Below are 126,015 nucleotides of genomic sequence, written 5' to 3' on the forward strand. Positions count from 1 at the left end.
CACCATTTATCCATAGGAAAAAATATTGAGTTTGGTTGGACAGAGAGACGTTTTAGGATGAAGTTGATCTTTCTTTGCTTTGTTGTTGCGTTCTGTAATGAGAAAACATATGGTAAGTCACGAAGAGCTTGATTTTATTCTAGCCTAATGCAATATATGTATTATACTAGTATACTATTTTTATCAACACAGTTTGAAGAATATTCATAAATGATTGTAATTGGTTTGTTTACAAGGTGAAGAATTCTTCTTGGATGAGTCTCTTGAAGGTAGTGTCATGGAGTACTTTTCTGGAGATGACGGTTGCCACTGTGAGCTGAACGAATGCAGCTGTTGTAAAACCCTGAGTTTGCCAGTGGTTCAGATATCCAAAGAAGGTATTGTTGATATAAATTGTTTCAAGATTCTTTCTTTCCAGAAATCATATAAGAGTTAACAGTATTAATCAGTGATCATAACTTACAGTTTGTATAAGACTGGAGTTCAAGAACGCTGAAAACGCATTTTACGTCAAGTTTACGCTTGATGGAAGTGAGATCTTTGACAGAAAAGTCCAAGGTAAAAATCCTTATCTGTGAAATATTTTTTTTTGAAAACTACAGTGTATTTTAAAATGAAGGCCTGGTGATTTTTTAATCAAAAATCACATCTTAATTACCATAGGAAAGAACCCAAGGCCACTCTGTGTTAACATTCCACTCTTGAAGCATCTGGTCAATGTATGCATCGAACTCGCAGACATCAAGATGGACACCACCGGACTACAGGGTTGTGTTAATCTTGTTGCGTCTGCTATTGTGGAGAAGAAGTTTCAAATAGGCTGCTTTAAAATGCCGACAGCTTTTCTAATAGACGATGATGACGTTTTGGTGTTTGAGCGCAAAATTGAGATCAGAAATTAATGGTGTCATAAACTGAAGTCATTATGTGAAAATTGTATACTTGTTAGACCTAAATACATTCCTTAAATTAAATGTATTTAAAATTTTAAAAAATCATATCGTTATTTGGGAAGTTTTTTTTCCACAAAACTAGACCTTACTTCTGTATTTTCCTATGAAGGGTTACTTTGTAAGTAGAAATGCTATTGGCACTTCTGATCAAAATTGGTGCAAAACCAAAATTGTGAGATAAGTGTAGCATCATGTTTCTAAAAATAGATAAGTTGCCTCATACAAAGGTTCATATCTCATATGTATGTCCAGCTCAACTTATATTCAATGTGCTATATTTATATTGGTAAAATTACAGTAAATCCCAAGTCTCAATCATTTCCCTATTCCCAGTAATTTGCTGGTTGATTTTCCTTATGACAAGCTGTTCCTAGAACTAGAAGGATTGATTAGTTTTGAATCTATATCATAAAGCATTAACATAGGTATTTTTCCACTATGCAAAGACATTATGACAGTCATGAACTGTGATTAAGAACTGTGATAGCTACAAAACCTTTACGTAGGGTTTATTCTAAGACTGGCCTAGTTTCTAACAAAGCAAAAAAATGTTAGATTTTTGTACTTTTTCAATGGATATTCATAAATTTCAATAAACATTGAAAGGCTCTTGCAATTAAATATATTAAGATATATAGATGACCATAAATGCATACACATGAGATTAAATTTTGAATTCTTCCCATTTCTGTCACAATGTAACAAATAGATTGTTCTACTCCAGTGTTTCCAAAGAACTGGAGTTCTATTTCAAATATTCAAATTCAAATAAAGCAGACGTCATCTTCTTTTGACATCATTAATATTTTTGGTATCAATATATCCGCCATCCTTTACTGTTTTAGGAATAACATATTGTGTAAACCTAGAAAGTAACTCTATGTTTGAACTAAACTTCACTCCAACTTAAAGAAATAAAAGTAATCATATGCTCGTGGTCACGCAGAATTTTATCAACTGCAGGAAGGATTACTGTGGTAAAATCATTGATTCTTCCAAAAATTACACACTTGTTAATTAGTTTACCAACTTCCCCAAAAGAAAAATTAAAAGAAATTGAAAATATTTTTTATCAGTAAATATGGAACTTTAAAACTCCAAGAGTTGCAAAGAGTGATATTATTCAAAACTACGATAATGGAGGTTTCCATATGATTTGTCTTGAAACTTTTGCTAAAAGTTTGAAAGTTACATGGGTTCGCCGCTTTTATGATGATACATGTAAATCCGGCTGGAAACACTTGATAATTGAAACTTTGCCTAATGTATCACAGATAACAGTTTTTGGACCTTCTTTTTTGCAAAAGCTTATTAAAACCAGCACAAATATTTTTGGATTGATGTTTTTTCAGCTTTTTTAGAATTAAGAAAGTGTATCGAGACTCACTGTAATTTGATTCCTGTGTGGTTTAATGAATCAATATGTATTAATAGCAAAAGTGTATTTTATAAACAAAGGTTTGAAAAAGGTGTTTGTTACATATTAGATTTTTACAATTACACTGGTGCATTAATGTGTTATGGAGAGTTCTGTAATCGGTACAATTTCTATCCACCATTTACCTTGTATTACGGGATTATAAATAGTATAAAGAAACTAGACCTCTATTACAATACAGAGTATATTGTTAATAACTTCCCTTTTTACCCACAATTTTTGCAAATAATAAGAAAAAGTAAAAAGGGTTCAAAGGATTACTACAATGTATTTTTGAATCATAGTTGGAAAAAACCTAAATGTGAAATGAAATGGGAAAAAGAGTTTAATCTAGATGTGAACCGTAATTGGTGGAAGACTAAAAATAGTCTTATTTTTAAAGTTACAAATGACATGCAAATTACATGGTTCCAATACCGCATTATGCACAGAATTCTTGCAACAAACATATTTTTAAACAAGATTGGGATTGTAGAATCAGAATTGTGTACTTTTTGTAATGTACATCCAGAAACACTGGGACATTTACTTTGGGAATGTGAATATGTAAGTAAGATCTGGGGAAAAATTCAAGATTGGATAAAAGATATATCTTGAATTGATATTGCAAATAATGAATTGGACATTATTATTGGAAAATATGATAAGTATTATAACATTGCAAATCTGATAATATGTATTGTAAAGAAGCACATATACCGAAAAAGATGTTTAAAACACATTCCTTCATTTGAAGGAGCTAAAAATGAAATTTTGTATTATTATAAATGTGAGAAATATATTTACAAGAAAAAATGTGATATTGAGAAATTTGATAGAAAATGGAACTGTCTACCATTAGAACAAGTCCCGCATAATTGTTCTGTTTGAGCTGAACCCCCCTGCTGCTCAAACTACTTATTATTGAAACAATGATTTTTTTTTTGTATAATTTAGATAATTAAGCTTGCATATACATGTCTTGTATGACTGAGGTGTGACTGTTGTTTTTTCTTTCTTTTTCTTTTTTTTTTTTTTTTTTTTTTGTATATAAAAATTCACCTGTCACAGGATGTATGTTTTGTATAAGAACTTTGTCAAATTAGTTTGCAGAATCCAAGGCTCCCCAACCTTGGCTGTAAACTTATTGATCATCATATTACTGTGATGGGGTATAATAAAAAATTTGAAATACATACATACATATATATATATATATATATATATATATATATATATATATATATATATATATATATATATATATATATATATCCACCATCCAATTAAGGAATCACTGTCTTGTTTGTTGGGTATGCCAGAGCATCATAACGACAATTGAAAACGAGGGATAATTTGCATTACTATCGTTTATGTCCCTGCCATACCCTAGTTTTAGACATTGATTCCTTGTATTTACATTTTATATGTGAAATAAACAGGTAAATATAAATTTTAAAACTGCTGTCTAACAAAAAAGGCATTCCATGTTAATTTCATTAGTCCCCGCCCACTGACGTCAGACACAATTACGGCTGCGGCAGATTGACATGCATATAAGGCACTTGACCTTTCAGCGCAATTTACATTCAATTGTAAATATTGAGAAATCAATACACTTAATTTTCAGAAAGTTATCGCAGAGAAAACAGTTTGAAATGTAAATATTATCGAATAATGACATTTCCATTTTTTTTCTTCAGCGGCAGTTTTGAATATGCTACGGAATTGACCAATAGGAATTATGAGATTAAAAAAGTCTACATCTTTGATCACCTAGTCGAGAAAACATTTTTATTCAATGGCCCAATTAAAGGAAAAACTCAATAGCTAGATAAGACAATTAAAATATTTTATTTGTTTTTTCGGACGGGAAAAAAGCGGAGCATTTTGATGATTACCATAATCTTTTTTGCGTAAGCAGAGAAAATGTGATAGGTCATTTTCGCAATTAAGATAATCAGTTGGGAAAATGAAAAAAGGACATACCCCCTGCTATATATGTTGACTGCATTATCCACTGTAAGACCACACTCAACTGTTCAAAAAATCGGACATGAACTGTTTGTTCCCATTATAAACATCTGTCGAAGTAAAATTTTACCTTCCAAGAAAGTCTAATAAATGATAGTAAGATGGGTTAACTGAAATTATTCGAAAAGCATCTTCAATATCAGTTTTTGCCATCAAGCTGTGCATACATATTTTTGGACTATGGTGTAGTTTTTGACAAGGGGGCTGCTGGAGTTGCAACACAACCTAGGGAAAACCCATATGTAAACCCATTTACCAAACAGGCCTTCGATTCTGCATTATACCTATCTAACTTCTTGTTCAGAATTTCCCTTTACTGACTTGGCAGTTCTGTTTTCTTGAAGTCATAGGATTGGAGAGAAACATTTATATTAATTTTTTGGGTGTTGTCCCTTATTCGTGTGGGATAATTGCCCTTTTTTGTATTTTCCACCTGGTTGAATGCGAAGCAGAAGCGGACTCTTCCCACTTGCTTGCCACGAAAGGACTGCCAAAAATAGATTGGCTTTATGGACAAGGCATTACATTTACATTTTAATTCTTCTACTGACTTTTGCCATGCTAAAACTATCGATTCCTTTGATTTCCTAAAGAACTCATCATAAGCCCTCTATTCTGCATAGCCATAGAGCCTGATAAGGCTGATGTGTTTCAGCAAATTATTTTTTCAAGGAAGAATCATTCTTTCCAAACGAAAAAAAAATCAAATTGGAATAAAACTAGTTATAATTGTAACGGAGACCGTTACAGATGTTCCCCAAAAGCCCCCCAACTCCTTTGTGGTGACTTATTCCCTGTAAGCTTCATAAAATAAGGCAATCCAGTATACTGGTTGTTTTACGCGTCACACCGGCGCGCACGCGCATGCATGTGTATCGTGACCATGTTATATTGTCTATAATATTAATACATGCTTATATTCTGAGTATCAAAACATTTCATCAAAAAATATATCAGTTACGGTAATATCTATTATATTGGACATTTAAGCATTGCATGTGCATGATGACCATTTCATTTTGTTTACACTATTAATATATCTCTATATTCAAAGTATCAAAGCATTTTATCAAAAAATATGAAAGTTACGGCTATATCAAATATATTGGTCATTTTAGCATTGCACTTGCGTATGTGCATGCATGTGCATTTTGACCAAATCATCTTGTCAATGCTTTAGATATATCTTAATGTTCTGAGGATCAATACATTTATTCAAAAACTATAAAAGTTACATCTATATCAAGTATATTGGTCATTTTAGCATTGCACGTGCGCGAACGTCCATGCATGTGCATGATGACTATATCATCTTGTCTTCATTATTTGAGTTTCAAAGCATTTCATCAAAAATATAGTAATGGCTATATTAAGTATATCAGTCATTTCACTCATTTCATGCGCACGCACGTGCATGCATGTGCGCGCAAAATGACCTTCGTTCCGCACATCTACACAATATGCCTGTTAACCTTAAAAAGTTTCATCTCAATTGGATGAGAGCCCTCGAGGACAAAAGAGTAACGGAGAAGAAATTTTGAAAAAAGAAAGTTAAAAACAATATGTTCCCAAACTTCGTTTGGGAACATAATAAAAAGAGAGATAATAGTTGTTATTAATATTATAATTATTCAGACGTTCGTTAAAACGTATACGCATGTATTTCATAATGACCTTTTAAAGAAGTATCTGAGTATGAACAATTTCTAAAACGAGGTAAGTTAGTGACAAACAAGTTGATGAAACAAGAATATCAACTGTCTCGTTTAAAATCATCATTTCGCAAGTTCTATGGTCGATATAATGACCTTGTCAGCAAATACAATCTATCGACGGATTTTTCCGTTATTTCCCGATCATGACAAGGAGCACACGGCGAGTGAGACCGGTCGGCAGGGGATGCTCATTTCTCCATGGCACCTGATCCCACCTCTGATGTTTTTGGAGGTCCATGTTTCCTCTGCTCCTGATTTGTATTGTTTTAATGGATTTTAAGCTTGAATACTGTTCATTATCTCCATATTTCATTTAAAGGGCTTCAAAATTAACACAACAGCTTAGAAGTGTTTACAATCAGTATTTCTATTCTGAAGTCTTTACAAACCAATTATTGTGATGTCATTACGTCCTCAATCATTAAATTCGTGATGCATTTTAAGTATAAAGTATTAAAGTTCCAACTTTTCAGTGGATGATATACAACACACGTGAGAAAGGATATTATTTTGCACTTTTCTTTTCGAATTTCCTAATAATTGTTCTCGTGATTTAGGGACATTGAAATGTGGTCATTACCAATATCTTCCTTAACAATTAAAATTTTATAGCTTTATAAAGGTTTCCTTATTTCCATTTTAAGTACGATTTTCATATATAAGTCTTTCCTTAATACAAACAATCATTCTTGCAATGAGAAACTATCAAAGCCGGTTGGGCAAACATTTTACGATGAAGTTAATCCTTCTTTTTCTTGCTGTTGCTATGATGTATGAGAAAACATCTGGTAAGTGCTGAAACATCTGATTACAACTTAGACTGCTGCTATGTTTTCTCATCCCTGCATGTACATCTATTTCTGTAGGTTTGTCATTTTCTTAACTCGGGTGTAATGTGGGACTGTGCATCATCTACAAACATGTTATTAAGGACTTATGACACTCTGCTCTAAATTTCACATTTTTTTTAAAACTTCCTAACATTGATTTTCGTCAAGAGCTCTAGCATTAGACTCAGATGAAAAATAGTGTGAGGTATGAAGCGCTGCTTATTTTGTCAGAAATGATTTTTATGTCAGACCATGATATGAAGAAATTTTAACACAGAGAAAAGAAAGAGTAATAATTTATTATCACAACATAAAATTTAAAATATGAGATGTATATGAAAATAATATTTAGTGTCATATCTTTTAAATTCATATAAGAAAAAATAATAAGGCGCTGCATCGTAAGTCAGAATATCGCAGTGTTATATGTATTTGTAAGAAAAAAATACATTTATTAACAAGAGTTATCTTTCTTATAAATATTCTTTCAATGGAAAAAAATGCAATACTAATAAAAATCCTACATATGGTACTTGATACATTAAAGCATTTTTAAAATAGTCCATTTTAAGATATAAAATCTTCAATTTGTAAGGGTTTTAAAACTGGATTTAAATGTTTTTGTCGAATATAATAAAACAATTAGAAAAGTATAGGCAATAGGAAATAGAATTTAATGTTTCAACACATGCCAGGTTTGATCGAATTGACTACTCAATTACTAAACTCTGGTAAAGAAACTATGAGTAATATTAGGATCTTTTAATTGGAAAGTTACCTCTCTTGTCAGAGGGTCGCTCCCCCTTAAATTTTGGAAAAAGGTGTCTTCATATATTACATTGTGATTCCTCTGTTTACAAGGAGTAGAATTCTTCATGGATGATCCTCTTGAGGGTGGTTTCGTGGAGGACATCTTTGGAGATGACGGTTGCCACTGTCAGGAGGACAAGTGCAACTGCTGTAAAACGCTGAGTTTGCCGAGAATTCAGTTCTCTAAAACAGGTATGATAAAAAAAATATACCCAAATCTCTAAATATCGCATTGTTACGAACTGACTGAAGAACCTAGCGCTAATTTTTTGCAGCTTGTATTTCGCTGGAGTTCAACAACACTGAACAAGCTTTCCACGTCAAGTTTATGCTTGACCAAAAAGAAATTTTCGACAAACAGGTTCAAGGTAAAATAATAATCTTATTTTTGTACACGTTTTGGAAAAAATTCAGTAACACATAATCGTTAAATCTATATTTTCGTATTTATCCTTGTTAAATATTAAAAATTTGTTGAATATAGGAAAGCACCCAAGACCTCTTTGTGTAAGCGTTCCTCTTATGAAGCATCTGGTCAGCATTTGCATTGAACTGTCAGACATCAAAATGGATTCCACTGGACTAAAAGGCTGCGTCAATCTTGTTGCCACTGCCATTCAGGAACACAAGTTCCAAATCGGATGCTTCAAAATGCCGACAGCTTTTCTCAGAGATGATGCTGAGATTTTAATCTTTGAGCGAGAAATCAAGATCAGAAATTTAATGTCATAAATTCAAGACAAAATGTGTCAATACATTGTTTGAAGAATGCATGCGCAAGCAAACGATACAATACACTTACCCATAGCATTCTGATTTTTCTATGGTGTGTCCTTAGAATTTATATCAAGTTCTGTTCTTAATCAGTGTATTTGTCGATTTAGCACTCCTTGTCTGTATATATGCACGATTTAATCTTGGGAAAATTTATATAAATATGAGAGCTCATCTTGAAAGCAACAAAGCATTAATCAGTAAAGTTAAAGATAGGACAAAATAATTTTTTTCCATTTTCTCCTCCTTTAAATTTCAAGAAAGGAAACTCCAATAATTTTCTGTAAGAAATATGGAAAATGGATTTGTAAATGGAAATTTAACATTGTATATGTTCATGACTGTGTACTTGAAATTATTTTTTAATTACATTATATAAAAATTTCATTTTTACGATCTAATAAAGACATGTAGTCATGGAATTTTATAAAATCAAATCAATTATTTTCTTTATTTTAAAATGCACATGTACGGAAGCCCGTTGAGGCCAGTTCAGAGAAAGAAATATTCTTACTGCGTTTAAACGCAATAATTATTGCATTTAAAGGCAAAATACTGTGTTTAATCGCAAAAGATTGCGTTTAATCGCAAAGTATATTGCGTTTCAACACAAAACACTTTGTGTTTATTCGCAAAAGATTGCAATTAAATGCAAAACTTTTGGAATTAAGCGCAATACTTTTTCGATTAAACGCAATAATTTTTGCGTTTAAGCGCAATAATCTTGGTGTCTAAAGGCAATCATTTGTATGAAACTTTGCAGGACACAATGGACCTCTGCATGCTGATATCTTTTAATTCTTTCTCTTTTTTACTTACGAGGAAATTATGTACTGTCTAGCTTTACAGAATCAGATTCTTCCGAGCAAACGCTCTTTGAAACTTAAGGACAAATCACCGATATGAATTTCATGTGAATTTATAGAGGAGAAAAAATGTCGGGTTGTAAAAACAAAGGCAACCTAAGAATAAGCCATGTCTTAAACTTATTAGATCTCTATATTCTTAATGAAGTTTTGGTTAGTTGCTTACAATCATGAATCACATTTTCGACTTTAATACAATTTCTGCAAACAATTAGAAAAATCTAAATAAAAGACTAAAGAAGAAAAAAATGGTTAAAAAACTATCCCCCACGTTTCGGTAACAAAGTTTAACCCACGTATAAAGGGGTTCAGGAAACGACTGATGAAATGTTGGAATTACGTACAATATGAAAATACGGGAAAATACGGGAATCAATCTGTCAGTCCATCACAAAAAAAATTCAACATTAATTATAATTTCTGAATGAGAGTAGAATAGGCTTATTATTTTTAAACGTGTATTACCCATGACAAGACCTTTTTGAATGTACTATGATTTTTGACCTTATGAAAGTGACATTGAATTTCAAAAATGTTAACTTGGCCGTAACGCTTGCACAAGAGCAAATGCTTCTAAACTATAAAGCCTTTTTTAACATGATGGACGGATAAGACATGACAGTCGAGATAGTTACAATATGCCATAAATTAATTTACCACAACCAATCAGACCCTGAAAGCGGGGAACCACAAATTTTGGAATTTTTCTTGTTTCTCACAATTACGTCTATAGCTAACTTTTTATCTCCTTAATTTTATAGTGGAAATTTAAAATAACAATTTTAAAGAGCAACTTATTGAATAAAAGTGGAAATTCTCGGAAAAATTATTATTCATATGATACGGATTTAATTTCAAGACTAGAGAGAATAAACTCTCATTATATCTGAAATTAATTATCCTAAGAGTTCAAGGGTACAGGGGGCAGGTGATCGAGAAAATGTGATATATGGGCAATAGTTTTGTCAATCGATTGCAATCAGGCAACCGCACGTAATTAGTTAAATTGGAATAAACAGGGACGTGAAAGCGATCATAAGTACTTGTAATGAGTTCTTAATTCAAGTATTTTTTCCTAATTATGGTTTGAAACGGGGAAAAATAGAAATAAAACAAGCACTTATTTTCAATAAAGTTAAGTGTAAACAACAACTGCCAAAAAATGAAACTAATTTTCAATATTAGTTGAAGAGGAAGTAAGACTGCATAAGTAATATAGACTAAAAAAATGGATATGATATCCAATATACTGTTATAACAAAATATTCAAACCTTTAAATATTGTTAATTTCACCTTGAAAAGGTATACGAGATGGATTTGAGAATCTGAATCAGGAATAAAATTCTGATTTTAACATGGATTCGAAATGCTAAATAGAATTATTTAAAGTTACGTACATTAACATTTAAGGAAAATTTAAACGTTGTAATATGTCATCCTTTTTGTCAGCTATACGCAAAAAAAAACACCTCAGTTTTACTTCGTTTATTTAGTTAGAACAGCTACCCCCCCCCCCCCTCCTGAAATTGAGATATGGAATGGCAGCCCTATGCAACCAACTCTGCCTAAGCACAATGATATCGCCAATACATTGAAAATTAATTTCATTATAAATTTTTAAATACATTTAAACAAGATGTGTTTGTGAAACACTGATGCCCCCGTATGGCAACTTATATCAAAGGTTAAACTTTCTCAAATGCAAATCAAATATGTTGGTAACCAAAGTAAGGTATTGTCTCGAGGAATATACCTGTGAAATATGAAAGCCCCAGGAGCATGCACTGAATAGATATGGAAAAGGTTAACGTTTTTTCAAAAGTATGTCAAATTCCAAGGTCAAGGTCAAATGGTCAAAATTAATGGTGCCCAAGAAAATGCCTTCTCCCAAAAAATACACAGGTGAAATATGAAAGTCAAAACACCAAACATTCAAAAGTTATGACCAAGGTTAAAGTTTTCCAAAAGTAGGTCAAACTCCAAGGTCAAGGTAAAAGGGTCAAATTTGTTGAAATCCAAAGAAAGGTCTTGTCATAAGGATTACAAATGTGAAATATGAAAGCCCTAGTACCAACCGTTCAAAAGTTATGGCCAAGGTTAAAGATTTTCAAAAGTAGGTCAAACTCCAAGGTCAAAGGGTCAAAGTTGTTGGTATTTAAAGGAAGGTCTTGTCACAAGGATGAAAGAGTAGAAGTTTATATTTGTGAGAATTTAAATGTTCTTTGGACCATGGCATTATGATGCTTGCACTTTGGATGGTTTTTTTTGTACTCAACACAACTGTTATTCTCGATCAATGGTGTTGCAATATTCATTCAATTTTGAATTTCCACAAACATCCATGCCTAAGGCCATGAAAATTTACGGCATTATTTTTTTTCTCTCAGCAATAAGGCAGAGTCCTTTTTTAGCTCATGTGAAGTGAACCCTTTTAAAATTTTTATTTGCCCCGCGGGGCTTTGGTTATATTAAGGTCAGTTCTTCTTTCATTATGTCTAAATAATTTTATTTCTTTAATTTATTTTTATTTATATTGCTGCCAAACGACTTAAAAGTACTTTTTAACAACTCTTTTATTCCTGCATCACTATAATCAGAGTTTCCTCCATGCTGAACAAGGCTATATATTTACGATAAGCAATCACTATTACATGTATGGCGGAAGAATATTGCACGATTTATTAGAATTTCCTTTCATTCAAATCACATGATCATTAATTTCGATTGCTCAATATTTTTGGTTTTAAATCATATTCTGTGCTGAAAATGGCAGGAGCGGCAGTTATTTTGGCAATTTTCATTGTTGTGCTAGCTAAAGCTGAATACATGGTTTCAGCAGTAGGTAATGTTGTATTTTGAATTAAGCAACTCTGAAACTTTGCAACAGAAACAAATTTCAGAAGGAAAAAAAACATTTTTATATTCTGATATCACCATCGGCATCGCCGTTATTAATCATCTATAATATTGGTGTGAGAACGTATTCGTCATTTCAACGTTCCTTTGATGAAATTCACTATGCAATAATTTAGATTTATTCATTTTAAAACTTAGGCAACAGTGCTGATGTTCCCTACGATGTCGGAGAACACTGTGTGTGTTCAGGAGTATCTTGCAGTTGTTGCCGAAACTTGACCCTTAAGGCCTTCCAAACGAAGCACTATGGTATGTTAGTAATCTTCAGAAGGAAATTAAACATTTAAAAGAAAAAAATCGTATTTGGAACAAATCAAAATACAATTTTTAACTTTGAATGCTTACAGTTTGCAGCAAAATCCAGTACGACAAAACGAAACAGGTGTTTGCAACCAAACTTGAAATTGATGCTAAAACTGCCATAGAACAAGATGTGCCAGGTAATGCTTAGAAGAGCATCAAAGACTGTTTGTTTGCTTTGTGAACTGAAACATATCAGTTTCATTTCTTTATGGTTTTGATTGTTTTTCTTTTACAGTTAACAGTTCAGAACCAGTGTGTAAGGAAGTTCAATTTGGAAACAATAAAACAAATGTGTGTTTCCATTTCCGCCATGTCAATGTCAGCGGCGACAGTGTGTCTGGCTGCGTGCGCACCACCATCAAAGCTGGGGAAATGAAGCAGATGGTGAATTTGGGATGTTTCAAATTGTCCGTCACATACAAGCTGGCAAGTCATTTGAAGCTCCATCGACTGGTGAGAATTTGGCAGAAAGAAATTCTCGTCAGACTTTTCCATGTTGGTATTAAAAATGAGAAAAAGAAAGCAAAACATATATTTGATTACTAGAGACTTTGGGTTTGAAATTGCACGGTTATCATTGTTTGATGTACATATAGCCATTTAGAGGCCAGAGGATGAGCAGGTGATAAATTCGAACTGTAAAAATACTGTATCTGTTGTTAGATTACCTACCAAATACGTATCAAGTTTCATTCAAGGGTAAGGTTTACCGGGGGGATGTATACAGAATGAATTGGTAAAATTAAAACACATTTGTGCCGTTTTAATTATTTTTACTAATATTTAGATCATCTTTGATAACACTCTTTGATTTTATCTTTTATACAGTTTTTTCACAATAATTATTTTTACTAATATATAGATCATCTTTGATAACACCAATTTGATTTTATATAGTAAACATTTTATTCACTAAGTTCTAGTTTTTGTTTACCCCGCCTCAAAATTAAGAAATGATAATGTTACTGTTGAGTTATATAATCATCATTGTATCCTGACAAAACCATCCAAGGGCTTTTAGTTTGGAATATGTTCCCTTCACCGACGATATGTCATTAATACTGGCATATTTCATAAGATCATAAGGAAAGGCAACCGATCTTCTGCTCATGAAGCCACCAAGGAGAATGACTCAACAATTGTACATGACGAAATAATTAGAAAATACACATGTAGTCTTTCTTGAGCAGTGAATCTTCAGTCCTAATCTTTAGTCGAACTCATACCAATGCAAATGGCGGGCTTATCTTTGTATAATCATATATAACCTTGAAAATAAAATTATTTGATAACTTCCTAAACGATTCTTTATATTTTCTATCATAATGGTTGTATTTTTAAGACATTTTACTTTTTCTTAGATTTTTTTCTCTCTATTTGATTTTTATCTAAGTTGTTTGATACAATGTATACTGAACAATTTTGGCAGATAGGCGCTGATTCTGGAGGAGAAAATGGTCATTCGAACGTGAATTTCGGGGCTATGGAGTAACATGTACATGTAGCTTTAGAATTCAAATCTTGTTTGTGATATGATCCTTTAAAAATTGAACTTCGAATATTTTTCGGAAAGATACGATTTTTATGTCATAAAAGTGTATTTTTAAGGTAGATATGTGTCCTTGCTCCATGTTTTTGCTAAGCAAAAAATGTATATTTTTAAACATATATTGAAAATATACTTTTAAAAAATGGAGCAACGACCCACTTATATAGAAAAATTGTGTAACACTATGAAGAAATTATTATTTTTGCCCAATAATTTTAACACTTGTGAAATTATGAAATTGTTGCAATGTTTGGAGATTTTCAGGGGCGTAGCTTGACTTTAAATTCTAGTGAGGCAAAACCATACATGTAGCAGCAAGAGGTCTGGGGCCGCCTTAAGCCCCCAGCAGGTTCCGGGTGGTGTCATGGGAAGGGGGGGGGGGGCACTCCGACAGAAATGGAGTTGGGGTTTTTAAAATGCAATAAAATTTCATTTGTTGTACTGGTTTCTTTATTCAAGACTTCAGCATGATACTACATATTGTAAAAGAATGTAAAAGAGTTAATAAATATGTTTACTAAAACTTTTGAAGCATTTAAAGGTGAAAGCGCATCTTATTAAACTTTTATTTCTTTAAAACTTCAACATTATAGAACTGCTTAAAATGTTAAAAGAAATGCCATTAATTTTACATATAATCTGCAACGTATTGTTGATTATGGGAAGGGATGGTGGTGGTGAAAAATCTAGTGAGGCAGTTGCCTCATTGCCACAATGGAAGCTACGCCCCTGATTTTACCTAAAGTACGAGGGGTGATCAAAAAGTTCGCGAACTATTTCTATATTTTAAAAACTAATTCAGATAAGAATGAAACAGCCGATGTTACGTAATGTTTTCCTACTTTTTTAATGACTTCACAGTGTGAAAATGACGTCAATATCTAGATGACTTGTTACAAAAAATAGTAGACTCAGTCATACTCAAGCAAGGAACTACTGTAAAGTTTAACGTAAATCTTGGGAATTCCTTTGCAGTATATAATAATTTATACAAGGTTTATGAAGACGAAAGACTTGCCAGAAGTTCAACCATTAATTGGATTGGTTGTTTTAGTGAAGGATTGATTGATTATTATTGTTTTACGCCGAGTCGGCAATATTTTTAGTGAAGGAAGGGAGATGGTTAAATATGATGTTTGTTCAGGTGCCCAGTGAAAGAGATGTGATATGAAAAGGAGAAGGCGCCCATACTTTATCCATATTGGATAAACGACACACCCAAGACAGAGGAGTCGGGTTGTGATGGTCACCATGCTAATTCTGGGAAAAAATATCCTTACCTACCCATCCTACAGCCGAGGTTGGGCCATTTGTGACAAATGAACTATTCTTGTTATAAAAAAAAAAAAAACCTGCATGGTAAGAAATATAAGACCAGGAAAAATCTTACAGTCCGCTCCGGAGCATGTCACGTGACCGCCTAGACCACGTGTTTTGCGCATGGGCAAAACGGTGGTAGATGTTCATTAAAACCGGAGGGGACTACTTTAAAAAATAATAAACATTGAAACCTATCTTTATTCTTTTATGGAAGTAATTCAATTAGTTCGCAAACTTTTTGATCACCCCTCATATATAGTAATGTTAAGTAAAATATCAAAGCAAATTATAATTGAGATTTAATTTTTCACTGTCCTATTTGTCCAACCATAGGATTTTCTCGGCTTGTTCGCCCATCTTCTTTAGCACTCTTAGGGAAACAACCTTATTTTCGTGTAAACTTTCTTGGTTATATTTCAACACTGTACAGGTCATTTTATTTTATTGAAAGTCATCCTCCCTGTTAAACCTCTCAAGGCATTTCTGAAAAGTCGAATGTTACCATGTTATAATCTTGTAGGAATGTCTCATTTCTAATTTATTTCAACTCATCTGTCTGTTTAATTCTCGAGTTTTCCTCATTATCGAACAGCTGGGTAGATATCTGTGTAAAAACAGGTGTCATCGGAATTTTTTTAAGGAAGCATTTGAATGACTAAAAATCATCAAACTTTTTAGAATGATTTCAGTCACGTCCATATTTTTTGCAAAAAGATTTTTTTTTTCTTCAGAAAATTGACCAATTAATGCTTTGCTGTTTAAAATCTCGTTTTATTTATTACTGGTATTCATATCTTTATCTAGCCATACGTTTTATGGGAATGTGAAAAATAATAATGTCCATAAATAACAAAATGTAATTATGTAGAGAGAAAATTACATTTTAACGATGAAAATAAACTAGTTGATTACATTTTACAGCACCTGATGTTTACTTGCTATTCCACGGATATGTGTTTATTAAGAAATCGTGGTTTAGTAAGGATTTCTGCAGGTGACTTGTTTCTTCGGATTCTTACCTACCCTCCCATAACTATTCATATCAGGAATTAAGTGTTTAATAAAGTCTATGAAGATAAGCCTCCTTGTTGACATTCCGGTAAACATTTTGTTTTGATGAAACCCAACGAACAAATGTTGGAGGAAACTTTTATTTGATGACACGCATTCAGACTTCAGATCTGTTTTTATTATGTCAGATAACTGTAAAATCTCTCTAATTTATTGCAGGATTATTGAAATTAAATACCGATGGGTCTATGTGTTCTTGATATATGATCATCGTCTTAGCTGTTGTTTACTTACCAATGTTTGAGTGTGACGTGTCGATATTTGTAGTAACAATCAATCCTGCAAAAGATATCAGTACCTTGTTTGTAGAACACTGATAGGTATGAATTTATCAAAACTAGGAATAAATACGAACTTCCAATCTGTAAATTCATGTGGAGAAAACTAATCGATCTATTTATTTTGTACTTGACAAACTTCATTGTTATGCAGAGTTAAGCCCAGATTGGCTAAACTGCTATCTCTGGGTAAGGCGTTAAAAAGGGGTTAAACATATTTTGAGTGGTGGTTATTAGATTGAGAAATGCATAAGAATTTGGGCGTGTTTTCAATCAGGAAGGGCTTATTTCGGGTATATCAATACGTAACCAATATTTGAGAGCTGATTCTGAAAACTGTCTTCCAACATGGCGAAACTGTTGATTTTGTACATTTACTTCTGTCTTAACATTGTGAAATACGCTTCCGGGCACGGAAGATTGTGGGAGCCCCCGGCAAGAAGTACCCTTTGGAGAAGGGGGTTTCATACCACCCATAACTACGACGACAATGCTCTATTCTGCGGAGGATTTTCGGTAAATAATTATTGACCGTGGTTGTCTTAAAATCATACATAATTAAATACTTTAAAGTCATTTCCATTACACTTCAAAATATGTGACTTGAAGAAAGGTAATATTGTAAAAGTGGGAAAAAATAGAATACGTAGAAATTGAAAGAAAGGTAAATAATAAATATAAGGAAAATCTCTTTTTTCCTTACAATTTAATTTCAATTACAAAATAATTTTTAACTAATTTAAGTAAGAAATGTATGAAAATTTAAGCAACTGATGAGGACTCTAAAAATGTTTCATGTTACCACTTTTCCATTTTGAGAATCCAAATTTTAGAAATATGGAACTTCAGAGACAAAACGAGGCTGGTGACTGAGAAACGCGACAGTCATTTGGGAGACATCATAGAATGACATAAAATCGAATACTGCCTCTGATGTCCATGTTTTTAAAAATGTCTGTCTTAAGAATAAATGACCAAGCTTTACTTAAAATTTTATATTGATGATATTTTATGGTGATATTCTTTACATTTTTGGTAAATTTCTTTCCATAAATACTTCAGAACTTTATTGGGGGGGGGGGCTGCAAAATCAGGACGTATTTGCTGGAACGTCCTATATAAACACTAAGATTTCAGATTGCGGCATAAGAAAACTCGTGTAACAGTTTATAATTTAGTATCAAAATTTTACCTATATTTGCACTTTATCTAAATGCAAAGGCTAAAATAGTAAAAAGACGATTCCCTGAGTAATTCAAGAATAACTCATAATACCCGTTGAATTTCCTAACTGTTGAAAATGTGATTTATGGTTTGATTTGAAAAAATAAGATTAATTTTTTCACGAAAACATGGTTGAATTTTATTTTATTTACACATTTTCAGAAAATAACCTTGTTTTTCTTGATTTACATGATCTAAAAACATCATCTCTAGGTGCTAATGATTCCAGCCTTCTGGATATATGTATATATATTCGGAAAGCTCAGTGATCATCAATATTAATTTAATCACTATAAAATAAACATCTTCAAATAAATGTAAAAGTTATAAGGATAATCATATCAGGTTCCAAGATTTTGGTTATAAAATATATTTTAAGGAGAAGTAAATTTGAATTGTATTTTATACAGATGCTAAATAATTATTTTTCTATACTAGTTTAGATATACATGTGATAAAACATTGGGGTTTTGCGCAGGGTTTTTTCCGATCGTTTCATTAAACTAAATGATAAATGATGGTTTTGTGGCGAATGAATAACGTTTTTATAATTAAAACCTAATTATTATTTTCAATGCTGTAACTTCCCAGTTATTTTTTTTATAAATAATTCTCACAGAATTGTGAAAATTGTATAATCTTTTATTTACACAAATCGCTTAGAGATAATTTTCCACAGTAGCTGAGAAATATAAAGCAGTCATATTCAATAGAAAGAAATAAGATAGAATAAATCTAAGATAATCTTAAATTATAATAGGATCCTATGGTAAATGATACAGTATTTGTTACATGTATATTCCTATGAACGTCACGTAATATTAACTGATGAAGCTCCTAGTTCATCTCAACCAGAATTTACACTGCGTATTTTCATTTCTTTTTTAAACATGAAAAAGAAATCACTTTGCACTTAACATTTTTAGACTGAGCATCTTGAAAAATTTGATACTGCGAAGATATTACAGTTAAATTGAAAATGTGTATTTTAAATATTAGCAACGTAAACTTAGTATATTTCAAAACTCTAATCTTACACAAAATAATTCTTAGTTCCTAAATAAAAAGTTCTCCCGAGCTAAAACGAGACAAAACGGGGTATCGATTGTCGGCTCTGGCAACGAACTCTAGTTCAAGTATACAATTCAAGTTTGTCTCTATTTTTTTCTATTACTCTTTTTAAAAAATCCTTTTTTCAATCTATATTGTTTATACTTTTACTTTTTTGTAAAGATTAGGCTTATTTAAGGCGTGCCTCTAAGTTTATGCAAGTTTGTTTTGACCCAATCAAGTACCCACATCGTACCACGCAAAGAAGTTTGCACCAATGCATCGCGTGCATAAGTTTGTCTTTAATTGAAGTCTTGTTCTCGGGCCAAATATTTGGGCAACACACATGATTCATATCATGTTCTGCAAACACAGTGAATATTGTAAATGGTATTTTATTTAGGGACGGTTTCGTAACAACCGACTGATGCCTAGGGGGGAAACTGGTCAGGAAATGATTCTGTTGTTCCATGTTTTGGCACTAATCCTCGCGTCTGTTGCACCAAATTTACCCATTACTTGACCAAACATGAAAGTGTGTCGAAAAAAAAGAGTCAAACTTTAAAAATTAAAAAAAAAATCACAATTTTTAACAGTTAACGTTGAATTCTGGCTTCCGCTTTTATATAAAAAATAATAATATTAATAAGAACGTGTAGATGTTAACTTTTTTTTTATTCATTGCTCTTCTTACTTATATCCGTAAGGATTTATTTAGCTATCCATGTTGTATTAATTGGGAAGGGAGAAAGTTTTTATTGCTAACTTAGTTATGGGAATGGAGAGAGTTTCTATAACTTAGTAGCCTCGGACTCTAGCATCTTTTTTGTTTTTTCCATTCTTTTTTTTTTCCTGATTTACTCGAAACTCGATGTCAGGGTCAGGAATTTGGAGCTGGCTGCAAGCATAATTTCATCTTTCGCAACCTTTATTACTTTTTTTTTCAAACCATAATTCGGAAAGATCCCAAAAAGTTGCGATTGTAGGTTCTCATTTATTATCAGTTAGCAAAATATTTGCTTTGACTCTGATGAAGTAGAGATTTGCCAAATGATTTCATTAGACTACAGAACAAGGAAATGTTCCAGATCCTAGCAGCTAAACAGCTCTATGTAGAACTACAATCTTGATCAATATGCTGCCTTAGCTGCTAGGTAGAGAAGGCTACCATGTTAGTATACATGATTCGATTATAATCTATTATTTTATACCTAAAAAATGATAGTGATTTTTTAAAAAAAAAGCCCTAGGCGTAATTAAATAAAAAAAACATTTTAATATGTAGACTTGTTCTCACAAATGAGCCATATATGATTAATATCCACATCACGCCCTCCAAAATCAAATAAACTCCTTTAGTGCGGGCTATTTTGAAATTAAGCATTGTATCACAAATCTCTGCTGTTAGATTTGATCTTCTTCAATAATTAAATAAACTTCTTCTTTTTTTCTATTGATTTGAGCTACCCTTCATTTAATATACTTCATTTTATATACTTCATTTTACATCAGGTTCAGATGATGAACGGTGGTAAATGTGGAATTTGTGGCGACCCCTTCAATGCACCGCAGCCTCGGGACCACGAAGCAGGAGGAAAGTATGCCTCCGGTATCATAACGAGGCACTATACCGAGGGGCAACTAATCGACGTCGACGTGGATATCACAGCAAACCACAAGGGGTGGTTTGAATTCCGACTTTGTCCAAATAATGACGTAAAAAAAATTGCAACCCAGGCTTGCTTCGATAATAATCTGCTAAAGTTTGCAAATAATTCAACAAGGTAAATAGTGGAGTTTTTTCCTGTTCATGAATATCCTTAAATATAATCAAAATTATATATATATATATATATATATATATATATATATATATATATATATATATATATATATATATATATATATATATATATATATATATATATATATATATGAATGTTAAATATTGTCCTTAGATTTCAATCTGCTTGTCTATTAAAAATATATTGAAATACTAGAATTCTAAGTAAGTCTAGATAAACTCCTTTCATTACCGAAAAAATTAGCTCCTTCAATACATGGTGGGGGTTGAAAATATTCTCACGAATTCTTTTCTCTTTTTCGGTTTGTTTATTTTTTCTCCTTTTATTCTCTCGTCAAAGCTTGATTCTTATTACGATATTCTGTAATTATTTATTAAATTCTGTGTTTTTATTGAAGGATGCATATATCTACTGCAGTCGGTATGCACCACGCTCAATTACAGCTACCACCCGGTCTGACGTGCACCCAGTGCATCTTACAATGGAAATACCACACAGGTTAATTAAAAAGTGCTTATAATCCACGTCAATTTTTTAAAAGTTGATTTTTAATTAACATATGCTTATCGCTTTCTGTTATCAAAGGTTTTTGTTAGTATATAATTAATACTCTATCTCTAAAAAAGAAATGTCGTACCAAGACGTCGCCACGTCATGAAAATCCAAATGACACTGAAAAATTTCTTTTTTATGAGGATTGATATTAATTTGTAAACACGACTTGATTGTACAATAATGCGTGTATGTTAAATGATAGTAATATAGGGAGATATCGATGTGTTTCACAAAGGGTGCAACTTGCAAAATATGTGTTCTATAAAATAAAAATTATTTTGATTGAAGGAAACAGCTGGGGCGTTGATCCCTCGGGAAAAGGATGTATAGGGTGTGGCTCCCAGGAGGAATTCTATGGTTGTTCTGATATAGCTATTGAAAGCAAGAGTGGAAACCAAGCGAATGCCGTCTCAACCGCAAAAACAACAACGACAAAACGACCTACAACATCAACGACGACAAAACAACCTACAACAACAAAAATAACAACAAGCACCACGACTCCGACAACAACAAGCACTACAACTCCGACAACAACAAGCACCACAACTCCGACAACAACAACAGTGAAAGTAACAACTCCAACGACAACTAAAACCACAACTACAACAAAACCTACAACAACCACAACAGCAAAACCGAGCACTACCACAGCAACAACAACGACGACGACTACTACAAAAAAACCAAAAACAACAACAAAACCAACATCTCCTTCATCTACAACTGCTGCTTCTAATGGCAGTGGTGCTCGTCCCGTTCCCGGGGGAATGAGCCGCAAAAAGAAGTGCGGACCTACCTACGTCTGGAAGAAGACACCGGGCATGCAGCAGTGGTGTGAAACGAACTGTCGGATGGGATATTGCCCAGCGTCACACTGTGTTTGTGTGTAAACTCTTATTAAAACGTCCGCCAAACGTATAATGTTATTTTTGTTGATTATTTTTTTTAATAAATACATTTTTAAAAAATAAATACAATTTTAAAATATCTTTTATTTATTTTTTCCCTTTATCGAATGAGTATTACAAGGTTCTTAAATATTCTTACTAGAATCAAAGGTGAGTTATTCTCTATGTACGAAATCTAGTACATGTAACTGATTTTTGACTGCCTTTTTGGTTGTAGATCCATTATGACCTCATATTAATTAATTCAAACTTACTTTTTCTCTTACTTTCTCTTACTTTCTCTTACTCTTACTTTAAAACTACAATTTAATTACGTAGAAATTGAGCATTTTCACGTCATCATTAAAGTAATTCTATTCTCGGGTTTGAGAAACCTGTAGGTACCTTTCATTTACTTGATCTTGACCTTAATACACGTATTCACATAAAATTTGTCCAATTTATGAAAGATGATGCTTTGATAAATCTAGAGCAAAGTTGATTCTTGTAAAAGCTTCCTGCGATTAATGAATCTAACTCCAAAATGCATGGAATATCAGATTTCTAAGATAGAAACCTACCATAAAGCCTGTTTCCTTGGAATTATGTAGCCAAGATTCCCGGAAAAATTCTACTATATAGCCAGGCTTCCTGAAGAAATCCTACCATAAAGCCAGGCTTAATTCCTGGGGGTATTCCACTATATAGCCAGGCTTCCTTGGGATATTTTACCATTTAGCAGGCTTAACGGAGAATCAAACCGGTCCTACTATATAGCCAGGTTTCCAGGCTAGGAGAAATCCTACTATATAGCCAGGTTTCCAGGCTAGAAAAAATCCTACTACATAGCCAGGCTTCCGGGAGGGGTAGGAGGGGGGGGGGGCTGGCTGGGGAAAATATCACTATATACAGGCCCGTAGGTAGCAATTTCAGTGGGGGGGGGGGGGGGCAACTATACATTTTCAGTTGGGGGGGGGGGCAGCATGCAAAAATTCCTTGACATAAAAAAGGTCATCAGACGTTATTACTGAGGGGACACAAGCACCAAGAAGCTATGTTTTCTATAGTATACTATATATCGACAAAATTTCTAAATTGTAAATTTTTTGACTGGGGTGCCCCCCTCCCCCCGAACAAATTCATGGATCCGTGCATGTTATTAGTTGTAATTTTTAAATAATAACAACCATTTTAATTTGTTTTTCTTCTTCATCGAAAGGTTTATACAATATCAAAGATCAGTCAGTTTTTTGACTGGAATGAGCAGAAATTGTTGTTGATTATATCAAAAGTTATGAGATATTTTTGTTTGTGATTTACTTACAGACCTACATGTATGAATATTTATAAACGTAAATTATGAGATTTTTATATATTGTTTGATTCATTTGAAAGTATATAAACTGAAGTCTTGCAAAAAAAAAAAACAAACAAAAAAAAAAAACAAAAAAACAAAAAAATAAATAAATAAAACAAAAAAAACAACAAAAAAAAAACATGCAGAAGCCAAAGAGAAACAACTCTAAAACTAAGGGCATGCCAGTTACCCATTTTCCTCCCTTACATAAGACACTAGTATATCCCTCTGCTTGTTAACAAATTTACATTAAGGTAGATCACCGAGTATAACCCCACATATGGGGGTACGGAATAGTGACCTTTGGGGTGCGGATTTCGAAGCGTAATTTGCTAGGGAAATTGACCTAATTAGCTTTTCTACAGCGATTGAGATGGAATTAGTTTAAGTTTCATATTGCTTTGTATAATCAAAGACCTTTAGGTCTTATTTGACCTTTGCACGTACAAAATGTTGTTTTTCTGGCATTAAAAATTTAACAAGAAAGAAAATTATTTTAAAATCTTAAACTTTTGCTGAAATTAAGCATACTGATCAAAGTTACTTTATATATTCAGAAAAGAAAATCAAAAGTGGGGGTCTATGATGTAAAGTTTTAGATACTAAACCAAGAGGCCGATGGCTCACCTGAGTCAATACTAGTAGTATGCCCAGCTGTTCTTCGTCAGCAGAATTCTTCTCCTATATATTGATATATAAAGCTTTGATCGCCTGTTCTAGGCACACCCTACCCCCAGGTGCCATTTTTGAATGAAACTGAACATAACCTTCTGAGGATGCTGCTATATTCATATAACTAATCATGGTTTTGCTGTTCTTTAAAACGGAATTTTAAAGATGTCTGACACCCTACCCTGGGGGAGGAGGGGGGGGGGGGAAGGGGGGTCATGATTTGAACAAAGTTAACTTGAATGTACACTACCTGAGGATGCTTCCATATCAATATGACTAATCGTGGCTTTGTTGTTCTTGAGAAGAAGATTTTTAAAGATATTTCCTATATATTTTCTTTCGTAAAACTTTGATTTCCTATTATGGCCCCACCCTACTACTGGAGGATACCTGAGGATACCTTGAACAAATCTAAATCTACAATACTTGGGGATGCTTCCATATCAATATGACTAATCATGGCTTTCCTGTTCTTGAAAAGATTTTTAAAGATTTTTCCTATATATTCCTATGTAAAAATTTGATCCCCCATTGTGGCCCCACCCTACCCCCGGGGGTCATGATTTGAACAAACTTGAATCTACACTACCTGAGGATGATTCCATATCAATATGACTAATTGTGGCTTTGTTGTTTTTGAGAGGAAGATTTTTAAAGAATTTTCCTATATATTCCTATGTAAAACTTTGATCCCCCATTGTGGCCCCACCCTAATCTCAGCGAGATCCGTAGAGACTAAAAATTTTGGTCAGGTGTCTTTACGGATCTCAGACCAGAGTCACATAATCTCATTCGGGGTTTTGTGCCAAAATATAAAGTTGTTGATTTTTCATAGCAATAAGCTATTCGTGTACACCACCGATGCTGACGAGTTCCAGCAATAGTCTGCTTCAAATACTTCGTTCTACTTCTATTTCCTATAGAAATTAACCATAGTACGAAGTATTTGAAGCAGACTATTGCTGGAACTCTACGAAAAATCAACAACTTTATATTTTGATGGATTTAAACCTTTCAAAAATAAAAAACAAAAGTTTTATGGTGATAGGGAATTAAAAGGATGTCCAAAGCAAAAAAGTTAAAGCAGACAGCCAATACATTTCAGTCCGTATTAATCGAAACAAGAGGTCGAAGTACGGGTACGAAACCCCGAATGAGATTATATGACACTGGTCTGAGATCCGTAGAGACACCAGACCAAAATTTTCAGTCTCTACGGATCTCGCTGAGATTAGCCCCACCCTACCCTGGGGGTCATGATTTGAACAAACTTGAATATACACTATGTAATGAAGGTTTCACATAAGTTTCAACTTTTCCGGCCCAATGGTTCTTGAGAAGAAGATTTTTAACAGTTGACACCAAATTTTCACCAATTCTTAATTGCCTCCCCTTGGAAGAGGGCATGACCTTTCATATGAATAAACCTGAACCCCCTTTACCCAAGGATGCTTTGTGGTTGAAATTGGCCCAGTCGAAAAGGTGAAAACTTTACAGAAGGACGGACGAACGGCTAGACAGACGGACGGACAGCTAGACGAACTACAGACAAAATGTGCCATAACTTTTGAACAATTGCAGCTAGGGCTTTCAAATTTCACAGGTATATTCCTCGAGACAAGACCTTTCTTTGGGTACCAACATTTTTTGGCTTGGATTTTGACTTGCATTTGAGAAACTTTAACCTTCGCCATAAGCTACCATACAGGGGCATCAGTGTTTCACAAACACATACTGTTTAATCATATTCATTGTTATTATGCCCCGTATCGAAGATTCTGGGGTATATAGTTTTTGCCCTGTCCGTCTGTCTGTCTGTCTGTCTAGCTGTTTGTCTGTTTGTCCGCAAAAACTTAAACCTTGCCCATAACTTTTGATTGGTTATAACTATGGTTTTCATATTTCACATGTGCATTCCTTGTGACAAGACCTTTTTGGGTACCACCATATTTTACCTTTTGACCTTGACCTTGGAGTTTGACCTAGTTCTGCAAAATTTAACCAAACTTTAACCAGTTGGTGCTAGGGCTTTCATACTTCACATATGTAATCCTTGTGACAAGACCTTCCTTTGGATACTAACAACTTTGACCCTTTGACCTTGACCTTGGAGTTTGATTTACTGTTGGAAAACTTTGACCTTGGTCATAACTTTTGAACGAGTGGTGCTCCGGCTTTCATATTTCACCTGTGTATTTCTTGGGAGCAGGCCTTTCCTCGTGACCATTTGACCTTCACCTTGATGTTTAGGTTTATTCTTCGAGACAAGACCTTACTTTTGATACCAACATATTTGATTTGCATTTGAGAAAGTTTAACCTTTGCTTCAAGTTGCCATACGGGGGCATCAGTGTTTCACAAATACATCTTGTTTTCAGAAAGGTAGCGTCGCTTTTGAAAGGCGACAGCCAGGAAAATAAATACTTGTTCATTTGATAAGCAAAAAAAGGGAGGGGGTATTGTTCAAACTTGAAATATGGGGATAGGGTGTTTAATTCCGACTTTTCGACAAGAAAAAAAAATCGAATACATTAAAACTATATTGCAACAAAAAAGGAGGGGGATACGGAAGCCCATTTGGGACCTATCAAAAATATTTTCAAATTCGATATAACGAATTGTAGAATTTGTTATAATGAATTTAATTCGTTATAACAATTTCTTTGAATTCTGATTTAACAAATTTGTTGAATTCGTTATAACGAATTCAAAAATTTGTTATAACGAATTAAATTCGTTTAAACGAATTCTACAATATGTTATAACAAATTTAATTCGTTATAACGAATTCAACAATTTGTTTTAATGAATTTAATTCGTTAAATCAAATTCAACAATCAGCGCCTATAGAAAAATATGTATGAATTCGATATAACGATTTGTTGAATTCGTTTTAACGAATTTAAATCGCTATAACAAATTAGAGAATTCGTTTTAACGAATTCAATTCGTTATAACAAGTTTCAGAATTCGTTATAACGAATTTAATTCGTTATAACAAATTTTGAATTTGTTATAACGAATTCAACAAATTTGATATAACAGATTAAATTCGTTATATAACGAATTTAATCTGTTATATCAAATTTGTTGAATTCGTTATAACAAATTCAAAATTTGTTATAACGAATTAAATTCGTTATAACGAATTCTGAAACTTGTTATAACGAATTGAATTCGTTATAACAAATTCAACAATTCATTATATCGAATTCAAATATTATTTTTGATAGGTCCTAAATGGGCTTCCGTAGGGGGAGGAACCAGCCTTTCGATGATTTTTTTTTCATTCAAGATTACTAGTAACAGTAAAAGATGTTGGGATAAAGTGGGAGTGGGACCTCCCCCCCCCCCCCCCTCCGTTCGGTAAAGTAGCTTTCAATGGTACAATTTATCATTTAGATCCCAACTTTCTAACTAATTCTGTCAATGTTGAAATCTTCATCATTTGATGTAAAATAAAAAAAAAAAGAGCAAGAAACATATGCAAATATTAATAATAAAGAAATGGCGAATATCACTGAATGTATTTATATCTGTCAATAAATAAAACAAGTATATGAAATTAGTAAATGTGCCCGTCAAAATGACTATTTACAAAGCCATGGAATTGGTCGTTGTTCTTGGGTCTATTGACTTGAAGTGTATAACCAATTAGAATTTGATCTGAATGCCTCGGATATCCTTTTCTTTTTATGCTTGATACCATATGTGCATTTTTCCAAATATGGATTTACAAACTCCTATAACACCATAACTAATCATAAAGTAGGACCAGAGAAAGTTCGTGTGGCAGAAAGCAAACATAAACATATTGTTATAGAAATAAAATGATTGTCTCTTTATTGCCGAGAGTGGTGTTAATGAGTATCGCAAGAAGACTACTTTAGTCATATTGTTGATATTCTCTCACATTTTTGTTTACAAACCATATATGGTTATGACGGCATTGATCTACAATGACGAACTAATTAAACCAAGACCAAAAATGAAAAACAGTCAAAAAGAAAATGGATGCCAAAGAGGCGACCACACTTAACATCACTGGACTAAAATATAAATTAAGCAAAGACGCGGCCAAAAAATTACCAAATCTCAAAGTCACGTCTGATGTAACAGAGTACAGTTTTGAGCGACCTAGGCAATCTTTTGAGGCCGTTTACAACTACTGTTTGGTCGGTAAGCTTCATATTCCACCGACTGTCTGTATCGGAGAGTTCCTGGAAGAACTGGAATTCTGGGGAATTGATGTAAAGGATTTGGAAAAATGTTGCCACCACAGGTATGTGTTGTTTATGCGCGAGCAAGAGAATCTGAGAGGGTTCCTACGGTGTACTGAAGCGGAAATTGTCCACTATGAAGAAGTTGAGAAAAATGTAACCAACAACCTTAAGAACAGGATGTGGAGGATTATCGACAATCAAAATAATGACATTAAAACAAAGGTAAGTGGGTAAACCATAGATACGTTGTCTTTTTCTGTTTTGTGTACATGTGCCACTGTGTGCGTAGTACTTTGTTTTCATTAAGGACATCGATTTGCAATTTTAAAATTGCATATACATGCACGTGCACGCGGGTGCAAAGCGTAAAATGACCAATATACTAAAATCAAGCAATTTCTTATTTTAATTTTTAAAAAGATATAATTATATTGCTTTAGTTATAAGAATAGGTTGCTAATACATGTATATAGATCTACATAAGCTAGGATAAGATCTGCATGAGGGGAAAAAATGAAGGTTCTGAAACTGTATTAATTAGTCTCTGAGAATGTTTTCAAAGATAAAGCAAGATCATATTTTGTTTAACAAACAGATATACGTACTGAGTATCTTGATAGCATGTTCTTTTCAAATATGCCACTGTTCATTATTCATCTTTAAACTGTAGGCGTACTTTGTCTTGTCCACCGCCGTCATCTTACTGGCAATCTTCGGAGTGGCGTTCAGTACGGTTTCTATCACCAATCAGGGAGGTAGCACAGATAGTCATTTCTCAACTAAAAGCAGCACAGAATATACAACAGCGGTGTATAATTCTACAGATGGCGCATGGATTAACGAGTCACTACGAAACGACTCGCAGACATATACAGGAGGAGGGAAAATATTTTCCAATGCAGCGCGTGACAAAGTTTTAACTACAAAGAACAGCAGTCCTGAAACTCGTTGGTTCCTTTACATTGAGCACTTTACAAATGCATTCTTCACTGTGGAGTTGATCCTTCGTCTTGTATGTTGTCCTTCTCTTCGTCGTTATTTTCAAGGATATCTGAATTGGCTGGATATTATCGTCCTTGTTGCAAGTTATGGACGGTACATCGTCCTAGTTGCTGACATGACGGATTCTTCCACGGACGCCGATCCACTGCTGTATCTCCAAATGTTTCGAGTTCTGCGTCTGCTCCGAATCATTGAGAACGTTCCAGCTTTCAAGATCCTTTGCTACTCAGTCCGAATTGGTCGTAAAGATCTAATGACGATGATTTTGTTTCTTTTTATGGGAATGCTATTGTTCTCTAACTTTCTCTACTTTGTGGAGAGCAATGAAGAATTCAACAGCATCCCTGATGCTTGGTGGTTCAGCATCGTCACCATGACTACGGTTGGCTTTGGCGACATGGTCCCAAGGACTTCCGTCGGACGGGTTATCGGTGCCCTGTGTGCACTATCCGGAGTCTTGTTTATCTCGCTGACCATTCCTATTTTTGTCAACACATTCCAGTCTCTGTATCTGTACGCCTCATTCAACAGTAAAAGACTGCAGAAACAATAGTAGAGTCCAGAAATATAACAGTGACTTCTTTCTGTTGTAATACATGTAGTATGTTAAATCCTTATTTAATTGTAATTAGACGGGTACATAAATGTAGATTGAAAATCTTAAAAAATCATAGTATTGTACTGGAGTGTTATGAAATGCTTGTCGACATGGAAATCTTACTAAACAGATTGTTTAACTGATTAAAAAGACGTACACGTTAGATTACCTAGTGACATTTCACATATGGCTCCGTAAATCAATGATGAATTTATGTCCATGTATGATGTATATAGCATATCTTGAGTGCCTTTTTTACAGGGCATTATCATTACATTTACTGGCAAGATATCCACAACATACATTTACTTTTCCCGCGTTGAGAAAAAAAGTAAGTTCTTGTGAATAAGAATTGACAAAAATTAAATTCTTTCTTGCCTTTATTCCGTATTGGTAGGAATTTCTTTGCATCAGTCTTAATAAGAGGTCACTCAGAGCGCATCTCTTCACCAAGTTTATACGTATACACGGTATGCTGCCCTACTGTTTCTGCAGCTATGTTCAGGGAAGTCAGAGCGCATCTCTCCATCATTTATATGTATACACTGTATGCTGCCTTACCGTTTCTGCACCTATGTTCAGAGAAGTCAGAGCGCATCTCTCCACCAAGTTTATATGTATACACTGTATGCTGCCCTACTGTTTCTGCACCTATATTCAGGGAAGTCAGAGCGCATCTCTCCACCATTTATATGTATACACTGTATGCTGCCTTACTGTTTCTGCAGCTATGTTCAGAGAAGTTAAAACAATCCAGCCTCAGCATCTATTTACTCTGTCTCCAAATCAAATGTTTCCCTTATTCCAAAATTTGTATATAAACTATCGATTCTAAGATATCTTTCAGACAGATGATACAGATAATAAGGAAATTCGAACATCTAACATCCAACTTCAAATCTAAAGGATTCATTTTTGCTCCTGAGGCACAATCTTCCTTAAAATTTATCAAAATTTGTTTTAAAGCCAGAAAGATAGATTTTAAAGCCAGAAGGATAGATTTGAAGGATAGAATTTAAAGCCAGAAGTATAGATTTTAAAGCCAGAAGGATACACATGTAATCTGAGTGCATGTATAAATAATCTCCCTCCAGCTAAGATGGTGAAAGTAATGAAAATATACAAGCCAATTAATCAACTCCATGTATATTTTTTATTAGTTATATTCTTGATAATATATACAAGCACCAATATACATGAACATGGGACCTAATAAAATCAAATTCAAATGTCAGTATTATGCACTATGCATATTCATGCTACATTTATGTTGGAATGAAATGAATTTTTAAATAGTCTTGGAATTAATAGTTAAATATGCCACTATAAATGTGTAAATTTTTTTTCTAAACAATAGAAATGCTGCCTGTTTTTGTAAAATTTTATGAAATACATGACAGGATTTTTCAGCTAAATCATACAGATCTATACAGAAATTCAAAACTTCTTCATATAAATAGAGATGCAGAAATTCAAAACTTCTTCATATAAATAGAGATGCACATAAAAATTGTGTCTACTTCCCCAAACAAATCCCTCATTTCACAATTTCATGTAAAATATATATATCATATCTATGATATGCCTAATATTTGATAAAATTATCATCAGTGTTTCTGTCTCACACACACCAGCTTATTTTTGCTATATCACAATGAGAACCCTTGTAAAATATGTTTGGTTAACTCTTCTCTGTCCCAGGATCAGATAGGTAGCACACACACATCTGATCTTTCCCTAACAACAGAATGGTGTTACCATCAGGATGCCACTTCAAGGAATGGACATTGAAAACTCCTACAAAAAGAGGATGTACAGATTTAAAATAAAGATATTACCATTTCTTGACATACATGTATATTTAGAAAGTATGCTATCAATATAATCTAAACTGTTTTTTTTTCCCAAGATGTATATGTAGAATTATTTCCTGCATGTACAAAAATCACAGAACAAGAGGCCCAAGGGCATAAATGGTCACCTGAGTATTATATATTGTAAACAATCCATAGAAGTATAAAATACAACCAAATAAACTGATACATGTAGATGAAGCTATGTTGCCCAAAAAAAAAAAAGTAGGATGATCAGTGATCAACAAAATAATTAGTGTAGTACTCGGTAACAAATTTTAAAGTAGATCTATTTACTTGCTTGTACTTGCCCCCATTTGCCAATATCACCATTCTGACTAGCAAAACAATAGTGCTTGAGCACTGTTAGAAAACCAATCTCATTCCTCTCTTTTTCTTTGAAGAACATTTAATGTACAAAGATAAGGTATTTGTGTCTCTTTATCCATTATTTACAACTCTACCTGACCATTAAAAACTATGAAACTACTTTTTTTTATCTATTATAAAAATTCTTAAATAAATATCTTATTCAAATGAGTTTCAATTAAATCATTTATAGTGTTAATTATCATCGGTGAATAGCAAAGAGGAATAACCTCTCAATAGACTACAAATTAATAGAGGCATGTCGAGCACCAGAACACTTGAATAAGTGGTTCAGAATTTCAAAAATCTGGTAAAAATACCATTAAATTTTCAAAGAATAAGCATTTTCACTATAGATTCAACATTGCCCCACCTTAACACCAGAACCCCTTACTAAGGGGCAATGAAATTTACAAATTTGGAAGCACACTTGCTCATCATGAATATGCAATTAAATTGTTTATTTAATACCAAGGAGCAAAAAAGAAGATCTTCAATGAAATAAATGTTTTTCCACTATATAATCAATAGAGCCCCCCTCCCCCCCCCCCCCAAAAAAAAAATCAGAACCCCTGGGGCCACAAATTTCACAATTTTGAAAGAGGCACCTTTGCTCATCATAACTATGCACTTAGTTTATCTCGAAGTCAATGGGGCCAAGAAAATACTTCAAGATATCCCAGGGTTCGAGATATGCAGGGGAAAAATACTTAAGGAATAAGCTATTTGGACTTTCAAATAACTTCAACATATCCATGGTATTCGAGATATCAGTGTTTGATTGTATACAGGGGGACAGAAGAAGATTTTTAAACAATTTATGCATTTTTATTGCATGATCATTAGAGCTCTATCTTAACTCAGAACCCCTGACCCTGGGGCCATGAATTTCGCAATTTTGGTAGAGGGCTCAATGCTTATTACAATCATGCCAACAGTTTGATTGCTTGATGTCCAGGAGTAAAGCAGAAGAGTTTTAAAGATAGCACTAATTTTGATGGTTTAGCCCTTCCCCTCAGGACCTAGGGGAGCTGGGACCCTGAAATTCACAATTTTTGTACCCCTTCATCCATTGATGCTATATGCCAAAATTGGTTGAAATTAGTTCAGCAGTTCAGAGAAGAAGCTGAAAATGTTCAAAAGTTTATGACTAATGCACATCACACGACAACAAACAGAAACAAATACAAACAATAGGTCACCTATTAACATTAATATACTATAATAAACAAATAGGTCACCTGAGTGACTCAGGTGACCTAAAAAAAAAACCCAGAAGCATTATGAAACCCAAAAACAAAGAATTGCTCTCCGACTATTGAGCAGCTTTATTATCATATAGAACACCCTATATAACTTGACAGTTTGTAGTATTGTAATGTACATTGTCAATCTGTGTCTGTGTTTTTGTGTTTTTATCTTACCTTCCACTGGCACCTCTACAGCCAGACTGCCAGCGGGGGACCACATGTACATCTTACTGGTACCTGTACACAGGGCCAGGCGAGACTGGAGGGGGTCCCACTCTACACCTGTCAGTGAAAATATACTACTTCTCAAAACAAATATCTGTAACAGTAAACTCATGCATATGAGTCATGGTGAGCCATAATGCTCAATGAATTACATTGTTCTTAAAGACAACTGAATCTTAAAATCATATCTTTTATGAAAGGTCAAACTAAGTTGAACATAATATATCAACAATTCTTATCTACAGTCTCTGAATTAGCTTTATTACTAAATGCACTGTTGATAAAGTTTATTAAAGTTATCCTACTGTTGAACTTGGTTTTTAAAGTCTCATCTTAAAGACCCCTGACTTTCACTTCTTGGGCCAAGTGCTTGGCAAAAGAACAGTCACTCATTATCTATGTTTTATGTCTTAGATTTGACAAAATGGGTGATGATGGATGCAACAGATCACCTGAATGACTCAGGTGACCTAAAAATTTATACTTAAGCATTTGGGTAAGAGATGTCTTTTGTACATAGTGCTTCTTGAAAGGAAGATTTTTTATGAGTTCTTATTTGCTCCCTATTGATAAAGACAACACAGCCATTCATAAACAAGAGGTCCATGGGCCTCACTGCTCACCTGAGCATTTTGGCTAGGAAAACACAGAAATCAGTTCAGTCTCAGTATTGAACAGTTTAAATACTGTATGTGTACTTAAAAAAGCGGGCTTTATATTTTAGCGGCTTTGGCACAGACAAGGATGCGCTAATTCATGAATACCGCTAAGAAATCATTTATAAATACAATATATGGCACTGACATGTATAGCGCTAATTCAGCAACTCCATACCCAGTGATTGTGCTAAATTTTGAATATGCCAATTTATGTACACATACAGTATTTAAGTGGTCCCAACCTATTAAGGGGGCCTACTGGGGTTTTCATTGCGCAGTACTTCGTGCAGCATAGTAAAATAAAGCGAATTTACTATTTTAAAGCAACTATTTTTATATAATTTATAAAAATTACCAAAATTAGGAAATCTAAAGTTAAAAAATCTAATTACATTTTTAAATAATTGATTTTTTAAACGATTTTTCAAATGATGGGTAAATAGACATCATAACAGTGTGTTTTTGAGGTTATGAATAACCAAAGTTCTTTAAGAGGGGTCATTGATTATGTCATAAAATAACCAGAAGTCTCTGATGAGACTGTAGCTCTACTGGTCTGTTTGTATAACAAAAGAAAAGTAGCACTTGGATTTGAAACATTGCAACATGCAACAATAAATAGAATTATGTATCTTAATGTAGTCTACTTTTGTGACAAGTTATATTGAAATCAAATGAAAACTAGGAGGAGTAGCGTTTTGAAAGTATTTCACGGAAATTTCTATTTTTAGTACCGGTAACCATGACAACACCATTCACCCAAATAAAAAAAACAGAAATACATATTATGTATCGTAGTGTATTCTAACTGTGTGCCAAATTAGATTGAAATCAGACCAAAATTGTAGGAGGAGTAACGTTTTAAAGGAATTTCACAGAAATTTCTATTTTAAGTAACCATGGCAACACTGTTCATCGAATTCAAAAACCAATGCAATAAATTATGTATCTTAGTATAGTCTTCTTGTATGCCTAATTATATTAGAAGCAGACTAAAACTGTAGCAGGAGTAGTGTTTTAAAGGAATTTCACAGAAATTTCTATTTTTAGTAACCATGGCAACACCATCCATTGAATTCAAAAACCGATGCAATAAATTATGCATCTTAGTGTAGTGTACTTGTGTGCCAAGTTATATTGAAATCGGACCAAAACTGTAGGAGGAGTAGCGTTTTAAAGGAATTTCACAGAAATTTCTATTTTTAGTAACCATGGCAACACCGTCCATCGAAATCAAAAACCGATGCACTAAATTATATATCTTAGTGTAGTCTACTTGTGTGCCAAGTTATATTGAAATCGGACCAAAACTGTAGGAGGAGTAGCGTTTTAAAGGAATTTCACAGAAATTTCTATTTTTAGTAACCATGGCAACACCTTCCATCGAAATCAAAAACCGATGCACTTAATTATGTATCTTAGTGTAGTCTACTTGTGTGCCAAGTTATATTGAAATCGGACCAAAACTGTAGGAGGAGTAGCGTTTTAAAGGAATTTCACAGAAATTTCTATTTTTAGTGACCATGGCAACACCTTCCATCGAAATCAAAAACCGATGCACTAAATTATGTATCTTAGTGTAGTCTACTTGTGTGCCAAGTTATATTGAAATCGGACCAAAACTGTAGGAGGAGTAGCGTTTTAAAGGAATTTCACAGAAATTCCTATTTTTAGTAACCATGGCAACACCGTCCATCGAAATCAAAAACCGATGCACTAAATTATGTATCTTAGTGTAGTCTACTTGTGTGCCAAGTTATATTGAAATCGGACCAAAACTGTAGGAGGAGTAGCGTTTTAAAGGAATTTCACAGAAATTTCTATTTTTAGTGACCATGGCAACACCGTCCATCGAAATCAAAAACCGATGCACTAAATTATGTATCTTAGTGTAGTCTACTTGTGTGCCAAGTTATATTGAAATCGGACCAAAACTGTAGGAGGAGTAGCGTTTTAAAGGAATTTCACAGAAATTTCTATTTTTAGTGACCATGGCAACACCGTCCATCGAAATCAAAAACCGATGCACTAAATTATGTATCTTAGTGTAGTCTACTTGTGTGCCAAGTTATATTGAAATCGGACCAAAACTGTAGGAGGAGTAGCGTTTTAAAGGAATTTCACAGAAATTTCTATTTTTAGTAACCATGGCAACACCGTCCATCGAAATCAAAAACCGATGCTCTAAATTATGTATCTTAGTGTAGTCTACTTGTGTGCCAAGTTATATTGAAATCGGACCAAAACTGTAGGAGGAGTAGCGTTTTAAAGGAATTTCACAGAAATTTCTATTTTTAGTAACCATGGCAACACCGTCCATCGAAATCAAAAACCGATGCACTAAATTATGTATCTTAGTGTAGTCTACTTGTGTTCCAAGTTATATTGAAATCGGACCAAAACTGTAGGAGGAGTAGCGTTTTAAAGGAATTTCACAGAAATTTCTATTTTTAGTAACCATGGCAACACCGTCCATCGAAATCAAAAACCGATGCTCTAAATTATGTATCTTAGTGTAGTCTACTTGTGTGCCAAGTTATATTGAAATCGGACCAAAACTGTAGGAGGAGTAGCGTTTTAAAGGAATTTCACAGAAATTTCTATTTTTAGTAACCATGGCAACACCGTCCATCGAAATCAAAAACCGATGCACTAAATTATGTATCTTAGTGTAGTCTACTTGTGTGCCAAGTTATATTGAAATCGGACCAAAACTGTAGGAGGAGTAGCGTTTTGAAAAATTGTTTACAGACAGACGGACAGACAGACAGACAGACAGACAGACAGACGGACGGACGACGGACACCTTACTATCGCATAAGCTCTTCTGGTCTCTGACCAGTAGAGCTAAAAAGTATGAAATAGATGCTCTTGAAATTTTAAACATAGGAAATTGAGAATCTCACAATCATTTTAGTAGTTTCTTATATAAATCTACGGCATCTGTCACGTTTTGTAGTACTCCATAAAAACAGGAAAATATCATGAATTTTGACCATTTTGAGATGCCCCCTCTGGAAACAGATGGTAGAATTTTGTGTTTCTTGCATAAAATGTACATTATAGTTATAGTCATCAAATAATATAATTTTAGCAAAAAGTTTATAGTAGCATATAATTTGCTCCGAAGTTCGAAAAAAATAGTATTTTCCTACACATCCTATAGTCAATGTACCTGTATTTTGAGATGGTCCCTAAAGAATAACCGGACGGTAGATTTTCACTAAACTTGTCATGTATACTGAAGTCAATGTAAGGTACATATGGTATAAAATTAAAGAGTTTCTCTATAGTTGTTTTCACACAATAAAACCCCAGTCGGCTCCCTTAAGGGGAGGGAGGGAATGATTTGAACACTCAAATTTACACTCACTGAGGATGCTTCAATATTTCTTTGAATAATAAGGGCTTTAGAAGATTTTTAAAGATTATATTCCTATAACTTTTATCTGTATTGCCCCCCCCCCCCCCACCCACCCACCCAAGGGATTATTGATTGATTTGAACTATTTTGAATTTACACTACCTGAGGATGCTTCCATATAAATATGACTAATCATGGCTTTCCTGTTCCTGAGAAGAAGAATTTTTTAAAAGATTTTTCCAATATATTCCTTTGTAAAACTTTGATCGCCCATTGCAGCCCCGCCCTCCCTGAAGGTCATGATTGTGAAGAAACTTGAATCTACACTACCTAAGGATGATTCCATGTCAATATGACTAATCCTGGCTTTGTTGTTCTTGAGAAGAAGATTTTTCAAGATTTTTTTCTATATATTTCTATGTAAAACTTTGATCCCCCATTGTGGCCCCACCCTACCCCTTGGGGTCATGATTTGAATAAACTTGAATCTACACTACCTGAGGATGATTCCATATCAATATGACTAATCCTGGCTTTGTTGTTCTTGAGAAGAAGATTTTTCAAGATTTTTTTCTATACATTCCTATGTAAAACTTTAATCCCCCATTGTGGCCCTACCCTACCCTACCCTCGGGGGTCATGATTTGTACAAACTTGAATCTACACTACCTCAGGATGATTCCACATCAATATGACTAATTGTGGCTTTTTTGTTCTTGAGAAGAAGATTTTTTCCTATATATTCCCATGTAAAACTTTGATCCCCCATTGTGGCTGCACCCTACCCCTGGGGGTCGAGATTTGAACAAATTTGAATCTACACTACCTGAGGATGATTCCACATCAATATGACTAATCCTGGCTTTGTTGTTCTTGAGAAGAAGATTTTTCAAGATTTTTCCTATATATTCCTAATATGTAAAACTTTGATCCCCCATGTGAAAAGTTTACAGCTAGACAGATGGACGACGGACAAAATGTGATCAGAAAAGCTCACCTGAGCTTTCAGCTCAGGTGAACTAAAAAAACCATAAACCAAGTCTGTTAAAGGTTTGAAAATACCTAGAATATTTGGAGAAAAAGTTGAAAGCATGAATTTCTCAGAAAAGTAAATAGCGTCATCCAAATTTTCGCGTAATTTTACAAAAAACAGATGAAATGTATAAGTGATAAATAACTTTTTAATTAAAAGTTTGCCGTGCTCCGGGTCACCATCCCAAGTCTAATAATGAAGTCATAATTGTAATTATACATTTAAAATTGAATAAAATTTTACATTTTGTAATTCACATATAGTTAAGGATTATAAATATGCTAATAATAAATATCTTTGACACAACTTTTATTTAAATTTTAGCTTGTCCAAGAACTTTACGGACAACCCTCATATTTATATGAATTCATTATATGGATATAACAAATTATGGATATAGCGAATTAAATTCACAGGTCCCCAGGACTTCGCTATAACCAAGTTTTACTGTAGATAGATTGATAAATTCTAATATTAAGAAAAGCTTGCTTAAGTTCCCAATTTAGGTGAGCCGATATAATGAAAGTAGAAGAAACCTTACAATTATCAATTATAATTCACTTTTAAGATTTTATGCATAATAAAACAAAAAAAATGCATGACTTATCATAATTGGCATTTTCATTAAAGTCATTTTTTTGTGGATTCTTCTGTCTGACTTTTCAAAAAAATTCTATCCAATAACTAAAATTGACATATGATTTAAAATATAGTACAATATACTTACATTTTATTGCAGCCCCTTGAGTCAACAGTGCACACAGTTTGAGTTTCTGAACATCCCAAATCCATAATGTATTTGGCATATTGTCTATTTGAATAATTGAAAAAAAATATATGATTATAAATCATAGCACTAATGAAAATAATTACAAAAAATTCGCAGGTGAGTTAAGGCTAGGTATAGGCATTACTATGCAAATAAACTAATTAAAATGCCTAAGGACTATATCTATTATGCAGAGAAAGTTAAAACTTATTGTATATTACATACTTGGTACTGAAGACATGAGATAGCCAGTACACATTATGACGTAATATTATGACGTCATTGTTCTTTACTACACAAGATTATGACGGACATCAACAAAAATGCTTCGGCGCAAGGGCATGCTCTATTTTATTTAACTGAAACAAGGTATATTTAGAAGCAAAATATTCTAAAGATTGCCGGAATTGCTGCACAAATATCAACAGCTCAGTTGTATAATTTCTATTTGTAAAGTTTTAAGTTGAATCAGTGTAAAAATTTACAGTCCAGTACAAGTTTCCTCAAATTCCGATCAAATGAGCAAATGCCTAGGATTTGTGCAGCAGTATTATTAATCTATAGAATATTCCTCTTAGCATTACACAATTTTTATGTAGAATTAAATAGGTTAATCCCTTGCGCCGAAGCTGTTTTGTTGACACATTTTATTACCTCCAGTAGGTAAGAACAGTGGCGTCATAATATGACATCATAATGTGTACTGGCTATAACATATCATGGGTACTAAGTAGGCATAAGAAAATAAATCAAAACTTTCTCTGAATAATAAATATACCTCTTTTGCGTTTTTATTAGCTCATTTGCATAGAAACGCCTATACCTAGCCTTAACTCACATGCGTATATTTGGTTTGTTTGTTATCAGGCAGAAATTTAACAAATTTTATTAGAAATGTTTTTTAAATTCTAATCTTTTTTCAGAAAAGCATCTTTTCCTTACATTTATTTTGGAGTGTTAAAAAAATAAATATAATCATATAAATCATCCTCTAAGGTTTTCGACATTTTGTTATACCATTTCTTGTGTAGATGAATCTGCAATCACAGCTAAAGGCTAACAAGCCTACCCCTAGTTTTGGATTGGCACGGTTTGTGTCAGGTTTTACAATAGGAATGTTGACTGGAGGATGCTCTACCTCATCTAATCAGAAAACAGAGAAAATGATAATCAAATATAAATTAATGATATTAAAGAAAAAAATTAAAATTCAATACCTGTCTACAATTTTCAAAAAAAAGGCCATCAAAATCCATTACACTTTAGAATGGACAGTTACTTAGGGGATGTTCTTTTGCCAAGACAAACAAGATACATGCATGTACTTACATTTACTCTGTGGGGTGAAGAGGGCTGCTGTGGGTGCATCAACATCGTTCCCTGGAGGTAAAGGGGCTCTAGTCTCTGTCTCCCTATATAGCACCTAGAATATAAAATTAAATTAAAACTTCAAAGGAATATAATGACCTCTTATGTAATAAAAATTATTTATAACACTTCCGTAATACAAAGAAAATACTATCATTCCAATAACAGCGTGTCACTTTGGTTGATCGACTGTAGTAAAATTTCACAAAATGATTACCGTATTACTTATCCAATGGATGGTTGATTTCAATAAAATCAATACTACTTTGCATATGAAACAAAGAACCCAGCAATACTACTGACCATACTGACCAATGGTATTGAATGATTGTTCATGAGTATGCAGTAAACAACAATTACATGTGGACAGGCGAAGCAAATTTTACTTCCTATAATGTTGATATAGCTATAATATAGCATCAGAAGAGTAGCCTTACTATTTCCATGCTTTAAATTTTTTTATATGTATAACTCCATCCCATCAAATCACACCAAATTTGACACATGCTTTTTCGAGGACAGAAAATGGGCTTTGACTGACTACATGTGTTGCTGAATATAAATGTTGTACTGGTAACAATCATTCAATGTGATTGGCCAGTATTATCAGGGTATTGTTGGATTCTGTGTTTCATATGCGAAGTTGTATTAATTTCATTGAAATCAAACATCAATCGATGAGTAATATGATAATCAATTTCTGAAATTTTACCACAGTCGATCAAGCAAAGTGACACGCTGTTAGAATGATAGTACTTAAATACAAAAAACAACAGCTAGTACAAAAAATATTCTTTTCTTTAAGGAGGCTGGGGGGTCAACAAATTAACCAAAAATTAACCACCAGATTTAACTTATTTTTTTAGATATGATATCTTAAGCTGTCAACTATCATTTGGCAAAGAAAAATTTCAAAAATTTTAGTTTTAAAATTTGATCATTTTCTATATCTTCATATAGAGCTCTTCTTCTAAAGGAGATCAATATAGTCTAAAAATGGCCACAACCCCCCAGCCTCTTTAAAATACATTTCATTGTGTTTAGGTTAAATCATTCAAGGGAAGCAATCATATGCAATTCAGAATTAGCTGACAAGAGTTATCTCTCTTTGATAACTTACCACCTCCTCCTCGTTTACTGTAGCAGGATGGCTGTGTGTAGCTACTGATTTCCAAGTGATGTGATTCAAAATCCTCACCTAAAAACACAATCAAGGTATAAGTACATTAATTAAATAAGAACATTTAGGATGGACCTATCAAATATTATCAAAGTTCCAAAACATGTGTTCATGCATTGACTCATATATGCCAATAATAACAGGGTAAATGAACCTTAAAAAATCACAATGATGACAGATATTTAATATTATTCTTTAACAGGTACATTTTTACACAATCAGTTTCAACAGTATGCTAAATCATGCATACATTGACTTAGTTTTGATCTTTCCAAGAGGACACCACATGAGCAATATAAGTGATCTAGTCACCTATACCTGTACATACATAATGTTCCAGTTCCAGTATGAATGATGTTGGTTTGTCTTGTAATCCTGAGTCTTGGATGCACATTTTATTTCATATACATCTAATCAGTAGATTCTCAAGAAGATAAAAATTAGCCATTGTTTGAAATCTTTCAAATGCCGTTGGTCAAACTGAAATTGTTTTCTTGCGTAAAATCTAAACTTTAAAGGTAGGGTCAATCAAATCTTTTGAAGTAAATTTATGATAATAAATCAATCACAATTTACTTTGCAGTATCTGACCAGTATCAAATATTCCCTTTGTTTATGTCGCTAAATTACAATGAAATCTCAGAAATATTTCGTCTCTATCTGTTTTTTTTTAAACCACAAAAACTTCAATACAGATGTCCAGATCAGGAGATTATGAGAAGCACTTGAACTTAATTGTTACGGGTGAATAGAGATGTAAATAACATGTTCAAAGCAAAAAAAATACAATACACATAATTCCTGTCTTGACTCGAATCCCCCTCTTTGTTTGTTTGGTATTTGTCATGGTAACTGATTATATAGTTCAGTGATCTCATTTTAACCGTTATAATATCCCCAATCTGCCTTTAAAATCTTGAATTTCAATAGCAGTAAATAAATGCATAGACTGTTCCCCTAGAAACTCATCAAAACATTGGCACGTCACTTTGAAATAACTGCTTTAGTAGTTTTCTATCATGGGTTTAAATCATATGATATGGTTTCTGACACAAGTGGGTCTTGAAAGCATTTGAATAGTGAAAGCTGATATTCCCTGGTCTAGTAGCCATTAGGCATAAAAATTTAACAATCAAAAATTAGATATTTCGTATTCCCTTTAAATATAAAGAAACTGAGATTCTAGCTCGACATTATGTGTACATGTGATATTTAACACAATAAGACAAAATGATATAAAGTGCTATAGGTACAAACAAAATCAATCAAATCTGATAAAAATCTTTATTCCAACACATCAGTATATTCCATATCATTTTTAAAATACAGAAATATTGATAAAATGTTCTCTAAAACATTATCTTTAAGGAATATTGTGACTTTAATTCTTAATTTTTTGGCACAGTTAACACTGCATGATTATCCCCCTCTACCAGATTAAGATAACGGGGACTTTTACTCAGGGAGAACAACCTAATCTAGTGACAATGCTATCTTACTGTGACTTATCAATCATAATCTGTCAATTTCTTCTACGGTCCCTCAGAGGCACCTACTTCACTTAAAGAACATTTATAGCAGCATTAAAAATCAATTATCATCCAGGATCTTAAAAGTTAATCCTAACAAAAAAACTGGGAATTCTGACAGATAAGAGGGGATTGCGTATCCTGAAAAATACGCAAATAAGGTCATACGTAATACATAAGGTCACTTCATTCATTGCCGTTGTGATGACAAGTCATACACAATTACTCTCCCAATAAAAAATACACTGCTAGTACATAGGATGGATATTATTTTCCACTGTAAACAAGTCAATAATTTTTTTGGGCCAATCACCAACCTGAGTACTGAATCCTTGTTTTTTAAAGTACATTTAAGCATTGAATCATTATTTTTTGAAAGATATAGTCTCATAACTGCAATGTTGTGTCCAAAACAAATTGAGTAACGATCGTTATGAAAATTTGTTTGCACACCGTTGCAGTTATGAGACTATATCTTTCAAAAAATAATGATTCAATGCTTATATTTACATTTTTTAATTCCTTGCCTTGACTGTAAAGGTGTTTTTTATTTTAAAATCCCTGTATTATCCTTCTGGTAAGTTAAATTTAAGGACATACGCAACGTAGTTTGAACTTTACTGTCTTTTTCCCTTGAGTTGAAGAGTTCCAATACTTAAAGGAATTGTGTGCTACATTTGTATGTCTATATATGCTGTTGTACACTTCTTCTAAAACAAGTTTGGATAAACAAATCATCTAGAATATGTGTTTAGTAATTTTTGTGTATTTTTCTTTGAATTATACAAGAATTTTCATCAATTGATATCTTTTCAAAACCCCTAGTAATGCATGCTGATTTTTTGTTGAAGAACATCTGATGGCACTATAATCTTAAATTAGGAATATCTTGAAAAATTATCAGTAGGTAAGATACGTTGCGTATGTCCTTAATGGAAGAGCCATTGCAACAGCTTCTGTTCAATGTGAGCTTGAAATTTGATTTTCGCTTATGACGTTGCACTTCCACGGCGTTAAATGTTTGTGACATCAAAATGAACGCATACTTTAACATATTGACCCCCTGTCCGTGTTATGGTGTTTTGAATGCCGTAGCTTTCCTCATACTTTATAAGCAAAATACATGTTGAATGTAAATATTTTTTAATGTACACTATAAGGATAAGTTAATAGAATAAATTCCAGTACTTATTTTTTCTTCTACAATCACCAAAATCACCAAATAGAGGGGAATGGTCATGCTAATCAGAAACTTCCTGTTTCATTCATCAGATGTAGACATTTGCTCAATATGGCAAAACTCATATCAACTGTAAACATGCAAAAAAAAAAAAAGAGTTAAGATTTCACATCTTGCAACTCTTTATAAAACCTGAAACTCTCTGATGAGACTGTCCCTCTACTGGCTTGCATATTCTTGAGCTACACTGCTGCTGGTATGTTAGTTTACGACATTTAGTATTTTTTATTTGTCAGTGAAAAGTAACAACACTCTTTTATATGAAAGTAAAAAAAAAAAAATAAATAAATAAAAAATAAATTATTCAACTTAATATTTCTTAAATTGAAAGAGGAGTACCACTTTGATACCATTTAAGCTATTTTAAAATTACAAAAACTGTAGTGTGGATTTTTTAAAAATTGTTTACAGACAAAACTGCTAGAAAGACAGACAGCCAAAGAAATTAATGTAGGGCTGGGTATCAGCTAGGAATTTTGTACTGCGATGTACTGCAATATTTTTACAGTAGGGCTGGCTATCAGCTAGGAATTTTGTATTGCGATGTACTGCAATATTTTTACAGTAGGGCTGGATATCGGCTAGGAATTTTGTATTGCGATGTACTGCAATATTTTTACCAGTAACTGTATTGAGATTTTCAATACTCAATACCAGTTAAAATGATCTTTTTCTTATTTTATTAACCTCCATTTATAAGCAGAATGTATATTACTATTATAAACACATTGGAACAAAAAAGTTCTTGTTGATTTCACTACAGTTTTGCAACGAAATGCAAACATATAAGAGGAACCTTACTGCTTGGTACGACAGAAAACGTTTCTGACATCTTTAATTTCATTTTTACTTTAGAAATCCTATAAAAGCCCAAGCATTTTGCCAGTATATCGGTACTGAAAAAACATATCGCAATGCAATATTATTTGTTAACGAATCGCAATATACTGGAATATCGATATTATTGCGCAGCCCTAAATTACAGACACTTATTACAAATGTATGGTAATAAAAAAAGCTAAAAACTAGCATTTCCTGTGTCATTGCAACACAACCACTTGATCTAACAATGATATAATGTGAAAATGCAGTGATAATCAAACAAAATAGATTAGAAATATGAAAAAACATATGTATAACTCCTGTACCAGGCACCTATTGCTGATAATAACACTTAAATATTATCAATGTTTTGTCACCTACATAGTTTACTTAAGATGTATTAACCCACAAAAGAAAAACGTGAAGCACACCACTGATAAATATGAAGGACTCTTTCCAAGAATCTGAATGAAAAACAATCAGGGTTAAAATGTGACTATTTACAACATCACCCAGATTTTTGGAGTATGCGATAGCGTAAATAGAGGTCTGGCTTTAGTCAGATTGCGTTTTCCTGAAATTTAACTGCTAATTAAGCTCTGACACAATCTGACTAAAGCCAGACCTCTATTTACACTATCGCATATGCGATAGCGTAAATAGAGGTCTGGCTTTAGTCAGATTGAGGAAAACGTGTTTCAATTTTAAAATGAAATACTGTATAGGGAAAAAAAATCACTTGCAGTATAAATATTCGCTATATTCACGGTGTTAATAATTCTTTGAAATCAAGAAACGGTGAATAAATTTTAAATAAAATCAAGACATTTTTTTTTTTTGGAAGGGGGGGGGGTAATCGGGGTAAGCAGTAGATATATATTACATACTCATTCAGTAATTAAAAGCTGAACTTGTAATTTAATGATTTTAATTACCATGTTTTTCCTACAATTCGAATCTGCAGATAATGATATGTAAGTATTTATAGTTAAATAGCTGTTTAAAAACCTGACACTTAAGTTGTTTGATCAAAACATTAGGGGTCGTAACTAACATTACCTTGTCACCTGATTTTATAGACATTTTGAGTAACTCTGGTTTTTTCCCCAAATTTATTTATTCAAATACATGGAACTCTTGAACTTCTTTTAGATACAGTGTAATATTATTTCGTCCATGTGATTCATTTTCCCGGTACTTTTCCCTGTGATGTTTTATTCCTTCAGAAAGGAGAATTTTGGGTGACGTGTCAGTTTTGCCTTGGTATAACAACTGTGAGGGTAGAACGATGCTACTCATCGTAGAAGCAAGCAGGGAAGTCATTTGACGTTTATCATCAAAACTGTTTTCAACCTCTCATTATTTGAATTTTGCTGTGGAAAAGATCCAATGAAGTTGATTTTAATTTTTTTTTTTAATTTTACACCAATTCCACAAATTCATCAAATCCTGATTGTCAGAGGAGAGAAAAACATGAAAAGTACTACCCCTGTCATTATTCCACTAGATACAGTTACCAAAAAAGGTCTCCATATAAAAAGTGTTCAAATTTCTTGTATATTAGCAGTTTACTTGTTCAGTGATGGAATTCAAAATGAGAGTGAAGTTGCTTATTGCATGCAACACACTTTTTGATGGAATTCAAAATGAGAGTGAAGTTGCTTATTGCATGCAACACACTTTTATGTTAAAGACTTATTAATGAAATTGAGTTATTATAAAATCATTAAATTTTAATAGCATGTGCTTGCAGCTCTACTTCTTTTGAAGAATTGCAATATTCAAGATGGTGCATGCTGACCTTCAAAATCTTTCACTGAAATAGGAGCCAAGGCGGGAGATAAGAATCTAGCTGTGATAATGCTTATGTAGCTGTGATGTATCAGATTTACCAAATAAATAGATATATATTTTCCTTATTAATGTTTTTGTTTACTTCACACATGTTGTTTACTATTTGCACAAATTCAGTCCAATCACTGCACCATATGATTCCTTTATTCTTGTGGTATTGTCAATACTGTCATTAAACCTTTGCAGGTGTGATGGAGAAAATATTCCGAATACTTCCTCTCACAGCCAATCAAATCAACTTCTCAAGCATTTAGGGGGAAAAATTACCTAAACCATAAACATTATCATAACTCGTAAAATTGCTTTATTCAAATCATATAGAAATTTGGTCCAAATTCTAACCATAACTATTTCAGAATTATTACATATCTGGAATCTAATATTTTGACATTTTAATATTTTAATATTGACAAAGAGAAAATATCTGATTTGTATAGAATCGCTCATAAGGTGAGATATTATGCTAATATATCAATTCAGATATTTACGATTATGATGAGATTTATCCCCTACAGGTACTTTTGTATTCAATATTACCATCTTGATCCAGAGATAAGTCTTAACATCATTAGCTTGAAGAAATCGGTGATGTTAGTTAAAATAACCCTCAACATGCATCAGCTGTCAACAGAATCGTCCACAAACTACTTTTTCATCTGAATTCATTAACCAAATTCAAACTTGGTTTAATTCAAAATTATGTATAAAACTTTAATGTGTTCTTTTCTATGAATTTTAAAAATCTGAGTTATCAAACACTAAAAATATTTAACAGGTCCAAAATATTAGGTGTATGCAAATATACAGAGCACCAAAAAAAAAAAAAAAAAAAAGACAGCGAAAGATATTTACAAAGAACATCATCCAGAGGTAATGAATACCCCTATAAAGTCCCTTACTTTGTTTTAATATTTTCATGGTACAAATGATTGTCTTGATAAAATAAATTGATAATACAGGTTGTAGTACATAGGGTAGAAAAAGCAGAAAAAAGGAACATGCACACCCCTAAATGAGATAAGGAAACTTTACCATTCACCTCACATAGACTGTCAAATTACAAAGTCCTACAGTTTTCGTTTGAACAACATCTTTTGACAACATTGAAGTTTAGAAAAAAATTTTTGAATGACGAACACATTTTTAGTTCATTTCAGTTAAACCTCCAGGAAGTGAAAAGGACACTTTGACTAAATTGGATCCCCTTTGCCCTTTCATATATTTTGTTTCATGTTTGACTAAAACTTGTCAAGTGGTTTTGGTAGAGATAAAAAAAAATCAAACTTTTAATGGACAGAAAGACAAAAAATGCAAACATGCTTTAATGGATCCTTTGGTCTTCAAAATTGTATCTGCAGAGCCTGATACAAAAAAAAATAGAATTAAGTAAATTTAGCAATTAAAAATTGAAGTTGTAGATCATGAATTAGACTTCAGCTCACATTAAGTAAGACACGTACAGTTTAATATATTTTGTAGCTGTTTGCACATACTGATCTAGACTTGAAGTCTTAGAAGATGGACTATATATCTTCTGTTTGATGAACTAGTACATTTCCACCTTAATATGACAGACATCTTACTAGGTATAAAGTGACATCCCCCATTGTAAGTCCCCAGTCTTACACTCAGATAAAGGACAGCTTCCCGCTAAGTTATGGGGTTATCAGTAAAGTTTGGGTCCAGGGGTTAAAACTCAGATGTTTATACCTCACAAAGATCATAGTTATGTTGTGTGAACCAAGATGGATGAAAAAGTAGGCTTCAGTGAAAATATCATTAAGGTAGGTTTTTCTCATGAAACTGCATAATGGTTCAAATTTAGAGGGAAAAAAATTGCATAATTGGATGCTTTATGTGCATATACTGGGTAATCTTCTCTTAAACATTTTTTTTCTGTCTTTCAAAAATTTCTTCAAACATATCTAGAATATTTTTTTATTACTAGACAGCATTTGGCAATCATATGATATATTTTTCATTGAATGCAATCACAAACCATGAAAATATATGCGATAATCATTCTTTCCAAATCTCTATATACATGGAAACATAATAGTTTGATCCAATCATTCTATCACATTAAGTGAAATGGTCTGAACATTTTACAAATGATTTAATATCATCAATTTTTGTACATTGCCAAATTGTTACGGCCTTTGTATATGTTGGAATTTCCACCCACACCTTCATGTTATACATACAGCACTATCTTCAAGGGGGTAGATAACGAAATACAAATGTACAGAGAAATATTGTATAAAGGTCATTTTAACATGGTACCCTTGGTACATTGTGGTCATCTCTATAAAAGAACAAGTGTACTCGTCTGGAAACACACATTAAATTAAAACAAAATCAGCAAATATATACCGGTATATCACACTGTTACTTCTTTATGGGAATTATACCATACTTGTGGTGAATATATAGATAGTATCATTCACTACTTTAAAATTCATGATTGATGTATGTATGTCTTGTTATATTTACCTACATACTTCTATCTGTGTGCATGCAAACACTATACAGTACCTTATAAGTTTACAGAGCATCTCTGTCCTTAAAAATGCTATTTAAATCAGAAGTCTCTGATGAGACTGTATCTCTACTGGTTTCTGCTTGTAATTGTGAAAGAGAAAGTTGCACTAATGTCTTTAACATTTTTATTTAATTTCTACTGGCATAGATTTTTTCTAAAATTTTACCAAGTTTTATTGAAATTAAAAAAAGTATGTATTGTTTAACTACATATTAAATAAAAAAAAAATTTCAGAAAAATTAAAAAAAAAATTAAGTAGTTTTCTGATGGATTCCCATGATCAAGAGCTTCCAAAGATATTCTTGCTCCAAAAAAAGACCATGCTGTGATTATCTCATTTATCAAATCATTTATCATTCAATATTTGACAAATGCACAGACAGGTTTCTTGATAAGCATGAAGATTATTATTTTGGCTTAAAAAATATGTGTAGAAATAAATGCAACTGAGAGACAAGTCACTAGAAACAGAGCAGTATGCATCACAAATGATAATAAATGACAATCTACAAATGTTTTCTAGTCTAAAGAAAATTGGAAACTCCTGCAGATTTTACTCTGTACTGTCATTTTTTGTTATCTAACTGGTTTACCATTTTCCTACTTTTTACACATCAGAAAGTAAATGCAGAGATGTACAAATCTTCATATGATTCTCAACAAATATCAATTTCTGATCATTTTGTTGGTAATGGGGGAAAAAAAGCTTCAATTTATATTGTTTTTCACATGCAAAAAATTCTGAGAAGTAACAGTAACTTCAAATTAGTCAAATGGTTGTTTGTGACTTTTACTAACTTTAAGTCACTAACATATTTGGTATACCAATGGATATTAATTTCCAGTAGTAACATTGCCAAAAACTAAGAAAAACATTACTTTCTAGGGGAAGATTTATGTAACAGCTGTAAAAAAGAAAATAAACTTTATTCTAAGAATTCAGACACATTTGTTTACTTCCTTGTTTTTTGTCAGATCCGGGTTCAGAAACAAAATTAACAAAATTAAAATTCTATCAGTGTAGTACAGGTGTAGGGTATCCATGCACATGTTCATTGATTTATGCATCCAAAAATAATACATGTACCGTTTTGTAGCAGTAACTTAAGACTTTTAATTCCATGCAATGATTTTAGTTCTATCAATTAATGTTTAATGTAGCTGGTAATATTTAACATTAAATTTAGAATTCAGATAAAATCAACCTTCCCTTTTTAAATCAATGATTTAAAGGAAAAGTATTTCTGTACTCATACCTTTTCGTCGAAGCTGCCTAGTGCCAGGAACTGGCTCGTGGGGGACCACGCCAGGGACTTGATACCCAGAGCATTCTCATAAGCACTAAATTTGGATGCACATCTTCCATCAATTGTGTAGAGAAGAATCTTGTACTAAAAAAAAGGAATAATTATCATTTCATGGTCATTATTTTCAAGACTTTACAAAAAAACTTTAATAAAATATTTGTAATTTGCCAGAGTCAAAAAAATTCAACTACCAAGATGTAGACTAGTAATATGAGAATGTTTCCATGAATGTATATTTCAATGTCTCTGAGGAACTTGACATTATTTTCATTATCAAGGATTCCACTCCTTCATCCAATTATTTTTTTTTAATTTTTACTTAAATCTTTTTCAAATATCAAAACCGAAAACGACATACTATGGCTTTATCAAAATAAAAGGATATACAGTTGAACTTTGATATCTTGAACACCAATATCTCAAATACCATGGATATGTGGAAGTGAGTTGAAGTTCCAACCATATTTTCCATATCTATTTTAACTTCATATCTTGAATCCTTTGATATCTTGTTTTTTTTTTTTTACTGGTCACGCCGAGTTCTGGATAATGATCTTTGACTGTATTGCTATCTTTCTTCACTATGGAGTTTCATTTTATATGAAATGGTATTTATACACTTACGATGCCATTCTCTTCAATTTACATTTCAATAAACTTAGGAGAATCAGAAAGTGACAGATTCTAAGAATGAGTCTTAGAAAGTAACTTAATTCCAGAAACTATTTAACTCCGCACTTATAACAAAAACCTTTCAACAGGTTAACTCATTGACTTATACATCTGCCAATAATATAGTGCATCTGACACAAGATTTCTTTGCTATTTTTATTGTGAATGATTCATTGCACCCACTTTGATATTAAACTCTTGTCACTGAACTTATACATTTATAATATTCTAATTATGTGAATTAGCAGGTATTTTGCAGATATTAAGAATAAATTAACATAACTGCACTGTATGTCCATTGAAAAAATATATATTGCTGAATTATTAACAGAAAATTACACTCTTAGCAAATAGTAATTTTGCCATGAAAATGATGCAGAAATATTGCAATGCAATCCATGATCCATAACATGCAATGAAGCATTGAAATTTTGCCCATTGTTAAAATGAAAATGCTAAAGATGATTTTCAAGATAAATATTAAATTTTTTTTATCAAATGGGGAATCTTGAGCACATTGCGTCTGCTTTTTTTGTCTTGACAAATCATTTACCTTTCACCATTTCTTGACCTCATAGATGGATTGATTTATCAAGCATAATAAAAGGAATACTACCAGTAAATACAATTCAAGAGAGAGAGAGACCTGTGGGCAACAATGCTCACCTGAGTCACTTTGCCCCTTCTGATCATGAGAAAAATTTTAAAGATATTTCTCATTTTTGATTTTATATTTTGGTTCCACTCTTGCCCCAGGGACATGACTTGACCAATGACTCGAATCCAAACCATCCAAAGACTTTTAATTCTAAAATTATGGAATCAGGCCCTGAGTAGGTCTGGGGTAGAAGTCAAAAATAAGAAAAACTGACCCAAAAAAAGAAAATGAAAAATTATAGAACAAAAATGGAGTGAAATATCAAGAATTTAGAAAAACATTACTCTTTATCTTGGAATATTTAAGTGCCCTCTAGAATAATTACTACTATTTCAGCATGTTCAGGGAAATGACAATGTAAAACAAAATATTTTAGAATAAATGTAACTGCATATCTTTATCAAGTTTCCCATTTAGGAAAAAAATGTTGATTTTAGCATGCACACTTGTCTGTCTACTTGTAGAAAAGATCTGAAGTAAGTCTGAAATATCATGGGTAATTTCATATATCCTATTAACATGTATTATGTTATATCAACTTAAAATTGTAATTATCAACTGTCAAATCTGCTGTTTTCTATACAATGTAGAATAGGTATATATGAAAATGAATGCATTATGTTACTTCTGAAGAAAAGGTCTCAAAAACATACTGTAACCCCCCCCCCCCTCCTCAATCTAGTCCTCCACCTCTTCCCCTTTCCTACAGGATACAGATATTTTCATTTCTGTAGTCAATCACCTCCAAAGGAGTCTTTCTAGTTCATTTTAATTAAATTAGCATATTTGCAGCTGATAAAGTCACGTGATCTTTTTCACAAATGAAAATTCATACTTTAATTTAAAATTTTTGCAGATTATAGGCCTTATGATTTATGAGGCTTTTAAAAAATCTGATACACAAATAACGGTAAAAATTCTTTTCTGTCTAGGGATACAGAAGTCTGCCATTTGCATATTTGAAAATGACACTGTGTTACTTATACCCTTATGACTCGTGGAGGGTAAATTACACGAGAGATTTTACATCAGTCCACCAAATTATGTTCTTTGTATCTATGTAAATTAATTATCAAGTAACCAATGGTTGATGCTTCAGAAAATGTCTTATTTGTCCTCTAAATTTTCGTGGTCCTTAGAACCTGTTACAAAGAAAAGCGGCATCATCCACTGAATAATTCATTAAGAAACGAAACCTGAATCTTCATCCATAAAACACTTAAAGATGCTTGTCAACAACAAAAAGATACAGTTAGGTCTACATTGTAGATCCCTGCTATGATAATCCACTAAGTTGGTCAAATTACGGGTGACGCGTGCTGAGGGTGATGCCAGCTGGGTGACAATTATTAGTCCTTGAGCAAACACCACAAAGAAATGTACGTGCCTAGGTTCACGACAATTACATACAAATTACTGCACTGTAGTTAAACAAAGGTGGCCAACTGCGTCAAAAATGTATCAAGTGCTTAGATTTAATGTGCATTTAATGCCTATTCACATCATATTGATTCCTATAAACACATTTATTACATTGATTTTCAACTGATCCCAAAAGTCATTTTAAAACTTCTCATTAGCATCCCTGAGAGTAGTCAGTCTTTCTGACAATCTGTGAAGAGGGCTCTTAATAATAACAACTTAAATTCAATTAAAAAGACAACAGTTTCATAAAAGTTGCAATTGTATCATTTCAAGTGTGCAAAAATAAAAGTTTCAAAAATTATGGACTTGAAATTTTCAAACTTAGAACTTAATTCCTAACAAACTCTGCAGTCTTTACTGGCCATGATAATTAGCCAAAAGTTAAGCTTTTTTTAACACAAAAAAAAAAACAAACAAAAAAAACAAAAAGGTTATTGGCAGTTATACCTTTAATGTCTAAAGATGTTTATTATTTTGACAAAATTCCTTTTCACATAATTTTGAAGCTACTCAAATAATATTAAAGAAAAGATTCATCAAGTTTCCACTGCCTATTTACCATAGTTATTTGAAGATACTGCAAATGAGTTATGAAGATATCAAATCAAATGCCAAACAAACTATTTCTATTACAATGACCATGACCAATGAGAAATGACCTTTGATAAACACAAGTTTTACATTGGTGATGAGATATGACTTTGACTCAAAGTTATAATCCAAATATGTCTCCCACATCAAATAAGAACAGCTTTTCTAAAAAGTGTCAAAGAAAAATTATTTTGTGGATTAAAAAATCTGAGCTATCTAAAATTTTAGTTCAACTTCTATGTGATATATATATTCCAGTGACAAATATTAATGAAAGTGTGTTAATGATAGATTTTCCATATACATGTACTGGTATAGATGTAAGGAATACTGATAGATATGGTAAATAAATTTTATATTTATCAAGACATCAAACAGGAGATGTAGGCATCTCATGCAGTTCAGCATTATTATCTTGCTTAGCATCAATATTTAAATGTCCTTTTTTCTCTGTTCAATTCATTTGTTAGATTATATAAAAACAAACAAACATCAGTGAGATTTTAGACTTGATGTCTACACACATGGACTTCTAGGTAAGTACAATCAAAATGCAAACCACACCTAAAGAAAATGCACAGAGACTAAGCTATCACAGATGCCATCTTGTGTTTACTTCTGCAAAACCTTCAGAATGCACACAGAATGAATGGAAGGAGAGTGTGTATTAAAAAAATTTAATTCTTTTCCTGGGGTGATCCTATTGTTGTAGCTGTTAAATGTCCTTCTTTTCAACAGGTTTTCGGACAATAGCCATTCAATGTCTTACATGCCTTCCACTTTTTTTGTTTCTAGCAATTTTCTTGTGAACGCTACTGAAGCGGCACCATCGAATTACCTGTCAGTCCTTGGAACTTTAGAGTAACTGAGAGAAGTTTAAACCACGTTCTATCTAACACCTCTAGATGCGACAACTATTTCTAGTCACTCATCTGTATCCAAAAATTCTATTTCTAAATGACAAGCACATTTCTTTGACAGTTGTAACTGGGATTTAAAGGAAGTGGGATACAGATTGAGGTAGATACCCAGTCATCACAACAGGTGTTCTGATCATCCGTCCAGCTGTATGTCTCGCTGACATTTAGGAGAGAGCCAGCACTTATTCCGTCCTTTTTACTCATGATGCCGTCCCATGTTCCAGAAATACCCAACATCCCACAAGTACCCATATGGAGTGCCCGCCAGCCCAACCTGCCCCCACCCCAGAGGATGTTCCCGTCCATGCCTAGAAACCACATGGAGGCTGCTGCAATGACCTATAACCCTGGATGCAGGTAACAATTATTTATGTCTCACTTTGAATCAGAATAACTGTTAGGCTACTGGCAACATCTGCAACTCTGACAAAAAGAGTGATGCTATCTGTAGCACTTTTTGCGGGATGCCCTTTTTAAAGTTGTAACACATTTAATGATTGATGAAATTTTTTAAATGTTCATAATAGATTTCAATGGGCATGCTTCTGCAAATTTTTATTGCCACTATCTTCTAACCTATGAAAAACACTGAATATCAAATTTTAACCATGAATATGTATTAAGTTTCACTTTTCCTCAAAATTCAATCAGAAGACACTTCATGGATTTTTTTATGCTTTTAAATATGTTAATGAAGATGTCAAATCACTGCTAATGCAATCAAACACTTGTTTCTTCAACGGATATGCATGCAGTCTTGGTTTGAGTCAGTCTGTATGAAATAATTCTGTCATATGAACTGTGAATGTGTATATCAATTACAAATTGAACTGCCCATGAGAAATGAATGAATGAATAAAATGATTGAAGCAGGACAGTAAACTGTACTGCAGGTAAACAAACAACCCGACTGTAATTAACCCCTGTAGCACTGTAACACCTTTGTGGAAGATTAAACATTGTGACCATAGGGAAGCATTATTGTTCTCCACAAATTGCTGGCTGTATTAAATTCCTTCCATTATCTTTTTGATTTTAAGACCCCTTATTGTTTTCCCCCAAACATGCCAATCACCAGCATGTCAATCATACAGAAAGGTGAAAAGAAAGCCAGGGGTTGGTTAAGGTCACTTATTGTGTGATTACGGTGTATGCATGAAAATCTGAAACCCGAAGAGCGTACCATAATAATGAAGTTTGCTGCAGGAAGGATTGATATGTGAATATTTTTGTATCCAGTCTATAGAAGATCTTTGAACTACCTAAAATTGGGTTTCGATGTAATCTTACAATCTTATTGTAGATATCAAAAGTAAATACAGAATCCTTAAAATTGACCCTTAAATTCATACTGCCAGTGTAATTAAAATTATAATTACTAAATTAAGCATGCACATTCTTATCAAAACATATTTATAAATATAAATATATTTTTGGATGTTATTCCCACAATTAAAATGTATATTGAGTTCCTGGTATATATGCAGGTACACATGTACCAGTTTGATTATGTAATTAATCTTTGATTTCTCTGATAGCAAAGTTTGCATTAGTGCAAAGTTCAATGGTTTTTGTAAATACAGAAATTATTCATTGCTAACTTTTGTCTGCTCAACCAATCAAATTCATTCTCTTGGTGATTATGGAATTATTAACACAATCTGTGAACATATCATACTATGAAAAAGGAAAATGATGATTAAAAGAAAACAAACTTCAGAAAGTTTGTTTTTCAAATGCTGTAGCTATAGTCTTCAGTTTCAAGAGAATGTAAGGCTAGGTTATCAGTTACATCTAAGAAAAACTAAAACATAAGTCATAATTTATCATATCAGTCCATGATAAAGGAAATCTACGAGGATACAGCTGACTGATTTTTCTTTAGGTCCTGGTTATGATAACAGTGAAATAATCTTGTTATATGAACGGAGTTCTAGAATTTGAGAACTTATAACCCATGTGTGAGATTTGATCAACCCAATAATAATATCCTATCGAGAGAACTATGATTGAGGAATTACGCATAAATATGTAAAATTTATTCATGTTTGAGATGTATTTAATTATGGTGTTAAATTTGGGGATTACTAAGTAATTTATATTCCCAAATATATCATTGCATAGGGATACATATAAAAACGCATAAAAATAAATTTGCAATGATTATACATATGAAACTAAGTTTTTTTTTCAAAAAAAGGGAAAAATTTGCCATAACAAAGCAAGAACCATTATCAGCATGCCTATTCAATCTTTAAAAGTTGATGCAATCTCCAATTAGCTATGAACACGAGATGTCAGTAGTGCAGGAGGCCAACTATAAAATGTCATATAAAATTTAAAATCTCCAACAAAAAAATATCCACCCATGGACAACTCTCCTAAAAACAAAATAAAACTGGAGACATTCTGACATTAAACTGTTCTTGAAGACAATTTCAGTAGGCCATCGATTGCCTAGGAATCTGTATTAGTGCCCTACTAAAACAAATGACTTGGATCAAACAAGTCTTTTTATGTTAATTTGTTTTGTGGTTTATTCTTCAGTCAATTAATTTAATTTTTATGAACCTCAGTAAATACTTTAGAAATGGGACAATGAACTCTGATGCAAAAAATGTGTTACACACTCTTCATATGTGAAATACTCAGAGGTGATTTAACTATTAAGATATAGAATTTCTTGCATCTGCCCACCCCACCCTTCTTTTTTTTTTTTTTAAAGAAAAAAAAACAAAATGGGTACTTTAAGTGTAAAATGCATCAAAACAAAATGTGCATGTCAGATATGTTTACGTAGGGTGGAAATGCATGCATTTAAATGTAATAAAAGTAAGGTACAAACAATGAAATGGTACAGTTCTGAGTGGAAAAATCTGAGTGTACATTAAGTGCTCAAAAACATAAAAAAAAAAAATTATATATCCATGCTAGGATAAACTAATTGCTAAATAACAGAAAATGTGCTGCTCCAAAACACACTTGTTACCCCCAGGAAGTTAAAAGGATAATCTTCATCCATAAATTATTCTCTGCACAATGAATAAACTTGTGACCTACCCTTGAATTAACATTTTACGACCACAAAGACATGCATTATAATATTGATCAGAAATGGTTAGTGTGCACTTTTGGTTTGAATATTGGTTTTCTAAGCCTTCAAGATGATTTCTTCATGTTATAAAAAGGTCAAAAAGTCAAAAATTTCTGATAAATATGATTTATTACCTAATAATGTTCAATTAAAAATCAAATTTATTTGGTTGCAAAATATAAGATTTCTAGCAAAGCACAATTGTCCACAGAAAATAAAGTTTAAAAACACAGCAAACAAAAAACAAAAAATAAATTCTTATTCCAACAGTGATATATTATGTCTAAGAGAGTGAATCAAAAATCAGTAGTCACATTTTAAATGTATAAACTCTTTCTTTAATACTTTCATTAAATTTTTTTGCTGAATACCACATTTCTGAATAAATCTAAGTCATAGACAAGGTATTTAAAGATAAAAGAAGAATTGTGTAATGTGCTAATCATGGCCCAATATGAATCTTATGGTTCAGAGGGATTTTTTTCCTTTTGATCCAAATCCATAATGCATTTGTCCTGAATGACGGCTTTCCAGTCAGTTAGTCATATTGTCCACTAACAAATCACTGGCCACTTTTGACAGCTTTTTAAATTCCTTATCAGCTACACATCAAGGAGGACTGTACAGCTTAACTGGTGCTATGTCCAGCAGTAATACCCATTATCACCTAAATCTCACTTACTCTACCCAATCACTGAAACAGAAACTCTAAACACCATTGAACAGATTTCAAAGGGACAAAAATGTCTCATCATTTAAGAGTCTTTGAATGAAATCATGACTGGAAAAAAAAAAAGAATTCAAATCAAAACTCTTGAAAAAATTTCTTCAAAACATTAAATTTGGGAAAAAATGGTGGTCAAATTCCCAATTATTTTTTCAATACATATTTTTCTGAGTAACACATGTTGTCACAAACCATTAAAGTATATTTAAACAATTGTATTGAATTATCATGACCTTGTTTAAATGCCAGCTCTGTGCATACATCTAAACATAAACATTTTCTTTGTTCTCTAATTGTCCCTTCAACTATAAAGGTACGGCACCATTTTTACCCACTGTTGAAGGTAAGGAAGCAGATTTGTTAGGTTTGAGGGTCAAAAAGTAAAATACTGAATTGAATCAAGGGTCATTTATGAAAATGATTTAATCTGTTTCTAAACACCAGTATCTTGTGGTATGATCCTGACCTGGACAATGGGTTCCTTTCATCATTTCAGGCTATAATCAAAGATAAATAGCTATTAATTTTCACCTGGACAGGTATGTTAGCTACCTGTGGACCAAGTTACTCTGTGACTTGAACCTCCTTGATAAAGCACACGCAATGTTTAAACTCAATCATTCATATCCCCACTCATAAGTTTTGTACTTTAAAACCCTCCACTTCAAGGTCAGTTCTGTCTCCATTGCAATAATTCTACAGTGTCATCTCATTACAATAAGTTTTTGGCCAAAGCTGCATTTCTGAACTGCCAAGAATGATTCTGTAACTTTTGGGACAATTTATTAAGAAGTAATAGATGGAAACTACCTAACAAGCATAAATAACATCTGTTTTAAAACCTATCATGTATCTTACCAAGTTAGAATAAACTTTACCAATTTCACGCTTAAAAATTTGGGTATCAATTCATCAGGAAAATGGGGCCTTGGAATTGATCTGATAAATTGTCAGTTTCTACCTGGCTAACTGCATCATGGTGTTTACTCTAGATGGCACCATTACATGTAAGATTAACTCAAGGATGTAACATCAGCTTATCTTTAATCTTAAAAGATGTCTTTGTCAGTGAAATGGCTGGACTTTGAAGTCATAACTTCTATTATATCAATATTGTGCCCTAGAGAAGCATCACCAACTCTTGGATAAGGATCTTCATTGAGAATATGAAAGAATATTGACTCTTGTCTTTTTATCTGATTTTCTTTTCAAAACCAATTTTCACACATGATGCCCAACAATCCAAAACATTCCTAAGGTAAACAGAAACTTTTTTGGGCCACTAAAGGGTAATTAGTCTGATCTTTATTTACCGCTTTTGTTTACCTATCACTTTAGCTTTTCTTAGGAAAAGTAGTTAGTTTACCACCTTCTAAGATAACACACAGAATACTGTGAAAAAACCTGGTTTATTTATCTAAGAGATAGTACTTGATTGGATTACTACCAGTCTTTGGGAAGACAGAAGACAATACTGTTTTTCTGAAAAGAATTAAAGCAGAACATTTATCTTTTTTGTGTGTGTGTTTTATGGGACTGTTTTTAAACCAATTTTTTTTTGAAAGTTGATTCTTTGGTTACACAAAGTAATTGGTTAATAAACTTTGAGTGTACCATGAATTTGACCTGGTATTTGCCTTCAGGGCCAGACTTTTAAGACTGCATGGTAATAAAAAAAAATTAGTCTACATTTTTTGGGGGGAAAAAAATTTCAAATCTTTCTTGCAGCTTTTTCTAAAATATTTTCTCAGTTTGTAGTAACCTGTAGTACATAAATTTTATAAATGCAATAAACAGAAAGTATCAATTAAAGAATTAAATCATATCCGATAACACTCTGCATATCTGCATAGCATTACATTAAATTCAAATTTGTCATATTTTATAGCCTAGCCAAAATATCATTTAATTCTATTTTCAAAAGATTGAAATTTATTATTTGTTATGATTTTTCTTTTTTTTATGTCAAGAAAAAAGGTCACCTACATCATCAAAACTAATAAAATTAATAGACTGATATTTGGGTGGTAGAAGAATTTTAAATTTATTAAATAATTTTGTTTTTATGTACTTTTTCACAACCTTTCTAATAAACTCTAAAAACGTAATGATAAATCTGTCTTAGGAGATTGGTTTATGAACAATATGCTTTATGACAAATAAATCAACTGAAATGCATGTGGTCACCTAAAATGCCTCATCCAAAAAACATTGACGTCAATTTTACCCTTCCTCTTTTGACAACGTTTTGTAAACACACACCTGACAGTTTTCAATGAATTAAATGAATCTGATTGAATCTATCAATTGAATTTTATTTTCAGATGTCTCTCAATGAGTATTAAATTTCACTCCAGCTGCTTTCTGGCATGGTAAATACACCATTATCTAAATGGGACAACATTTATGAATGATGTCAATGTAATGTTATCTTTTTTTTTTCTGACATTGCTATGTTGTGTAAGGCTTTACTTCCGTATGAATGAATTTTTATTTAATAAGTTTAAGATGAACTTGCTTATGAATTTGAGTTAGCAAAAAAATATACATGTACATGCACAAAGCATATACTATTACATTAAAAAAAAAACATGACAATTGCTCCTAGAATAGATTTTCCTTATCTAGATTTTATAGTTTTTGATTCAAAGATTTTACTACTTTTCTTTAGAAAAACAAAAAAGAAGACCCATGGTTCAGATAAATATATCAAAAGTTGAATGAAACTTCAATCTGATTGTGAAATTTCAATTAGCTTTCTCAATTAATGGCTCACTCGAGAATCCAACGTTATGGTGTAATTAAATATCTTCTTTACTGAGCAAGTGTGGTAAATATATATCAATGTAATTTAAAACTCTATAAGATAAAACAGCTGTTATATAGGTGTTTGGTATTTGGTGACATTATTGCACTAGGCACGCTTACTGTGATTGGTGATTCCCACACCGCCAGAACTCGTCCGTCTGGGGACCACTCGATACCCGCTAAGTCATCTGTCTCAGTCTCAAAATGCTGAAATAAAAGAATTCAATTTATATTTGATTATTTTGAAATATCAGAAAAATTTCTGGTGACAATGCTATAATTTAGAATGAAAAAGAATGATTTAAAATATCTTCAGTTCATGCAGTTTGAAATGCTGGGAACTTCACGTGATATGCACATGTATTATAATTTGTGTAAAATTATTTTTTTAAAAAGCAACTGCATTCTTGCTCAGTATCTGTGCTGTGGTTGCTCATATTTACTGCAATCAATGATATCATCTAGCAACATGTTAAAAGAAGGACCAGTAACTGCATTACTTTTACAAGCTCCCAAGAGTCACAAGCAAAGATACTTATGAAGTCTTTGCAATCTCTTCTCTCCGCCAGGGCCATGTATCTCCCTCCATTGCTGTAGTCTAATGCTGAACAGTAAATGATACATAATCTTTATACTACTTCATGATAAACATTAAACAACATACAAATGCTCATGAAAGTAGAATATTTAGCAGTGGTCATGCTTTGTGCTGCTTTACCAAATGGAATATTAATGTACTATTTACAATGTACTCACGTTTTTGACACTGTTTTGGGTACCGAATGTATGAGACAGACTTTGTTACTAAGGACCAAACAGTTATCCTCAACTGCAAAAAGATAAAATCATCGGTACTTTTTACAAGTTCTTATATTGTGTATTTAATTTTGATTAGTTAATGAATCTCTTTCTCTCTCTCTCTCTCTCTCTCTCATTTGACTTTTAAATTCATTGCAGAGAGTTGTAAACACTTCAGAGTTAATAAATATTTTAATGTATTTATGATTTTACACTTGGGTGTGTACTCTCTCATTACCCTATATGTATTTGAAGTCAAAATGCCTCTAAAAAACTTTTAAAATACACTGTATACACTAAAAGTCTGCTATCATCATTTCTGCATTTACTTATAATGGAAAAAAAAGAGAAAAGATAAGAAAATTGTCAAATTTTTTTTTTAAAAATATGCATTTAAATTTTTACAAAAATCAGATCACATAATTTAGTCACAATATGCAATCTGATCTTGCTTTTAAACATAAAATTTAGAAGCAATAAATGTCACCAGAATGTTATTTATGTAACATGATCAAAGAAAGATAGTCTATATTTTTCCTTAATTATGTCAAGATAAAAATCTTAAAAATCCCTCTCATTAGATGCTTAAATATCTCAAAATGTATGTAAGTTATGGAATAAATGATCCTTTTCCTCAATGATTAATGCACGAAAAAAAAAGAGAAATGTGTTGTTGTTAATAAAAGATCATTAGATAAATTCTCTTACAAATATGTTTCACGATTTTTTTTTTCTGAAATCTTAGGTACTGCCAGTCACAATTCAACTTATTTTACTTTCATATGTAAAAAATGTACAGGTACATTGCAAAAATATGGCTATAATCCAAGCATTTTAGCTATACAAGAAAATAAAATGAAACAATTATTGAAGGAGAAAAGAAGCATTGGTGTAAAGCTAAAAGTTTTTGTACAGAAGTACTCATTTCCCCTAGGAAAACTTTTTACAATCTTACACCAAATAACTATTTCAAAAAAAGCGACAACACCAATACAATAGAACCTATTGAGAATTAATCTAGCTGAAAATTGTCCACTGTCAAGAACTGACACTTACAATTAAATAATCGCCCCAATTCCAAAAAAATTAAAGATGTTAGGCTGGGAACCTTATCTTCAATGATTCAACACAAACAAGTTGAAAGACAAATAAGAGAAAATGTAAAAAGGCCATAAAATTTGTCAATAGACCTTGAGGTTAGGAGTCGAAAGTTATACATTAACAAATATCGAGAGGACGAGAAGCCCAAGAAGCTATGGGAACTGACATTATTCGGTGAGTTAATCCATTATTTAATTTTGTTTTTTCAACCTGAAAAGTCTTTATTCTCAAATAAAAAAAAATAGATTGATAACTTAATATCCCATTTCTCTCATGTATGAAATTCTATTTGAAATTTCTACAGTGAAAAAATACTGTACTTCAAAAATTCACTCTACCCCATATTTTTTAAAATGTGAATTTGGGGTCTTAATAAGTATACACAAGAGGATTGGTTTTAATTTTAATGGATGTTAAAACCTTATGCATGTATTTAGCGTTGAATTAGATTTGCAATTTATATAAACATGATTCTCAGAAATAAATTAAAGTTATCTTAATTGCCAGTCAAGCAAAAATTAGTCCTGACATTTTCCTTGAAAACTCCTGTAACCTACGTAAAAATCAGCTGTTGTTAGGATGTGTCGACCATCTGGGCTCCATCTAGCTGCACATAGTCCAGCCGACCCTTCATCTATCTTACATGTCCATTCTGGTTGTTCTATGGACCAGACCTATAAACCGTAGGGAAAAAAAAATTCTTATACAGTGTCTATGTTTTGTAACTAAAATATTTGTATATGTTACCAGAATAGATGCACGCTTTCATCTGTTGATCAGAGGATGTCAAATCCTCTCGTTTTTCTTAAATATGCATCTTTAAAGTGTATTAACTTTATTCTGTCACGTGGTAAGAAATTTACAATTACAGTGGAATAACTTTAAATTTCAGCTTTAATTCAACATTTCTTAAATGTTGATAGCATGTAATGTCCTTGTAGAATTATTTATTATGTAGATGATAGTATATTGAGTGAGAGGAACATTAGATGTTTTGGATTTACAACCTGTATTGATAAAATCTTCTCAGTCTATTAATTTAATCTTATGAAAGATGAAATTTACACATGCCCATAAATAATTTTTAAATAAGAGTCTGAGAGAATATGAAAAAGAGAGACAACTCTTCCTGGAAACCAGCAGGGAGACAGGTTTAGACCATTAGAAAGCAATAATGACTTATAAATATTAAATGAAATTCATGTGGCTGTCTTACAATGGGTGCGAATTAATGTAAACTTCAAAGACATAACCATGTATTTATCACAGAGGGTGACTAGATGTAGATATGTGATTAATAGGTTATCACTGAGAAAGATCATTCTGTTTTTTAAGGATTAGAGAATAAGATTAATATTCTAATCTTGTTGATCATCATTTCCAAACCTTTTGAAAGAGATGCTTATATTTTCCGTATTTTACATGGTATCTGGCTTAGTTAATCATTTTAAAAGTAAAAAAAAAAAACTTTACATATTTACATGTGTTTCAATTATTGCTTCATCACTAACAATAAATTACCTGACATTTTCAAAGTTCTTAGGTTAGCTGAAGTATCTTTTGCTCTTTAAAGTAAGATTCTTTCATGTGTTTTGCTACATGTATGTCTTATCTTGGACATTAAATGGGGAAATACTCTTAGCAAAAAATTTACATTTAAACTTCTGCTAAAATACCTGAGTGTAAATAAAATTGTTGTCTCACCTGTACTATGCCTCTTTTGAACAGTCCACACAAAACAAACTGTGAATCTGATGACCACTACAATAATTTTTTTTTTTTTAAATTGTAAAAATGTACAAATTAAAGCAATTCAACTTTTAGAAATATGTTATAGGCATTATAATGCACTGTAACATTTTTTTTTCCTGTCATGAAACATCATCTGCCATGACTTACCAGAAAGTCATTAAAATTGCATAACAAATTAGGTTTACTATTACTGTGGTTATAATTAATTGAATTCTGAATGAAGGTACCAAAGCAGTGACTTTAATTGAATACTGGATCATTAACCTCTATGTGTTGAATGGTGTCTAGGCATGTAAACAGATTCTGTATCTGTAGTGTATCCACATCTCTGATCACTAGACGAAATTCAACCACTGAAGCCTGTAAATAAATACACATTATTTATGTAAAGTTTGATATTAAAAAGAAATTGGTTTCTTTAATTAAATCTAAACTGACCGTGTTTCAATTTTCATATTTTCTTTGCTTTAAAGTGGACTGATATACGATTTTCAATTAATACATTGTAATTTTTTTTTATACATATCACATCCACTGAAAGTATGTATAAATTTTTGCTTTCATAAAATTTGACACTTGATGCCAACTAGAGAATTTGTATAAGCAAACACTGAACTGAGATTACTTGCAATTCTTATAGATGTGTATACATAATATATTAAACATGACATTTTTTGTGTTACATTTTCAAGTATCTTAAACAAAATTTGATGTCATAAAACTCTGTTTTGAGTGTGAAAAATTTTATTTGGTGGATTATAGGTTTTTTGTAATATAATCTGCTTATAGACTTTTACTAATATAAAAAGGGAGAACAGTTTTATTGAAGCAGGTAAACTCTTTCCTATTCAAAATTTACACAAAGTAAATTGTAACACTTATACCATAATCCAAAATGCTGATTAGTCAATTGATGCTTAATGTTTCCTTCAGATTTTCTCTAATTCCTGACAGTTTTTAATTTGGCACCTTGCTGTCAGATTACTTATCAAAGAGGTAGAACTCAACATGTAACATTGCACAATAAACAGGCTTTGAATGATACTTCATATTACCATGATTGTAAATAACATTTATATAAAACTTATGGTTTTCCAATAAAACCAATATATATTTTATATTTTCTTATGCATCTGATTTGAACAAATTTTACTTCAATATTTTTTTTTAACTGTGGGATTAGGCACAAGTTCTAAAAACTTAATTCGCCCTCTCACACATGTAAATCTAATTACACATGATATAATTATGTTGATATGTTAATTAAAAAAGGTGTTTGAGAATTGTTTCAATATCCAGCAAGAATTAAAAAAGCCAAGAAAACATAATTTTTCAAATTATTATTAATGTCTTCATGAACAGTTTATGTGCTTTCGTTACTGTTCTGTAGAAAATAATGTGTCTCCTGCATCATTTTATTGTGCCAGAAAGAATATGAAGCAAGGGAGTGTAAGCTTTATGACTGAACAACCATTCAAGTTTATGAAAAAGGTTTGTGTGAATGATTAAATCAGGTGAACTAGAAAGGACATCACGTAGTACAATAATACATGAATCTTGTCAGTGTGTCTACTTCCTTACCAAATACTTTCCGTTGGGGGAAAACTTGCAAATTTGACTACTTTGACGGAACAACTCGGAAAAATTCATGTCAATTTCTTTAATATTTCAAACAGTTTGACGAATGCTCATCTGGAATACACAAAAAGAAAATACACTATACAGTCCTATCAGCATGTGTCAACATGCGACAGTCGCCATCTTCTCGTTAGCTCCAAATACCGTGCACCTTTTTGCATCGTGTTGTTAGCGGCAGAACTCACAATCACTTTGATCAATCACCATTAAAATGTACCGTACTGTTTTGTAATTAGCCTGTTAATTGCATCACAGGTAGCGTTAAAATCACAGGTGTGTGTTTTCATAAGCAACAACTTTTCAAGTGTAATCTTCGGACTCCCGACTGTGCTGCGCGCTGATTGGTCGATCTGTACAGTTAATCCCTGGGGTCACGGGTATATAGCAGGTAAAGAAATGTTTGATTAGATTAAAAATATTTCCAATGGCTAAATTAAATTATAAACATAGGTAAGTGCATAAGATATTTACTTGTTTTAAAACTGGGTTCATCATTTTGTCCCGATTTCTGTCATAACGCGTTTCCCGCGAATATGCACCCGCCATAATAAATAGAAAACCACGTGGTATAGATCGAATTATTGACAGTGCAGTGTCAGAGAGTGGAAGAGTGAGGATCACCATTTGTGTTCAATTTCATTGTTTTTATGTCGTTACCTCATATATAGCCGTTAAAACGGCAATATTTTTTTTACTACCGTAAGTATTAAGAAATGACGTTTTTGTGGAAACACATCGAAGTTCAGAACTGTAGTAGTAAAAATGTCGATTTTGGGAGAATTTAGGAATGCCGAATGGCGGTAAAGTACATGTTCCGGTGCAAGCGTTTTGATGTTTTGGCAATTATTTTTGTTTCAACTTTGCCGGTAAATGTTTTATAGCTTGAAAATTGTAGTTGGTCACTTTGACCTCATTTCTGCTGTGTAAACAAACTCGATTTCTGTAGATTGATAAGATAAGGGGTCAAACATTCAAAAGTTCCGATTAAACTCTCAAAAGTTCTGTAAATAGTTTATATACAGTGAATTTTTCATTATTGAATATATCAAGATATGAAATCTGGCACTTGTATTTAAATATATTAGTAAATATAGGTGTATAGTGGATGCAAGTTTCAAAGAGCATTATTCATTTGATTAATGAAGATTATTTAAGTGTTTAAAAACATGTTAGACTGCAGTTGCAACTTAGCAATGGATACTACAATGTGATATCAAATGTGCAAATTTTCACGTAAATGGAATTCCCGACGATTTTGCATTCATGTCCCTTTTTTCCTTCTCTATTTTCCTTATTCTAGGAATCAATTTTGGTAAAATTCAAATGCAAACAAAGTTCTTATGTATGTCAGAGAAGAAAATAGATCAGTTAAGTTTGTTTGAACAATGGCTTAAAATGGGTGAACCCCATGGCTGTGTACTTTTCATTGAAGATCACATTAAAAGTTATTCATTTTTGTTGACAATTGTACCCTTTCTTTTCTCTCTGACCCATAAGTCTTTATTTTCAAAAGAAATTTTGTCAAGAAAATTGTTAAATAGAAGGAACTCGCTGTCATGGTTTGTTTGAAAAACGTTTTCAATAGAAAAAAACTTGAGATCAATTTCTATAGAATTGGTTTCCAAGCTTACTTGCACATTGTATGTATTTGCTTAACAGAGCATGGAAGGTACATTAATTTAGGTATCAACAGGCAATAGGAATCTTGGAGAATTTTTAGGTTAAATCTTTCTCTCATCTGATAACCAATATTACAGAGCAATTACTCAATACGGAACTTTCGAGATACGCCGGAATCGTGGTTTACGGCTGACTTTTACACACAGCAGTCACGTGATAATAAGGAAATGTAGGGCATTGTAATGGCGAATGTTTACATCGCAACGAAATATTGAGCAGACTAAATTATTCGACGTCTGAAAAAAAGGAAGAACACAGATACTCCCAGCCACTACTGGTGTTCTTTGTCAGGGTGTGCAGCAGACGGGAGGCCAGTTGAGCCACTTATCCTTGGATGCAAGGCGTCCAATTTTAAGAGGAAACTCAAATTACGAAGGCAGCGGCCTCAGCAGGTCTTTCGAGATGAGGAGTTTTCCCCTAGACGATACCACTCCGTTTGTTCCCTACATTTTGTAGATGGCTGTCCCACTGAAAACAATCCTATCCCTACCCTATTTAGTCGCTACAATTTCAAGATTCCAAAATAGAAACCACCTCCATTGAAAAACCTCAGCATGCATATGCGAGTACAACCACTATGAATATACATGTATACCTCTACATCAACAGAGAAGAAGTGTGAAAAGGGTCAATGTAAAAAAAAACAGGGCCATCCAGGAAGCTGACTAGATTCGAAGAATTCTTGATCACACTCCTTAGAATTTGACTTGGTGTCAACACCTCTTTACTTGCTAACTTGTTTGGGGTAGCCGAGAGTCAGGTATACCAAATATTTAGCACATGGATTAATCTCATATATAGGGTGTGTTACTAAGAAATATTAGATTCAAACTGCAAGTTCACTAATTTGTCTAAGTTTCAAATAAAAATTTAAATATTGTTAATATTTTATGAATATATCTTAATTTTTTATTATATTACAAATGGTTTATTTCCTTAAATAAATTAATTACTGGTAATTGGTAAATATATTATATATATATATTTATTTATTTAGATTCACAAATAATATAATTCACACAGAATATTAGTATTTTGACTTTGAAAAGTATTACTAAGTAACTGTATTTTATATAGGTATTTGGACCTCAAATTAAATGGCCTTCAAGAGCACAAGTATAAGGAAATTCATACCACACTCATTCAAGAATGCTTTTCCTTGGACAAGAGTTCAGAGTAGTCGACTGAACAGAGATGTTTGTTCAGCGGCCACGTACCCCTAGAGCACAGCATCAAACATACAATAACTATAAGAGCCATAACACATTAAAGTGCCTTGTTGGAATCACTCCCTCTTGTATCACCACTTGACAAACGAATAATGATCTATATATGATGCATGTAATTGTACTATCCAAAGATGTGTTCATGAATGCTCTATGATCATGAATAGTAGCTATGCACATAATATGACATCTGAAACAAGTGCTTACATGTAAATTAAATCAAAAGAATAAGATCTTTTTCATGTATCTGAATGTTCATTCCATAAAGGCATCTAAAACATACCAGACCTGGGGTCAATTACTTTAAATGTAATGCATTAAATTACAATTACTTCAAAATTTTTACCATTACAATTACCATTACCCTCATTTAGAAAAGTAATTAATTAAATTACAATTACTTTGTTTAAGTAATGAATTACATTACACATTACATTTTATAAGAGAAAAACACAAATTTTATGACCACACAATTTATATCTATACTTTTCACACTTTGTGCTTGGTTGATATGCTTTCCCTCATGTCTGTAAGTCAGAGTGGTATTTGGATTTTGTATTCATTTATCATGTTCATGTAGTTTACCAATCTACCATGATCTACAGTTGACAAAGAAAGTGGATCGGAACACTTTTAATGTTGCAGTTTTGTTCAGTCTCTGATGTTAGTTCCTCCGTTTTTTTTTTAAATAAATGTATTAATGTCACTTGTTTTGTGGCTTCTTTGAAACCCAATGATTTCTTCTTTTTTTTTCAAAACAATTCTGGCTTTCTTCAATTGATTTTATAACTGTCTTGTCAAGAAGTTTTCCATTAAAACAATTATTTACATGTAGTATGTCTGTCAATCACCACTGAATAAACATTTTTTTTTTTTTTTAAAGTAAGATATAGGATTTTAATTTTAAGACTCTAACATTATAAATAAAAAAAAAATAACCTCTCAGTGACCTTTATTTGTTTCAGATTCAATAATGAAGAGAGATTTAAAACCAAAATGTAATTGAAAGGCAATGGTCATTACTGACATTTTTTTTTAAATTAATGCATAAACATTACAATTGTAATTGAAAGATGAGTCCATTACACATTACATCCAATTACTTTGAAAAAATGTAATGATTACAATGCATTACCATTACCCCAGGTCTGATACAAACTGTAATGTAAATATTGTATTTATTTATGAAAGAATTTAATCATATGATCATGATGATCGAAATATTTTATTGTTTGTTCCTAATTTATATTTATCAGTTCAGGTATTCTGCCATCAATAAATTATGAATATTAATGAATCCTGTACCTTAGACCAAAAGTGTTTTAAGTTTTTCCTCACTGTTATAATCAAGAATGCCATAAATTATTATGCATTACATGCTTATCTCATTTACAAATTTGTTGCTCTGCTATACTTAGAGAGACATAATTGCAACTTTCAAATGTTTGTCGAAGAGATATTCACATTTTTGTACTATTTCCTCAAATTTCAAAGGATCATAATGTATTTGCTCACAGAAAAATCCACATTTTGTGTAAAAACACAGGAGTTGAAACAATTTTTTTCTTCAATTTCTTTAATAGAGTTGTTGTTCAAGGACTTGCATGGGTTGTTTATTGAATGGTGAGCGCTAACTTCAGGTTCTTCTCCTGTATAGTCCTGTAGTTTTATGTAATTGGCCAATACAAGATGAGATGACACGAGGCTTAAAAAATTGTCCCAAACACATGGAATATCTGTTCCGACTTGAGTGTGACAGTCTTTGTGCCTCTCACAGAATGAAGCCACAGCAAATATCGAAGCTGTACAGTGCTTACACGACCCATCATCTCTAAAATCAAGAGAACTTTTGTTCAAAGTGATGAAGTATTGAATATGAAATTCCATGACATGAATAGTGTATTGAGCAATTTACATAATCATAAATGCTTGTAGGCTGAGACAGGGCTCCCTCTGTGTATGTGTTTTTATGAACAAAAAGCATTAGTATATCTTTATGAAATAACATTTTTGATAATTATTGCTTTAAATTCTACTGGAGAATCTGTAGTCATAATGTGAAAACCAGAATATTTACACTACATCCACCTGAGTGAATCTGTTCATTGCCCTCAACAAATATCCAGGTCTTGTATGGATCTGCATCTGGCTAGTCTCAGGAACTGTGTCACACTTGATGTACTGAAAATCATCAGACAGGGGGGACACTTTCACTTTATCAACGTGGTTGTTTTAGTCTGTATCCATTGTCTTGTCTCTGTCTATGTTTTCAACCGAGAATAACGTACTCCAGCCATCGTTCAAAAGTTTTATGAAAACATCGGAAATCTCAATGTTCGGCAGTTTTATGAGATCTTCAGACCACCTATCAACACTTGTTATATTTCGGAAAACTTTATCTCCAACAGTTTGACATCACCACCCTGTAGGCCTAATCATCTGCCACTTCTGAATTTCAACTCCCAGTTCACAAAGTCTTATCAAATGATGATTTTAATATATTGAAAAAGCTATTCCTTTAAAGGATAAAAGGTCTTTCAGCATAGGCACTTGCCAAGAATTGAAATTATAGTCGTAATCACAGTCTGTATCTAATGACGCCATCGTTTACATGCCCTACATTTCACTTTTGCGTGATGTAAAAATCGGGTCGGAAACGTATCTCGGAAGTCGCGTATTTGAGACATCTGTAGGCATTTCTTGGAAAGAAAATTTTCGTAGATTCATAGAAAGAGATGTATAGGTCTTAAGAATTAAGGGGTTTGGGGGTTGTTTGTTTGTTTGTTTTTTTTTTTTGTTTTTTTTTTTGAACTTGCATTATTAAAAAAAAAAAAAAAAAAAAAGGTCATGCTAAAATTTTGTGCAGATGTTAAATGATTAATCGATCTGTCAACAACCAAACTTTGACACAATTTTTGATGTAAAATATTTTTCTTCAACTTGTATAATTTGTATTATATAGATATTTGTGCATCATCTTGTACATTCCTATACTTCTCAATGGATTCTAAGGATCAATTCTATTACAGATTTGGAAAATATTCATCGAAAATACCAATGTCGCAGACAACCATATCTCCTAATAGTTCAGTCACTGGGCCCCCCTTGTCCCAGGAAGCTTTTGATTACTTGTGGCATAGCTTAGAAGAGTGTACTGACCAAGGGTAAACAGTTTTATTTATTTTATTGATTTATTTGTAAGGGGGGGGGGGGGGGGGGGGCATTGATATAAAATGGATAAAGTACTTGAAAAAGAAATATGGGGAAAGAAATCAGTAATGTACTGAAATGAAGATTTTAGAATGTACAAATTAAGATTTGTTTTCCTTAATTGCTCTGAGTAAGATAGATAGATAGATAGATATATATATATATATATATATATATATATATATATATATATATATATATATATATATTATATTATGTTATTTCTGATTTTATCATTTTTCTTTGGACAATGTACTGATAAATGTGCAGGGTTGTCCCTAAGAATTAAAATAGCAGGGGACATTAAAAAAGTACAAGGGGATCTGGGGTTCCTCTCTTAACAGAAGGATGAAGGGGAATACCAGAGTAACTTGGGGATTAAGTCATTATAGGCAGGGAAATTCCCAGGCCCCCAGGACTTGGGGACAACCTTGATGTGAAATATTCTTGGTACAAATTGATGCAAGGGTAAAATAAGTGGGTTTTTTTTTTTTTTTTATCTTACTATAGCCAGTACACTCATATACAACAGAGGGACTTGGATTATTCATACGAGGATATAAATGAGGATGAAGATACCACTAGCCTTCAGATAGAAAGATTTCAAATAAAATCGAATCATCAAGATTCGATTACAGATCTGGTAAGTTTGAGTTTTTTGTTTTTTCTCTTTGAGTTTGAACAACCATAAGAGTGTTTGTCTTGGGTAAAAACTCGGACACATAAAAATTTAACTTGTGAGTAAAAACAAAACATTACTTTAAGGAGCTGAATGATTTTGTATTTATAATAAGATTGTAATAGGGGAAAACCATTGACCACCATCAGTTAAGTGTTCCATTATATTAACAGTGTTTTGAGGGATTAATAATTTTTACTTTTACTCCGTTCTTGTTGCTTTAATTGAGTTCCATTTTCCACAAATATTTACCCAATGTGTTTTTGAATATTTACACATCAATTGAAGCATCTAATAGAAAATCAATGAAAATTCTCTACTGTTTTTACATAATATGCTTATATTAGTGTCATGAATTCATGTTTCATATTTTTAAAGTGCATAATTAGACAAAATTGGAAACTGATCAAATTGTCAGTGTGATAACATAATAGTATAAGATATAGAAGAATGTGCAAGATCATTTTATTTCAGTGGAAATCATTCCATGTGAAAATTTCTTTAATAGTTATAGTCAGTTATCCTTTTAAAAAATTTGATCCCTCTCCCAAAAAATTGGATCCTTCTCTGAGCCTAAGGCTAGTGGTCTAATGCTCATATCAGGTGTCTGTGGTGCTAAGCGGATGAGAGTTATTGAACCCCCCCCCCCCCCCACCACCACCACCACCTGGATGGGACACTAGTCCATGGGAGGTTGACCCCCACCCACAACATAACCAAGGACTCATTGCATCTGGATGTACTAAGACAATGCAGATAAAGTGCCTTGTCTAAGGACACAACATCAAGTGACCACAGCAGGGCTTGAATCAGAGACCTTTGTTACTGGCCAAACACTCATGACCACTGAGCTATGTACTCCATATTTAAAAATTGGATGCAAACCAAATTTTAGCCCATTATTGATCAAGTGTAAAACAGGCTAAACAACACTCATTAAATTATAAATGAAGGCCCTAATCTGATTACGCTGTTGTCCTGTTTAATATTAGACCACAAAGGCTTTAGGCCTCTATTCCTTATACCTGCTGACAGTCTTTGTTACCTTTAATTAGGTGTAAGAACATTACCTGGATATGCTAAAAGGCCATTGTTAAACTGGGTTGTATTACATAAACTAATAATGCATTTGCTGGTGTACTATGGCAAAACTAGGTTAAATGTTTACAAGTCTTTAAGATATTACATAGAGTTAAAGCTTGGAGTATGAAATCTTTGTTTGCACAGCCCTGTTGACTGATCTAAACAAAGCCATGCTGGTCTGCTATATATAGGTTTAACCCCAGTAACCAAGACAACAGAATGCCAATTTTAATTATGCACTGTTTCTCTAAAATTTACTGCAGTACCTAAAATCATTAAAAATTTAAAACAAGGTATTTATAAAGAGATCATGCATGACGAATATCCCTTTAAATCAATCTTTTGTTCCCCCTTTGCGTCACCCTGAACTAGAGGCATTATCATATTATAAATACTTATTGATCACCTGGTATTGAACTCTGCCAATATCTACGTGTTTGGGCAGGTAGATTGTCGCACGGACTTTATACAAGTTTATACCTGTGTACAGGCAAATGTTTTATTCCATATAAACTAGTTTACAATTTGAAATGCTTTAGTGAGGAGTATTTTTATTTTAACTTTCTGTGATATTTATTTATTTATTTTAAAAAAAAAAGGTACAGTTTTTGTACTGTGAAAATTAACTAAAGATATTTTTATCATTATCCGTCCACAATGATTAAGTTTGAAAGAACTGGATTTACTACATACAGGGTAAGTTGAGTACTAGTTGTTTACATCTCATTAATGAAAAGGTAACATCTTTTAATTTCGTTGACTAGTAATACAACACTAAATAAAGATCAATTTTTTTTTCTAAATTTCTTTTTGTTTTACTATATAAACACTAAAAAATATTAACCATAATTTTAAGTTATAAATAAAATCAATTTAATTAAAATTAAATTTTATAAGTCAGGAATGTGGCATGTCCCAAGTCTTTCTATAAATAGCTGTCCCACAAATGAGTTGTCAACCTATGTATGTATACTTGTAGATATAACTATAGGTACACTTGTGGCTTAGAGAATTGAATAGAATATTTAAATTTCTCTAGGCCAAACTGATAAGGCATAGGGCAGTTCATGCATTTCTGGTAAATATATATATGTGAAAGAGATGAAGAAAAGCTTCACCTATTTTCATAAATTTCCCTACTAAATGTTTTATGTTAATTCATTTGCTTTCTCATTGGAGGATAGATTAATTGTCGCCCTGATAGATATTGATCTGTGGGGAACTGGTCACCAAAAATAATTAGGCTTATCTATAATAGCATTCTCCCATCATTGATCCTGTAGTAGATTGAGCAATCAAGCCCTTGTTGAGATAATTAAGTGTAAAATGCATTTTCATTAAACTACACAGGTCACAGATTTTTTTCCCCTGTCTCCCATGTGCTATTGATTTCTAGAATGGTTGATGCAGAAGCTATGCCAGAAATTTTTTACCATGCCAAAAGGAAGAAATGACAATCAATATGAAATAAAGATTGTATCATGAAATTAAAAACCACAGAACATCCAGAAACAAAAGATGTTAAATACACAAATCTGTGAATGTGCAACATAACTTTTAATTTTGCAAAAAAGTAACCCAGATGAAATGATTGATTCTTGGTTTGGGTGAAAAGATTTTATTTTTGAATAACAATTGCCATTCTTGTTGCAGCTTAACCCCATTATTCCACAATCAACAGCCTCGTCAATGAGCCCAGACTCACAGACTGGCATCATAGGCAGCTCAACAGCATCATCCCCATACAATGATGTAAGTTTATTACCTGTCTGCTATTGCATACAGCATACACTGGATTCCATCGGAAGTTTACAGCTGTAAATTAGAGAGACTTTAAATTTTAATCTGACATGAAATTGAATTTTGAATAGTAAAGACCAAAAAAAAAATTGAAAGTCAGTGATACCAATTCTTGTTACCTAAACATACATTAAGCATGATTTAGACATTAAAAAATAGCTTTCCAAACTGATCTATAGAGTTGGCATGTTTCATTAAGAATTTTAAGTAGATTTCAAAAACAAAAATTAAGTGATAAAGATAAATCAAATCTCACATGCTGGGACACACAAATCATGTTTGGGAAAATGTCACCCTCAGAGGCTGACAGATAATATTACTGTTTTTTTATTAAGCCAGTATTAGAAATGTAAACTGTTCACTCAACATGCCAAGCTAATTCATCAGGCCTTAGTTTGTTTAACTGACAATGAGAGAGTGTGTGTTTGATGCTATTCAATCAGTGTTATCTAAACATATTAAGTTAATTACTGTGTTTGACACCCTGCATTGATATATATAAAATTAGCAGATGTAATAGAATTCAAAATATTTATCTTGGCTATTCTGTACTACACAGTTAATACTTCAGTCTAAGTACTTTTTGAAAATGAGAATGAAAATGTTGGATTTGAGTTTCCATGCAGAAGAATTAGATGAATATTATGCCATTTATGATGAAAACAAGGTAAAAATGTAGTCAGAGAGCAAGTTTATTGATCTCTCTAAGATAAAATTGATTTTGTATTTCATTCTTCAAGATAATTTATTGATACTTTTATTTTTTCCAGACCATCACATCTCCCCCACCGTATTCACCACACACAAGTATGACCTCACCCATTCCAACAGTTCCATCCAAGTAAGTCAAGTCCAAGTAGATCCTGTTTTCCTTTGTGTGAATTATTAGTAAATAAAATGATTTACAGCAAATTAAGCTTCAGGCAAAAATATGGGGCTTTGTTTCGATGGGAATATAGGCAGAAGAAATTGAAGAATTGTAATAGGAATCTGGATATCACAGTTTCTTATAGGGTCATAGTGTTATTTTTGTGATTTTATATAGAGAAGATTAAAGAAACTTTGAAAAGAATCACTGGAATGGAATTTTAACTAACTGGATATTTGGCTTGGTCTCTGTTGAATTGTAACGGTATAGTTATTCATAAAAGCCCTTCTTTAAATCCCTTAGCGACATGAACAAACTTGAAACCACTTCAAAATATCTAATGTCAACATTGTGCTTGGTCAACAAAGTGTGTCGCATTAAAACTCCCACTTAAGAAACTCAGAGGAATGGGTTGTTAAAAAATAGAATTGCTTTGTAGAAAACAATTTTCTCTAGTGTTAAAATTTAATGACAAAAAGGTCAAATGATTGAAAAAATCAATTCTTCTCTTCAAGTTTAATAATTTACATACTGAACGCGATAAAACTAACCCACAATGTCATTTTTACCTTAAAGTCTAGTATATTGTCAACAGATAATAATCAATAATAATCAATAAATTCTTTTCACATTGTACAGAACGTTTTTAAAACAGCCTTTACAGTATATGGTTATTGGTAAAAAGGTCAATACATTTATTCTGGGTACACTTAGAATCCATTTTTCCCATCCTCATTAGAGTGATATTGATTTTATTTGCTTTTTACCTCCATTTTGTCTCTTCCATAGTTATTCAAAACATTTTAAAATTACATGTTAAATACTTATGAATGAATTCAGTATATTAAATAAAGTCCTTTGTTAGACTGTTAAAGTGAATGCAGAGTACAATTTTTAAATCTTACTTATCTTTTACAGCACTGATTATGCTGGGGATTCTGGATTTCAAATATCATTTTCGCAACCATCGAAAGAAACGAAATCAACAACTTGGACAGTATGTAGAAAATAAATCTTGATCACTTGTACCTATAAATCATGCTTTTTTTTCCCCCAGTTCATGAGTGTAAAATAATCTCTTTATTGAGTATGTAATTTATCCATATTATTTTGTGATAATGAGACATTTTGTCCTTTGCAGTACTCCGAATCATTAAAGAAACTATATGTCAGAATGGCTACAACATGCCCAGTACGTTTTAAAACACAGCGCCAACCACCTGCAGGTTGTATTATCAGGGCAATGCCAATTTTTATGAAACCAGAACATGTGCAAGAACCTGTCAAGCGTTGCCCAAACCATGCAACATCTAAAGAAAATAATGAGAGTAAGCAATATTTTCAAATATTTCAAAAGACATCATAATTAGATACTTTACATTCATGGTACTTTTGAGCATGTTAAGTTATAATTTATTTGAGGAAAGGATAGAAAGTGATCAGATGGATTACAGGGATTATGTAACATTTGTTATCAGGGCACTGTATGGATAAAGTTTGTATCAGCTGTAATCCTCTATGTTGACAAAATCACCAGTAATTGTGACTTTGAAAGATCTCGTTCTGTTCACATACACAGTAGAAATGTGCATTTTACTATCAGCGGAAGAAAGATTTTTTTTTGATAAATGTATTTGAAAGCTTGTAAACAAACCTTTTAAAAGAAGTCTCAATTAGCACAATAATTCCTTGCATATTAGCTTTATTATAGTTAAATTCTATGATCTACATGTATTTCTATTTATAGATCATCCCGCTCCAACACATTTAGTGAGATGTGAACACAAACTGGCAAAATATACGGAAGATTCTTATACATCCAGACAAAGTGTTATAATTCCCCATGAGCAGCCCCAGGCTGGGTCAGAGTGGGTGACAAACCTGTTCCAGTTTATGTGTCTGGGTTCCTGTGTGGGAGGGCCTAACAGAAGACCCATCCAAATTGTCTTCACCCTTGAAAAAGAGTAAGTGTCATAGAATTGTCAAATCAGTTAATGCATTAATACTCTAAAATGAAAAATAAGGAATTTAACTGCATAACAATGGTCTAAATGACAACTTGTCAAATATTTGCAGATTTCTGATTTTATCACAATTTTTTATTCTAGCAACCAAGTGCTTGGTAGACGGGCAGTGGAAGTAAGGATATGTGCTTGTCCGGGGAGGGATCGCAAGGCAGATGAAAAAGCAGCTCTCCCACCTGCCAAGCAGTCACCCAAAAAGAGTAAGTGTAATTGTATTTGGCACTTTATTATTGTCCTAAGTATGACAAGAATTTGAGGATATTTTCCATGTGATTATATTTACAGATGTATGATAATCTTATTTTCAGTTGGGAGTAAGATCTCTTATGGAACAGAAATTACGACCATAATGCCTGGAAAGAAGAGGAAGTTGGATGACGGAGGAGAGGAATCTTTCACCCTGACAGTGAGTGTTAACAGCCCTATCAGAATTTGACTATCCACTTTTTTTGCATTTATTCAGGTTTTAAAAATTGATCCTCTGTTTATAGGTGCGTGGTAAAGAAAATTATGACATTCTTTGTAAACTGAGGGATTCCCTAGAACTTGCATCCATGGTTCCACAGAATCAGATTGATCGCTACAAGCAACAGCAGGTGGAAGTGAACAGACAGTAAGTGTTACCTTGCTATTACAACAGGTCATCACTCCAGCAGCTGTTGGCATGGTTTGATGACTTGATGAGCTTTTCTTGTATCAGTCTTGGCAAAATGCTTTCATCAACTAACACTCTTCTGAAATATATAATCTTTTTTTTTTAATTTTTTTAAAGAAATTCTTAAATACATGAAAAGTTGATAACATTATCATATAATTTCTTTTTGGAAATGAAATGTTGAAAGGAGAGTGTTGGTTAATGACTGCATTTGTAAAACATATTTAGATTGGTTTGCAAGTCCCCTTCATTTTTTTAAAAGATTTTTTTTTTAATTCTTAATTCTTAAAACAATTAGCTGGAAATTGAAATTATTAAAGAAAAATGTGGCTTGAAAACCAATTTTACCAATCCATACTCAATGATTAGCTAATACTTAATAGTTAAGTTGTTAGGTTTTATGACAGATGTAATTGAGTATGGATTGGTACTGGTATACGCTTGCAGATCGAGTGAAAGAGGTGTGGTTGGCCGCTAAAAGAACAAGAGGGATAGAGATGAGAAAAGGTACACAAAGGATATGAAAAATCTTTGTGAACCTTTATTGTAGAAAATTTTGTCCACTCTCTCCTTTCTTTTGAATTTTCTGATATCCAGAATATTAAATTGAAAGGGGGTATTCCTAGTTCACGTTCCCACTAACCGAGGTTACTGCATGAGCACTTCTTTCCTACTGACCTCAAAGACCTGTTCAACACTGTGTTTTGACCAGGACTTTGTTTGACTGTTGCCCGTTATGGTAAGCTGTGAATTGATATTTTTTCAGGCCTTCAATACAGAAAGATAATCATGCACCGGCTATAGAATATGAGAATAGTGACTTTATCGCGAATTGTTTGGAACCTGAAATAGACTTTCCCTCAGTTTTCAATGGCAGCCACCTCAACCTAAAGCAGGAGTTCAGTTTCACAAGCCAGTTTATGTTCTCTGAAGTTGAAACGTAGAAGATAGAGAATTAGTTGACGGTGTAGACTTTTGCCCTGATCTTGCCTGACTTGTTGTAGGTGGCTGTCTGTAGTTCTGGCCCGTGAGAGCAAAAATAAATTGATGAAAAGAAAATCCAAGCCAGGGAAAGTTCTCAAACGACCCTGTTAGTGAGACAGAGGCCAGAGATTGAGCCAAAACCTTGTAATTCTGGAAGCAGGTCTTCGTAATGACAGGATACAAGCATATTCTACAGATGCTACCAGTTGTCCTTGTGTCAGGGAATTTCCAAAGTGCTGGGATAACTTCATCATGCCCCAACTCTCTGAAGCACAACATTGTTTTCTTGATCCTCCACAGACTTTTCTTGCATGTCATTTTCATTATGATTAAATAAAAACTGATTTTGCTGGAGGCTCTACCTCCATATATTATGTGTTCATATTTATGCAATTAAGAAATTGCGAAGATTTACTTATAAATGTTTATTATACTGTATGTGACATGTTATGTTAGCTGAATCTTTTTAGCTTTTATAACTTGGCCTGTAAATTGGATCTGGGAATTAATTATTTGTATTCAAGATATTTTAATTTATTTGTTGTTGAAGATGAATTTGTTAGTTGTAGTAACTACATCCGTCCTTTTCAATAGTGCTGAATATTATTATCTTTGATATTAATTTTGTAAATAATTTATATTGAATGTTTCCTATTTAAAACCATTTTATTTCCTTTCTGAAGATAAAGCAGGGATTTATCATGCTAGAATCATGCATTTTGAAATTACAACTGCCAGTAAAATTAGAAATAGATGGTGAATGTATGGAATATTGTATATTTTGTATATGAAATAAACTAGAACAAAAGTGACATTTGTTTTCATTGGAATCTTGCGCGATAATTATCTTGCACGAGTTCTATCCCTTTGACTTCATTGTTTTTTTTTTTTAAAGACAAAACCTCATATGGCCAAACACAGTTATTATAGACAGCATAAATGTTTACATGGTTATGAAGCAGTTATTTTAGACAAGATATACTTGGGTATAGCCAAACAAAGTTAACAAGTGATTATTTGTATAATAAGCATCTGGAAGGAAGTGCTCAAGGAAAAATGTGGGAAAATAACAGGAATGTTTTTTCATGTTGCAGTGAAAAGTTTATCTCCTCCAATTCAAAAGAGCAAGGTTCACTTGAGACCTTGTTTTGTCGAGTGAATTTCTGAAAAATTAAAACTGCTCAAATTTAGTTGGCAATACATTAAATATCACTTGGCCCTCTGGTGACTGCATATCTATTGAAAATGATGGAATTTTCTTGTGTGGACAGGCATTGGAGAGAATCGTAAACCCTTGGCTAGCAAAGATGCAATTTTCAAAGTTCATGGGAAAGTTTTATTTTTCAAAAATTGTATTTTATTGAATAACTTACTGATTGATAATTTCTTTTTAAAGATAACTGTTAAGCATATTTAGTGGAAATGGGTTATAGCCATATAAGATAATTTTTGATTATGAGTGGTTTAAGTCTTCATTCTACGTAAACATTTAAATGATGAAAATATGAATGTGAAGTTTTTATTTTATTTTTCAAAAAAAATTTTTAATTGAGTATGATTGTATGAACCCATTCCATATGATATTGAAATTTTTTAAAAAATTATATGTTTCAACAAACTCATTTATTTAAATCACACTGACACAACATACAAGAAGCCTAGGGGTCAAGGCATTTAACATAACACCCTATCGCTAGCTTTGGAGTGATTTTGAATCATGCATGAGGCTCTTTTTTTTTTCACATATCTTAAAAACATAACTGAAAAATTATTTATTTATCAGTAAATAATTCAAAGTAATAAGGAAATCAAATATGTAAAAGATGAACATGACAACACAATATTTGAAAAAAAATATATCAATTTCCTGTGAAATTTTAGAATTGAGAAAAACATTGTTTCAGAGCAGAGGATTGTCCTTGCCTTATACACCTCCATTCTTTTATGATTTCACTTCTCTGCTCTTCTTGGAAAATATGTTAAATCTTTATGCACCAATGTAAAGAGTGAGATAAAAAGAAAACAAAAAAACGACCAAGCAAACAAAAAAATTGAATTTATGTGGTTTTTGTCAACACCTCCCTCCCATCAAAACTAATTGTGATGCATGTTGAAGATTTGATTATCAAGTACTGTTAAATAACATATTTATTTTGCTTATACTTAAAAATAGACATTTCATATAACAGAAACATGAAGAATCATGTTTGCACTTTTTGGTGCAATTGTGGACAGAATTTTTAATTTCACTTGTAAGGGAATATTGCATGTCATGTCCACCAGAAACTTGAATGTCAGCAACTACGTTAGTCGTGATGGTATGAACAAAATAACTACATTGAAAACTTCAAATTTGAAAAAAAGCTTAATAAGAAGAATTACCAGTCCAATTTCAACTAATAAAATTGTGATGATAAGGCCATCTTTAAAAAAAATTGTTTGCTTGCCCTCTGCCATCCGACTAAAATCAGCCCGACTCAAAACTTTTTTAACCTACAGGAAACAATTTCTTTTTATTCATTCCGAAGTTTTCTCATCCCATTCATAACTATTTTAACTTCATTTTCGCAAGTGCTTTTTAATAAAAAAAAAAAAAAAAAAAAAACCCTTCCTACCTTCCCAATTTTTTTTATCCTTAGTAGGGAGAGGGCAAGCAAACTTTTTTTTTTAAAAGATGGCTTAAGTAGTCTCTTGCGGGGAATATTAAATCTGTCTTGCAAGTATTTTTTATGGAAATGTCACGCAGTGTATTTCGCATGTAAAGGAAAATTATGAAGCAAATTCTGTTAAAAAGAAAAAGTCCTGCAGGATGTATGTTGTATGTGCAGAGCTTAATTTATGAATATAAATAAGTTGGGTATTGATATAAACATTTACAATTTTGCATATAAAGAAGTCTTGTGGTCACTTTTACCCAGGGTTTAAAAAATCTGTTTTGCAAGTAATATCTTCTGCTTGGCATTAAATGTGAAAATGTGCACTGATACAAGCTGGACTAGTAAAACTACCAAAAGTATATTTCAAAATACATACTAATAAGGATTTCAAACAGTACTGGTCCAGGTTCAAGTATGTCCTGTTGTTGTTGTCCTCTAATACCGGTATGGCCAACTTGAAAAAATGTTTCAACGAGGCAAATAGTATTTTCTGATGTGTTCCTGTTAAAAATCTTGCTGACGTGCAAATAAACACAGTGCAGCTTGGAAAGGATTCACTTTTTAAAACTTAAAAATCAGCAGTTTTTAAAAAAAATCAATAAAGGAATGGTGTCGCAGACTCTGATGCATAAGCTCCTTTCCAAGAAATTGGGGGGGGGGGGGGGGGTTCTGGTATCTTTACTGATAAAAATAAATGAAAGAAAAAAAATTCTTCGCTGTTTAAAGAAGCAAATTAAAAGGCAATTCATTTGCTTGGACATAAATATAAACGCCAGGAACACCATCTTGATTGTCATGGCAATGGCAGTAACAGATAATACAAAAAAATTAGACATAAAAATAGAAAGATTCTCAACATAGATTAAAATTTAAAATGTTATCAATTTTTAGGCCCACTTTGATAGCAGCAAGTCGAGAATCCGAGGTGGTTGTGCAGACAGAGTCAACTAGTAGACAGGCCACTCTCCCATTTACACCTGAGGTAGCCAATCAGATTCAAGTGTCTTCCTCGCAAAACGGTGCTGTCCAAGTGATCCCAATAGAGAATGGAGACGCTCAAATAAAGGAGGAGCTGTTGAATGGCACTGACAATAGCATTGCAAGGTAAGGCCTATCCTAAAATTGTGATATAAAATTTTAGCGTCTGCTTTATTCAAATTTCGGAATGAAAAGGAATAAGCTAGAAGACATGCGCATACAAAAGAAATCAGGAATTTAGAACGCCGAGTCAGATGAATTTCCAACCTAATAAGAATAAGAGTTATCGGTCTTTGAATAAGAAATAATCTGCACAAAATAACCGGGTTTATTCATGTTGGATAAACCCCATTAAGTAATAAAAGTGAAGAAAATAGTGATGATTTTGCAAGAAATTTAGATACCTATCCATGAATGTAAGATGCCCATTTTGTAACAGTAAAAATATAAGGGAAAAGGATTATTGTCTGGTGAAAGAATTGATTATAAAATAATTTTCGTTGATTTTTTTATAGTTGGTTGACCAGCTTGGGCCTCTCAGCATACATAGACAATTTCCACCAACAGAACCTGGTGACAATGAGCCAGTTAGAAGATCACACTTTAGAGGTACATAATTAAGGATATCTTTACAACAAGTTATTCTGCAGTATGAAATTCTACATTGGACTATGTACTTGAATTATGCATTTTTTGTTGTCAGATTTTGCCAGGATATCTTTTTTGATAAGATTTATAAGTAAGTACAGTCATTTGGTTTAATTTGCCTTATTTTATTTTAGGACCTCCAAAAAATGAAGATCGGAACAACACACCGCAACAAGATTTGGAAGGGTTTAGTGGAGTACAAGAACTCAGTAAACTGCCTGGACCCAGAATCCTTACAAAGAGATAATAGCACAGCTTCCTCCATTAATCTGAACTCCCAGGGTTCCATATCGCAGAGCTCCACCTATTGCCCGGGATATTATGAGGTCACCAGGTACACCTTTAAGCACACAATTTCTATGACACGAGAGACCAAGAGGCCGAGGACTGATGAGTAAATGCTGTAAGGACCAAAGATTCCACACAACGAGCAGTACTGTACAGACATTTTGAAAACTTTGTATATGTACGTTTTGGTCAAAATGTTGATGCTTATTTATGCAAACAAGGAAATGTTTTCAAGATTTTACAATCTTTGCTCTTTTTTGTGAGAGGAGCAGTTTTGTAGAAAATTGTTTCAGCTTTTTTTTTTCCCCTTGTCTATTTGTTAATGATTGTTATGTATATTTTTGAGTTTCGTAGAGTTAGCATTTGAACAAGAGTATAGACTTGTGTATGGTCTTATTTGCTTTTTTTGTTTTGCTAGGGTTAATTGGTTTTTGTTTTGTTTTTGATGTTAATTTAAAAAGAGATATACAATGACAAAACGTTAATGGTGTTCAAAGTTCATTGTGAACAAACTACTTCTGTGTTCAGTGATGCAATTACATTGATATCATGTTCATGTCGTCCTGCGTTTTTATATCACAAGTGAAATTATGATGGTGCAATTAAAGTATTCCATTTTCATTCCATTTCAGTTTGAGATGCATTAAACTGTATTTTTTATGGGTCATTTTATAACCATTGGCTTTCCATGGTTTTATACTTCTCAAAACATTTTAAACATTGTTGATTTTGATTTTTTTTTAATTCATAAAAAAATTTATGGTACTTATGGTTTTAATAAAAGTATCTCCATAACTTTCTTAAGTGGCAGAAATGTTTTCTACTCATCATTTATCATCTCATTTTATGCATCACATAAAGCAAGTCAAGAAACTCTCCGTCCTGTTCCATTTTCTGTTACTAGTTTTTTTTTTTTTTTTTCAAAGAAAAAGAAAAACATGTTGTTGAGCAATATTCTATATTTAACTGATATGTATTGTGTGTTACACGTGTCATTTGCTGTGAAGTATATTTAATGAGTGTGACAGTGTATAGGGTTCATTTTGAGTACAACAGTGTATCCATTACAAGATTTTATTTATTTATGAAATTGAACCATATTTTGTTTTGCCTAAATAATGTTGTAATACCCAAATTAACTTGTACATTTATATACTATGTAGTGAGTAGAGTTGATTTATATATTTAACATCTGTTTAAATAACTTTACAAACAATATTGGAATCCCTCTGATGAAATATCTCAGCATATTTGGACAACACTGCCTTTCAAAGATGTAAACTTACTGCATTTGTCATCATCTTGTTTAAATCTGTTAGGATAATTCATTATCTAATGGAAGTAATCACTGTTCAAAAAGCATTTGCTTTGAAGTAGGTATGAAAACGAATTAATGTTAGGAAGTGTTCGGACTTGGAGTGTGCAATTGTTGACATTGTGCCTTAGGATGTGTTATCAAATTAAATACAGCCACCTTAGCAGGCAATTTCTCCTCACTAGCTGTCACAGGTTCAGACAGTAACAAACTAGATACACGCCATTAGAGCTCTCCTTCTTGTCAAAATTACAGTGAGAAAGATGTCTGTAAATGGTAGCATGAACGTAACTATGTCCTATTGCACTTGAAACAACAAAAAATCAGTGCTTGTGTTCTTAGCCAATATTCTGATGTGTATAGTGTATGTGTTTACCAATATTTCCTGTGTTATATGTGATCTTTGTTTTACTGTATTTGAAAAAAACCATGAATGAAACAAAAAGTTGTCTACTTAAAGCTGCATATGATCGCCATATATGTAGAGAGAGTATTTTGAGACTTTTTTATGTTAAATCCAAATTTATGTGATAATTGAATGGTTCAAATGTTTCTTTGGCTTTATCGAGAATTTAAGAGAGAGAAGTTTTCTATGAATTGTTGATTGTACATACCTTGCAAAGTCTATGAAGCTTACTTTTGATAACCATTATATGATACAAATAATGAGTGGAAAATGTTTTATAATTTTGTTTTACAATACAATTATATAAAATAAAACAAGAAATATATCTGAATACTTGATTGTATAGTTTTTCTTTCTCATGTCTAAGATGTGTCTTCTTAATATTTCCAGATACCAATGGTTTAAGTATTAAGTGGTGTAATTAATTTCTTTTTTGTTCAGATCTTTGGTGCATAAGATGAACTGACTTGATTTGTCACAAACGGACATAAAGAGGAAAAATGATAGTCGTTGAGGTCAAGTTATGAAAAGGGACATGTGAAAGATGCATAAATAGGCTGTCAAAATAATGCGAGGTGTCCTGTTTTCAGTATAAGTGAAGCAGTGTGTAATAGATTTTGATACATAACCTCTGTCTTTTTGGTACACTGAAGATATATCACACAAATTTCATGACTTTTTGCTCATCTTGATTTTGAAATTCATAAAACGACAGAGATTATAAAGAAGTTCCAATTAGCATGTGTCAAATTTATTTTCTTATGATGATGTATCTTGTATTTATTTAGCTTTGTATTAAAATTCGCTCTTGGTAAGATTACCATAGAAAAGAAAGGTACATCTGGACAGATTTTTTAATTTAGGATTTTATAAATATCAAAAAAGAAATATTTAAACAAAAATTTCCCCAGAAATATACAGTATACTTTGTCTGCGCGCGCTGATGGGTCAACTGACACGTTGAGTGATTTACCGTGGCAGACGACACCGGTAATATTGACGCCCTCCGTTAAAGAACCTTATATTTCTGGGGATTTAGAGCACTTGAAAAGGGGTAAGGTATTTTGAACTCAACATGCAGTGAGGAGTCTTAGTATCCATTATAATTGTTTTAATTGACAGTGTAACTTGATAAATGACTATAATTTTGCGTATTTCCGGGATAACTGACGGACAACTTGGAATTTGTATTTTGGGTTGTGTTTTTTTTTGGGGGGGGGGGGGGGGGGATTCTGTTATTGAATATGGGTAAAGGACCCTCATACATTGATTGTCAGTTTTGATATTCTTCACTTATGAAATAATTTATTTTTGAATATTTTATTAAATGTTTTCTGGAGACGCTTAATTTGTATTAATTAGGAAAACATGTGTAACCCTAAAGCAAGTTGTACTATACAAGGAAATAAGCGAGATTGGAAAACTTCCATCTCATTGGTAAAATTTGATCATAGACTCAATTCACTGATTATTTTTAACCGAAAAAAAATCATCTTTGTTTCCGAAAGTTGTTTCGTTCTTCATACAGGTAACTAATTAATACAGTCAGAAAAAGTGAGAGAAGAAATGGTAATCTTTATATGGAATGATGGCACACCCTCCTATTCAAAATATAGACAGGAAACTTTGCTTGTGTTCCTATTATCGATGCTTTTCAGTGGGTGAAGGTTACGTGATCATGTAAGAGTGATGAATAAATTATGTAGACACGAACTACTACTGTTTTAGAATTTAACCGCATGGATTGAGTAATTTTTCGCCTCTGCATTTGAAATTAAAATGAAAATTAAGAATGTTGATAAATGGTGAATGAAATAACGATAATTTTTTTGTGAACAAATTTCTGCGTTTTCAGATATCCACATTTTAATCAAACGTTACATGAAGAATGAATTCAAAATAGCTGTCGTATTGTTAATTTTGATTTAGTGAAAACAAATTTTTACAGAAATTTTATATTGAAAACTTTGTTTTAATGCCAGCCCAAACATTCTAGATTTCTAATACGACAGCTATACCAATATTTTATTTTTAATTTTTACTCAGAGTTTTTGGAAACGAAAATAGTGAACATTCATGACAAACTGCAAAATTCCAGTTTCCCGTGGAAAACATCTACAATGTATTAATATTAACATATGATTTCACTTTGGGATTCCTTTGAAAGAAAGTCTATGTTCACGTCCTCTAGAACTACAACTGATGAGGAGAAATTTTAAGGTCAGATGGCGCTATACTGTTTATGTGTGCTTGAAAACTGAATAAAGATTTTAAGTAGTGGATATCAGTTTTGAAAGTCCATGAGTATGACCTTACAGTTAGTTTTCACACAAGCGTATTTTTGAGGAAGCGTTAATACGTCTCTTGAAATATTCTGGGTGAAAAGTATCAGGTCGTATTTTCAAAACTTAAATGCATTTCCAGAAATAACTTTCAGCAAATTAATATATAATAGCATGCAGTCTTACATTCCGAAAACAACTTATAATGTGCAAAGTAATATTGCAAGAATCTCTCAAATGTAAATATCAATGAAAAAATGTCATATATGTGAGCTATTTTGAATACAATGACAATTGAAAAAAAAAATGGGAAGGGGGGGGGGGTACTTTAAAAGACGTGAAATACAGAAGCCCTATAAAATCACTCGTTTTTAGTTTGTTTGGTTCTTTTTTCGTATGTTTGGTGAATTTGGTTCATTCTGAAAAAAACCTTTTTCGGTATCACGTATTTGTATATAGATCTATCAAACGCATTTTGTGCTGTGCTAACCGGTACATATAGGTGAATAAAATCTTAGTGATGAAATTCTATGACGTTTTAACAAAAGTAGGAAATCTGCAAATTGACTGAAAATATGTACATGCATTTCTTAGACTTACAACAAAACGGGTTGATGGTTTTTGAGAGTACATTTAAAGGCAATATGATTTGATTGTATATATTATGTCATACGCTAGATTTTCTACTGATGTCCTCGTTTGTTAATTACCTCGTTCTTGTTCTCGAGAAAGGTGGAAAAACTGTGGTAGTAAAAGAATTTCAGAAACACTCTTTAATTAAAAAAAAAAAAACAAAAAAAAAAAAACAGAATATCATTTCAAAGATGGCAATGTATAGAATCCAAGGCAGATCTGAAGGGGTTGCAGCAGATATGCTTTTAAGAATTTTACAAACATCAGATATCGTATTTCAAGAGAATTCGGTCTCTCATAGGAAAAGGTTTTGTATCTGAAAGCCAGAGCATTTAATCTCTAGGATTCTATCCGTAAGTCCAGAAAGGTATAATATAGGTCAGATGGATTTTTACTTTTCATTTTTTCTAATTGCTGGTTTTAATTGTTTATTTGTTTTCTTATTTTTTGTTCAAAGACTGTTATGCAGAATAAGATATTCCTATTCGATCAATGTGTAGGTAGTTGACTATTTAATAAAGTTCGATCTGTATTCCTGGTGTCCTATCTGACATATTTTATTTTATCAAATAAATTCTGCAATATGACTACTTTAGTAGTCATTTGATAAAATAAAATATGTCAGAAAGGACACTGGTATAATTAACTATTGGAATACTATGAATTCCTTGCAGATAAACCGCATATACTGTTGACATATGTGATCCACAAAGTATGAAAATCAAATTCAATATCACTCTAGTTAATGATTAATGAACGCAGTAAGATCAAAGTTCACATGCTTTACTACAGAGCTACATCCGGTTTATACATATTGTTTAATATTAAAGATCTGTCCGAGTTTCCATATTTGTTCTCTTGTTCCAGGAGGTAAAAATGTGAGGAAAAGAATGAACCAATCGTAGAAGAGGATATTCCTGTCAACAGATGGCGTGTAAAGATGGCGGAGAAAGAAGAAGAGAGATCCAAGAAATTTGACTACGAGGAAACTTTGGTAAGATAGATGCATAGAAATTGTTAAGATTAGCACAGCAACTTAATGAGAATGATTGGTGTTTCGACTTTCAATCAAAAAGCGCTGCGAATTGAAACATTCTTTGTGGAGGTGTATGCAATGGTATCGTTTTGACTGATAAGTTCACCGCGCTCAGCAGTCAGGGAGAAGAAGTCACAAAAATTCTGTATATCAGAGACCTATATACTAACGTATAGGTCTCTGTAAACATCCTTAAATAAACATACCTATCAAATACTCGTAAAGACAATGAACTGCATATCATTGTTTCTGAAATCACAAATAATGCGAAAGATATGAATAGTTAAGTTTCTATCAATTTACAGGGCATGGCCGTAGGAACCGGGGGGGGGGGGCACGGGGGGGCCGTGCCCCCCCCCCCAATAATTTTGCCGATATATAGAATACTATAGAAAACATAGTAGCTACTACATGCTTGTGCCCCCTCACTAATAACGTCTGATGCCCTTTTTTTTCTTTTTCTTTTTTTTGCTTGTCAAGAATTTTGGCAGTTGAAAGTGCCCCCTCAACTGAAAATGTATGGTTGTGCCCCCTCAAAGTGAAATTGCTTCCTACGGGCCTGCAGGGGCCTGTTAATGTATAAGATGGCACTTTTCCCAAATTCTAAATGAATGCACTGTCTAATTTCTACTCCATAATTAATCCCAGATGAATATGGTATATCTATTTTTTTATTAATATTTTGTCTTCTTTGTGTTGTTATAGCATATATGGCAAGAAAAGGCTTTGGGGAAATAAATGCATCCAAAACTGAAATATAATTATTATTAGTTTAGTGGTTTCATTGTTGAAATGTTGCTGTTTAAATTCTTTTCTGCAGGAGGTTTCATAATGCAAAATTAAAATGATGTCAAATATGCAAACTGGAAGCTTTTAAGGAAGTTGGATGAAGGAAATTTCCCCTTCTTACACATTGTATACCAAAAAAAAAGGAATATGATCGTTGTGCAAATGATTGACCTCCAGCTTATTTTAGTATTAGATAAATATTAACGAAGCTTAAAAGGGTTAAGTCTTCAGTTAAAGAAAGAAAAGGAGCCATTTCATCCCCCCCCCCTTCTTTAAAGCAAATTGGCAAACATTAAGAACATCAGTTAAATACATATTGTAAACTTTTCAGCCTTATTTATCCTGTTCATTACAATACATACATGTATTTGTTTACATGTCTATTTTCATATCCAAAATTAAATGTTTCAGGAAAAGTGCTGTTTCCTGTTTTAAATATAATTGTAAAACTATATTAATTACTACCCGGTACAATATACCGGTAATGTTAATTATACCTCTGTCAGAAATATGCAGTACATGGCACATGTTGGAACTAAAGGTCATGTTTATTTCAAACAACAAAGGAAACTTCCTCTTTATAAAAGGAACATATTATAGCTTTTTTTACAACTGAATGAGTCTCTACATGATGTAAAAAAACAAGGTTTTACATAACTTTTTGTCATTTATATCAGATTTTTGAATATAAGTAGCGTATTAACATTGAAATTAACTTGGTATGGTTGGGGGTTTTTAATACTATTGATAGATTTCAAATAGTCAGGTAATACAGTAGACAGTTACATAAGGATATAAAACCATCTTTGTAAAACAAATGTATACATACTTATATACTGGTGGTATGTTTTGTCTAGTATGTGTATATTTATATGCATAATGAAATAATGGTCATTTGCCGAATTATGCGTAACCACGTTAAGATTTTTTTCTAAAATCAAAGCTTTTATTGCTAAAAAATGCAGGAAATTAATTCAGACGACAGACATAATAAAATCATATTTAGCCTGTCAGATAAATTGAAATCTTCAGTTTTTGATCTGATCTGAAGATTAGTGTAAAAGAAATACATGTATATTTAAGCTCTGCATTGGTACTCACTAGTCAGTTTATGTAGAGCAGACATATTGTATTTTTTTGGCTAGTTTCATTTATGTCATATATAACTTATAACTTCCTAAAGAATAATTTCTCGTACATTTCTGTACATTTTTTCACAGAATTTAAGTTATGTTGTATTTAAATAAAGATCTCCCAATAGCATTGATTTATCATTAAATCATATCAGAAAGAAAGGAGTCTCTGACTCAACAATACAAGAATACATGAACTGGAAGACAAAAACCATCCAAAAATAATTAATGTCTTTTGCATTGTCTGGAGATCAATTTAACGTGTGTGATATTTGTCATTAAATAAGTTGTTTTGTCAGTTCCTAGTGGTCATTCTGGGTCAAGTATGACCAATTTATGATTCTGTTACTGTGAAATATCATTCATAAAGCTTTTCTCACAGATTAAATGTAACAGTCATTGTCTGTCTATTGAGGGATGAAAAGTTGTTTAAATCTATAGGTGTTTTTATAGTATAGATCTAGACGTATCAACAAAAGCACAATGTACATGTATACAGAATATTTATAAAAATATTCCTATGTTTTGCTAGTTTATTGAAAATATATACTGTAAATGTATACTTTTTCCCCACAGGGTCAAAATTCTGCGGAATCAAAATTTCTTTTCAATCCGCAGGTAGAAAATTACGCAGATTTCTTAGATTGCCACTATATGCCTTATATGTACTTTACGTACACTAGGACAAATTTCCTTGTAAAATTTGCGAATCTGTACATAGCATAAATCATACCACATGGAAAAAAGTAGTTCTATAGTATATAGTCTTGAGATTGGATGAATCTTATTGAAGGTGATATTTATTGCTATCTACAATGTAATTTCAAATTTTAATTCATTGTCTTACAGATCTATGGAAAATACAAACGAGATCTTGGAAAATGGGCCAAGTTCCAGGCGAGAACGATCAAGAAAGAGAAGCGGGACATTGGAAACACAGAGGTTAAACCACACACAGGATTCAGGGTCTACTTAGGTATGTGGCCCCTCCTCTTAGCATTATGCTATACATGCACTGGTTAGGGTTCTGTCAAGTGAATGTCCTGCAGTATATACAATGTATTAAATGTACCATACCTGATAACTCCCTGGAGAAGAAAATCCACTTTTTTTTCTGCTATCTCAGGGTTAATGAGATGTAAATGGACTGAACAATTGTGATAGAATCTTAAGTAGAGTTCATTGTAAAACAGTAATATTAAGATAACTTCTAATTTAAGAAGCATGATGTATTAATATAGAGAATATTTATTACACGTGTGTGTCATTTGAATAATTTTTAATGCAGAAAGACTACGGCAAAGAGGTAACTTGTGTGAATATTGCCTTATCTTTCCAGCTTATTCTCTGCTATTGATAATATCAATAATATTTAAATATCCTATAATAATTAATTTAAGCAAGTCAGAGTTGTAAAGAAAGTCATTTTTATGCCCCCAAAGATTTGGGAATATAGTTTTTGGTCTGTCCATCCATCTGTCTGTTTGTCTGTAAATCTGTTTGTCTATTTGTCCACAAAAACTTTAACCTTGCCCATAACTTTACAATGGTTGGTCCAAGGGCTTTCATATTTCACATGAATATTCTTTGTGACAAGATCTTTCATATTTGACCTCTTGACCTTGAACTTGGAGTTTGACTACTTTTTCAAAAAATTACCAAACTTTAACCTTGGCCATAACAGCTATTGCCTAAGGCCTTTATTTATATCACATGTGTATTCCATGTGTTCAAACCAACATTTTTGACCTTTGAACCTTGACCTTTGAGTTTGACCTACTTTTGAAAAACTTTAACTTGGCCATAACTTTTGAATGGTGGGTTTTAGGACTTACATGTATCACCTGTGTATTCCTTGTGACAAGACCTTTTTGATACCTACATTTTTTACCTCATAACCTTGACCCTGGAGTTTGACTTACATTTGAAAATACTTTAACCTTGCCTATTACTTTTGAATGGTTGCTGCTAGGGCTTTCAAATTTCACTTATGCATTCCTTGTGACATGACCTTTCCTTTTGGTACCATTTTAACCTCATGACATTGACCATGGCGTAAGGCTTATTTTTTGAAAAACCTTGGCCATATTTTCTGAATGGTTGGTACTAGGGTTATTATATTTTACATGTGTATTCCTTGTAACCAGACCTTTCTCTGGGTATCAATATTTTTGAACTTATGACCTTTGCCTTGGAATTTGACTTGCATTTGAAAAACTTTAACCTTGGTCTTGAGCTGCCATACAAGGGCATCAGTGTTTCATAAACAAATCTAGTTCCTTAAGTTTTTCATCATGTAACATGAACATTTTTAAATTTACATATTAGAGCAGTAAGCAATGAAATTAATTTTAGAGAAGCTTTAAAATATTTAATATGTTTAAGCAACCACTATATTTAAATTTGGAATCTTTAGATATCATATATAGTCATATACTAGAATAGACATCTTTTTACAGGATTCAAATATAAAGTTCTAAAAGAATCACCTAAGTTCAGTAAGAGTTCATTCAGCTCATTAATAATTATTTTGATTAATTCTAAAATGTCTGATTCTATCTCTTTGCTAGAGTTGCTTTTATTTTTTCAATATCTTTGCTGCAGAAAACATCTGTTTTATTCTTGCTTGTAGAGCACATACTTTCCATTTTGCAAGTTTTTTATTTTAATTCAGTGACATATTGAATGTGCATGCTTGATGTTTTGTTGTGTTTTCACAAAAGTTACCTGTAAGATATACAGTTATAATATTATTTTGTTCTAATTTTAAGAAAGTTTGTGCAGAAGGGGGGAGGGGGGGATTGGATATCAACAAGCCAGATTTGGAAAAAAAAGTTTATTGAAAGAATTGCTCTAAGTAAATAATGTTATAAAATACTAACAAACCACTGGCACCAATGAATCATATACATGACATCAAGTAGCCGTAAAATTGTGAAGGCTTAATGTCTAACATTTTATAGATTCACTAGATGTTTTCTTACTGTTCACTTTATGCTGTACTTGAATGCATTTTATTTTTAATTTGTCACTTTCATAACTGCTGCAATTTTTCTATAGTTTTTTTTCTCATCATGCTCATAAATTGTTTGTTGTATTTTGTTGTTGTTGTTGTTTTTATTTATTTATTTATTTTTGTTTTGTTTTGTTTTGGTTTATTTACTACTTTTTTTTTTGGGGGGGGGGGGGGGCATTTTAGTCAATGCGTATATTTTAATTCATTTCACTATCACACAAACTTAATAAAATTGTAATATCAATTTGAAAAATAATTAAATGCAAGAAAATTAAGATTGGAATTCTTAAGCTTAATTTAAAATTCCTTAACTTAATTTTGAATAAAAAAATTTTGTGCACATCAAAATCCCAAAAGCAGTTAGTCATTGGTTATTTTGAAACATACAAATTGAATATTTTCTTTCATTTTAATTAGAGAGATTAATCCATTTTCGAGATGTTGTCTTCCAAAAAATTGGAGAAGATTGGATCTTCTTGGCTCTGCTGGGAATTCTTATGGCCCTGCTCAGTTTTACTATGGATTATATCATTGAAAAGTGCCAAGCAGGTCAGGAAAAACAATTATAATTAAGATAGAAAATTAATTTTCTATTTTGTATGCTTTGATGTATGAGTTTTCCATACCATAACAGTGTAAAATTTTACAATAATTTTACTTTGGAAGGAATTCAAAGACAAAAATTGAGAATTATCATATTTATAATGATTTGAATAGATTGAAGGTTAACATTTCATTTCATTCCATTCTGGGTGATGTCATTATTGAAATTTTGTAAATTTATAGTCAAATATTATAGAATTTCTTTATTTTCAGCTAAGTTCTGGCTATATCAGGAGCTGGCTTTCTCCCCACCACTTCAGTATTTTGCCTGGGTGTCTTACACACTGCTGTTTATATTATTTGCCACAGGATTTTCTCATCTTGTCTCACCCCAGGCTTGTGGTAAGTACTGCATAATAAAGCTTTTAGGTTTATCATTGTCACAAATGCCTAGTGATTTAGTGCATTTTTTCATTTCAGTTTTTCTATCAAAGTTACTTATTGTTCCCATTTGTTGTCAATTTCATCTAAAAATTGAGCAAATATTTTTTTTTAATGGGGAGGGTGGGGTTCTTAATTAAAATCAGTAGGAGAAAATTGAAGGTTGTGTTTTTTGCTGTCAAAAAGTATGAATTGAGGTCTTATAATAAATAGAATATAACTAAGATTTTAAAATATGTAATTGTAGGGTCTGGTATCCCAGAGATGAAGACTATTTTAAGAGGTGTGGTGTTAAAAGAATTTCTAACATTTAGGACACTGGTGTCCAAAGTAGTAGGACTTTGTTCCTCATTAGGAAGTACACTTCCTATTGGGAAAGAGGTAAGGATTTTAAAATATATTTAAAAATGTTTTTGTTTCATAAGAGAAAAATTGTTTTTATTTGTACTTTATAAGTTTCCCATTAACATGAAGTAACATGAAGGAGGAATATTCCCAGTTAACATGGTGATAAACATTAATATATTTTTAAATTATTTTTATGTGTACCTCCAGTGGAAGTACTCTTATAACTTATAACTTTCAGTACCTTGATTATTACCAATCATTTGTATAGGTATTTATTTCATTACAAGGTAAATATGATTAATTAAAATGCAAAAAGTCATTGCAAGATACCTTTGACTGAAGTTAAATTTAAGATATACTTTGTCTTATTAAATGCAGGGAAACTAATACATTATGCATGTGTTGGTCTCTCTCTCTGTCATCGGACATGATTTTGTGCATGTTCTGAAAACCACAGGTGCCATTGCTCCCCACACTTTTGTGCATATTTAAATGATCATTGAAGTTTGTACATGATAGTGATTGTGTTTTCTTGTTTCTTTCGAAATTTATGGTGAGGTTGAATGACTTTCAATATTTTTTTTTTATTCAAGTGAAAAGTTTATGTTAGTTAGAATTTTGTATGTTACTTTGCCTATATGAAACACTGAAGTATTATGATCTGGGTGGCATGAATGTTTATGTATAATTCATGAGTGTAGTAAAAAAAAATATTTGAAAAAAATTAACCTTTTTGTACATAAACAGGGGTGAATTACCAGGTACAGAAGTATACGGTACAAAAATCCATTAAAACTTTAATGGAAATGATTCTCTTGACACAGCGTATATGAAATTACTATGCTTAATTTTACCTTGATTCTATTTTCATATTATTTTAGCAATTTAATACTATAATTTATTCTGCTAAAGAATTAATTAATTTAAGGTGGAGTTAGTTTTTGATTGTAAAAAAAGAGAACAAGGATATGCACACATTAAAAATTAAGACAATAAACCAGGATTTTCAGATTTTTAAACACTTGATATAGATTCACATGACTCAATACAACCCACCTTACACAGCAAGATGGATGGTACAAGGGGTTATTTCTGTCAATCATGCCAACATCGTGTTTGATATGGATCATGAATTCCCCTTTTCTGGTCACCACATCTGACATTTGTGGTCTCTTTTTTTAGGGGAAATGATTGTTGTGTTCATGCATGCTTTTCCTTCCATTTTCCTAGTGAAATTTCTGATATTAAGTAATTCAATTTTTGAAATCTAGTATAGGTTAAAATACTAGAGATTGTCTTTTGAATATGGACTTCTTAACTATTTTTATTATCACCCTGTCGTGTGTAAAGCCAGGGAATATAGTGTTTGTCATGCCAGTCCTTCATTCCTCTGTACCTCCGCCTGACTCTAATTCAGTTTAGAAAAAGAACAAAGACTTTTTTTATCAACTTCAGACTCACACACATATTGGTGAGAACAAGTTAACTGTGTTATCAATTTCATCTGTATGACCTTGACTTTACTTTTTCTCATTGTGCATGAAATATCTTGGTTCAAAGAAACTTCAAGATTGTGAGGCAAAAACTTGAAGATATTTAGGTCACCTTAGTCACACAGGTTTTCTATATATTTTTGTCTGTCATTGATTGTAGCTAGGTCATAAATTTAAAATTTTCAGCTTTTTCTCAGAGATTGCTGAACCAGTATGAACCAATTTTGGCATATTGCAACTATGGGTAAAGGAAAACATAAATTTTGATTTTCGTGGTTTCTGCCTCCCTGGTGCTTGAGGGGTACGGTGCAAAAACCATCAAAATTAATGGAATTTTCAAAAATCTTCTTTACTCCAGGACACCAAACAGTAGAATTAAATGGCATTATTATAATAAACATGAGCTGTCAACAAAAAATGTAAAATTCAGGGCCCCTGGGTCAGGGGTTCTGGTGTTCTAAGGGCAGGGCTCTTTTGGTCTTATAGTGAAAATTCTGTGAACATCTTTGATTTTGGGCATCTAACAGATAAACTAAGTACAGATTATGATGAGCAAAGGAGCCTCTTCCAAAATTGAGAAATTCAGGGCCCGTGGCTGGGTGAGGGGGTCTGGTGTTGGAGTGGGGTTCATATTGCCAAAAAGTGAAAATGCATATATTCTTTTTTAAAAATCTTCTTTGATCCTGGGCACTAAGCAGACAAACTAAGCACATACTTATGATAAGCAGGGGTGCCTCTTCTAAAATTGTGAAGTTCATAGCCCCTGGGTCAGGGGTTCTAGTGTTTGGATGAAGGCATTGTCACCTATAAACTTCAGAACCTATGATGGAAGATAGAAAAAAATGAAGAAAATTAATTCAAACAAATGAGTAATATGTTTATGGGGACACTGTTGGGGCAAGCGCAGTTGAAACCTTTACATAGCTTACACTTGAAACTCTGATCCTCCTCTTAATTGAAACTGTACAAGACAGTCTAGATTGTGACGTCACATGACATCATATGTAAATTGTTCATTTCCGATCGGTAACTGAGTCTAAATTGACCCTTTGCAATTGTAATGAAAGGCATTGTAGAGTAGATACAATTAATTTTTTGTTTCATTTAGCTCTCCACAAGAACTAAATCTTAATAATGATAACTGTGCCATTATTGCATGGAATCCTGGTGGCAAAGGAATTCTGGGAAAATTTGCTTGACAAATATATAGATTTTAAGTCAAATTTTCTCTGTTCTTACACATTAATTTATTGAGCTCACTGCTCTTACTATAAACTCATGTACATGAATTAAAATACTGTCAATATTTGAACATCATGTAGGTTTATTTTTTAATGATCATTTTCAGTAAGTCTGTCAGTTTAAGGTAGTATGGGATACCTCCACGTTATGACGTATTTCCGTTTGAAGTATTGTTTTGATTTGCATGAGTGCTTATTATCGGGTCAAAATTTGTAGATACACCGTTGAAAAGAACACTCTGAAGCCTATTTCAATGCAATTTCTCACAAGTCGGCATTTTAAGTAAAAACAGACAAAAAAATCGCAAGTATATAAATTTACTTATAATTGTACAACGGACATTTAAAAAAGCAAACCCCTGTAAAAGGTAGTTTCAACATTGCTGCTTTTGAACACTTTTAAGCAAAAGCTGTATTTCAATTGTTTGAGTAACTGTACAGCACCTTGTTTGCGGTGAGGCATGGATAAGTGCAATTACTTCACATTGTGCTGAATTATCACCAATCAATTATCACGTTAACTAGGGCTGGACTTTTTTGTTATTTAATTCAAGAAGTAACTGTTTGGTCACAAATCAGCTAGCTGTTGTATATAGTCCCAAAACGTTCAGATGAATGCAATTGCTCTGAACAAGATAGGTCCTGGAAAGCGATTGTCCATGCGTTGTTTTCAAAACCGCTCAAAGTTGAAAACTACAAAGTGCAATTTTTTTATGGTTGGGAAAAAATGATCATCATTTCTAAAATAGCACCCAGGTTTTTTTCAACCCTTGGAAAATAAAGAAGGATAACTCTTCCGCTCGGATCTTTTAATTCAAAAAATTTTAAATGCATTTTATATTTTCCATTTATATATATATTTTCAATTTGTTTATTTCACTTTGCTAACATATTAAGATGCATTCTAATTGTAGACTTTCATGAAATGTTATCCGTCTATTTTCAAGAAATAAAGTTTTCCCAGTTTTTTACGCTTATTTTTTGTTGAAAATTAAAAAAATACTAAGACATATTTCTTGTCATTTTTGTTTTTATAAACACTTTATATTAGCAAACGCCTGCCTATAATATTAAGCTTATGAAAAAAGAATTATGCAAGAAAAAAATCGTTTTTGTATTTCTCATTAAAATAATAAAAAAATTATTAAAATTACACTTTAATATACTGAAAGGTGGGGGTATTTCAAATCCTTCTAATTTGGGTACATAAATATGTAGGAGAAGTTTCGTTTGGTATCCCATACCACCTTAAATGATAGACTCAGCTCAAGTATACCTCACAGAGGGCCCACATGTTGTCTCTATGGAGTGCAGCTTTTAGGTGCTAAAAGTAAAAGCAAACTGGAATAGATACTTTTAAAAAATGCAGATTTGTTTGGGTTTTTTTTTCAAATTGCCAAGTTCTCCAAAATGGGGGTGATGTTAAACATAGAATTAACTTTGGAGAGACTAATTTTAAAATCACTGTAAATAGTGCAACTAATAGGTCAATTGAGTAAAAGAATTATACAAGAACTTGTTATGCATAGTACAAAACATACTTTTTAATAGATAATAAATTAGTTGGTCAAAAGTTTAGATCAGAGGTCAGGATTGTTTAAAATGACCATTGTGATGCAATTTAACTGATTTTTTAAATATATATATATTATTTATTTACTTGATAGACTGGTTTGAAGAAGACATCTCTTGAATAAAGGTCAAGGCCAAAGGGTTAAGACTATTGATATGGCTATTACTTATTGTAGTAATGCAGTACATGTAATGTTCATTTTTTTTAACCCCCCCCCCCCAAAAAAAACCCCACTCTTTTTACATATATCAACATTGTTAAGAGGAACACACCAGTCGATTTTGAGATTATTCATAGGTCAATATGATCATGTTAAACTTTTTATTTGTTCAGATTGTAAAATCGGAGTATAATTTTAACATGCACAATTATTTTTTCTCTTACTCAAAGGTCAAGGTTAAAAAAAGAGAAATTAAGATAACATGGTTCAAGGGCCCAGTATGAATTTGTACATTTTCTAGGTTATTATTCCAAATATTGCAGAAAATTTATGTTGACTTCATATCCTGCTTATTAATCTTATCTGTACACTGTATTATATGCAGGTAAAGTAAATGTTAAAAAAAATGTATCGCATGCCATTCATCACTTTATTACACAGTTTCCCATCAGAACAAGATTCATTTGCATAATTACCAAAAAAAATTGTAAGATTCAAAAATGTAATAATAAAGTTGTTGTCTTGAAATTTTCAGTGTCTCTGCGTGATTAGGCGATGTGTAAATTTTGTATCAAGATATATCACATTTTTTCCAAAAATATCACAATAATATCCTGATACCTTTTTACACACAATTTTTAATATGATTTTAAATGAATTTCCATAATTTTTTGAAAAATATATTGTGAAAACATAACTTCACATTTTTTTTCAGTTTAGTGCTAGGATTTCATTGTTTTACATTTCTTTTTACAAATTTGGTCATTATAATTGAAACAAATTGAACAGGAAAATCAGTTATTTCTGGAATTTATAATAGTTAATACTGTGGAATCATTTGATTTCGTGGTGGCTCAATATTTGTGGAATTTGTGGGTACCCTACATCAACGATAATAATTGGGGTTTTAAGAGTCATCTTTCCTTTTGTAGATATGAGTGAATACATGAAATTACGTTCCCTTTGAACCAGCAAAAATTTGAACAATCCATGAAAATCTGTACCCGCGAATTTTAATGATTCCACAGTAGTAAATAGCAGTATTTTAGTCTCCATATCACAATATTTTTCACACAATTCAAAAAATCATGATATACCAGTATATAATGTAAAATTGTGCATCCCTAGCTCTGATCAAGTTTGATTACAAATTCTCACATCTGTGACACATAATATTGGGTCCTAAATTCAATGCAGATTGTTAAATTTCTAGAGATATATAAAGAAACATTCCAAGTGCTATTGTGTATAGGTTTAATTTATTTAAATTTGAAGCTTAAAATTAGCTAAGATTCAAATGCCATTTCAGATTTTATACAGAACTGAGGGATCATTATAATAAATTATGAGATTTTGTGCTATAAGCATTTTTGATGCATTGCTTTTGTAATTATTGTGATAGGCTCTCAAAAATTAATGACTGCCAGAGTACAGACTTAACAATTATTTCATTATATAAATATGGCAGATCATTGCTATCTGGTAATAATTCAAGGATCCAATAAGTAGGATAAAATAAATGTAGCTATAATTAATGATTCCGTTAAGCTCACCTGAGTTGATATATGATTTAGGTAATGCTTGGTGTCTGTTTCTGTCATTCTTTCTTTTGTACTTTTTGAAGCAAAGCATGAAACATCACTGGAGTAAAATACATTCCAAGGGGTAATGTTTTAAGTGAACTGATAAACTTTATTTAGTTTTTAGGTCACCTGAGTCACTCAGGTGACCTATTGCTATCTGTTTTCGTCCGTCGTCGTCCGTCGGTCATAAACTTTTGAACATTTTCAGCTTCTTCTCTGGAACCACTGAACCAATTTCAACCAATTTTAGCATATAGCATCAATGGATGAAGGGGTACAAAAATTGTGAATTTCATGGTCCCTGCCCCCCTGGGGCCTGAGGGGTGGGGCTAAAACCATCAAAATTAGTGCTATCTTTAAAAATCTTCTACTTTACTCCTGGACATCAAGCAGTCAAACTGTTGGCATGATTGTAATAAGCATTTAGCCCTCTACCAAAATTGTGAAATTCATGGCCCCAGGGTCAGGGGTTCTGGTGCTAGGGCAGGGCTATATAGATCATATAGTGAAAGTGCATTATTTCTTTGAAAATCTTCTTCTCTGCTCCTGGGTATTATTGAAACAAATTGAATACATAGTTATGATAAGCAAGGATGACTCTACCAAAATTGTGAAATTCATGGCCCCAGGGTCAGGGGTTCTGGTGCTAGGGCGGGGCTATATAGATCATATAGTGAAAGTGCATTATTTCTTTGAAAATCTTCTTCTCTACTCTTGGGTATTATTGAAACAAATTAAATACATTGTTATGATAAGCAAGAGTGACTCTACCAAAATTGTGAAATTCATAGCCCAAGGGTCAGGGGTTCTGCTGCTAGGGCAGGATTATATAGATCATATAGTGAAAGTGCATTATTTCTTTGAAAACCTTCTTCTCTACTCCTGGGTTTTATAATTAAAATCCTGTCTGCTCTTAGTGTTAAGCAGATAAACAAAGTGATTACTTATGATGGGCAAACTTCTGGTCCCAGGGTGAGAGGCTCTAGTGTTTCTTGCAGGGGAGGGGGGAGGGGGGACTCTATTAATAATATAGTGAATCTGTAATAAAAATGCATTATTTCTTTAAAAATCTTCTCTGCACCTGGGCATATCAGGGGCAAAAAGAGTAAAAGTTTTAATAAGGAAGAGTATTTTTACCAGATTTTTGAACATCTGGACCATTTGGTCAAGTGTTCTGGTCCTGGCATATCATCTTCGCTAGCCAAGGGTTTCTGATACGCTACTCTACTCATAAACCCTTGGCATACGGTGCTGACAAAAGACGGGATTGTTTTTGTCACGTGATCATGATTCTTACCTGAGGCCTGTTCAACAGAGCGAACGTTCGCGAGCGCTCGCGAACATTTCTGTTGGAAAGATAAGGAATTTTGGCGAGCGCTCGCGAACGTTCGCTCTGTTGAACAGGCCTCAGGTACGCACAGATTGCGTCATCGACAGAAATAAAAAGCGTATTTTAAAAAATTTTGTTTTTAAAGAATAATTGAGTTATGTTAATTTGTTATTTTAACATGTAAAAATGCAAATCTACATCTTCAGTATAGATTCTTAATCAAATATTTTGCACGTTGCTTTAGAAATAGGATGGCACCACATTTCTATTCATAGAATGGCATGTTATCCTACGGATCATTGTTTACTTGCGTTTTACATTACCGATATTAAAGAGTCAAGATATATCCCGAACGCAAATATCGTCATTTACAAAAAACATGCTGATTGGTCGAACGATGTCGATTAACTCCAATCACAACTTGAGAAAAAAATCCCAACTTTTTTTAACACCGTATGCCAAGGGCTTATGAGGAGAGTAGCGTATCAGAAGCCCTTGGCTAGCGAAGATGCTGGCATATATTAATTTGTATTCTACTGAGAGGAGTTATTTCCCTTTACCATTTAGTTTTGATAATTAATCACTGTAAATAATGTACTTAAAAGGTTAATAGAATAAGAAAATTATGCAAGAATTTTAATGTATAAGACAAAAAGTACTTTCATAGTTTTAATGATCAGGTAGACTTGTAAGTAATAGATAAATAAAAATGAGACAAAAATAACTTGTCTTTTTAAATGTTCATCAAAGACCAAGAGAGGCCAATGTAAGAGATCTCAACTAGGAATTAAAATAGTACAGAAGCACTGATAGTTTGTTAATATACTGTATTGTGATAGTGATAAATGGGGAACAGATTAGAACCTAATTTATGAACTGTTAATGAATACTAGATTAATTAATTTGTTGATCCTGATCACCCCATTTTTCTTGCTTTTGGGCAACAAAGCTTCACCTTTCAGTTCATTTTACTCTCTATGGATCCTCTAAATTGTTGCATTATACTCAGGTGACCATTAAGGCCCTTGGGCCTCTTGTTTTGAGAAAACTGAGGGTTAAAATTGAACATTTTTTGTGTGTGCACGGTCTCCGTGAAAGTCATTTTAAAATTTTCAATGATTGAAAACCAACAGTAATAATGTAATGCACAATCAAAAATGGAACAGAAAGCACATGCATGTACCAGCTGGTTATATTTGAAGGTGAATTTAAGACTTCATTTTGGTTCTATTTGCCCTATAAGCACCCATTGGATCCCATTAATTTGCCTTTCAGTTCAAATCAAAGATATATTTCTCTAAATTTGTCTTCTTTATCATTCATAAATCAATTAATTTTCTGAGACATGGTTAAAAATACATTTTGTGTTATATAGATTAACTGGGTGAGCATGTATGTATGAGGGTCATAGAAGTACTTACTGGGATGAATATTTTGTATGTTTTACTAAGAGTATGTTTGCATGGCTGTATATATTATTGCTGAATTTAATGATTTCTTTTAAAAATGTTTTTCAGGGCCCTTTTGTACACATTGCTAGTATTGTTGCAACATTACTGGGGAAATTAACAACATTTAAAGGAATATATGAAGTAAGTGAAAATTTAATTTTATTTGAATTTCAAGAATAAGTGCATGCAGATTTTTTAAAAATTCATCTTTCTAGGATTGATCATACTAGTTGGCTTAAAGTATAAGAATTGTATAATTGGTTGGATGTGAGAATGTTTATAGAGATAGCACTAAGTAAGCGTTTCCTTTTTCTTCACAGAATGAATCCCGTAGAACAGAGATGCTGGCTGCAGCTTGTGCTGTTGGAGTGGCAGCAACTTTTGCAGCTCCTATTGGAGGTAAATATTTATAATTACAGTTGAACTTCGGTCTCTCGAACACAGATATCTTGAATACCATGGATATGTTGAAGTGATTTTGAAGTCCCAACTGCTTATTCCTTAAATATTTTACCCTGGATATCTTGAATCCTCGGTTATCTCGAAGTATTTTCTCGGTCCTTTCGAGTTTGAGATAACGAGGTTTGACTGTATTATGAAGTGATACTTTCCTGCACTGTCATACAGGAGTTTGATAGAAAGTTTGATATTAGAAACAATAACATGATTAACATCCATATACTTAAATTGATTTAGAACTGAAAGTATTGGAAATGTCTTCTGGAATTTTTCATTCATTTCTCGGCAGCTTTGTTGGTTCAGATCTTTATTACATATATTTAAAAAATGCAATAATTGTGTCAGATTTACCAGGGTACAACACAAAATGGAGAGGAGGATGTAAGAGAAGCAGTGATGTCATGTTCCTTTGTGAAATTTGAATTTGTAGAAGGAGCTCTACTGAGTAGATTATGCTATTATATATACTTGTCATCAACAGTTCATTTATTTTTAATTACATGAAATGAAACTAAATATTAGCAGTAGCACAATTTTTAAGGAAGTGGTTTGATAATAAACAATGCCTTACAAAAAAAAAATTATTAATGTGAACTTCAATTTCATGGTCTGTCAGTTGACAAAATAAAGTAGGGTCAATGTCTTGACAAGTGTTTTATCATTGTAGTTCAAAGTTCTACATAAGTACACTTAAAGTGCACTTAGAGCAAAAGCGGTATTGAAATTTCTACCAGTAGGATACATGACAGATTACATATATTAAATGTAACACATTTTTTTCTCAATCAGGATCCATGCAGTTTGGCCAACTGTACCCTTAAGTATACCCATAAAAGTATAAAAACTATCATACAGTACAACTTAATTTATGGAAGGGGTAATGAAGGGGAGAGTTTTGATTCCTACATTTTGCCCAGTAAATCAATTTCAAAGCTATTTAACATTTTTTTTCTGCCTCTAAGTGGGGAGTGAATCATGCAGTTAATATGCCGACATGGAAGGTATCTGTAGTATTGTTGCCTGTTGGCTTTCTGACTCCACCGATTTTGATGTATTTGTTTTCGTGGAAGTTGCTAGTATTCCCCATACAGTATTAAGAGTTACCTGGTGCATGGCCTTACATCAGAGTTTCAATAACTGTCACATCTTAGAAATCTGTCATTCTGAACATGACACAGGGAGATAAATTATCTGGAGATTTATTGCTTATCTTGGAGAGGCATTACAAGCAGTTCAGTATGCTGATTGCAACTACATGTACAATGTTTTTGATGCACTTTTTCGAAATTGCTTGCAAAACAAAGTATGAATGATGACATGTCTAGTATCTGAGTATTGTAAACTTCAAGTTAGATATTGGTTCAATATTAGGAGAGCAGACAGGTAGTACCAGCTCTTCTGTCAGACAATCAGTATGAAGATTGATGCCTGAACCAGAGGCTGAGGCATGTCATAATTTATAGTTCTATACAGAATATAATCCTTAGCTTAGATGTCATTTTGCTATGCACTGTCAGCTACCTTGTCAACATGCACAACTTTGGATGACAATATTTATAATATCAAGATTTCTTTTAATATTCAGATTGGAGATTTTTTATTTTATTTACTATAACTTTATTCTTATTTAATGATAGAAAACATGACTGAATCTTCATTCATGAATCGATATAATTTTTTGTTGTAGGTGTGTTATTTAGTATTGAGGTCACAGCGACCTACTTTGCTGTCAGAAACTACTGGAGAGGTTTCTTCTCTGCTGTGTGTGGGGCTGTCACATTAAGAATGCTTGCCATCTGGTTTAAAAATGAAGGTATATATTCAGCAAGTTTTGAAAAGTGAAAATACTAGTGATATATTTCAAATCTGATCAAATTTTCAGGATGAAATAGTATATGCATTTGGATTCTTTGAAGACCCAGCAAATTGAATTGTTTTACCTATATCAGTAAGCATGTATTTTATAGCTGTTTGCACAGCAAGAATATCGGAGACTGGAAAGTCTTTTACAGAGAGGCTTTTCTTGTTGGAATTACTGTAAACATTTGCAAGTTTTGCAACCTTCTTTAACTCACAAATATTTTTGCTGTCTATTTAATTATGTATATATGTATAAATTCTTTTTTTTAATATATACATGTATATAGAAATTGTATCCTCCGTCAGGAAAATTAATAGTTATGGATGGATTTCATACTAAAAGTTGTGTGGAATTTTAGTTGATTTACAGTATCCCTCTTTTTTTCACACAGTAAAGTACACAATCATACGGTATTTCAGTTAAAATATTGTTATAGAAATTAATTACAGTAATTTCTTTTTTTTAATAGCTACTCTCACAGCTATTTTCAAAACAACTCTAAGAACAGATTTCCCCTTTGACGTTCTTGAACTGCTTGTTTTTGCTATTATGGGGTAGGTTATAGTTTCTTTTTTTTTAACAGAAAAACATAAATTAAATGACTCATATACTTTTCCACATTGCAATGGTCCTTATGCTTCATAATTAAGTGTCAATTTCGTTATAAGAAACATATGATAATGATTTCCATATTTCGTGTTGATCTGTAATTGAAATGAATAAAGTAAAGATCAAAACACACACAAACTCACACACACTAATTATGCCCTTCGTGCATTTGTGATCCAATTTATGAAATGATGACATTTTGACACTTTAAAAATGTTAGATGATTGTATATATTTATGCATTAATTTTTTTTTTAATGTTTACATTAAGAATACCTTATTTCAATTTTTCAGGGTGCTCTGTGGTTTAGCAGGAGCACTTTTTATTTTGTTTCATCGAAAAATTGTTTTGCTCACTAGAAGACATCGCAAAATAACAGATTTCTTACAAAAAAAGTGAGTTTGCAGTTTAAAATAGAACACATTTAGAAAAAAGAAAATCAAATTTCTTAAAAGTAAATATTATTATAGAGGAAAATGGCCTTTATAATGTACTGATAATTGTCATTGTATATTTCAGTCGTTTTATCTACCCTGGTCTGGTAACTCTGGTGATTTCATCTTTAACATTCCCTCTTGGTTTGGGTCAGTTTTTCGCAGGCGAGGTAAGGAAACATAACATCAGGGCATGTAGGAGCAATTACATTTTTTTTATTTAGAAAAATGAAGAAATTTGTTCATTTTTTTCTTTTTTTACAAATGATAGATAAGAGAAGATTTCTTACGCATTAAGAAAAATATTTTTAGTAAAAAAAAAAAAAGCTTTTTTTGGAAGGAAAAAAATGGAATGGAAGTTTGATATAAAAAAAAGTACAATGGGTTGATTGGACTCTTATTATAAGTTTTTGTAGTGTGATACAAATTCTTTTATTGTAGTTGACATCCAAGCAAGCAATCAATGAACTGTTCAGTAACATCACATGGACAACAGGACAGGCAGAGGGACTGAGAGATGAAGAAATCATCAGCCATTGGAAACATGGCAGCACAAATATCTATGTCAACCTAGTCATCTTTGTAGTGTTAAATGTATGTTACAAAAACTGAGAGAATTAGAACATGGTAAACCACAAATCAGTATTTTCAAGTAAAGATGAGAAAATAACTATGATTTTCATTTGTATATTATAGTTTGGGTTTGGAGCTTTCTGTAATACTATGCCAGTTCCAGCTGGTGTGTTTGTGCCAGTTTTCTTAGTGGGTAAGTCATTTTTATTATACACAAATGAATGACATGATGAAAATTTATTTTGAAAGACCCAGGTTCAAATAAATTTATGTATTAAAGAATGTGCTGGAGTGATACAATCAATGGAGGAATATTTGGGTTTTTTTTAGGAGCTGCTTTTGGTCGTCTGACAGGGGAGTGTATGGCAGCTTGGTTCCCAGAAGGGATTCCCTCTGGTGACATCATCAATAAAATTGTACCGGGAGGTTACGCTGTTGTAGGTCAGTGACCAGAGTGATGTTTACACTTCTACAATATACTGAAGATAAATTATTGTAATGCTGCTTGTAAAGAACAAAGGGATAATGAATATCAGTGTATAATGTGTTCTTTTTCTCTACCTTTAGGAGCAGCCTCATTTTCAGGGGCAGTCACTCGGACTATCTCAACATCAGTGATTGTATTTGAAGTCACAGGTCAAATAAGTCATGTACTTCCAGCAGTTGTAAGTAGTAGTTTTACTACACTGGGGGATGTTTAATGACATTTTAATATTTTTGGAGGTTTTATAGGAGAAATTTTTGTATTTTTTAGGTTGCAGTGTTAATCTCCAATGCTGTGGCTGGGAAATTCCAGCCCTCCTTCTATGACAGTATCATCAAACTCAAACAGCTACCATATCTCCCAGACATTGTATCTGCAAAAGCAAAGTATGTAACCAAGAAAAAAATTCATCTCTTGATGTGAAGAGAAAGAATGGACAATTGAATTGTTTTTGACACGGTGTATTTTTTAAAATCATCATGCTAGAACCGGGAATACATATATTAAAATTATTTTAAGGTTGGTTCCCATTGATTTACAGTATGCCTGTATTTTTTGACATGGACCCAATTACTGTAAACTTACTTATTTTAGCAGTAATGATATTGTCGCACCTTTTACATTGCATACTGTCCGCTAATTTATATACATGCTTAAATATGATTAAAACTAATAAATGTCCTTGTAAAGACTCTTGTGCTAATTGATATTGCACTAATCAATTGAAGAGGACAATTGCGCTAAATCTTGAGAGTATGACTTTAAGTAATTTTACAGTATATTTCTTGATTCTGATATTTAACATCATATATCAAATACTTGATTCTGGGGCCTTCATGTCCTCTGGACATTTCTTTTTCCATTTAAAAAGATTAATGTAAGCATGCTTAGGTTTTTGGACATGTTTAGATTATAATTCACATTGTATTAAATTCTTTTTACAGTGCCTGGAAAGTATTTATAGAAGACATCATGGTTAAGGAAGTGGCCAGTATTTCATTCAGGGCAAATTATGGAGAGCTAAGAGAACTTTTAACCTCTACCAACTACAAAAGCTATCCTCTAGTTGATGCTCCAGGTAAATTAACAAATACATGTATCTATATTTACTAGTTTTGAGGATAATAGCAAGTTTAACACCCCTTTATACAACAGCTGTTTTCTAAGCACAGTTGATGAGAACAGTTGCTGTCAAGGGTATTATTTTAATTGCTGTTACTTGAATAGACACTCATCTCTTATTAAAATGTTGCTGATTGTGATTGTAAAAATATGGCATCACAGAGACTCTGGAGTTGGATCAATTTTTCTTAACAAACATTATTATTATGAAAATTATCTTTTGTATGTTGAGGATACAAAGCAAGGAAAAAATATACATGAATTTTTCATATAATATTAATAGTACAGTAAATAACTTTTTGTTTGCAAGAACTTTATTTTCATGTAATTACGCAACATTGTCTGCTTGCGAAATTTTTGTTCTGGCATACATGTACATTTTTACAGGGATTACAGACAACAATAACTAGAATTCATGAAAATTTTCTCTTGCTTATAAATACCAAACAGCTTTCTCATGAAAATAAGGTGACACGTAAATCTGCAATACATTCCCTATATAATACAGGTGACTTGATATAACTCATAGTCTGTAGGACTGTAGTAAAGCTTCAAGAGATCAAAACAGTTTTCAGAGGTTTAGATATCTATATTCATAAATAATAATAATAATAATAATAATAATACTTTATTTAAAGAGGGTAACTCAATTAGTGCGAGCACTATTCTTCCTTGAGGCCCTCTATAAAATTACAATAATACACAATGATAAATAATACATTCGACAGTGATATAACACAATATACTTTAACAATACATGCAATATTAAATTAATGATACAGTCCGCAGATATACATTTTTTTAAATTTAAGTTGATCATTGGTCTATTATAAATTTTCTTGTCTTGATTCTAAAATTTTGAAGTGTTGGGCACATTTTTACATTTAAAGGTAAATTGTTCCACAATACTGCACCCGAATATTGAAAAGAATTTTGAAATATTTGAAATATTTTAGTTTTGTGTTTTGGAACACACAAATGATTGCTTGAAGATGTCAATGTATATTTGTATTATACTCTACTGTATTCCAGACTCCATGATTCTGCTTGGTTCTATACAAAGACTTGAACTGGAGCGAGTTTTATTTGTTCATCTCAGCAAAGACCAAAAAATATTTATACAAAGTGATGACGAGGATAACGAATCAAGGAGAAGTAACTCTTCCTCTATGACTGATGTGTCCGTAATCAAACGGTCTATCACTCCACCTCCAACAATCAACATAATCCCCCAGAAAAAGTCCAGGTTCCTCGTGTCTAAGGTTGAGGAGAAAAAGAGGTCCAGGACACCCAGTCCAAGCAGATTCTCAATGCCAAGATCTGTAGGTTTATCTTTAGAATTTTAAGAATCTGAGAAACTAATTTCAGGATCAAGATTCAAGTATTTCACTTAACAAGTAAATGATGGTGAAATTACAGAAATTGAAGTGCATTTACAATGGTACAAATATAAATACAAGAATTTTTTTTTTGTTCTTCTTTATTTGCTATTTATTATGAAAATGTTATGGATCAGTAGGCTGACACAGACTGAAAATGATTAATATTTAATGAAGAGATGAGGGAAAAAATAGATTAACATTGACTTTTAATGTAACTATGTTTTACGTAATAGGGACAGGCAAGACATGAAATAGACAAATACCAGCAGTTATGTGACCCCTGTAATGTAGAGTGTCTATTTGTCATGTAGGGACTGCCAGAAACAAATCTTTTTAGAAGGGCAAGGAAGAGATTAATTATTTAAAGGGCAGTGTTAAGTTTAATTAATTTTACCTTAAACTTTTCTCCACTGGTACAAAAATAACTTAACTCTGCCCTATTTAGTACTAAATTTAGTGTCCCTTGGTGAGAATTAATTAGTATAGTACAATTCAAAATGTTTATCATCTCACTTAAGAAAAGAGGAAAAAACAGGCTACTAAAATTTATCAAGAACTTTTGGAGGAAATTCTGAAACTATATCACACAGTAAATCTTTTTCAGAGTTTGATAAATGAAAAAAAAACTTTTATTTTCTACTAAACATATTTATTGAATTCTCATTTGTGTCGACTTTTGGCAATTAGTGTAAAAACCTTTTTTTATGAATTTCAATAAATGAAATTACAAAAGCTTTAGCGACTTAATGACATTGCAAAATACTTGTGAGTATGGATGGTCATAAATACTTTTTTCACTGCATGAAAGTTACTTTGTAATTTGTTTACAGTATTGATAAAAAACAAAAGATATTAATACAAATTTATACTGTAGATAGTTGCAAAATTATACTTTGTATTATTTGATATTTGTTTCAGTCCAGTGCTTCCTCATTAGAGTCAGAGAAGGAGAGACAGACATATCATACATTACAGTTACCCCTCAGATCTATCCTCAAAAAATCATCTTCATCATCTGCTCTGTCAGACAGAGCCAACAGCGAAACTAATCTTCAGTGTAAGTTCTCCATAATCAACATCAATATTACTATCAACATTAACATCATCATCAATACTATCAACATTATTATTAACATCATCAACAATCCCATCAACATTATTATCAGCATCATCATTACTATCAACAGTACTATCAACATTACTATCATCAGCATCACCATCATGTACTCATTTCATTGATTTTTTTTTTAATTCATTACATACAATGTTGACAAATAATGCAATATTTGTCAGAAGTTTTGATTCAATATCCTTTTTGTTCTTCAGCTGAAATAACTGCTTACTACAGAAAATTGGCCAGTACCAAAAAAGAGAGTATTTGTGAAGATGCTCCGTATATTATTGATGTAAGTTTGAGGGTCAAAATACATAAATTAACTATGTAGATTGCCTTCTCAGTACAAAGTGGTTTTTACGTATTTAACAAATTTTAAAGGAAAACATAAATGTATTTTTTACATTTCTCTTTTTACAGAAAAGTAGCTTTACTAATCTGGCAAAGAAAGTAAGACTGGTAAGTAATTGTATATTCAGTTATCTTTAAAAAAAAAATAATGATTTTTTTTTTTTTTGGTTTTTTTTTCTGTGTTGTTTGATGGTATCATAAATAATATCTTTGTTCTTTTCACTAGCCTCCAGAACCAGTAAAGATCAAGAACCTTACTAAAGAACAAGTGAGGGCTAACTCTTTACACATTAAAAAAAGTACTTATCGTAAAAGAAAAAAAAAATTATCAGAGATTAAATACTGTTTATTTCTTTGATAACATTTGTCATTGAAAATAAATCCCATGTGAATTTTTTATATGGTATGTATTCAGTATGTCTTCTTTGAAATAACTTAATTAAGTTGCCTCAAGTTCATTTCAGATCTCAAAATCACAAAGAAATTTTATCCCAATAAAATTTCTTGTTTCTGCAGTATCAAAAAAGTAGTCATAGTGGCATAGGCTTTTATGTATTATTAGTTCCATCTCAACAAGAATTCTAAATTCCATCTTGACTCTTTGAAAAATACAAATGATTGAATTTTGTCTTTAGCAAGAAGAGTGGGAGGAGCAAAGACTTACAGATCCAATAGAATGGGAGGGAGTTCAGATAGACCCCGCCCCATTCCAGCTGGTGGAGAGAACATCACTACACAAGGTACCATGCTCAGTATTCTAAGACTAGTGACTAACAACTACAGAAAAATTGATAATGGTTTTACCTAAAATGGTTTTTTTTTTCAGGCACTTTGATGTGCTTCTTTAATTTTTTTAATTGTGTATTGTAGGTTCATTCATTATTTTCTCTCTTGGGAATAAATCATGCTTATGTAACCAACACTGGGAGACTTGTAGGTGTGGTGGGATTAAAAGAAGTAAGTTTTATACATCAAGTATTATATTTATCAGATAAATAGTGCGTAGCATCCATGATAATGATTTGTGTATGAAAATACCTGCGTAAATTTTGACTATTGAATTCTCTCAAGCTTCTTAACTTGAAAAGATTGTCAAAATCTTATTAGTTCATCCAAATCAAAACAAGCACAAATTTTGATATTTAGTTAAGAAGAGCAATTCAGGGAAGAATTGATGCCCAGGCCAAAGGTGAAGACGAGACTGAGGATGAGGAAGTGGAGGAGATTGATCCTCAGCATCTGGAGGTGGAGGTCTCCCCACCTCAAAACGAATACAGACTTGTTAACACCTCTAATGAGGAACTTCACGGTGTACTAGTGACTAAGGATGAGTGAGGACCACAGAAGAGAGTGGGATCTTGTTTAAGTGCAGATGTGATACTATTCTAATGTGAAATTTTGCCAAATTTTTAAGACTTAGCTTTACCATTGCGTCACTTCAGGTTTGGGAAATTTATATACTCTACCATACGAAATTAACACCTAAAAAGTGTGTTCATCATAGAATTTAATGATATTTTCCTTGAAATGTGTTCCACAGAAAAAAAATGTTTTTTAATATCTCAGGATTCGTTAGAGGTCATTGAACTGTTATGCCACCTCGTGACCAAATTATGCATTCCTTGTTAAGTATTACAACCTGTGTTAATATGGTTTTCAATGGTTGTCTCAGAAATGCATTCCAGCAACCATTATTTTTCCTTAATCAAGGGGATGCTCAAAGAGCTGTTGATAAAATCTTCACATATATTTTCATTTTATGCATTGTATGATATTTTTTTCTCATTTAAGAATCTCATTATTTGCTTACACATGTAAATGAATCATTGCAAGTTTATTTTATAAGCCATTTTATAATTCACTCAATTATGTGAAAATCAGTGCCAATGTGCCAAGTTACATATGCAACAAATGTTTACTCAGCGAGCAGGAACTGAAATATTTTTTTGTAATTGTTTTGTATATTGTATGACTGAATCATAATCGTTAAATGATTTGTCATATTTAAAATGTATCCTGGCAGAAGAGCTTATTTTTATTTTGTTAAGTATTACATGTAACTAGAACAAGATTTTTGACTCAAATATAGCATAACACAAAATAACATGCGAAACAGGGAGGAAAAATCCCCACAATTATTGGCCTTCGCTGTTGTGTATAGATGGCCAGTGAAAGAGAAGGGGCTCTATACTGAATGGAACACAGCTGCTGGGTGACACCTATAGTTACTCTGACCTACATGTGTAACATAGTGGGAGTCTGCAGGTGATCCTACTCTGATTGAAAGACTCTGTATCCTTGCGTTAATATCTTACAAAGAAAGGAACTAAATATTTTGCTCAGGTGTTTAGTGGCAAGTTTTCATTGCTTTATGAATAAAGTTATCATCATATATACCAACAAAAAAAAAGACAAAAACAAAATAAAACATGAGATGTCAGATGAGCAGAAAAGATTTTTTAAAGGATTCTCAAAAGCTCTGTTTGTTTTGCCTGTAGAGAACACATATCTGCAATAGTACCGTATATACTCACCTATAAGTCGGTCCGCCTATAAGTCGGTTGTATTTTTTAAGCTTACATTGAGGGATTGACCCGCTATAATATCAATATTTTTATAACTCGCCTATTAGTCGGTCAACGGTTTTTGGACCAAAGTTTAACTCCCAAAAAACCGACTTATAGGCGAGTATATACGGTAATGTTTACCTGTGTTAAGTATTAATGAATGATACATTTATTCAGAATTCTTCATTCATAAAATAAAAAAATGGGCATTTTCTTCATTAGATTTCTTGATTGTGAAGCAGTATGACATCTTAAGTAATGTTTGAATACTTGTAATGGAACACGCTCAAATAAGCTAGTCTATGTTCAGTACCATTAATTGATTACAAGCATGCTGAAGGAAGGTACTTAAATTAACAAATGAATAAATTGTTGTTTTTGTCATTAACCAACAAATGTAATATAATGATTAACATTTTGTTATAAGTTATGTATGTAGTTTTAACATGTTTGTTGATGTTTTTCACTTTACCTGTCTTTCATGAATTTTTACGTCACGAGCATTAATAATGGAAGTTGTACGTCTTCCGTGGCATTTTTGTATTGTGTATTTTTACTCAATGCCTTAATAATAATGTTCACTTGTCGAAATTGTGAATAATAACAAATGTCACAATTGTTATGAAATTATGTGATACAATTCATTCTTGACTCTAACATAGAGAATATAAAGCTTCATCCTTGATTTCTATGTCACATTAGTATCATTGCTGTCGCAATAATATATTTTGCTTCTGATTTAATTTTCTATATTTTATGGCCTTCTAATACATTTTTTATTATTAAATGTGTTCTCTTTCAAAGTAACTCAATGTAACCAGAAATTTAAGATACAAATGCTCTCCTTAGAATAAATGATGTTAAAAAGTTGTAATCTTATTTAGTATTTAAATCTTATTCAAGATAGACAGTGAATAGACTCGAAAGTCCATATTTCTACAATGACCCCCCCCCCCCCCCTTTTTTTTATTATTTTGTGTGGAAGATTGGTATGTGAGGCATTAAATAAACTGGTCAGAAGACATTTGGAGAAGACATTTAGAAAATACAATTTTATTACGTCAAACAGTTTACAGTATCAGAAATGATAAATTGTGTAATAGGTAATAGAGCCATCACTTTCTTAACAGGAAAATGAATGATTATAATTTGACATCTTTATAAATGTTCCATTTCAATTGTGTAATTTACAGCATTTTCATAATTTTATTTGCTAAATAAAATAAATGAATTTCCAACTTAACTGACACAAGTAATAGTGTGTAGATCTTTAACAAGAAAGGAAAGTTTCAAATTGCACCTGAAAGATTATCACTTGCTGGTGAAATTAAGTAACCCCTCTTCATTCCCTAAAGGGGAAATGACTGATTGCTACTGACTGAGGCACCTGTTAGATCCTTAGGCCTTTTAGATCCATTGAAAATGTATTGAATTTGTACAATTTTTTGACCTGATTTTACAGTTTTACCTTGTCTGTTTTGCCCATCAGCCTTCAAAGTAATTTTCTTGATTTGTAATTATAGTATAATTAAACTAGAGATACTGTGAGCACTTCACTCACAAAATGATACCCTCACTCTTATGAGAATCAGGCAAAAGACCATTTTTTGCTATGGGAAACCCAGAACATTTAATAGGAGGTCACAATGGTGCGATTCTGCGAAAATCTTGTTAAATTTTATTCAGTGATAGAGGAGGAGTTGTGGATAAAAGATGGGTACCCCTATATTATAGAAAGAATGGCAATGTCCATTTTTTCCTATTGTAAACCAACCCCAAATATCTGTCCCAATAGATCACAAAATAGGAGGTGCACAATGGCACTACTAGTATGTAATAAAGAGTCTGTGAAAGTGTCATTAAAGAATAATGCACTTAAGGAGGCATATTTCTTGTATTTAAAAATTAATGAAATTTTCATAGATTCAGAATACATTATCATTAAGTGATGGTATCAATTAGATTAAATTTGACCGTTTTATTTTAAAAGCAAGGTCAGGTCAAGGTCGTTATCTTTTTCCTTGACTATTAGAATAAAAATTGCTGTTGCCAATCATGCAATGCCTACTTCTATTTCAAAAGATTATATGTTTTTCTTTTTTGCATAAAAAGATATTCCCATATAGGGTCTATTAGATGATACTACCAAACTGACAAAAATATTTTAACTAAAATAGATATTGGCTAATCCGAATTTCCTCTACTATTCCTAGATTTTTAGGATATATTAGTTATTTTTAAATGCTTCGTATATTTAAATTTTTCTTATTTTCACATATGGTAAAGTAGTTATATAAAGATACAAATTGATACAAAAACAAAAAGTTTTGACCGTTTACTAAGAGAGAAAATACATTTTTTACAGATTTTTTGCTCAAATCTGTACTTAGATTGGAAGCCTTTAAAAGCTAACATAATTGTAGTTTGTGTGGAAAATCATATTTATTTGATATATTTTTAAACTTCAGTCCATTATTATTAATTTTACTTACATTTGAAATTTTCTTTAAGTCCGACTTTGATTGTTTAAAAATTCTAACTAAATTCATTGTTCTATAGTAATTTTGAGAAGCAGAAAAGGAGATATTTTCATAAGCAGCCGTTCCGCCAAAAATATAGTCCCTGCTAGATTTCAAACTCAGTTTTCCATTTCTATTTAAAGTTGTACAATTATGATGAGGAAAGAAAAATATGATCTTTTAAATCCCTTACATCTAAATATATAAGACGTATAAGCAAATATTCTTTGAATATTTCATCTAATCAGAAACCAGACAAGAATCTCCCTCTTAACGCCGGAGTTTTGGGTCCTTTTCCGTCGCTTCTGTTGCTTTTAAATCTTAACCTTATTTCACTTTGGTATATTTACTCAAGAATTCTGTCAATTTGGCACCAAAGGAGATGGGCGAACATAGCGTGCAGAAAGCCTATAGCTTCAGAAATATAAAAATCATGTTCAGTTTGTGAATTTGATATTTAGAGTAAAGGTCTCATTATTGAAATTTATGAGATTGTGTTAAGAAAACTTTTCAGAGGAAAATTTTCTCGACAAAATTTATTCTTTTATTAAAAACAAATAATGTGGTATTCGTGGGGTTCGAACCCTAGCAATAAAAATCCTGAGTATCATTTTCTTTCGAGACTAGCACGCTAACCACTAGACTACACAAGTCCTGACGAAAAGTGGCATTTAAATCATGTTTGTGATATGACCCTTGACTTAATGGACTTCAAGTATTTCTCGAAAAGATGCGAATTTTATGTCATAAAAATATATTTTTAAGGTATAGTGGGTCATTGCTCCATATTTTTGGTAACCAAAAAATGTGTATTTTTATGCAAACTTTGAGGATTAACTTTCAAAAAGGTGGAGCGAAGACCCACTCACATCGAAAAATAGTGTTATAGTATGAGAAAATGACTCTTTTTGCCCGCTTTAGTGTGTGTCTAATATTTCACAGGCAAATAATTTCAATCTTTGAGGGATTTTTGCAAATTGTAGAGATTTTACATAAAGTATATTTTAATGTTAGTCGAAATATCAAGGAAAATTTTGATATAATTGAAATTTAATTTTTCATCACCATGTTTGTCACACTATAGGCTTATCGCTCGTCATGTTCACCCATCTCCTTTAATGTTAAAATGATTTTAGACTGTGATACAATTAAATAATTATACATGTATGTTTTTTGTCCTTACTGCTTTCCAAATATATAAAATTTACACTTACTTGCCCTTGATTAAACATTAGGTATGCATGAGAGGTGGCGCTAACATTGTAAGAATGGCTCTAAAATTAGACTAGATAAATAACAATGACATGTATAAAAATACGAGATTACTCTTTCCATCTCCCCCTTTATTCTGTATGGCACAAGTACACTATTTACAAAGGTTTCAAAACGAAATTAACAATATGAGCCACAGGTACTTGTGGACAGGAACCCCCCCCCCCCCCCTCCAATATGCCCCACAGGTCAAAAAATATTTTTATGTATTTTTTTCATAAATTATTCTTCTAGTACACATTTACAATATATTCCATAAGAAAAATCCAAAAAATAACGCAGAATTAACGTTTTACTAAAAAAAACCTACCCGCGGTATTATAATACCGCGGGTATGAAAAAAAAACTACCCGCGGTATTATAATACCGCGGGTATGATTTTTTAGTAAAACGTTAATTCTGCGTTATTTTTTGGATTTTTCTTATGGAATACATTGTAAATGTGTACTAGAAGAATAATTTATGAAAAAAATACATAAAAATATTTTTTGACCTGTGGGGCATATTGGAGGGGGGGGGGGGGTTCCTGTCCACAAGTACCTGTGATATGAGCATGTACATGTAAGTAAAGAATATTTTGATTTGATGTCTGATAATTCAATGTGTTCGAGCACATTGTCCTAGTTAGCACAAAACATGCTACCTTACAAGTGACATGACGGAATTTAGTATTCACAGAGTTACCCGAGATAAGAAATCACGTGGTGAATTATAATATTCAACATGCCAAAACCCTTGGTTACAACAGAGAGAGCGAATGTAACAAAAAACAGTTTTTTCTCTTTTAAACCATCAGCGCAAGTTTGTCTATTAATCTCCTTTTGACACAACATTATTAATGCAAATATACAGCTACTGTTAAACGGAGAACAAAAGACAAACATGCGCTGACTATGTATAAAGTCAGTGAAAAAGTGGGCATCCTTAATATCGAACGGAGATTCAAGAAATTGTGATGACCCATGCCTTTGAAAACAACTTCGTACTTCGTAAATACATACTTTTATCTAATGTAATTACGTAAAGTTGTAGATTAGATGTTGACCATTTCTGCATTTAAAAGAAAAATGCTTTTGTTTTGAAAGTTTATTTTGTCGCAATTTTCGCATGTCCTTAAGTGCTGTCATCCTTTAATTTTGTTGTGTAGGAGGAGTTTGCAGGTAAGAGATGGATACCCCAAATTTATAGAAAGAATGGCAGTGTTCGTGTTTTGCTATGGGAAATCCCAAATATCGGTCCGATCAGAACATGAAATAGGAGGTGCACAATGGCACTATGTAATAAAGAGTCTGTGAAAGTATCATTAAATTTTATTCAGTGGTATAGGAGGAGTTGCGGATAAGAGATGGGTACTCCCAAGTGTTACAGACAGAAGGACGGACGCCCCTTATACACTCCGCTTTTCAAGCGGGGGTATTATGAAAGATATAATTATGATATATGGACAAAGAAAATGACTGATCATCAACAACAAAAGAAAGGGACTGATGAAAACCTACAAAAGACAGGAAATGATGATCAACAACATAAGAAAGTGTTTATGATAAACAGCCGAAGAAATTAAATGCTTATAAACAACAAAAGAAAGCAAGCAGCGTTAAAAAAAGGAACGAAAAATTGTGAACAGTGATGAGAAGCTCTTTATTTTTTGCCCAATTTTTGAAGAACTTTATATGTAGATAGACTACATGTATATACTAAGGTACATAATTCTGTGTATTCATTACTGGACGAACGATGTTGCCATCGTTTCTAAAAACAGAAATTTGAGAAATAGAGAATAAAAATCGCCACTCCTACAGTTTTGGTATAATTTCTATACAAAGCTGTATACAAGTAGAACACAACTAGGTAAACAATTTTTAATTATATGAATGTTTTTTTTTATTTCAATGAATGTTACATTGAAAATGGAACAAAACTATGGGATAGGATGAGTGGCAATAAAGTTTTGGTTCATTCTAATAACCAGGTATGTTATATCAAGGTGCATTAAATCTTAACATACAAATTATTTTTTGATTTCGATGAATGTTGTTGTCCTGGTTAGTACAAGAATCCTTCAAAATGCGACTGCTACAAACAGTTTTTGGTCCATTCTTAATGGAACTTTGTTTGCAAGTAGATTATAAGTTTTCAGGAGTTATAATTAAGAATTACTGAAAATTTAACGGCATCTTTTAAAAGAACCACTGGGGAAAAAATCATGTGAAGGCTTCATTTCATATTGTAGATTCGTTCAAATCATCTTCCCAAGAATCATATAGTAAAGCTATATGATTCATCATGTTTATATGGAAGCATCCTCAGGTTGTGTAGATTCAAGTTTGTTCTAACCATGACCCCCTGGGGGAAGGGTGAGGCCACAGTAGGGGATATAAGTTTTACATTGGAATATATATAGGTTTTTTTTTCTCTGATGAACAGCAAAGCCACGATAAGACATATTTATATGAAAGCATCCTCTTGTAGTTTAGATTCAAGTTTGTTCAAATCATGGCCCTCGAGAATAGGTTTACATTTAAAATAGCTCACCAAATTTTTACATAGGATGAAATCTTTAAAAAAAAAAAAGATTTGCCAAATCACATTAAATCTGATTAATAAACAAAATACTTTTTTTTCATTATGAGCCCTAGTGTTAGAGTTGAGCCAAAATCAGAAATACAAATTTTCCATAATGCATGTGTACAGGGAAAAAAAATCTTCAAAACAGCAGAACCATGTTGGTCGTATTGATGAAGCTTCCCACTGTTGTGTTGATTTAACTTTGAATAAATCATAATTCCTTTAGGTCTAGATTATGGTCCACAATATGGAATCAATATGAAATTAAAGAGGGAAATTAAAAAAAAATTCTGCTGGGCCAAAGTCAAAAGATAAGCGCTGTGGCCCTTGTTCAAAAAGGGTCCACATCCAAGGGGATATAATCCAGAAAAGGCAAAAATAGGATGGGGTCATTAAAAGATCTTCTCAAGAACCACTGGGACAGAAAAGGTGAAAAATGTGGAGGTTTCCTGAGGAAGTTAGGGTAAATTCTAAATAGTTCAAATCATGACCTCCGGGGGGTAATTAAGGTGCGACCACTAGAGGGAGTCAAAGTTTTATCTTGAAATATATTTTTTAAAAAGATTAAAATCTTTTTCTCGAGAACCACATGGCCATAAAAGATAAAACTTAGGACCAGAAAGGTGAAACTTATGGTCGAAGCTTTCAGATGGAGTATAGATTCCAAATTGTTCAAATCATGACCCCTGGGTCTAAGGTTGGGCTTCAATATGTGATCAAGTTTTTACAGTGAAATATATGAAAAAAGAATTTTTAAAATCTTCTTCTCAAGAACCACAGGTCCAGAAAAGGCAAAACTTATGTGGAAGGTTTGTAAGGAAGTGCAGATTGTATATTGTTCAAACCATGACCCAGTGGGGGTAAGGTGGGGCACAATACAGGCCCGTAGCAACAGTTTCAAAAGTGGGGGGAGGCAACTTCCCAAAATTATCTGACAAGCACCCCCCTAATTTACTGTCCAAATCCTGGAAATTGCCAGTACTCGACCTTACAACAACAAAAAGGGGGGGGGGGCAATCAGCATCTAAAGGAAAATTACTATACTCAAAAAAAAGGGGGGGTCTACGGGCTTGCAATAAGGGATCAAAGTTTCACATTAAAATATATAAAAAAAATTTAAAAATCTTCTCAAGAACCACTGGACCAGAAAACATATAGTTAATTGTTCAAATCATGGACCCTGGGGTAGGGTGGAGCCACAAAGGATCAAAGTTTTACATTGAGATATTTGAATATTTAATATTTTAAAATTCTTCTTTTCAAGAATTACTGGACCAGAAAATATGAAACAAGTGAACGCTTCTAGACATTATGTAGATTGTACATTGTACAAATCATGGATCCTGGGGGGGGGGGGCACTTTAAATTTTTGCATTGAAATATACA

General features: G+C 32.4%; 8 protein-coding genes across 15 annotated transcripts; 7 read left to right on the forward strand and 1 right to left on the reverse strand.

Moving 5' to 3' along the window:
- Positions 1 to 57: 57 nt before the first annotated feature.
- Positions 58 to 902, forward strand: LOC133204860 (uncharacterized). The gene is made up of 4 exons (XM_061340602.1): positions 58 to 112; positions 237 to 377; positions 466 to 558; positions 664 to 902. The coding sequence occupies exons 1-4, from the start codon at positions 58 to 60 to the stop codon at positions 900 to 902; spliced, it is 528 nt and encodes a 175-aa protein (XP_061196586.1).
- Positions 903 to 6,850: 5,948 nt separating this feature from the next.
- On the forward strand, positions 6,851 to 8,491 carry LOC133204861 (uncharacterized). The gene is made up of 4 exons (XM_061340603.1): positions 6,851 to 6,907; positions 7,811 to 7,951; positions 8,035 to 8,127; positions 8,244 to 8,491. The coding sequence occupies exons 1-4, from the start codon at positions 6,853 to 6,855 to the stop codon at positions 8,489 to 8,491; spliced, it is 537 nt and encodes a 178-aa protein (XP_061196587.1). The 5' UTR covers positions 6,851 to 6,852.
- A 3,672-nt stretch (positions 8,492 to 12,163) lies between these two features.
- LOC133205920 (uncharacterized) lies at positions 12,164 to 13,455 on the forward strand. The gene is made up of 4 exons (XM_061341814.1): positions 12,164 to 12,242; positions 12,455 to 12,565; positions 12,664 to 12,756; positions 12,855 to 13,455. Exons 1-4 carry the CDS (start codon positions 12,167 to 12,169, stop codon positions 13,163 to 13,165), a joined length of 591 nt encoding a protein of 196 aa, XP_061197798.1. The 5' UTR covers positions 12,164 to 12,166; the 3' UTR covers positions 13,166 to 13,455.
- Positions 13,456 to 16,867: 3,412 nt separating this feature from the next.
- Positions 16,868 to 22,373, forward strand: LOC133205834 (uncharacterized protein F26C11.3-like). Its single transcript, XM_061341720.1, has 4 exons — positions 16,868 to 17,353; positions 20,624 to 20,895; positions 21,314 to 21,414; positions 21,760 to 22,373. Exons 1-4 carry the CDS (start codon positions 17,186 to 17,188, stop codon positions 22,362 to 22,364), a joined length of 1,146 nt encoding a protein of 381 aa, XP_061197704.1. The 5' UTR covers positions 16,868 to 17,185; the 3' UTR covers positions 22,365 to 22,373.
- Positions 22,374 to 28,400: 6,027 nt separating this feature from the next.
- Positions 28,401 to 30,349, forward strand: LOC133204862 (potassium voltage-gated channel protein Shaw-like). Its single transcript, XM_061340605.1, has 2 exons — positions 28,401 to 28,835; positions 29,284 to 30,349. Exons 1-2 carry the CDS (start codon positions 28,401 to 28,403, stop codon positions 30,166 to 30,168), a joined length of 1,320 nt encoding a protein of 439 aa, XP_061196589.1. The 3' UTR covers positions 30,169 to 30,349.
- Positions 30,350 to 31,383: 1,034 nt separating this feature from the next.
- On the reverse strand, positions 31,384 to 68,189 carry LOC133171498 (WD repeat-containing protein WRAP73-like). The gene is made up of 14 exons (XM_061306262.1): positions 67,705 to 68,189; positions 66,388 to 66,483; positions 66,076 to 66,132; positions 64,929 to 65,045; positions 63,229 to 63,301; positions 62,973 to 63,076; positions 62,593 to 62,679; positions 51,527 to 51,661; positions 42,224 to 42,301; positions 41,065 to 41,158; positions 40,753 to 40,878; positions 39,694 to 39,777; positions 33,860 to 33,967; positions 31,384 to 32,010 (listed from the first exon to the last, which is right to left on the reverse strand). Exons 1-14 carry the CDS (start codon positions 67,771 to 67,773, stop codon positions 31,895 to 31,897), a joined length of 1,344 nt encoding a protein of 447 aa, XP_061162246.1. The 5' UTR covers positions 67,774 to 68,189; the 3' UTR covers positions 31,384 to 31,894.
- LOC133171497 (tumor protein 63-like) lies at positions 55,843 to 88,593 on the forward strand. Of its 5 annotated transcripts, none has more exons than XM_061306257.1 (14): positions 55,858 to 56,200; positions 73,697 to 73,831; positions 74,388 to 74,520; positions 77,293 to 77,391; positions 78,210 to 78,280; positions 79,226 to 79,304; positions 79,449 to 79,635; positions 80,055 to 80,271; positions 80,416 to 80,531; positions 80,640 to 80,737; positions 80,823 to 80,944; positions 85,519 to 85,731; positions 86,121 to 86,214; positions 86,388 to 88,593. In XM_061306257.1, the coding sequence occupies exons 1-14, from the start codon at positions 56,046 to 56,048 to the stop codon at positions 86,649 to 86,651; spliced, it is 1,983 nt and encodes a 660-aa protein (XP_061162241.1). In that variant the 5' UTR covers positions 55,858 to 56,045; the 3' UTR covers positions 86,652 to 88,593. The 5 variants fall into 5 exon arrangements, with proteins under 5 accessions (XP_061162243.1, XP_061162244.1, XP_061162241.1 ...); XM_061306261.1 differs by lacking the exon at positions 55,858 to 56,200 and adding an exon at positions 68,362 to 68,460; XM_061306259.1 differs by lacking the exons at positions 85,519 to 85,731; positions 86,121 to 86,214; positions 86,388 to 88,593 and adding an exon at positions 81,753 to 81,984 and having other exon boundaries at positions 55,843 to 56,200.
- Positions 88,594 to 89,234: 641 nt separating this feature from the next.
- Positions 89,235 to 119,140, forward strand: LOC133172637 (chloride channel protein 2-like). Of its 4 annotated transcripts, XM_061307574.1 has the most exons (28): positions 89,235 to 89,316; positions 92,045 to 92,171; positions 94,985 to 95,111; positions 95,424 to 95,441; positions 96,595 to 96,633; positions 97,569 to 97,700; positions 97,968 to 98,096; positions 98,383 to 98,516; positions 107,381 to 107,455; positions 107,635 to 107,713; positions 109,461 to 109,586; positions 110,104 to 110,188; positions 110,537 to 110,638; positions 110,763 to 110,847; positions 111,119 to 111,271; positions 111,374 to 111,443; positions 111,581 to 111,691; positions 111,818 to 111,915; positions 112,005 to 112,120; positions 112,679 to 112,812; positions 113,889 to 114,178; positions 115,157 to 115,295; positions 115,565 to 115,644; positions 115,773 to 115,811; positions 115,930 to 115,971; positions 116,339 to 116,443; positions 116,574 to 116,660; positions 116,850 to 119,140. In XM_061307574.1, the coding sequence occupies exons 2-28, from the start codon at positions 92,118 to 92,120 to the stop codon at positions 117,036 to 117,038; spliced, it is 2,838 nt and encodes a 945-aa protein (XP_061163558.1). In that variant the 5' UTR covers positions 89,235 to 89,316; positions 92,045 to 92,117; the 3' UTR covers positions 117,039 to 119,140. The 4 variants fall into 4 exon arrangements, with proteins under 4 accessions (XP_061163558.1, XP_061163559.1, XP_061163560.1 ...); XM_061307575.1 differs by lacking the exon at positions 95,424 to 95,441 and having other exon boundaries at positions 94,985 to 95,115; positions 96,581 to 96,633; XM_061307576.1 differs by lacking the exon at positions 95,424 to 95,441.
- Positions 119,141 to 126,015: the final 6,875 nt, after the last annotated feature.

Source organism: Saccostrea echinata, unplaced genomic scaffold (assembly GCF_033153115.1).
Source record: "Saccostrea echinata isolate AGI-Se365-2 ecotype Australia unplaced genomic scaffold, CSIRO_AGI_Sech_v1 ptg000054l, whole genome shotgun sequence".
NCBI lineage: Eukaryota > Metazoa > Mollusca > Bivalvia > Ostreida > Ostreidae > Saccostrea > Saccostrea echinata.

Coding starts and splice junctions, on each gene's coding strand:
- LOC133205920 (XM_061341814.1), top strand. CDS start 12,167: ATGGCAGGAGCGGCAGTTATTTTGGCAATTTTCATTGTTGTGCTAGCT. Junction 12,243..12,454: donor ATACATGGTTTCAGCAGTAG/GTAATGTTGTAT, acceptor TTTAAAACTTAG/GCAACAGTGCTGATGTTCCC. Junction 12,566..12,663: donor CTTCCAAACGAAGCACTATG/GTATGTTAGTAA, acceptor GAATGCTTACAG/TTTGCAGCAAAATCCAGTAC.
- LOC133204861 (XM_061340603.1), top strand. CDS start 6,853: ATGAAGTTAATCCTTCTTTTTCTTGCTGTTGCTATGATGTATGAGAAA. Junction 6,908..7,810: donor GATGTATGAGAAAACATCTG/GTAAGTGCTGAA, acceptor TCTGTTTACAAG/GAGTAGAATTCTTCATGGAT. Junction 7,952..8,034: donor AATTCAGTTCTCTAAAACAG/GTATGATAAAAA, acceptor AATTTTTTGCAG/CTTGTATTTCGCTGGAGTTC.
- LOC133204862 (XM_061340605.1), top strand. CDS start 28,401: ATGGATGCCAAAGAGGCGACCACACTTAACATCACTGGACTAAAATAT. Junction 28,836..29,283: donor ATAATGACATTAAAACAAAG/GTAAGTGGGTAA, acceptor TTTAAACTGTAG/GCGTACTTTGTCTTGTCCAC.
- LOC133172637 (XM_061307575.1), top strand. CDS start 92,118: ATGGCGGAGAAAGAAGAAGAGAGATCCAAGAAATTTGACTACGAGGAA. Junction 95,116..96,580: donor TTCAGGGTCTACTTAGGTAT/GTGGCCCCTCCT, acceptor ATACTAGAATAG/ACATCTTTTTACAGGATTCA. Junction 115,296..115,564: donor CAGCGAAACTAATCTTCAGT/GTAAGTTCTCCA, acceptor TTTGTTCTTCAG/CTGAAATAACTGCTTACTAC.
- LOC133205834 (XM_061341720.1), top strand. CDS start 17,186: ATGGCGAAACTGTTGATTTTGTACATTTACTTCTGTCTTAACATTGTG. Junction 20,896..21,313: donor TTTGCAAATAATTCAACAAG/GTAAATAGTGGA, acceptor TTTTTATTGAAG/GATGCATATATCTACTGCAG. Junction 21,415..21,759: donor ACAATGGAAATACCACACAG/GTTAATTAAAAA, acceptor TTTTGATTGAAG/GAAACAGCTGGGGCGTTGAT.
- LOC133171497 (XM_061306257.1), top strand. CDS start 56,046: ATGATGCCGTCCCATGTTCCAGAAATACCCAACATCCCACAAGTACCC. Junction 74,521..77,292: donor AAGATTCGATTACAGATCTG/GTAAGTTTGAGT, acceptor TTCTTGTTGCAG/CTTAACCCCATTATTCCACA. Junction 79,305..79,448: donor CGAAATCAACAACTTGGACA/GTATGTAGAAAA, acceptor TGTCCTTTGCAG/TACTCCGAATCATTAAAGAA.
- LOC133204860 (XM_061340602.1), top strand. CDS start 58: ATGAAGTTGATCTTTCTTTGCTTTGTTGTTGCGTTCTGTAATGAGAAA. Junction 113..236: donor CTGTAATGAGAAAACATATG/GTAAGTCACGAA, acceptor TTTGTTTACAAG/GTGAAGAATTCTTCTTGGAT. Junction 378..465: donor GGTTCAGATATCCAAAGAAG/GTATTGTTGATA, acceptor CATAACTTACAG/TTTGTATAAGACTGGAGTTC.
- LOC133171498 (XM_061306262.1), bottom strand. CDS start 67,773: ATGAATTTTTCCGAGTTGTTCCGTCAAAGTAGTCAAATTTGCAAGTTT. Junction 66,133..66,387: donor ACACCATTCAACACATAGAG/GTTAATGATCCA, acceptor AAATTATTGTAG/TGGTCATCAGATTCACAGTT. Junction 39,778..40,752: donor ATTCATCTACACAAGAAATG/GTATAACAAAAT, acceptor TTATTCAAATAG/ACAATATGCCAAATACATTA.